We start from the raw sequence: 141,324 nt of genomic DNA on the forward strand, positions 1-141,324 counted from the left end.
ACCCCTGATTGGTGGACTGTTACCTATGCTATATGTTATAAGGGACGTCTTGTGGTTACATCTGGCATCACACCCTGATTGGTGGACTGTTACCTATGCTATATGTTATAAAGGGACGTCTTGTGGTTACAACTGGCATCACACCCTGATTGGTGGACTGTTACCTATGCTATATGTTATAAGGGACGTCTTGTGGTTACAACTGGCATCACACCCCTGATTGGTGGACTGTTACCTATGCTGTATGTTATAAGGGACGTCTTGTGGTTACAGCTGGCATCACACCCTGATTGGTGGACTGTTACCTATGCTATATGTTATAAGGGACGTCTTGTGGTTACAGCTGGCATCACACCCTGATTGGTGGACTGTTACCTATGCTATATGTTATAAGGGACGTCTTGTGGTTACATCTGGCATCACACCCCTGATTGGTGGACTGTTACCTATGCTATATGTTATAAGGGACGTCTTGTGGTTACATCTGGCATCACACCCCTGATTGGTGGACTGTTACCTATGCTATATGTTATAAGGGACGTCTTGTGGTTACATCTGGCATCACACCCCTGATTGGTGGACTGTTACCTATGCTATATGTTATAAGGGACGTCTTGTGGTTACACCTGGCATCACACCCCTGATTGGTGGACTGTTACCTATGCTATATGTTATAAGGGACGTCTTGTGGTTACAGCTGGCATCACACCCCTGATTGGTGGACTGTCACCTATGCTATATGTTATAAAGGGACGTCTTGTGGTTACACCTGGCATCATCACACCCTGATTGGTGGACTGTTACCTATGCTATATGTTATAAGGGACGTCTTGTGGTTACAGCTGGCATCACACCCTGATTGGTGGACTGTTACCTATGCTGTATGTTATAAGGGACGTCTTGTGGTTACAACTGGCATCACACCCCTGATTGGTGGACTGTTACCTATGCTATATGTTATAAGGGACGTCTTGTGGTTACACCTGGCATCACACACCCTGATTGGTGGACTGTTACCTATGCTATATGTTATAAGGGACGTCTTGTGGTTACATCTGGCATCACACCCCTGATTGGTGGACTGTTACCTATGCTATATGTTATAAGGGACGTCTTGTGGTTACATCTGGCATCACACCCCTGATTGGTGGACTGTTACCTATGCTATATGTTATAAGGGACGTCTTGTGGTTACAGCTGGCATCACACCCCTGATTGGTGGACTGTTACCTATGCTATATGTTATAAGGGACGTCTTGTGGTTACAGCTGGCATCACACCCCTGATTGGTGGACTGTTACCTATGCTATATGTTATAAGGGACGTCTTGTGGTTACATCTGGCATCACACCCCTGATTGGTGGACTGTTACCTATGCTATATGTTATAAGGGACGTCTTGTGGTTACATCTGGCATCACACCCCTGATTGGTGGACTGTTACCTATGCTATATGTTATTGTTATAGGTAGTCTCACAGTCCCAGAACCATATATTATCCGACTCAACCCAACCCTTACTAGATCATAGAGCTCTACATGAAGCAAGTCTTCTTTTCAATCAAAATTTTGTATTTTCTGCGACTAAGCTTTGAAATGTGGGAGTTCTAACTACATATATACTTCTTTATTGCAAAGAATGCGACGTTTCATTGTTACGATAAAGTTGCATATCCATAGAAATCTCCTGTTCATCATACGGACTTCTAAATGCCACTAAAGAAGGCTAAGGTTAGTCTGACTTATATACGTTGCCATATATGTGGGCTATATTGAGGACTGAAAACAAATTCCCAAGTTCACCTGCTGAACCTGGGCGCTGTTTAGTCAGCTAGACTAACGCTCAGTCTCTGAATACTAGTATGTGTAATTTTAATAGAAACAAATAATTCCATTTAAATTGAAAAGGAGCCCTAGTGAGAAGGGAGTCTGAACCTGAGGAAATCTAGACTTGCTTCAACTAGAGCTTTAGCATTGCAGGGAGGGCTGGGCAGTAGGGAAAATAATGTGGTTCAGGGACTGTGAGACAGTCTAGCAGCCAGTACGTGACTTGTGTCACCTGGCCTGACTAAAGAGAGTTTTATTATGACGTGCTGCGAGTGCTCTGAATGCATGGTGCGAAGAACATCCGCGTCTGACGTCACCCGGTTGTCATATGGCATGCAGTCATGCTATATATCGTATGTAAAATAGTTTATAACAAGTCCATATTGCATGTTTGGTGAAATAAGGTCCATTTGAATATGATTTGAATCGCTTTTCTGCTTGTTGAATATCACAGCATGAACATTGATTGATTAATTGGTCTGTTTCCAGGTTCAACAGGACAGGAGTGTATGAACGACGTTTGTGTTTTAAGTCATACAAATTAATCAGTTAGCTCTCGATCTGAAGGAAAAAATATAGAACAATTGTATAATTGAGCATATTCGTTTTAAGAAGAAATATAGTGGTGATTAGCAATGATTTGAAGTTATATCACGAGTATTTCATGTTTAAAAGTAATTACAATAAAATAATACCACATGTATTCCCGAAATAAGTTTAGTGGGGTAATGGAGACACGACACTGCACACGTTGTGCAGTGGATGCACGTCACGACATTCCGTGTCGCTACTGCTAAAACAAGTCAAACAGGAAGCCGTCAAGTCCCCTTTTTCTTCACCGACATTGCACGAGGACTATACCTGCATTGTTGATGAAGTACACCCAGTGGAGATATATATAGTACTTCCCCTATCGTTGGTCACCCTCCAAACAGTCACACACGCAGGCTGTACAACACTGTAAGTGTGTAACAACGTGTTTGTGAGATAACCTTGTCGCATTAAATTCCTACACTACGACCAGTTGTTAGTGTGCAAGGTAATGTTGAGCGGATAGATTATATGCAAATGGTGTAACTCACTGACGAGATGAAGGGGATTATTCCAAACCACACACAAAAAGTTTGGATTCTGGTCCACACCCACTTCTTTGAAGACGTCCCAAGATTATTTCACAAATTAGAAGTGTGTTATTCCCGCTTCTCCTGGTTTGGTTGGTTGGTTGTTTAACGCCGCACGCAGCAATATTCCAGCTATATGGCGGCGGTCTGTAAATTATTGAGTCTGGACCGACACTCCAATGATCAACATCATGAGCATCGATCTACGAAATTGGGAACCAATGACATGTGTCAACCAAGTCAGTGATCCTGACCACCCGATCCCGTTAGTCGCCTCTTTCGACAAGCATGGGTTACTAAAGATCTTCCCGGGTCAAATTATATACAGGATCTACATGTGTACACAAATACAAACGTAACACAGTAATTAGTGTTGAACACATAAGCATGTTCTACGTTTCGTGACGGCAGTGATTTCTGCATGGGCACGTGCAACTCGTTTGTGCATGCAGTGCATGTCGGTAAAGAGCGTGGAGCACATTTAATGTCACTGCTGTCGATTTGGGAAGCTTTAGTGTTTGAAGCTTGATATCAAACGTCTTTAAAACAATAATTTATCGAATAACAAGCCGATGATAGAATGAAACGATCAATGACACAGATAATAACTTTATTATTCACTTTCTGATAACATATTAAAATATATCGATTTGTTTCAGCGATGAAAATTATTTTAGCGAAGTATATTCCACAGTAGGTTTTGAATTAATAATATTTATCATATATCGACATACGACAAGACAATATCAGATCATACATTTGTTCATACTATATAAACATACAAAGTGCCAATTAGCAATAAGCATTTTAGATTTTCTAGTCTAGTTGTTCCTTGCAGAGCTGAAATCCGACCACAGCTGCCGTGGTGTTGACGATGTCGCTGATGAGGGAGTCTGGGCTGCAGAGACTGTCGTTACTGGCACACTCGATGACGTTGCTACCGCAAATGTTGTCTCCATCTCCCCTGTCCTGTTCGCCTAGGGATGGTCCTCCAGCTGCAGACGAGGTTCTGTCTGTTCCTACTCCACATTTAGTAGTCGTGTCCAGCAGTGGTGGATCGTCCAGATTCAGACCCGAAGACCTCACACAGATTCTCCCTGGTGGGCTTCCAATACCTCCCCTGCAATGGGAATGTATCACATCCTTGATGTTGGCGTTCCCCTGTTCTATTTGAAAGATGTCTCGCGTTTCCTTCTGACGGAAGTCTCTCATTGCACGGTAATGTCGGAACCCAGTGTATGTCGTTTCCCTGGTGTTGGACTCCCTCGGGTCTCCCTGCTAGAAACGCGTGTCTGAATGCTAAGCTTGGGCCTGCTGACATCATTAGCCGCCTCTGTCTACCACTGGTAGTGCTGTGGGCAACACGTGAATGTAGGTGTTGTGAGGTTGACGACGAACTCAAGGACGAGGAAACGAAATGAGAGTTATGGTATTCTTCCAAAACTGAATTCATCAGTCTGTTCATGTCTCGTCTCAGGCTGCGAGGATTTGTTTGTGCCTGGACATACTGGCGAGGAGTCAGTGGCACCAGATGTCCATCAACAACCAGAAAAGGTAAAAACATCTTCACGCAAGGAGCAGGTGTACTCATTGTAGACAGGCAGATCTTAAACAATAGTCAACTATGTGGAGAGCTCTAAGCGCAAAGATGACTTAAAAAGACGTTCTCCTGGGGATGCGTTGCCCTGGTGGTTACTGTGACGTCATAGAGACGTTTCACATAATACAATGACGTCAGCTAGTGAGGCAAACATAGTTGTGACGTCGACAGAAAGGACAGCATGAGATTGTGACAGCACACAATAATCGCTATGTTGGATGGCATCAATGCAATGAAATGTACGAAGAAACTAGGCAAATGGACAAAGCTCTGTTTTGGATTACCCCCACAGTGATGAAGCTTCGCCACCATTTGAAAGAGAGGGACTTTGCGTTGGCACTGCTTTTAGAAATAATCTATGGATGGAGGACTCCAGAAGATGGGTTCAAGACCCTAAGACGATCATAAAACGTCAATAAAACTGGTTTTATCGGTTTATTGGGATTGGCTTGTTGTTATAACACTAAAAGCAGCGTTTTGAAACATAGGTTTTTAATAGTATTAAATATTTCCAGTTTAACCTATATATTTCTGTGTGAAGTTTCAAACAGATCGGTCGCCATGATGGAAGTGTGTAGGATTGGTGTACATGGCCTTTTTACTGTCTATTATCATGTTATCTCAAACTTCACTGTAGACCCACTCTGCCATTGACTCTAGCATACAGAAATAAACTGCCAATTATACAATAATAAACAAAGTGAAGTAGTGTTATTTCACCGGGAGTTCTGAAATCGATTGTCATTGTCATCGATCGGATGTAATTTGGTGATCATAAACGTAGCATGACGGAAGTGAATCTTAAGTACAACTTATCTCATCTTGCATCTGCACAAACTATCAAATGTCAAGCTGTTTACCACTGCAAACACGCAAAACATCGTGTAAACCTCGGGGAATAACAGAAGCGTCTCCATGGCCAACAGTTGTCACCAAACCTTCTGAGTCAGTTGCTCTATTATTATTTAATAATGGAAACTACAATAAGAAAGGTAGTATTCTGATGTTGTATATTACAGGATGTACAGAAGCGGGGGAATTGTTGTAGGCTAATGATTAAAGCGTTCGCTGGTCACGCCAAAGTCCAGGTTCGATTCAGCACATTCAATTTCCGTGTCCCCCAACCAGTGGTGGTGTTGGAATATTGCCGAAAGCGGCATGGAACTCAACACTAACACCACGTGGGATAACCATAAGTCTTATACTTTTCCTATTGGTATCTTTCAACCAGACTCATTTATACAGTGCCCGCCGGGTACCCGCGGACGACTGGCTGTGTCAGACACATTTGCCCACGTCCCATGTAGTAAAACAGATACCTTTTTTCATGTTTCTGCTGAATGGTTCGCACAAAATGATTTCGGAGACGAACGATGTCAGATCGTTGACACAACAGAGCCCTGTTTTGACAACTCATCTTTGTGTATCTAAAACGTCATTTAAAAAGATGTCATAGCTTGTATTTTGTAACAGGTAAATCATAGTCAGTTTCAAGATATACTGAGAGAAACAAATAAAGGATCACAGGAAAATGCAAGCATTCCTTTAATATTTTCCAGTTTTCAACACCAGCTTCGAATAGCGCTGTGGTGATGAAAACTGGAAAATAATAAAGGAACGCTTGCATTTTCCTGTGATCCTTTATTTGTTTCTCTCAGTATATTGCTTTAGGTTTCAAGATATTTCTTTAAGAATCATAGTGACGTGCATATGTTCGAAAGTAGTTCAACAATTGCACGTCCGGCTTGATTTGTCCGAACACTGTCTAATTTATCAACCCTCCATGTTATGTTCTGCTTGCTCGAAGGACACTTTCTGCTTGTCAGGTGACATACCAAGAGCTCCAGAAATGGCTCTTTATTAATTGCATATAATAGTCCTGCTTCACGCTGAAAGAAACCATACATCAGCTGAGCAGCACATCTTGCCAGTCAACAACCACATGGCACATACAAAAGGTAGCACCTGTTGATTGTGTATTCCCGATTTTGTCACTCGTTGCTGAGGATAACGACACCCTCCCCATAGAACTACCATCACTTAGTGATTAGGTTTACTGCCACCTTCACCACTTGACCGACTGTCCACTCAGTGTGTGAGTGAGGGAATCCCTACACAGCCATGAAGGTCGTTTCCAGGCTGGTCAAAGACAACTATATTAACCCAAGAATGTGCCAAGAATTATAATCATTCTTGGAATGAGTGAGTGAGTTTAGTTTTATGGGGCAATATTCCAGCACTATCACCACAGGGGACACACCAGTCTTGGACCTATCACATCATTACATAATGGGTTTTGGCATCACCCCTAAATTGGGTAAATACCACTCAAAGAAGCTAATGAACACTGATTCTTTCATTTTACTTGAGTTAATCTGTATGTCATAAGCAGTAAGCTGTAGTGTGTGACTTGTTTGAGTGGCATTTAGAAGTTGGTGTGATGAACAACTAGGAGAGTTCTATGGATATACAACTTCTTTAATATAATATGAGCGACGTTTCGGTGTAGCTACTAACGCCGTTATCAAGCAAATGATGATAAATGCCTTCGTCATTTGCTTGATAACGGTGTTAGAAGCTACACCGAAACGTCGCTCATATTATATTAAAGAAGTTGTACAGTACAACCAGAAATTATTGAGAATTTAAAGATTGTAATTTTTTTTTATTTTCTTCACTCATTACTCACGTATTAAATGTGAATATTAGCAGAACATAACTCCAGATTCAAAGACAGGTGAACAGTTAGTATTTTGTCAAGTCACCATGGGCAGCAATGCAGGCCTCAATGCGGCGGGGTCAAAGAAGTTAGAAAGTCTTGGTCCATGCTGTCCCAATATCGGACCATCCCTTCTTTCTTTTCAGCAATATTTGTCAGATTGTTCTTATTGACACTTTCCTTCATGAGTCCCCAAACATTTTCTATTGGATTTAGGTCAGGGCTATAGCTTAGACAATCTAATAATGTCATATTTTGGGTCCGAAACCAGGCCTGTGAATGCTTTGAACGATGTTTTGGGTCGTTGTCCTGCTGGAAAATCCAAACATTTCCATAGAACATGCGAGCGGATGGAAATAAATGTCCCTCGAGAATATCTGTGTACCGCTCACTGTTCATATTCCCTTCAAATACACAGAGGGGTGTTGCCCCTAACACAGATATGCCACTCCACACGTTAAATTTCGGACTGTACTTTGGGCGCTGATACAAAGGTTTTTCAGTTTGTTTGGTCCAGAATTTCAGTGTATTATGAAACAGCCACACAGAACTTTCATCTGAGAAAATCACATTGTCCCAGTTAAAATTTCTAAGCTGTAAGCACCAGTTCAACCTTCGCTCCTTTTGTTCAGGTTTCATGATCGGTGATGGAATTCCTCGACTTTTCTGCCAACCCATTGCATGCAGCTCAGTTCTAATTGTCTCCTTCCAGACAGCCACAGTTCCTCTATCAATCATATCCAGCCTTAAATTTTCTAAACTCCTTCGTTTGTTTTTAGAAACAAAAAATACCAAGCCGCCTCCTGTCACAGACAGTCATTTTTCTGGGCCTACCTGCGCCTCCCTGGTGCTCAACGCCATATCCATTTGCAATATTTTTCAAAACACGATAAACAGTGGACAAAGGGATGCCTGTTCTACTTGAAATCACTTTAGCTGATCTTATGTCCTTGTTATAACACTCTAAAATCAACTTCCTCTTCTCTAAATCATCCATACTGGGGATCACTGAAAATGTCGTCTGCTAGCAAGTAAACAAAGGGGGATAACTCTTCACAAACTAATGAACAAGGATTGACGGAGTTGTCTCTCTTGAATGAAACCAAGCACTTGATAGCTGGTCAAGGTTGTTTATACTTGAAATCCAATTAAACATATTCCTAAAATTCTCAATAATTTCTGGTCATACTATATATCCAAGGAACTCTCCTCGTTGTAGTGAGTGAGTTTAGTTTTACCCCACTTTTAGCAATATTCCAGCAATATCAAGGCATGGGACATCAGAAATGGGCTTCACACATTGTACCCAAGCTGTAGAAATAGACCTGCGAAGATTGGGGTTAGAATTGGTCTTCAGCAGCTCATGCTTGTTGGAAAAAGTACTTGAATTTGGTGGTGAGACTTTCTGCTGATCGATGCTCATGATGACAGTCACTGGATTGTCTGGTCCAGATTAGATTATTTTCTGACTGCTGGAAAGTGACAATAAGCAACACACCAACTATAGTAATATGAAGGAAACAGGGGTTCTATAATATCTTCTGAGTAGTATAGTTAAAGACAGACACTGTGAAACTGCTGCAATACTTACTGTAGGAGTCAGCAATGTTGTCAGAGCCCTCATGAACAGATTACAGGAGACAGTCCTACATTGTTAATGAAGCTTTATTGCCTTATAGACTAGTGATATGTAGATGTTATGTAGAATATAATATACACTCATACAGCTGGCCCTTGGAGGCAGTGGAAACCATTCTAAGACAGATTTATTAACTGAGACTTGGTAAAAACAAGAGAGAGAGTCAACAAAGTTCCGCCTGAGTCAGCAATATTCCAGCTATATCATGGCGAAGGAGAATCACTACGATCCACTGTCTAAGCATCAGCTCTGCTAGTATATCCATCAGGCTATTCTCGGAAACTAAGCACAAATCTAAGGCACTATTTCATGGAATTCAACTATCCAAACTTTTATATTATGTATATTTTAATAATTTGTTCAACAAAAATACAAACTTAACCTGAAGAAAATAATTTGTAAAACTAAAGTGGAATGCATCTGACAGGAATATTTACACATTATTTCCCTAACATTCTTTCAAACAACCTTCACCATGTGTGAAAAGTCCATGCATCACAAGCTGGATTTAAACAAGACACAACCCTTTATTAAGAGATCATTCATAAAACAACAGGCTCTGACTTGGACATGGAGACAGGACAGCTGAGAAGATCAGCCTGACAAGATGAGAGTGCTGACACTGTATGTCTGTACAGGGTGGGTGTAGTGTGTGAGCTTGTGTGAAAACACTCCTGCTTGGAATGATAGTGAAAGTAATTCTGTCCTAAGTCAGACATCTACCAACAAGTGACACAATCTAAAACTGTTGCAAATAGACACCTTGAATGTGTTGTGAACCAGTAGCTCGTTAAAACAATTACCAGAGGTCTTGAATACAGGTGCCCCCCTCATGTTTACAATAAAAACCTGCACTCAGAAACATCTCAAACAGTACCTTCCTACTCAACACAAAGTGAATCTAAAAAGGCATTCAGTGTCACCACCCCCATTCAAACGTATCTAAAAACATTCAACTTCACTGATCTTAATAAGACCCTGAAAAAAAGGGACACAACAACATGCTGTGTGACATTGTAACCATAGCAACAGGTGAACACACCCTCGTGGAAGCTATTGTAGCTGTCATTACATCCTCAACACTGATATCCATCGATAACAGGCAACAAGGATAGATTGCCGCGGTCATATATGCAACAACAGATACCTCATTACATCCCTGTTGAAAGTAGGTCAAACATTCTACATCCTCGGGGGCTGGCTGAAATATTCATCCAATACACAACCCTTCGTCAGACAGACCCTATCAAACCTTTCATTAATGTGCCATAATGTCTTGATAATTTCAATAAAATGTGCCAAATTTTTAAAAGAGGTGGTACATGTAAAGATGATAAAATCCATGGCAAGAAAAGACATAATCTGGTCACTAATCCTGTATGTCCGTGGGTCAGTTTTGTAGATGCTTTTCGGAACATCATATAAAAATTTGTGGGAATCAAACATAGACGTTTAGCATGGCACGCAAATACATTTAAAACTACACCATACATCACTGTATTGTGCCTTAAACACATTGTAACTGACTCAAGTCCAGAAGTCCAGATCGGTGTTCTGAAGATGACCTAAGTGACAGATATCCTGTATAGTGAACTTAACCCTTTAACCAATAACAGGTCTAACAACCAAGCCGAGTTACACTGGTTAATGTAGCTATGGCCTTTATACTTCGGGGGGGTGAATATGAATGGTATGACGACACAGAGGTTGTTGTCAGGCTGAAGAGAAAGTACATCAGTTGATCAATAAATACAAGGGAATATATTACTGTACACTGCCTAATCACCTGTACACAAGCTAGTTTCTTACACTTAAATGCAGACTGTATCTGAATACAAAGCCCATTGTCTTTGCATAAAGCAGCTTCTACAAGGCTACAATTATACACCCAGGGACAGAGGCCCCAACCCAGGAGATGACAATACAACGACCCACACAATAGGCAGCTATCTCACTGTAATCATGATTAGTTCATACTTTTAGAAAATAACATCATGGATAAGATGGACATTGCCAGCATGATTCAAGGGCCACTTTTCTAAAAGTAAAAGTATGTTGAGCGAAATAGAATTTCAAATTGTTCAGTTGTTTACTTTGAGTCTTGTTAATCTGAAACATAAATGTCTGAATTTACATAAAATGGGTTCCGACAAATGTCTGTATCTTTTTATTTTGAGATGCTCATATGTAACCATTCAGATGGTGGGTTTCATTGAATGGACTTTAGGGGTTAATTTCTGTCCCTGCAATCATATCCTGCTGGACCTCTGGGGAGTCACACTGACAAAACAAATATGATATCTTCCTGCTAGAGGTCAGTCAGTCAGACAGACCGACCTAACAGAACACAAGCCCCGATCACAACCATTTGATACCCCACAGTGAGATCGGTTTTCACACTGTCATATATCTTGTTGCAATGTCTGAAATGTGTATGTATAATGGTGTTTAATATACATCCACACAATTAGTCTGATGTGATCCAATCCTAGCAGATATACCTTCACAACCCAATCTGTTCAAGTCACATCACCGAGTCTACACAACTCATGCTTCAAGAGAAAACAACAAACTCATTACAGTGGTATAATACAATTTGAGAGTACAAACTGGAATACAACATAACACAGGAGTTGTCACCTCCCACTGTCTCCTCACCATGGTTACACATGATATCATTAACTCTTCCTGTGCTAAGCGAATGATAATGATATAGCACCATAGTAGAAGTTACATTGAGAGCAGAGCAAGAGTTAATGATGATACTCTCATTGGTAAAACACATCTAGGAAGTTCTACATGCATCTATGCAAAAGCATCTTTGTTGTAGACATCACACAATAGCAAATATTTACGTCAAAAACTTTTAAAAATAAACAAACGTTTATTTCACATGTAACAAATTTTGAATGTACATTTCAAATTAGATCTATATTAATTGGTTTCTTCGAAGCAAAATAAATGTGTTCAAAAGCTATTATCTATGTAACAGATCAGCCACTTACAGTCGTAGCTATGTAACATTGTAACACATTATATTAACACTGAATATGAGGACATCTTCCCACAGGACACCACACTTATCACACCTACGGGCGATAACATGCGGCAACTTACAGCTGATTAACAGAACGTGGCCTGACCTAAATACTTCTGCCCTTGTTACAGATACTCTACAAGTTCATACACTGAGAACAAATCTACATTGTATCGCTGTGATTTTATTGAAATACTAAAAGCAAACCTGTATAAAATCTCAAATAAAACAGCCTGGTCTGCAATGTCAATGCAATCCCAGGTTGTGTTAAAACAAATCAATATCATGATCATAAATATAGTAAAAGCTTAGGAACAACCTCATTAAAACTGTCAACTAGATTTAGGAACAATAACTTGTTTGAAATGATCTAGTTGTCTAACAAGCATGATACATATTACTCAGAAAGCTTAAATATTATCTATTGTCACACATATTCACAACAAATCCCATGTGAATATATTCTGTGCTGCTTGCATGAAGCAAGAAACACGAAACAATGGTACCTGGACTGTTGAGAATGTGTGGGAGAACATGGTGGCTAAATGAGGAATGTACGAGGTAGAGATGACGCGAGCATCATGGTAAGGGAGATAATAGTGTGTATAAACCAACATATAGACAGTGCATAGATACTATCTGAGGGTATTGTCCTGTATACAAATGGCACATAGTAGCAAGATAATATCAAGAGTTGTCTCCCTTGCATTGTTGATTCCATGACCAGATCTTTTTCCAGTCATCAATGGTCCAAAGTAGCCTCTTACAGCATTGTTTCCATGACTACTGTTACCGGGAAATCCGGCTGGAAGAAAAGACAAAATTGGATCAGAATCTGTATTCATGTATTGACATCATGATTAAGTTTAAAAGTACAAGGAAACCTATTACATTAATAAAATGCAAAAAGTCAACATATATGTCTGAAAGAACACAAGTCACAAAGTCAATAGGATATTCTTTTCTTACAGCTATATACTTTCTCATAAAATTACTATATTATGCCAGCAATTAATCTGAGTATGCTAATACTATCAACAGACATTACCATAGGCGGGACTATCAACATTTCTGGTGAGGTATCTGAGGTTACATTCAAACTATTTTAATATGCAACCAAACATGGAAGTTTTAATTACATGCATAATTGTTTCTAAGACAAGATTAGGAAAGAGCTAGAATTTAAGCTAGAGCTAGATGATTAATGAAAATCTTTGTACAATCTAAAAGCCATACAAGTGTGATTCCTTTCAGGAGTCTTGATCTCTGTCAGTAATGACACACAGGTAAATCTGTGATTGTAATCAATTACCTCAATCAGACATGTGACACACAGGTAAATCTGTGATTGTAATCAATTACCTCAATCAGACATGTGACACACAGGTAAATCTGTGTGATTGTAATCAACCACCTCAGTCAGAGATGACACACAGGTAAATCTGTGTGATTGTAATCAATTACCTCAGAAATGACACACAGGTAAATCTGTGTGATAGTAATCAGCTATCTCAGTCAGAGATGACACACAGGTCAGTCTGTGCGATTGCAATCAATTATCTCAGAGATCACACACAGGTAAATCTGTGTGATTGTAATCAATTATCTAAGTCAGACTGACTGACTGAGTTTGGTTTTACGCTGCTTTTAGCAATATTCCAGCAACATCACGGCAGGGGACACCAGAAATGTGTGAAACATTGTACCCGGATTCGAACCCGGGTCTTCGGCGTGACGAGCCAACGCTTTAACCATTAGGCTACCCCACCGCCCCATCTGAGTCAGATGAGGTGAGGTGAAAGTGGGTTTAACGTCGTGCTTGAGAATATTTCGCTCATATGACGATCCATCTGAGTCAGAGATCACACAGGTAAATTAGTGTGATTGTAATCAACTGCAGTTTAATCTGTATGAATCTGATCAGCTGTTCTTGGTCAGGATTGACACATGTGAATGTGATCAGTTATCTCAGTCAGAGATGACACACAGGTAAATCTGTAAATGTTAGGCAGGTATAGATCCATCAGCCAGGGTCAGTAAGGGGAGATAACTATGTTCTATCACAAGGCAGAGTTTTCAGAAGCTAATGTTTACAAGTATGGTGCAATAGGAACACAATTGACCTTTTGTACGTATAGTCCTCCCTGCAACCTCAAGGAATAAACCCGCACAATGAAAAATATTAGAAAAGTAAAATGTGTAAAACCTATACATGTCAATAAACCCCCACAATGAGAAATATCAGAAACATAAATGTGTAAATCCTAAACAAGTCTTCCCCTCCTAGTGGACCTCCTCTGTCTTGACAGTACTGACCCCACTGAAGTATGTGTTATGCTGTGTGTATGATAATACTTGTCATACTATGTACAGACCCCACTGAAGTATGTGTTATCCTCTGTGTGTGATAATACTTGTCATACTTTGTACAGACCCTACTGAAGTATGTGTTATGCTGTGTGTATGATAATACTTGTCATACTATGTACAGACCCCACTGAAGTATGTGTTATCCTGTGTGTGATAATACTTGTCATACTATGTACAGACCCCACTGAAGTATGTGTTATCCTCTGTGTGTGATAATACTTGTCATACTTTGTACAAACCCCACTGAAGTATGTGTTATCCTCTGTGTGTGATAATACTTGTCATACTTTGTACAGCCCCCACTGAAGTATGTGTTATCCTCTGTGTGTGATAATACTTGTCATACTATGTACAGACCCCACTGAAGTATGTGTTATCCTCTGTGTGATAATACTTGTCATACTTTGTACAGCCCCCACTGAAGTATGTGTTATCCTCTGTGTGTGATAATACTTGTCATACTATGTACAGACCCCACTGAAGTATGTGTTATCCTCTGTGTGTTATAATACTTGTCATACTTTGTACAGTCCCTGAGTGTTTATCATGTTTGTTATCCACTGTAGAGTCCTGTGTGTGCGATGCACTTGTCATACTCTGGACAGTCCCAGAGTGTATATAATATGCTTGTTATAAACTATATCCTCTGTGTGTGATACACTTATACACTTGTTATCCACTGTACAGTCCCAAGATGTGTTGGATATACTTGTTTGACTCTGTACAGCCCTTGAGTGTTTATACCATGCGTGTAATACCCTGTACAGTCCAAGGTGTGTATACTGATTGTTATCCTGTTATCTAGGCCCAGGTGTGAACAATATACTTGTTTGACTCTACACAGCCCTTGAGTGTTTATACCATGCTTGTAATACCCTGTACAGTACAAGGTGTGTATACTGATTGTTATCCTGTTATCTAGTCCCAGGTGTGAACAATATACTTGTTTGACTCTACACAGCCCTTGAGTGTTTATACCATGCGTGTAATACCCTGTACAGTACAAGGTGTGTATACTGATTGTTATCCTGTTATCTAGTCCCAGGTGTGAACAATATACTTGTTTGACTCTACACAGCCCTTGAGTGTTTATACCATGCGTGTAATACCCTGTACAGTACAAGGTGTGTATACTGATTGTTATCCTGTTATCTAGTCCCAGGTGTGAACAATATACTTGTTTGACTCTACACAGCCCTTGAGTGTTTATACCATGCGTGTAATACCCTGTACAGTACAAGGTGTGTATACTGATTGTTATCCTGTTATCTAGTCCCAGGTGTGAACAATATACTTGTTTGACTCTACACAGCCCTTGAGTGTTTATACCATGTGTAATACCCTGTACAGTACAAGGTGTGTATACTGATTGTTATCCTGTTATCTAGTCCCAGGTGTGAACAATATACTTGTTTGACTCTACACAGCCCTTGAGTGTTTATACCATGCTTGTAATACCCTGTACAGTACAAGGTGTGTATACTGATTGTTATCCTGTTATCTAGTCCCAGGTGTGAACAATATACTTGTTTGACTCTACACAGCCCTTGAGTGTTTATACCATGCTTGTAATACCCTGTACAGTACAAGGTGTGTATACTGATTGTTATCCTGTTATCTAGTCCCAGGTGTGAACAATATACTTGTTTGACTCTACACAGCCCTTGAGTGTTTATACCATGCGTGTAATACCCTGTACAGTACAAGGTGTGTATACTGATTGTTATCCTGTTATCTAGTCCCAGGTGTGAACAATATACTTGTTTGACTGTACAGCCCTTGAGTGTTTATACCATGTGTGTAATACCCTGTACAGTACAAGGTGTGTATACTGATTGTTATCCTGTTATCTAGTCCCAGGTGTGAACAATATACTTGTTTGACTCTACACAGCCCTTGAGTGTTTATACCATGCGTGTAATACCCTGTACAGTACAAGGTGTGTATACTGATTGTTATCCTGTTATCTAGTCCCAGGTGTGAACAATATACTTGTTTGACTCTACACAGCCCTTGAGTGTTTATACCATGCTTGTAATACCCTGTACAGTACAAGGTGTGTATACTGATTGTTATCCTGTTATCTAGTCCCAGGTGTGAACAATATACTTGTTTGACTCTACACAGCCCTTGAGTGTTTATACCATGCGTGTAATACCCTGTACAGTACAAGGTGTGTATACTGATTGTTATCCTGTTATCTAGTCCCAGGTGTGAACAATATACTTGTTTGACTCTACACAGCCCTTGAGTGTTTATACCATGCGTGTAATACCCTGTACAGTACAAGGTGTGTATACTGATTGTTATCCTGTTATCTAGTCCCAGGTGTGAACAATATACTTGTTTGACTCTACACAGCCCTTGAGTGTTTATACCATGCGTGTAATACCCTGTACAGTACAAGGTGTGTATACTATTGTTATCCTGTTATCTAGTCCCAGGTGTGAACAATATACTTGTTTGACTGTACAGCCCTTGAGTGTTTATACCATGCGTGTAATACCCTGTACAGTACAAGGTGTGTATACTGATTGTTATCCTGTTATCTAGTCCCAGGTGTGAACAATATACTTGTTTGACTCTACACAGCCCTTGAGTGTTTATACCATGCGTGTAATACCCTGTACAGTACAAGGTGTGTATACTGATTGTTATCCTGTTATCTAGTCCCAGGTGTGAACAATATACTTGTTTGACTGTACAGCCCTTGAGTGTTTATACCATGTGTGTAATACCCTGTACAGTACAAGGTGTGTATACTGATTGTTATCCTGTTATCTAGTCCCAGGTGTGAACAATATACTTGTTTGACTCTACACAGCCCTTGAGTGTTTATACCAGGCTTGTAATACTCTGTACAGTCCTCATGTGTCTGATATACCTTCTACATCCTGTACTATACCAGTGAGTCAATACTGTACTTGTTATATTGGGTACAGTTCCAGGTGGCCAACTGTTATACTACATTCTACATAATACATGATTCAACATAGAGATTAATGAGTCAAGCTAGCTACAGTTTAATATACCCTATAACCAAATGTTTAGTAATATGAACTATTTATTATCTGAAAACAAAGAATATAAAGATGAAATAAATGAAGTATTATGAAACAAATAAAAAGAATACTGTGATGAGAGAATGTAATACTGTGACACCAGACAGGAGGTGACTAACAAGATGCCTCTGATGTTAGTGAAGGAAGCCAATATAAGGACAGTCTACACATGCAGAATGGGATGCTGAGAGTCAAACCTGAAGCCATTCTTCCTCAGTGCTGCAGTGTCTAAAGACTGCAAGTAAGTAAGGTTAACCTTATTTAACATTGACCACTTCACATTATGATCAAGTATTTTAGAAATTAAATCTTTCTCCAGATGCTTTTCTGGTTTGAATGTGGCTGTAACTCTTTGAGTTATGGAAGTGAAGATTTATACTGTAAATTTAAACTGATGAGAAAACCCATTTAACTGACTCCTTTATTTAGACACAACCAAGATAAATCTAAAACACAACATGTCCAAAACACAATAGGAGCACACTGGAGCCCTGAGATCTAGGACCACTTAATTTGTTGAGCAGCATTGTGTCCCTTAGCTTTGACAGGATCAGCTGATCATACATCCTAATTCCAGATTTCCAAGATTATGATCCATGGTGTGTTACCACCATACTTGTTGGTTTACAGCATCATAAAGATATATCTATGATCTGTAGCACTCTGGGATTATCTTTAACACAAAGCTGACATGTTAGTTGAAACTGTTTAAAGCAGCTTTAAATCCGTCTTACTCTAACAAAAGAATTCCATTGATAACTTATTGGTATTAAATATTTCTCTTGAGCTACTGTTCCTCCCATGAAGTATTCCCTTAAAGCGACAATCCCAATAAGCTAACCACGTCCCAGCACACAGTAATAATAAGTGTTGTAGAACCTGAAGTTTACCTTGGCGTGGGAGAGCTGGAACTCTTGCGTTTTCTCACAAGACCCTAGAAGGAAACACGACATGCATACTGAACACAAGATATATGAAACAGGCAACCAAGGGCAGAGAGAAAGTGCAACTAAACTCAACATAAGGAGGCAGTGCTGTGACAACATGGCATGGTATAAACGATTACAACATCGGATAAACAGTTACAGCAATCAACAATAGGAACAGATGGAGGCATATGCTTACTGAATTAAGGAAGAGACTTAAATACAATAGAAACTATATAGAAAACTATAAACTATGACTTTTCATTCAAAAATATTTTATTAATATACATGTACTACTCAAAAACAGTTAAGAACACTTGATTCTTTCAGATTACGTCCATCATGCCAAGACAGATGAATGACAGCAATGTGAAAGACGTGTTTCTTGACTTCTTTTGAGCAGCATACAGTCAAATGTTTCCAAAGCATCTCATTTGAATCATCAATAGCAGGTGCTTTAGTTTCCAGAAACCAGGTTCCAGTGAACTACATGGGAAAGGGTTCCATTCCGTGAAGTGCCATAATGTTCATATACTACTCAAAGGAAGTAAAGTAAAACCCCTGATTCCTTCCTATTACTGTTGTAACCTGCCAGCATGACAGACAAACTACAGATGTAGGAATGAATCAGTTGTCTGGTAACTTCTGTTGGGCAGTATTTATAGTGATGGAAAGTAATCAGAGATCATTCGTTATATGAAAGGTGTTTGGTTAAATATATTGGTTGTTTTACTGTGTACCCTGCAATATTCTGTTACATCACATAATCATGAAAACCTTTGGTAGAGGTGAACAATAAGATCGTATTCAGTTGCAAGCAATAAAGAGAGATGGCATCCGGTCAAGCTCATGTCTCCACTGCCTATAGGTTCTGAGAAAATGTTTCAGAGATGTTTGAGCATGCAGCAAAACACCCGATATCATCTTGTCTTACATTGATCTTGTTTTTGATATGCAGCCACTCAGAAGCACAACTTTGGAATATTTGGTGTGTTCCCTCATCATACTTTCCATCAATACCTGTGACACAATGTTTGCCATGCAGGTAGGCAGGGCTATACAGGGTGTGGGCTGTCAGTCAACACAGGGCTTCCAGGGAGGGTACGTCATATGTGTTCAAGGCATTTGGGACCTCATCAACTGATGACAACTATAAGTGAACATTTGTAATTTTTTCTTCTCAAAATTTGTAATGTGAAGTGACTTATTCATAGTTCTCATACATCTTTGGTAATACCAAAACAAAATGTCATTATTAAGTCATCAAACATAATGAGTGGAGCAGTACTTTGTTAAAGGGCAGGTAATTACAACCTGTAGTTATATCCTTTTTCATTTTGACATTTTGTTTTCGCCCACATACATAATTCATAAATGACCGGATGACTTAATACTCATTCTGGTGACATGGGTACAGTTCTGAAAGGACTCAAGTGTTCTGGGAACTGTGGAAACAGGATGGCCATATTTGGGCAGTGCCAGGCTTTACTCACTCTTTCAGTTACAGCTTGGGGTGGTAGCTTCAAATATATATCACTGTTTAGGTAGGCTGTGTTAGCTTTGACTCGAGATGTAAATTTTAATCCTTTGAAACAAGCCAGCTGAAGGTGGCACCAGTCTTAGAGACCTAAACATATCTCCAGTTCAAGACCTCTGCATGGAATCCCTGTGTCTCAGGAGCTACAAAGGGCAGTGATGGGCAAACTGAAAACTAGCAACACAACTTACAGGTGAAGTCTTGGAGAAATTAAGGTGTGCGTAAAGAACTACGCCAATATCTTTGTGGCCTGCCTCCATTGCAATTGACAAGGCCGTGCTGCCGTCCTGACAACAAAACAGAAATCAGGCAAACAGAAGAAAAAAAACATAGCAAAATCGACATGCACAGAAACAATATATACAGACAGGATGCAAGTAACTGGGAAAACATGCGGCACTGTGCTGATTTCCACACACTTCACGGGAGATATGGGCAGAGTATGTGCTTTTGTTCAGGTCAAATTCACTGGGCCTGAATTTAATTCCCCCTCCGTAAACACACACACGAAATCACAAACACTGTTAACTTTTCATCATTTTGATTTCATTTTAGACATTTTCTTAAAATAATTAATTTATTTATGTTCATTTATCTTCTTCTAAATGCAAGCTGCATGAAACAATTTTGTACTTGTCTTTAATAATTACTTTTGTGAATCAAATTTTCCCCTGAAAATAATAGCTGATCTGGCTAATTTTGAACTAAAAGGTGCAAAAACAATATGATCATAAGACAAAGATAGTAACACAATCACAAGTATGTATTTGTGAGTGTGTGACTGTAGTGACGTACTGCCGTAAAACCAGAGAGACAGAAAGATGAACCAGAACGGGGTGACACACAATGACCATGATACATGAAATAAAACTGTGAGAAACAACACACTGTTTACCTCCACAGTCTACCCATCATCAGGAGACTGATAGCGACTGAAGTATGCCATCGTTATATTGGAAGAGGCACATATCTGAATGTTTGATAACAACACTTTCATCACTGGACATACACACTATATGCATCGGTAGGATGATACGATTACATAGCACATCTAGGGGATACAAAGTATATGCAATGTATAGGATGATATGAAATATACAGCTAAGATAATATGGTGCAAATTCACTATTGATAATTACATTTCAATAAAGAACAATGTTACAGAGAAACAGATCGATATATTAATTCAAATAAGACAATCAAAACAATTTTACAAGGGAGTATCTAAAGTGCAGGACACACAAAAGATGAGACAGGATTTTTGACAAATTTGACAAATTTTGAAAAATCAATGTGTAAAGATCTAAAGTTGGAATTGTCTTCATCTACTGCTTGTCCCATGATAAAGAGTGGTTACATCAAAGAGTAGGTTGTGCTGGGACTCACATTGTCAGTCAGGTTGGCATCAGTAGCGGGATGACTGAGCAGCACCTTCACGATGTCGTTGTGGCCGTGTTCACACGCACACATGAGTGCAGTGGAACCATCGTTGTCGTGGGCATTCACGTCTGCTCCAGCATCCAGAAGGAACTCCACCATGTTGGTGCGACCATGACTGATCGCCAGCATCAGGGCCGTCTGACCTGCCTGGAAACACGTGTGGTGAGTGAATGAGTGATTTCACTCAAGTACTATTTCCCTGAATCTTATTAATGAAACAATTTCCAATATCTAAAATTTATTATAGCTATCAAAATATCTTGACTAACATCAAATTTAATAAAAAAGACAAAATATAAAAAATCACTAATACTTGTTTAATATGAAACTATAATGCTTGGTTGTGTACAGGCTGGATTCTCACCTGAGAGGACCTGACATTAACGTCTCCCTGCCTGAAAAGCCTGCGTACTGTCTCGATCTGGCCTTGGGTCTGAATGTATGCTAGCGAGGCCAGCATCACTGGGGTGTAGCCTGCCTTGTTCTGCTTGTTTACGTCCACTACTCCCGAGTCAAGGAAGAGGTTGCAGACATCAAAATTGCAGTTGGAAACAGCATAGTGGAGGGCTGTGTTCCCCTGGCAACATTTCATTATGAATCATAAAATAAACAGCACATGTTATGCTCAAATAAATACATACAGTGTTGAATACAATGTGTACATAAAAGTTTTGCATTCATTAATCAAAGAATATTTGAAAAACCAAACAAGGCTTACTACAAGCAGATGTATTCAACACAATATCATACATTTCCAGTCATTTGACAAGTTTTTTGAAGACGAATATGACTCTGTGTCTCAAAATTTACATCCGAGTACTTCACGTTGCAAGAGTTACAATTATTGTTGGCCATATTGGCAATGGAAGACAAATGTCTGTGCCTAAAGTCTGAGCCTGCTGTGTTGACATGTTCCAATTTACACTGGTTTGCACCATGTTCCAAAACTTACATTTGTGTCTGCCATATTGACAATGTATTCCAGCAGCTTCTTGGAGATCTCATTGAAGGAAGACATGAAGTCCTCCACCTGGTAGTGGTCTGACAGTTTCTGACTGGACACATTGAACCACTCCTTCTGGATTGTACTCAGGTTTGTGTTCTGAAACAGAGTTACCTCCCCTTAGACCATGTTCACAGAAGGAAGGATAATACTACATGTATATTGATAAACAACTTCTTTATTACAGTGAGAGCAATGTTTCGGTGTAGGTTATAAAAACCGTTATCAGTGAATGAGTGAGTGAATTTAGTCTTACACTGCTTTAGCAATATTCCAGCATTATCATGGCGGGGGACACCAGAAATAGGCTTCACACATTGTACCCATGTGGGGAATTGAACCCGGGTCTTCGGCGTGACCATGAGGCTACCCTACACCATTATCAAGCAAGTGATGTTAGAACATACAGAAGTTGTCAGGTTCCTGTTAACTCTGCTATACAACTAAAAAACATGAGAGTGAAACATACCAGTTGTGAAGTTTTGATGGTTGTTGAATCAACCAGATAGTTGGCAAGCACTTTACAGGACATCCTCATGTCTTCACTCAGCTCGAACCTGTTGGTGCATTTGTATCAGAATCAAGGTTATCGATAAACCACACAAATGTGATATTATTAATGGTTAGTTAAAATGCTTGCTTGCATTCCTGTACTTAGCTATTCATGAACAATATATGGCAAAACAAATCTTAATTCTCATTTTAAAGAGATTTTTGGTCAGTCTGCAAGAAAACATTAAAGGTTGAAAAAAATAAAAATTGATTGATAAAATTGCACTAAGGCAAATTCCTACAAAAATTATACATGTTAACAAAACTTTTAACAAATGATGCTTAAAAGAATCATATATTCTGTCACCCACAACATGATTTGCTTTCCATCCATATGAAATATATACTCATGGAAATAAATAAGGCAACATGTGAAAGTACGAGGGTTCCTTTATACTTTTAAAGTTTTTTTCACAAGGTTTGCATTGTGGGTGAAATTCTGGAATTAAATAAAGGAAGATCTCCCTGAAGATAAAAGTGAAACATGTTGGAGAAGATCCGTGTCGTGTGATTATTTCAGAAACTTCTTATATATGTACTACTGTACGCTCGGTATTCTCATCACTTTCTATATATATATATATATATATATATATATATATATATGAGTATACTGGTGATGAAATCACAAAACCCAACATAAGGAAGAGAGAATACACATACGTTTCTCGAATATTCTGGTCAAACATCTTAGCACCTGGGATGCCCTTGGCAATGGCCTCGTCATCTTTACATTGATACACAATGTTTCCATGACGACCATCGTATGACCCCTCCTCGTAGCTGCTGTCGGAACCCTCAGCCTCCTCGTTCTCGGACTCTCCATCAGTCGACTCCTCTGAATCAGTCCTGCGAAACACAAATCAAGAGTCAGCACTTTACCCTCATTTATCCAGGGGAGGATAACTCCATTCCACAATGATATATACCTGGGGCCATTTACTACTGAAGCTTGGCTTAGGAAGTGATGTCACCATTTCCATGTGTTACGAGTAACTTTCCACACAATCAATGGACAAGAAACTAAAGAGTAGGGGCAAATGGCTCTGGTGTATATATCACTGTAGACTGAAGACATATCATACTTTTTTAAGGATCAGCAGATGCAAAAATTCAGTCTTTTCCCAAAGCTATTGAAAGCAAACTCTTACAGCTATAGAAAGCAAAGTGTTGCCACATTGATTAGAAACACACAAAATACAAACAGCCCAGAGTGAACATCAGGAATATCAATAGATAAGATGTGATCGTATCAAGTGTCACCAACTTGATGATCTATACACAAACAAAGTCAAGCTTACATATCTACATAATCTACTATGTTAATAAAAAGATGACAATGAAATTAGATGTTGACATGTTGACAATTACATGTTATGTATCCATGATGAAGGATGAAAAATGTCAGAATAATTTTAGTCATGTCTTGTACTACTGTACTTAAGTAAATATTACCAAAGCTTAAAACAAATAATAAAAGAATACAATGACAAAAGCTTCAAGAAACAAACATTCTGATTAAGCAAAAAGCAGTGAAAAGTAATAGATGGAACCATAAGCATATTTCTGTCTTACTGGACAAGGTTTTGATGGTTTCATTTGAAGAAAAATTCCTTAAGCACATTTCAGCAGTTACAACACAAGAAAATCTTTCATCCAAACTCTTTACAACGTCACTTTCAGAACAACTCAGAGCAGAATGTGAATGAGTGAGTTAACATGGATTTATATAATATTCTTTCAAACATCATGTCTCATGACACAGAGATAGGGTTTCACACTGTACTAATGTAAGGAATAAAATCAAGGCCTTTAGGCATGGCAAACACTTGAATATATGGCCAACCTGACACCCCTTCACTGCAGGATAAGAACTATCAGGTATTGACTTCTCATACAACTATAACTGATAAAGGAGAGTGTAAGTTTTGAAACAACACCCTGCTGAAATGCAAATCTGCTCTCTGCACTGCAGGTGCTTGACATGTTAAGAAAGGGTGTCATTCTAGGAGCTCTGGAACCATGATATAGGGCTATATGAGCACATGGGACAGGATGCCATTCTAGGGGCTCTGGAACCGTGCTGCAGGGCTACATGAACATAATAGGACAGGATGCCATTCTAGGGGCTCTGGAACAGTGCTGCAGGGCTATATGAGCACAATGGGACAGGATGCCATTCTAGGGGCTCTGGAACCGTGCTGCAGGGCTATATGAGCACAATGGGACAGGATGCCATTCTAGGAGCTCTGGAACCATGATATAGGGCTATATGAGCACAATGGGACAGGATGCCATTCTAGGGGCTCTGGAACCATGACATAGGGCTATATGAGCACAATGGGACAGGATGCCATTCTAGGGGCTCTGGAACCCATAGGGAGAGCACAATGGGACAGGATGCTGCAACCGGCTATATGAGCACAATGGGACAGGATGCCATTCTAGGGGCTCTGGAACCATGACATAGGGCTATATGAGCACAATGGGACAGGATGCCATTCTAGGGGCTCTGGAACCGTGCTGCAAGGCTATATGATGCAACCGTGCTGCAAGGCTATATGAGCACAATGGGACAGGATGCCATTCTAGGGGCTCTGGAACCATGACATAGGGCAATATGAGCACAATGGGACAGGATGCCATTCTTGGGGCTCTGGAACCGTGTTGTAGGGCTATATGAGCACAATGGGACAGGATGCCATTCTTGGGGCTCTGGAACCGTACTGCAGGGCTACATGAGCATAATGGGACAGGATGCCATTCTAGGGGCTCTGGAACCGTGCTGCAGGGCTATATGAGCACAATAGGTCAGGATGCCATTCTAGGGGCTCTGGAACCGTGCTGCAGGGCTATATGACCACAATGGGACAGGATGCCATTCTTGGGGCTCTGAAACCGTGCTGCAGGGCTATATGAGCACAATGGGACAGGATGCCATTCTAGGGGCTCTGGAACCGTGCTGCAGGGCTACATGAGCACAATGGGACAGGATGCCATTCTAGGGGCTCTGGAACCGTGCTGCAGGGCTATATGAGCACGCACAATGGGACAGGATGCCATTCTAGGGGCTCTGGAACCGTGCTGCAGGGCTATATGAGCACAATGGGACAGGATGCCATTCTTGGGGCTCTGGAACCGTGCTGCAGGGCTATATGAGCACAATGGGACAGGATGCCATTCTAGGGGCTCTGGAACCGTGCTGCAGGGCTATATGAGCACAATGGGACAGGATGCCATTCTAGGGGCTCTGGAACCGTGCTGCAGGGCTATATGAGCACAATAGGTCAGGATGCCATTCTAGGGGCTCTGGAACAGTGCTGCAGGGCTATATGAGCACAATGGGACAGGATGCCATTCTAGGGGCTCTGGAACCGTGCTGCAGGGCTACATGAGCATAATAGGTCAGGATGCCATTCTAGGGGCTCTGGAACCGTGCTGCAGGGCTACATGAGCACAATGGGACAGGATGCCATTCTAGGGGCTCTGGAACGTGCTGCAGGGCTATATGAGCACAATGGGACAGGATGCCATTCTAGGGGCTCTGGAACCATGCTGCAGGGCTATATGAGCACAATGGGACAGGATGCCATTCTAGGGGCTCTGGAACCATGATACAGGGCTATATGAGCACAATGGGACAGGATGCCATTCTTGGGGCTCTGGAACCATGACATAGGGCTATATGAGCACAATGGGACAGGATGCCATTCAAGGGGCTCTGGAACCGTGCTGCAGGGCTACATGAGCACAATGGGACAGGATGCCATTCTAGGGGCTCTGGAACCGTGATAAAGGGCTACACGAGCACAATGGGCTACATCTGGGCATCAATCATTCCTGCGAGACTCAACTACCTAATTTGGGTTTCAAAGTTCTTTTCCTGTCAATACTACTTTCCATAAAACTTGTATCAAGTGAGGTAATTTCCTGCAGCAGCTAGTGGTACGCCAGGTAATCAATAGAGCTTCAGAATAAGGGAAGTAAGCTCTCCTTTGCAACAGTCACGGTGGACGAGAGTTTTTGTCTCACACCATGTGACCGACTGGCTCCCTAGTATAGTTTCACTTAAGGAAATCTAATGGGGACTAGAGAGTACTAGTGAGTACATGTGATGGATTACACTTAGTGGAAGATAAATGTAAGACTATTGGACCACTGTCAGGGTGCATCTGACTGTCGAGCTAGTGCTGACTCAGCATCATTCATCCACACTGATATGATGAATGTTAAAATGATACCATCAGTTTTGCTTCAGTGCTGAAGTTGGACCCAACAACAAATGGTACCATATGTGTAATATTAAATTATAAGCATATATGTATATAATAGGGAGATACTAGATATGCATATTACTTTTCAAGCACAATGATGATATTTGCCAGTCTGTCACATGGACGGGCCAGAAAGAAATTGTTAGTTGAAACTCTATTCTATGTGACATTACTTTTGTCTACAAATGAACAATCATTCTAGTAGCTTTAATATAAGCCAAAATGTTATAAAGTTAATCTAGTTTAATCCTAATTCAGACATGAGCACTCCCATGTATCAAGTAAGTGATATCAAATGCTAGTAGCAGCACATGTTCTCCATCTTCAAAAGATATTCCCAAGACTCAACATGTTAGCAAGCATTGATGTAGTCTAGAACAGTCATGATCTGTTATGCTTGGGAGGCAGGAGGGATGACCCTTGTCTTGCCTCAACACAGGTATTACCTGCTTAGTGGCCTTTTAATCTTGTACAGGTAAGGTCGTTAACAGGTAGGTTGGACCTGCTGACTTGTTGTAGGTATTGGAGGAGACAGGGCTGATGTAATGGGTTGAGTAAGGACATGCATTAGGCATGACACATGGCAAAACAGGCAAGGGTAATGCTTCCATTCTTCCTTGTGCAACTGAGGAATGTGTACTTTTGGGTACAACTGGCAAAGGGAAGGTTATGTTTAATGCTGCTGTGAATAGTATTTCTGTATCAAGACGTGCCAATCAGCATGGCAGGAAAGTGATGCATATAACAACATTTGCCACAAGCAGAGGTATGGTGCTCTACAAACCAAGGATCATAATCATGGAGATCTGTGATGCCAACTCATGATCAGCGGATCCTGGTACAACTTATGGACATAACTCTGTACTACAAAATGCAGTGACCACATCTGACATACCCTGAGCCACTCCCTATAAGAAGATCTGCATTCTTTCACACAACAAACATTATGTGAACATTGAACATTCTTTTGTTCAGCCTACAAAACCAGACTTTTTCAATTTTCTGCAACACAATTTCCCAACCAGTTATAAAAAGATTAACCTTTCATATTTCAAAATGATATTGGTTCCCCGCATCAGCATGCTGCGATGCATGATTTAGACTGACATGTAACATACACAGGATGCTGCTTGGAGGAAACACTTTCATTACAACTGATTACAGCATTACAGGCGGTGTGCAAAACCGGCTGCTGGGTGTCAGGAAGTATAACCTATGGCCGATCACGACTGTGGGACTTCCTCTTGACACCCACAGAAGCATGGATGAGGGTTAGTTGCCTCCATCTTATCTTACTAATCACACCCACTGTCACACGTTCATATCTCTCATTAGATGTCAAAATTAGAGCTAAAGCATCTATTTAAAAATTTGAAAGTCATGAAGCTGTAGATAGATGTTCACACCGAGTGCTACATTCTCAAAAGAAAGCTCATTACCTTTTCACTGAAGCCTTCTTGCTGAAGAATAAAAAAACCTTCACTTATCCAATAATCCAGTCTGAACCAGACAGTCCAGTGACAGATACTATAAACAATGGTCAAAGATCAACAAACAACCAAGTCACGCCACTTGATCCTCTTTACGACCAGCACAGGTGGAGTAAGATGGGTTTAAAGCCATCTGGAACTGTATTTCAGAATTTACATGGGAGGAAGGCCCAAGTCGGTGCAAACTCATACCTTTATCACTTTGGTTACACCCTCCCATGAATAGAGGTGTCGATAAACAAAGGATTATAGTCTAGGCAAATACTAGATTCAAACCCTCAATCATAGGATCCTAAGGGAAGCAACTCTGCACATTACAATGTCTACATGACTGGACCACAATGGCCCATGACCAAAACAACCAACTGAAGGACTGCACAACTATCTACATGCATGTCAGTTTGATTGCCGACACACAATTAGTGTTTGATCTAAAACATTGATCCCTTCTCAAAGGACATTGCAACCCTTCTGCTGTGGTAAGTATAAGGAGTAGAATGGATGAAGTACCTCCACAAATTCCGATCTAAGTATGAAATGATTTCCTGATGTGCCACAATACTTTGGTATTTCACAATATTCTTCTTTATGCACAAAAATATGTTTTTCAAATTGTTTCAATTATCTGCACATCAGGAGGTCTATGGGTATTGAGTAACAATCTCACGGTTATAATGTATTTAATCAGTTGAATAAGAGCCTTGTTCCAAACAGCAGTGTTGGCACTAAGACTGTAACAGGTTCAATCTGTTAACATTGACTTTCATCCATGGTTGTGATAAGATCATTTGATGACATAAAAATAGATTTTGAAAAGAAAACCAGTCTAAATGTTCCTTTGTTATATCAAAGACGTATCTACGTCTTTGGTTCTATCAAAACAGGAGGAACTTTGGCAATATTTCATGCAGACTAGTGTATCATGATGAGCATTGTAAGTGCGTAAGTTTGGTTTAATACCTCGTGTATCATATATATCACTTTGCATCAGCTTGACCGGTCCCAGACTGTTATCACATACAACTGAAGACATTGGAGCATAAGCCCATGCGCTGTAGTGAGCTCAACAGCACTCACAACAGCTCAACAGTGCTCAGTACAGCTCAACAGCACAACAGCTCACCACAACAGCTCACCACAGCTCAACAGTGCTCACTACAGCTCAACGCTCAGCTCACCAGCGCTCACTACAGCTGCTCAACAGTGCTCACCACAGCTCAACAGTGCTCACTACACAGCTCAGCTCACAACAGCTCAGCAGCTCACACACAGCTCTACAACAGTGACTCAAACAGCTCAACAGCAGAACTCACTACAGCTCAACAGCTCACTGCACAGCTCACAGTGCTCACCTACAGCTCAACAGCTCACCACACTCAACAGCTCAACAGCTCACCACAGCTCACAGCTCACAGCTCTACAGCTCACCACAACGCTCACTCACAGCTCACTCAACAGCTCACCACAGTGCTCACTCACCACAGCTCACACAGCTCACTCCAGCACAGCTCAACAGCTCAACAGTGCTCACCACAGCTCACCACAGTGCTCACCACATTGCTCAGCTCACCAGTGCTCACTACATCTCAACAGCCACTACAGCTCAACAACAGCTCACCACACAGCTCAACAGCTCACACCAGCTCACAGCTCAACAGGGCTCACCAGCGCTCAGCTCAACAGCTCACCAGTGCTCACTACAGCTCAACAGTGCTCACCACAGCTCAACAGTGCTCACTACAGCTCAACAGCGCTCACAACAGCTCAACAGCGCTCACTACAGCTCACCAGTGCTCACTACAGCTCACCAGCGCTCACTACAGCTCACCAGTGCTCACTACAGCTCACCAGTGCTCACTACAGCTCAGTGCTCACCACAGCTCCCCAGCACTCACAACAGCTCACTGGCAGCTCAGCTCAACAGCTCAACAGCACTCACAACAGCTCACCAGCTCACCACAGCTCAACAGTGCTCAGCTCAGCCAGGTGCTCAGCCACTCACAGTGCTCACCACTACAGCTCAACAGTGCTCACCACAGCTCAACAGTGCTCACTACAGCTCAACAGTGCTCAGCTCAACAGTGCTCACCACAGCTCACCAGTGCTCACAACAGCTCAACAGTGCTCACTACAGCTCAACAGTGCTCAGTTCACCAGCGCTCACTACAGCTCAACAGTGCTCAGCTCACCAGTGCTCACTACAGCTCACCAGCGCTCACTACAGCTCAACAGTGCTCACCACAGCTCAACAGCGCTCACCACAGCTTAACAGCACTCACTTCATCAAACAATAAGGACTGATATTACTTATAGTTGGCTTCCAAGACAGACTTACAAAAACCACTGAAATGACTTTTGCCATTATTTTGCGTAGTTACAGTGAAGTGAAAGGAAAATACATGAGATTTTGAATTGGTGAAACAGTAGAAATATTACATTTTTCATTCTAACATAAAAACAATTAATAACCTTTTGATATCAAACCATTCTTAAACTTGTTATTTTTCTTTGAAGCAGTACTAACCTAAGAGTTGAATTCTTAGTATAATTATTTTGACCACTAACATTGAATTTGTACATTTGTAAACCAACAAAGACAAATTATAACATTTAACAACTGCAAAATATTTTACTTCAGTTAAACCAAGTCTTCCTGACTTATATCACTAATACCAGCATTACATGAAGCTGACAAGACACTGATGATCAAATAAGAAATCATCAAGAGAACTGAAATAGAGATATGCACTCTTACAAATATTTAATGATCTAAACCTCTCCTCAACATATCCAGAGCACAGCAACTCATGAGCTGATTTGTGGGTTGCATGTTCACTGAGAGATGCCATTTTTATTACGTTATGTAATGTATCAATAAAGTCGTAATTGATAATGGCCTGATTAAGCAAACAGAGGGCACCACCTTTCGCAGGCCATTTGATATTCTATTTTCATCTGTAATTATGTACAGAAGCAACTGTGAACAACCAATCTATATTGCAGCTGTCGAGCATGGAGGCCAATTCTGTAATTTCCAAAATGGACAATGACTACACACTGGCTGATCAGATTGACAAAATGTAAACTGTTGGTTACGCTTCAGCTATACTAACGTCTGCAGTCTGTGCCAAAGGTTTTTGAGTCTACTAGCCCGAGCTTGTTTCAAAGGATATTTTGTGTGTACATTTATGCCTTTTCAAATGAATTAATGTCAGCAGAGCTTACTTGGCTGCACACAATTTACTAGATGCTGGCTTCACATCAGTGGCTAAAGTTAAAGACTGCTTCTTTGAATCAGTGTGTGAGTGAGTGAGTTGGGTCTAGCACTGCTTTGAATGGAATTCCAGCTATATCATGGCATCCCAGCCTAATGCGAGAGGCAAGCCAAAGCAATGCAGTCCTTAGATTTTTGCCACTTCCACGAATCCATGACCATAGGTATCTTGCTGACAAATTCAAAAACATCATCAAGGTGAACTGTTATTCAACCAACAATTACAAGTTTTAGGGATGCCCAAAAGACACAACTCTGCGCAGTGAATTACAGAGATGCCTATCCCTAAATTTGAAACAGAAGTGCAAAACTAATTAATCAAAATGACCTGAAAATGGCACATCATGTCTGACTTACCCGCCAACAACTGTTGAAGCAAATGAGATTCCCTTCTTCACTTGCGTGTCTGACTTGCTGCGTTTGATGCATGACTTGAGGGTGCCATTCTCAGAGTCGAAGGATGTATTCACACTGCTGTGGGAGGAGGACATTCTGTTTCTATCCAAGTCGCTCCCCAGCCCCTTGTTGAAGTCCCCTTGGGAGCTGCTGGGAGTCACAGAGAACCCACTTTCATTGGAGTACTGGGATGAAGTCATATTACCATCTAAAATATCCAGTCCAGATTTCAACATTGACTGTTCATGTCTCTGGACGCTGCCAAGCAGGTCTGGGTTACCGTTACAGTTTTTGTGGAGGTCACCTTCCCACCTTGAGAGGAAGTTGTCTCCTCAACAGTCACATCAGCACCGCCTCGCGTGGATTGTGTTGTGGTCACTGTTCGTGTGACAACTGACCTCTGCCTGCCACTATCTGGACTCTCCAAGATCTGTGTGTCAGAGCCTCCTGAATCTGAAGTGAAGGATCCACCACTGAGGCGGGTTGGGCTTGTACTCAGGCTGAAGCCAGCTATTCCATCAATGCCACCATCCCTTTCCCATAACCCACGTCTGTTAGACCTTGGACTAGCATTGTCCACATTTAGAGTCAGACCATGAGATGGAGAAGTAAGAGATGAAGAAAACCCACTACCTCCTCCACTGCTTTGCACTACAGTTTCCTGAACAGTTGTCATACCGCTACCACCTCCACTTCCTTCCGCAAAAGTGTACCCACCTCCACCTGTTTGTACAATAGTCATCCCACTGCCACCTCTGCCACCAGCACTTCTCTGCACTACAGTCTCCTGAACAGTTGTTGTACCACTACCACCTCCAGTTCCTTGAACAACTGTCATTCCACTACCACCTCCACCACTTCTCTGTACAACAGTCTCTTGAACAGTTCTCATACTGCCATCTCCTCCTTGTCCTTGAAAAGCTGTCATACCACTGCCAGCTCCACTTCCTTCTGCGAAAGTGTATCCACCTCCGCTAGCTTGTACAATAGTCCTACCAGTGCCACCTCTGCCCTCGGCACTTCTCTGAACGACTGTCTCTTGGACAGTTGTGGTACCGCTACCACCTCCACTTCTCCGTGTGACGCTTTCCTGCATTGATGTTATTCCACTTCCTCCAGTTGATTCTGAGCTGCCACTGCTACTTCGCCTCAACACCTCATCAGCAGAAATTATAGTAGTACTGTGTGCACTTGATGTTCCACTTTGACCATCTCCACCAGTGGAGTCCTGAAGATACCTGATGTACCCAACAGCCTCGCCACTACTGCCATCAACCCTATCACGTTCTGCCTTTTCTCCAGATTGTCTGGACAGTCCAAAGTCTGTTCCTGAGCTTCTGTATGTTACTTGCTCTTCTCTGATTGACAGTCCATCTTGCCCACCCGCCTGCAGCCTCCCAGTCTTTCTTTGTTCATTAATCCCTAGCACTTGTTCCAGAGGCAAGTCCGATTTTTTAGCAACAATTCTCTTTTCAGTCCCACCTAAATCTTTCACAATTTCAAAGTCCCCATGCTCCAAATCACTACCACGGATAACGTAAGACTCTTCAGAATATCGATATTCCTCAAACTCATCACCTGATTTTCTTTTGGGTGATGACTTTGGTGAACTCTCTAATTGTCTCCTCTTGACCTCAGTACTTCCCACAGAACTTCTCTGAGACTCAACACTGGAAGAACCCCCAACACTCATGAATCTGCTCATATCAGCTGGCATGTAGCTGCCTCCGCTGTTCACTGTGGCGCTCTGGTTGCTACGCACGGTGCTGACAGTTTCCACTGAGCTCCTCGACACCTGCTCTCCGAACTGCCTCTGTTGCTGCCCACTGTCCATGTCCTTGCTCACACCAACAGTCTTCACAGACTGTGCAGCACTCTTGTCACCATATCTGCTATCAGTGTTAACACCCTTCTCAGCAACACTGAACTCGGTATTAGAAGATTCATTCTGGAATGTAATTGCAAAGTCAAAAGTATCAGACTTCAAACACTTGAAATCAGTATTCACTCCTATGGACTGGGCAGCTTGTTTCTGAGTATTGCAACTGGCATTCTTCAGTTGGTCTGTTGCATAGAATATCTTGTGGTCCGTCTGGTTGCTGCTGTTTCTGAGGGAAGCTGAGTCTGTGTTGGTTGAGGCATACACAAACCTAGGCTTCTCTGTGGATGTGCTCTTGCTCTTCTTGTCCGCAATAGGAGTATTGGTTCCCTGGTCCAACATCCATCCTTTCTCTGTGCCCACGTAACGGCTTGTCATTTCGGGGTGGAAGCCCACGCCGACGGACCTCATCACATGGTGAGCTCTCACATCAACATCTGTCCGGCAGTCTCCAACGCCTACAGTTACTGTTTTTATTTGATCTGAATCGGTGCCAACATCATTAGTCAAAGGTCTGAAGTTACAATTTGTGCCAATGGAACGGACATTTTTACTGAGCATATCCCGCAGGGCTCCTCTCAGTTCCTCCCCTTTGAAGCTCAAGGAAGTCAGGAGGCTGCCAGTGTCAACATTTATCCCAACTGTTCTTGTTGAAGGCTTTTCATCATCACACACATAGGAGACCCCCACATCTCTAGTTGGGACTCGACATTCAACACCTACATTCCTTTTCCCGACTGGTCCCCCTTGGCCAATGATGACGGTCCTCAGTTCCTTTTCATGGATGTGCAGACCGGAATTGTCGAACACATTGCCATCTCCAACCCCAATGCTGCGAGTCAGTGCCTTAGGTCCTCCTCCTCTCTGTATCTGGTTGATAGTGATGTGAGTCTTTGGACTTGATGCCTGAACAGGAGATAACATAGGACTCTTCAGCTGAGGGTCAAACGTGGTCTCGAGACGAGGCATATCCCTGAAGGAACGACTAAGAGTCTCCAGCTCATAGACGCGTGTTCTGATCTCTGTGTGGACCTCATTTTCTTTCACTGTGTATCCTGTTGGGAGATCTGGTTGCAGCAGGTACGGCTCAATGACACTGTGCTCTCCAATACCAACAGTTCGAGATTTCTTGGGTTTCGGCAGAGTGGGAGGAGGGCTCTTGATAGGCGTTGACATCTGTGGTGACATTGGAGACATGGGTACTTCAGGGAACCTTATTGTCTTGACAGGAGACTGAGCTTGTACTATCTTCATGACAGGCATTGCTTCAGCTACTTCAACTTCATGAATGGACTTGTCTCCAACTCCAATACTCCTGGTGTTCAGCTTGCTGTTCCTTGCCTGGAGCTGTAGCATCAGTAGCCTCTTCTCCTCCTTGAGCACTGAGATTCTAACTTGCAGGATAGGCAGGGCCTTCACCTGCTCCTCTAGGTCTTTCATTCTCTGAAGACTCATGGCCATGGCCTCCCTGATCGCAGACAGGGACATCTTGCTGATGTTGGCAGTGTTGGACTGGGGAGATATGGCACCATCTCTCTCGGTCTGGGGGAAGTGAGTGGCCATTGTCTCTGCCAGTTGGGCAGACGTGACTGTGCGATACTTCTGTGTCTGGTGAGTGCTGTGGCTGCTGTGGCTGCTGTGGGTGTGAGTGCTGTGTGATTTGCTGTGGGATTGGTTCAGGGTTTGGCTGTGGGTTGGGTGAGCTATTTCAGCTGTGGCAGTGGTATGGACATACTGTGTCCCATGTCCTCCATGGGTTGCCATAATCTGACCTTGTGGGTTCTCGCTTGATACAGTGGAAACAGATGACAGCGAACTCATGGAATCAGTTCGTCCAGAAGTTGACAGTGATGTAGCAAAATGTGAAGATTCGTCGCCATTTGGACTTCGTCGTAATGGGAATGTATTATATCTCGTCGGACTTACAGGGCTGACACCATCTTCACTATCAGAGCTAAAATATCGCTGCTGTTTGCGTGTTGGCCTCATCATGTAGTCAATGTGAGCTATGGTCTGATCGACTGAGGAGTCAATCTCATCCAGTATTCTGTGGGTGGACGACTGTTCATACTCCACCATGTGCATGAGTCGACTGGCCTCGGTGGAGTGGACGACGTCTGGTGGCGGTGTACCCGCCTCTTCCATGCGCGCCTGATTCTGCTGCTGCAGCATCACCTCCATCGACTTGCGTAATTTCCGCTTGGCTCGCTGGATTCGCTTCAGCTGCTTCAGAGTGGAGCCACTTGTAATGTTCTCACAGAAGTTCACAAAGTCCAGGTCAATGTGGTATCCATACGGACAGCAATCACACTTGCCATCAATCAAAGCAACCTTAGGCTTCTCCATAACATCAAAGCCATTGCGATCTGAAACAAACAAACAGGCTTATCAGTTGTAATCAGTGGTGCACACACTCAACTATAACAAACTCCAACAAGCCTTCAACATTAGTCTATAAAATCTAACTTAAACATTCGTTCGTTAAGTCTCAATTGTACACATGGATTGTGACTTACGGAAAAGAATTAGCATCGTTACAGGAACTATTCACTTGTGGGATTTTGTTCTGCTGTGTACTACTTCAGTAGGCAACATAATCTAGATTAAACAACATGCCTGTATACACAGCCAGCCACAGTTTTAGTATATTTATACATTTATGAAGTTCAATTCCTGTGCAGGGTTCAGTTTCACATTATTGAATAATATCAGACAAGTCATTTCAAGAATAAAATATTTGGTGATGAGACGAAAAATAAATTTGGTGATGTGAAAGGATCTCTACTAAACATGTTTGAACAAAAATATATTTGAACATTTACATTCATTTCCTGTTTCATGAATCATGAGTCAGGAATATTTGTCAAGTTTGTCTGTAGAAACGGACATTTCATTGGTCATTGTCATTGTAAATTATGAGGAAGCAAAATTTGAATTTTATGACATGAGAGAATGAGTTTAGTTTTAGGCTGCTTTTAGCAATATTCCAGCAATAACGTGTCAGGGAACACCAGAAATGGGCTTCACACACTGTACCCATTTTGGAAATCGAACCTGGGTCTTCGGCATGAAGAGCAAATGCTTTTACCACTTGCCTACTTCAACACCCCTTTATGACATGAAACTGCCTTGGGAACAAATAGGTATTCCCCCTGCTCAGCCTTGACTCAACAGTCCACAGATCAAACAGTGGAGTATCACAGCCATAGCAGGGCTGTTATTGGATGAAGATTAGAATAGAAATCTTCTCTGGTGTAGTGAAAACATGTGAATGAATAGAGAACTGGGCTGTTGATAGCTGTATCATTTGCCGGAGTAATTCGCACATGGGTGAAAAGGAACAGAGATATTTGATTCCAGCGGATACTACGTCCCACCTGAGTGTTCAATATGTGTGTTTGTTGATTAATGCCGCACTCAGCGACACACGAGCTATAGCAGAGCTTGGGGTCCGATTGCTTTTGTGCAATCAACCATCCTACAATTGGATTTTACAGTTTTCTTTCAAATTATGAGATTATTTTTGAATTTAGATGAAAATCAGGTGACAATACAGATTTGATTCTGGCACCTTCATCCTTAGTGCATCCTGGCAACAGCTTGTGTCTCATTGTATCAACTCTGTATAATGTATGAAGATTGTAAACTTTGGAAAGAAAGAAATACTGAATAACAGTATGAGCCATTCAGAATTATTATTCCATTTTCTTGCCATATACTCATGTGTATCCTGTCCTATACATATAGCTTTGCATCACCTCACATCTGTTCTCACATACAGGAAATTGAATATATTTCAGAAATGATTACATTAAATTGCTGTCACTTGTCTCATCCACAGAAATCTATATCCAGTGGGGAGAATTCTGTACCCACACATTAGAAACTTGACTTGAAACAAACTCAAATATATTTGAACAAGAAGAAGACAAAGTCATCAATATCCCCCGCAATGGCAAAATACTCTTCATGATTATGTCTACAAGTTATGATTATGTCAAATATTTAGGTGTGTATATAGAAAAGTGGAAGGAGAGTATTGAAAGGTTTATAAAGTTCTGCTCCAGAAAGGAGCACTATCACCAATTTCAGTCTATGTCAAACTTGTTGCCATGGAAATGCCAAAAATATTTTATTCAGAAATCCAAAACTACCAAAAGGCACCAGTACACCACCAGATCTATCTATGTGCCAAGTTTGGTGAAGAAACATTCAATGGTTTTAGAGTTCTGCTCCGGAAAAGTGCACTACCACCAATTTCAGGCTAAATCAAACTTGTTGCCATGGAAAAGCCAAAATATTTTATTCAGAATTCCAAAACTACCAAAAGGCACCAATACACCACCAGATCTATCTATGTGCCAAGTTTGGTGAAGAAATAGTGAACGGTTTTAGAGTTCTTCTCCAGAAAAGAGCACTACCACCAATTTCAGGCTAAGTCAAACTTGTTGCCATGGACACGCCAAAAATATTTTATTCAGAATTGCAAAACTACCAAAAGGCACCAGTACACCACCAGTCCAATCTAGGTGCCAAGTTTGGTGAAGAAATAGTGAACGGTTTTAGAGTTATGCTCCGGAAAAGACAAATGAGCACGGACGGAGGGACGCACGGACGGAGTCCATTTTAATACCCCCCGGAAAATGTGTTGCGGGGGATAATAATCACTAGTTATCACAAACCTATGGCAGAATAATCCCCAAATATATACATACAAAATATCAACACACGTCAAAACTGACCTCTTCTCTTGACCTCCGCTGTGCCAGTAACGAAAGTTACCCGCGAAGCCATCTTGAGATAACCTGGTGACGCCCTTCTGCCTCAAGTAGTGCAAGGCTCTACAGCATCACAGTGCACACCTGCAAAACAAAACGGGAATCTGTTAGACCACAAGCCACCATTTAACATGCTGTCGAGGAACAGGAGTCAGGAGCGAGAAAACGGCCTGCAGGAAGCATCCAATCTCACATCAGAGGATCATCTGAGGCTCCAAGGCTTGGCCTGTACAATCTTGGGAAAGAAAAGGTTGGTAAATGGAGACACATGTAAACAACAGAGACAATGATGTAAACACAATATTGAAAAAGGTTTCTGGCCATGGCTGGGCAATAAGGATCAGTTACTTCATCAGAAAAAGACTTCAGATGTGTCCAGTTCATGGCAATGGTCATTCTGTGATTGTGAGTGAAAGAGTTCAATGTCAGCTTGTATGAATGTGATCACTACTTTAGTTTGAACTCAGTTTGGTGCCTCAGCCTAAGACTGAAGACCGACAGATTCTGGGTTTTAACATGTCTTCAGCAACCCATCCTTGTCTTGACTAACAAGATTGGGTGGTCAAACTGACTGACTTAGTTGATGGATGTCGTGTCCTAATTCCACTGACTGATGCTCATGGTGTCAAGCCTGGGGTGTCAGCTCTGGACCAGATTTTTAATTGCTGGAATATAACTGAGTGAAGGAAGTCCAAGGTGATGAAAGTTGATTAACATAATACTGTTGCTACTCCCTTCCTCCCTCACATATGCACTGTCATCAGAAAAGTACTCACTGTCATGCTAAATACATGTATAACACTGTTATCGCCCACGATCCTCTTGTAAAACAGTCATCATACTTATAACACTGTTATCGCCCACCTTCTCCCTGTGAACACTGTCATCATACTTATCATAACACTGTTATCGCCCACCTTCTCGCTGTGAACACTGTCATCATACTTATAACACTGTTATCGCCCACCTTCTCCCTGTGAACACTGTCATCATACTTATCATAACACTGTTATCGCCCACCTTCTCCCTGTGAACACTGTCATCATACTTATAACACTGTTATCGCCCACCTTCTCGCTGTGAACACTGTCATCATACTTATAACACTGTTATCACCCACCTTCTCCCTGTGAACACTGTCATCATACTTATCATAACACTGTTATCGCCCACCTTCTCCCTGTGAACACTGTCATCATACTTATAACACTGTTATCACCCACCTTCTCCCTGTGAACACTGTCATCATACTTATCATAACATTGTTATCGCCCACCTTCTCCCTGTGAACACTGTCATCATACTTATAACACTGTTATCACCCACCTTCTCCCTGTGAACACTGTCATCATACTTATCATAACACTGTTACACCTTTGATGATAAAGACTTCATACCTTGTCTTCACTTGTAGATATCTGTTGATTTTTTTGCTAGTGTCTGTGTTTATGTACTCTGTTCAACATTCTGCTTAGCTGGTAGATCTGTGTGCCTGATAATGGTACCAGCAACAGGAAGGTAAAAGAAAAAGTAAAACAAACCAGAAATCCATAATTACACCAAAGTAAGGATATCCATTTACAAGATTACATTCTGCCATGTTAGCACAGATCTAAACAGATAATGTGCAAAGTACACATTACACAGCAAAAAGGCCTCAAACATCTGCAATCCCAGACAGTTGGTATTTACACTTTACAAAAACTAAGACTCGTTTAAAGTATCATGAAAGAAAGTCAAAACCTGACTCCTATTATCCGTCCATTAGTGATATTGAAGCCTGTGGCATCAGCAGAAGGGCAACAGACACTCTTGGGATTTATTTGGATAACAAAAGTAATCTGGTGTGACATCATACGCTGTGGAGTTATCAAAGGAGCTGTCACTCACATGCAACAACAAACATTTGGTCAGTTCCGTTGTTTGTTATGACTGCTGGATACCTGTCAAGCTTGATGGATCAAATCTATTTCAGCAAACACCTTTGCTTAAATGGATAATGTTCAGTAACTCTGGAGGGGAAGCATCGAGATCATGCTTATGACCATGACTGCATCTACAGAAGACTTGTAAAAAGGTTTCTGACATAAAAAATATATATCTTACTTGCAGTTAAGTATAGTAATGTTTTAAAGCAAATTTCACATTTCTATTGATAAAGTTTGTTTTCAAAGATTCATTCACCTGAACTCAAAGGAGTGTACAACTTATTTATTTTTACGGTGCATGAGATGAAATAAACATCATACACATTGTATAATAGCTCTTATCCTTCTGTATAATTTTGAGTAGGGGAAGTAACTCTGATGAATTCACACAGGAATCTGCATGATGTCTGAAAGTTTGCATAACTGGGCATTGTCTGAGAAAATGCAAGTTTCAATACAAGTCTTGTGTCAGACTTGGAGTTAGGGCTTGATGATATAAACAGTTGTCATCTCTTCCACAGCACCTACAGTCATGTCCAGAGGTCAATAAGGACAATCTTTTATCAACAGAACACAAAAACATAATATCATTTCATTTCAATATATTTTGTGGGGTACAAAGATAAGATCAATATCAATTCTTAAATTCTGACTTTCTTCTTTACTTAGAAGAATCTAAACAAACTAATTTGGAAATTCTATTTGTCTTGCATTTATTGGAAGCCAAAGTACATACATGTTATGATTTCTTTCAGTGCCCTGTACAAACCTGTCAGACTCAAGGGATGATATATCATATGAGTGTGTCAGTTTATTGGTATAATGCTGTTATCACACAAACTCATTTAACTCCATCGATCGTAACACTCAGACATACACAACTCATCAAAGACGATCAGAAAAGGAAATGGAGGCCTGTGACCCTCCTGGCTTCAGTACAATATTCAATAAGACTGAGTTCCAGCCAGCCTAGTTGGTGGGAGAGGTTAGGCCACATCCACAGATAGACAAGGATGGCGGCTATCAGCACCTTCAGGCAGCTTCCAACTAATTAGATAAGGAGATCTGTCCAAGGGTCACACGCACACCAGGGGTAGGTCTGCTACAGTACACACCAGGGGTAGGTCTGCTACAGTACACATCAGGGGTAGGTCTGCTACAGTACACACCAGGGTAGGTCTGCTACAGTACACACCAGGGTTAGGTCTGCTACAGTACACACCAGGGGTAGGTCTGCTACAGTACACACCAGGGTAGGTCTGCTACAGTACACACCAGGGGTAGGTCTGCTACAGTACACACCAGGGGTCTGGTACAGTACACACCAGGGTAGGTCTGCTACACACACCAGGGTTAGGTCTGCTACAGTACACACTAGGGGTAGGTCTGCTACAGTACACACCAGGGGGTAGGTCTGCTACAGTACACACACCAGGGGTAGGTCTGCTACAGTACACACACCAGGGGTAGGTCTGCTACAGTACACACCAGGGGTAGGTCTGCTACAGTACACACCAGGGGTAGGTCTGCTACAGTACACACCAGGGGTAGGTCTGCTACAGTACACACCAGGGGTAGGTCTGCTACAGTACACACCAGGGGTAGGTCTGCTACAGCACACACACCAGGGTTAGGTCTGCTACAGTACACACCAGGGTTAGGTCTGCTACAGTATACACACCAGGGTAGGTCTGCTACAGTACACACCAGGGTTAGGTCTGCTACAGTACACACCAGGGTTAGGTCTGCTACAGTACACACACCAGGGGTAGGTCTGCTACAGTACACACCAGGGTAGGTCTGCTACAGTACACACCAGGGTAGGTCTGCTACAGTACACACCAGGGTAGGTCTGCTACAGTACACACCAGGGGTAGGTCTGCTACAGTACACACCAGGGGTAGGTCTGCTACAGTACACACCAGGGGTAGGTCTGCTACAGTACACACCAGGGTAGGTCTGCTACAGTACACACCAGGGGTAGGTCTGCTACAGTACACACCAGGGGTAGGTCTGCTACAGTACACACCAGGGGTAGGTCTGCTACAGTACACACCAGGGGTAGGTCTGCTACAGTACACACCAGGGGTAGGTCTGCTACAGTACACACCAGGGGTAGGTCTGCTACAGTACACACCAGGGTAGGTCTGCTACAGTACACACCAGGGTTAAGTCTGCTACAGTACACACCAAGAGTAGGTCTGCTACAGTACACACCAGGGGTAGGTCTGCTACAGTACACACCAGTTTCTTTCAACCTTATTTGTTAATAACAAGCCAAAAAGCTCTAATTCTTACGGTTGGTAATAACCAGTTGTGGGAGAGATGTCATCACATTGAAAACAGCTAATGGCATTCTTTCCCTGATTTACATGTATTTATGAAATTCCTTGGTGTCCCTCACAGGCTGCTATGACCTTATAACCTGTGTGCTAGGGCTCTAACTGAGTTGAAATACGTTTACAGGGTGAATAGAAGGTCCATTTGCAAAACTGTTAGCTTAATTAGCATTCAAATGACACTAAACACAGATGCACACAAATCCAACACTGAGACTAAGGACTACAGGGTTTCTGGCAGTTTTAATTCGTGGCCACAAGAAAAACTTTGTCCATCTGGTTTCCCCTCTCTCCAAAATCAATCAGTGTTTTATGAATCTTTCCTCTTAAGGAACAATGACGTAGGAAAAGATTACACGGAGTGGGACAGTGGCACTTGCTCACATTTTGATAAGAAGAGTTCATCGAAATTGAAAGCACAAATATTCTTGCAGATCCTCTATTTCTTTTTTGTTCAAGAGTCTATGCAACAAAAGTCTAACAAAACCTCACATTCCTTAATCAGTCAGTGTTAATGTTGAGGTCTCCAGCTTGTTGCAGTGAATCCACTTGCCTTCTAATGGTTGGAAATCTCTTCAAAACACAAGGCAGAACATGAAATATCTGGACTAGCCATATTTTGATTTTGAAGAATACATTCATAAAAAGGCATTATGTCTGATCACACAGAAAATGTCATTATCAAGTGTGAAACCTGATGAATGACTTCTTCCGATCTACTTCTTGACTCTTTGTCATGTGAACGACTGTACAAGCAGCATTATGTAAAGGTCAAATGACAACTCATGGCATGACTAAATTCAATATCAATCCCTTGTAAACAAGAAAGACTATCTAATGAGACCCGAATAGTTTCATATGATGCTATTCCAACAGCAGTAAGAGGTACAGAGTCAAAGAATCTCCCAGTACAACGGCTGTTGGATCAGACAGCATCCCCATACATTCATCTGTCCACACTGCTGCTTGGCAACCACAGCTAGTATTAGGTATATATGACAAAAAGGGAAGAGCAATTCATACCTGTAAAGTTGATTGGCGTTGTCAAGACAGGTGGGACATAAAGAGGGAAACACCCAGGATGACGACTGGTGTTTTATTTGTTTCACACTTAATGGACGTTTAATCCCCGTCTGGCTCTACAAGGAGTCCCTGTTGAGGTATGTCAAATTCCACAACAGAAATAAACATGTCTCCAACCACAATGAAGTAGACTACAGACACCAGTCTCAAGTTACCTCTGAGGGTTATGTTTCCTGGGAAGTTGAACCGAAGTAGGTAAATTTCACAACATATCTCACCATAATAATGAGTAATGTTTTGTATACGATGATGCACAAACTGTTGCATCTGTAACAACTGGGCTAGACCACCAGATTCTGGGATAAAACCTAAAAAAATGTTTGGTCCCAAATTTACAACATTTATTCCTCATTGAGTACAATCTAACTGTGCCAGCAACTCTCCCAGTGCTGGTCTCCACATAAACTGTTTGAAACAGGGACAGTGACACAATATTGTCATTAACTTATCAAGTCCAAAATTAGTCCAAGTAAACTTGACCATACAATCCTATCTGTTGATTTACTTTAAACAAATTTACAACATGAAATGCTTTGGTTAAACATCTTTTTGATCAAGATTGTATTAGTAATTAATTGTGTAAATACTTTACTGACTTCCAGAATTAACTGTAAACAGTCATGAAAGAGGGGCGTGGTCAAGGGGTGTGACCAGCTGCTGGTGGACACATGGTGGCTCCCCTTACCACATGACCGCGTGTATATACTCATGTTTAACACACTCTTGATCAATACTGTCCCAGACATATACACAAACACAGCGTTTCTTGTCAGTGTTTTGATAGGCTAGCCCTGTTCAGAGTCACACAGATTACTCTACACAGCCTATACAATACTTTCCAACATAGATTAGTGGTCAGTGCTTCAAAGCAGCTTGAATAAGTGAATGAGTGAGTAGGTTCATGTGCTTTTACCAATATTCCAGACACATCAAAGTGATTAAATGATTATCATAGGATTGGGAATAGGTGAGGTTAAATTGGGTTTAATGAAGAATAGTTCTGGTTTGATAGCCCCTGAGACAACATGACTCAGTGAAACATGATACTCCACCCAGGCACAGAATACTGACTACAAGCAAACCAGTACTTGTCTCATCCCCTGAATGGCAAGTACTAGGTAGGTTTACATCTTTTTAAATGACATTGTTGGGCAGTGAACCCCAAACCTCCAGCTCACTTGGCAGACACTCTATCCACTAAACCACGGAGGTGGCTGGCCCGGGATCAAACCACCAACCATCTGCTGTACGTCTGGCACTTCATCTACTTATACCACAGATGGGGAATAACAGCAAGTAATCCATCAGCCATCTTCAGATGCACATGTCTAATACTTACCCTTGATAAGGAATCCAACAAAATAAATTCCAACAATAACATTATCCAAAACAGCACATCAGTTCACAATAAACAAGTCTCCAGTTCCTGACACAGGATGTACATACACATTATGCTGCCAGTTGTTGAATGCAGCTCACATGTGGAGAGTGTCACAGTGAACTTAACCCTTTCCATGTCATCAGCGGCATGGAGGCATTACAGTGGTAGACTAGAGCAGTGAAGGGGTCAAGTGTCTTGGTACTTCAGGTAGACAGACTGCATTATGTAACCCACTCAAGCAGGTAATATTGCACACATGATCTCTTCCATGGGAATATCCGTGGAGTAATCCACTTGTCTGTGTGATGGATATAAGCTTGCTCCAGGATTGGGCAACTGGAGTTACTTAGCTGTCTCTTTGTTAATCATAGGGTCAATATTTGAACATGAGCAGGTATGGATTTTACTTGCATGGAGGTTCAGTTACTATAACCGATGAAGCTGCCTTCCCTCACCTAATTTTCCTGTCTATTACTCTGTTAAACTATCAGTGCCTTAATGGATGTACAAATAGGTACTGATTAATACATGTATATTATCATGCAAGATTGTATCCTCGTGACTCAGGCATCTGATTTCATGCACTGGTATTAATCACATGATATGGTTAACTTTGAGATAGGCAATGGTGAATCACTCACTGTAAATAAGATGCATTTGTATTTGCAAGATGTTTTTCCAAATTTCCCACATTGTTTGTCAAAGATACTGTTATCCAGACAACTGATTTTAAAGTTAAAGATTTAAATTATTCTTGAATTTTTCATGTTTTTCTACACTGCCATATGGTATAAGATAGTGAAAAAAATGTCGTACACAATTGTGTAAACATGTAGGAACATGACTGTGTGTCACCTCAGACTCTGGCATCAGACGTCCGAAGAACACACGTCCCAGGATCAGACGTCAATATTTAATCTGGGAATGTTGACCACAATACAGCCGTAAGACAATGACTATCAATCATACCATTTGTTTATCCTGAATACAGAGCCTGTTTATTTCCTATAGCTGACACTTCCTTTGATGTTCAGATATTGATCACATAGGAATAGTTATCCAAAGCACTTCATTCAGCAAAAGTGAAACAACCACTCGTTGACATACAGTAAACAGGGTCGAGTAGCTATTTCAGAATCAATGTTTTTCATCAGCTTATAGAATCTTACAACAATATCTGATTGGCTGAGAAAGGCTATTGGTGACATTGGGTCGTGAGAAACTCAAAATGGGTGACTTTGTGTCATGCTTGGCTGGTCATTATCGAAAGACTGTTTACTTTCAGTCAGACTGCAAGCAACACAACACTATCTGTTTAGGGTAGCGAGGAGAATATTTTAATACACCTTGTACCCAGTCACCTCGTAGTTCTCTGTGTACCCATTTCAGTCTTCAACATCACAAGACACATTTAGCATTCCAGAGATCAGTGTCCATCCCGATACACTGCCTTCAGTAACAGGTAAACTCTACAGTGTCCTTGTCAGTCCTGACTACCTCCTACAGCGACACACATGTTCCTGACACCACACTGGATGAAGGAGCAACAAGCTTGTCCAACTGATGCTATGACAGTATACTCCAACAAAGCCCTACAGGTTAATCAGCTACAATATTCCAGGTTGTGAAGTGCAGTGCAGTATAACACTCAATTCCGGTAAGGGTATTCCTGATGTCAGACAGTCTGACCTGTTTAAGTAGCCCTATCAAGATTGAGCATTACATATTTAATCCATCACATGCATTATGAGTGAGTGAGTTTAATTTTGCGCCGCACTCAGCAATATTCCAGCTCTATGATGGCGGTCTGTAAATAATCGAGTCTGGACCAGATAATCCAGTGATCAACAGCATGAACATCGATCTACACAATAGGGATACAATGGCATAAGTCAACCAAGTCAGCGAAAGAGAAGCATTCAAACCTTCATCAAAATCATGACTGAAAGAAAGCTGACAACAGCACCACATAAGGACATATGCTGTAAGGTGATAATAGAGGGAGTTTTACGCCACACTCAGCAATATTCCAGCTATATATATATGGCGGCAGTCTGTAAATAATTGAGTCTGCACCAGACAAGTTGATAAAAGAATACTTCCAATCAACATGCTACAATCTACACACGCAAATTACTAGTATTTCTCTCAAAATAAAAAAGAAGGGAAGATAATCCTTTCTCTTCCAAGTTTCAATACAACATGCAAATTACTAGTATTTCTTGCAAAATGATAAAGAACAACTTGTATATTTGGCCAAAGATAAACTTTTTTTCTTCCAAGTTTCAGTACTACCTGTTCCCACTGAGATCAATCCTACTTTCAACCCAACAATTGTTCACAAAATCAGGATAGATGCAAAATTCCCATCAACTGGCGAGACATTTCTTCCAACCTTGACATTTGGTCACTTGAGCTGGCTGACATAAAAAGGTCTGACTGGATATCAGGAGAAGGATGACAATCTGAACACATTAAACACTCTCCAGTCTAGCTCATCATAACACACTAGCCCATGGTTTGTAGGATCAGATCCTCATGACGATCAGCTTGTGTTTGGCACACTGACTCAAGTACATCCTATCCATTAAGTAGGATTATTTCCATCTTGTAAAACAATCAGCGGTAAACACTTCCAGCATTCAACCCTTCTGGTTAACACAGCTTGTACTCTCACCTGTCCAGTCGTCCGAGGTATCCTGCCTTTGTCCAGGTAGAAACAAGGGCAGTTAACTAGCCATGCATGGCAACAGTGGTTAATGTATTCTGTTTAAACTTGGAACAATGGGTGTCAATTTCTGACAAACGGCCTTCGGACATATGGAAAGCACAGCAAGACCAATGTACCGCTCTTTAGGCTTTGCGTGACTGAATATACTTACACCAGTCTATGCCATGGTGTATTTTTCATGTGAGGGAGCATGAAAGATGAGTGGCCCACTTACAACATGGGCAACCTTGCCATGAAGGTGATTCCTCTGATGAGCTGATGAGAGAGCCAGACAAAAATCTTTCACCTTGGCTGTAAAATGAGTCCACATCGCCCCTGGCGTAGGATAGAAAACATCTTTTTCCCTTTCTTACACTTCAATGTGACCAAGTCTATTTGCCAAAACTGTTAACGAGGATGTCAGGTGTGAGGGCAGCAGGTAAATATTGGTGTACAGGTGAACACAGGTAGACCAACACATCTCTCTGGTGTGTGCTACAGGTAAAAGCTGCTTCCATCACGAAGTTGAAACAGGTGTGACCACTAAACCTTTGCTCAGTATTAGCCCAGACATTAGGTAATGGCGGGGACACACCTGAGAAAAAGCGACTCCTGATCAACACTTTTCACAAAGTTCAGGAACAGTTTACTGTAAGCAGTGAGGTGAACTTTTAGAAAAATAATAGCGTCTGAACAAGATAATGGCAAAGACAAATATGAAACACACCTTGGTCAAAACTCTTTATATATCTTATCCGCTAACTGAGTGACTGAAAGGTGATAACATAATCTAGCATTTAACAACATTTTAGAACAAATTAGCAAGTAGGGAACACCAAAGAAGAGATTCAAACTGCAATAAAACCAAGCACACTACCCACTAAGCTAGCTTGCTCTGTCTCCTGTCATATTTCAATTCAATCATGGGTTAAGAGTAACTAACCTGGTGAAATAATCAGAGGCAAACCATCTTGTCTAAAATCAAGAAACACACTCTCAATGATACAGATGTTTTGTTGGAATATTTGGGGAAATTTGACAATAACAACTGATATTTATAGTACGTGTTCCCTGCAGCAAAACTAGACCCTCCATGAAGTACTTCCAACAACACACACATCAGCAGAAGTAAATGTCAGCCTTTAACAAGCATCTATGTGGACACGTTGCCCCGAGGTCGGTCAGTCAATGCTGGTCCTAGGGGATGGCACTGCTTCACAACACACAAACAGTCCAGAAAAAAGAAAGTGTTCAAAATGATATTCAAACACAGACTTGCAATCATCAATACTAAAGTGAGTGAGTGAGTGAGTGAGGTTTTACACCACATACAGTAATATTCGTGGCAGGAAACACCAGAAATAGGCTTCAAACATTGAACCCATGTGGGGAAATGAACTGTGAGTGAGTGAGTGAGTGAGTTTAGTTTTATGCCGCACTCAGCAATTATTCCACCTATATGGCGGCGGTCTGTAAATAATCGAGTCTGGACCAGACAATCCAGTAATCAACAGGATGAGCATCGATCTGCGCAATTGGGAACCGATGACATGTGTCAACCAAGTCAGCAAGCCTGACCACCCGATCCCGTTAGTCGCCTCTTACGACAAGCATGGGTTACTGAAGATCAATATTCTAACCCGGACCTTCACGGGTGAAATGAACTGTGACTTTGTCATGAAAAGAAACAGAAGGATAACAATAAATGGACAAAACTTACACCAAAACGTCGCCTCTCACTGTAAGAAAGAAGTTGTTCATCCATATATTGTTATCCTTGCTAATACTCCAACTTCTAAATGCCTCTCGAAGGAGTTATGGAAAGAAACATTTTAACAATGCAGTACTGAAGAAATGTGTTTGTTGATCATCTCAGTACAACTAAAGGGGCAATGAAAAGCCCAGAAATGTTGTGTAGCAAATAAAGAAGAAGTTCTTTAATATTCATAATATTTTGTCTTATACAAATTGTTCTGGGGCATGTGTGGCTCCAGCAGGCATGAATGCTTCACCAGGCTCAGCTTGTTGATCACTGGTCATGTGAATATTACAGGAAATGTGTAGGTGTATTTAAATGCGTAAATACCCATCACATCAGTTCTGATTAGGACATCAATCAACAAGTAAAAATTATCCATAATCAGTATTTATGGCAGTGATGAATTCACAGTTTTCTTCATGGCATTACTGAAGCATTACATCATCAGATTACATGCATTGGAGAATAGGAATCGTTCAGAAAGGATTCACATTAAAACAGCATCCACTATTGAACTGATCTATTTCAGCTATCGAACAAACACTTCCTGCCCATATGCAGTGACAAGGATTGTACAAGCATCAAAAGAGCAGCTATGTATTTCAATATCAGTTTCACATCACTTGTCAACAATTAGACAATGCACAATCCAGTAAAAGATAAACAATGAAAACTTCTTTAACAAATCCAAATTGCACAATCCACAAATGAACATCTGTACATCTGAAGCTCTACTGCAAGAATTTGATTCCAACATCATCAGACATGGCGATGAAATATGACTGGATGCCTCGTCAGTGAGATATATGTGTAAATATACCATAACAATGTGTGCATATAAACCGTATCACCCACCTTAAGATGCACCAGGAACCACAGCCATTCCATGTGTCATAACACCTTCCTAATCAATCTATCAGCAGATTATCACACCACACTCTTTCCACAGCTCAACACATCCCACATCCAGAGAGACCTTGCCAGTATTTTCACTCCCTGGGCAGGCCGATGGGGCAATGTTTTCACTTTCTGGCTCATCATATCATGTTATGGTCTGTAATCAGAGACTGTGCTGGCTGGTTCATCTCAGCCAGTCTCTCCCTGGCCATCATCACCCTTGGTTACTATCTGCCAGCAACACAGTTCCACATGCCTCGTCACATATACAATATACACCTCCTGGCTGATAGGGAATACAATACTACACACTCAGTCATGCCTCTCATACAATACACACCTCCTGGCTGATACAGAAAACAATATTACACACTCAAAAAAGACTTAACTAATAATAATAACTTTCATCAATATGGACCACAACATTCTGTTCACATAGACACCTTCCAATAGGATTCAGCTCAGTTCAGGTAGGCATTGGATGTCACTTGAGACTTGAACACACTTAAATGTAGGCTTTCTATGACGTGTAATGTGGGTTGCCAGACATGTGGCTGTGTAGGAAGGAGGGATACTTCCAGGGATGATGAATGATGCTTCAATCTCTACAATGACGTTTAGTCCCAAATGTACCTGGTTTGTTCTCTGCCCAATAAGGGAGTTCTGTACAATAAGTATTCTTGATTTTATGAAATATCATTCAGTGAGTGAGTGAGTGAGTGAGTGATTGATTGAGTTGATTGAGTGAGTTGAGTGAGTGAGTGAGTGAGTGAGTGAGTGAGTGAGTGAGCGATTTCCACATCATCCCAGTGACATGTGCAATGCAAATGACAATAACAACCAGTGCACTGTGAGCAGTGACATGGGTTATATAATGATGACATGGGTCTGATCTCACCTGATGAAAATTACATGCATCAGCTGATGAAGTCTATTCTCCTGAATTGGCATGAGGACGATCAACAGGGCGCAACCAATGTGACTCTAATTCTGGCCACCTTTCAAGGAGAATTATGCAGTGGGTCATCTAGGCATGTGTTGACATGTGCTTTAACCTACCTGCGTCATTATTCATGCAGGTACGGCACACTCTACTTGTCTCATGTGGGAGTATCAAAGTCTTGAGACGAGCCATACAGTACACCCACTACTTGGGTGTGTGGGAGTTCGAGGATTGATGAAATGGGGCACATATCATGAATATGACAACTGATATGGAGAAAAAAACATCTTATTCAACCATTTTATGTTTGTTTTGATATGTTAACATAACCTACCAAATCATAATTTGTGTAATCAGTGCCTCTGGGATGGGTATTTGTGGTGGTGTATATGGCAGTATTTAGGCCGAGGTTCAGTGGAAGTTGAACAGGTTCAGGAGGGGGAAGTGTGCAGGCTGATGTAGCCATGGTGGTCATAGCCACTGTAGTAGAATGATTGCAGGTGGTGTCGAGGAAAGGGATGGTAGGGGTAATGGTGGTGATGATGATGGTGGTGGTGGTGATAGTGGTGGTGACTTTCACAGCGATGGTGGTGTGTGATGGTAGTGGTGGTGTGTGTGTGTGTGTGAGTTTAGTTTTACGCTGGACTCAGTTATATTCCAGCTATATGACGGCGGTCTGTAAATAATCAAGTCTGGACCAGACAATCCAGGGATCAACAGCATGAGCATCGATCAGCGTAAATGTGAACCAATGACAGGTGTCAACCAAGTCAGTGATCCTGACCACCTGATCCCGTTAGTCGCCTCCTACGACAAGCATGGGTTACTGAAGATCAATTCTATCCCTGATCTTCACGGGTCTGGTGGTGGTGGTGATGGTGATGGTGGTGTTATTGGTGATGGTGGTGATGGTGATGGTGATGGTGATGGTGTTGGTGATGGTGATGGTGTCAGTGATGGTGGTTATGATGGTGATGCTAGTGATTGCGATGATGATACTGTTAGTGGTTGTGGTGACGCTGGTGTTGAAAGTTGTCACACTGGGTGAGGGGTTGTGTTGAGTACTGTAAGATGACCATGTGATCAAGGTGAACTATATTTACCCTGTCTACAAACACATGACCACCCTCATACCATGGTGGCTGTGTAGGGCACTGGGACAGCTTGAACACACCACCTGTAGGTAAGTAGAAGTACTCAAGTCCAAGTGGCTTGTCAGGTACCAGCTCCTGGGTCAACACCAGTCTATCACGGCCCTCCCCAGCTCTGCCAGCTACAAACACACCGTCCCTAATACAACCACCTCTATCATCACTGACAGCCACCAACAAGACCCTCCTAGCAACACTTCACTGTTCGTCCACTCACAAGAAAAAAACACATTCAACACACAATATTATTCCTGGCCATCACAAACAATCCAACCAGTTTGTATTTTTGTAAAGTGTTAATGGTGAAGCTGAACTGAACATATTATAAACCAATTGTTCTCAAGCAAATATACTTACTGCCATTCTGCACTTTGATTCACCTGGTGACACAATCTCAGGTAAAGTATCTACCTGGATGTGCAGTGCAGAGGTTTTCTCACCTGTCACATGCACTGAACGAGATAATCACTGTAAATCAGAACTACTGGGAGAGTGCTGTATTTGCTACTGGGACAATCCCTACCTTATTTCTGGTCTCCAGCTAACATGGCGTATACCTGGCGTTCTGTGTCAATAAAACACAAATAGACACAAAAATAACTGCATTCAACCTCTTACGCTATTAACGCTTCACAAAGCAAAAACTGTGTGTCTTGAATTTATATAACTCAGTTCGTTAAACATCACACACACCCATCTGGCAGTGGAAACACTTCAACCGATGGACTGGCCTGGTGTATATAGAGGAGTGTACAATCGGCTGGATTCTCATGTATTTACTGCCAGTTCCTGAAGAAGGTCCAATTTTGAAAGAGAAATTATATATGTCCACACAGAAAGCACTATGATGAGTCAATGTCTGGCTTTCCTGTTGCAGCAAAACCAAAAAATATTTTCCTAGCAATTCATGGCAAGTTCTCAGCTTACAATGTTTAGTTTTAACGAAATAAACCAGAATGAAGGATAAAAGTTTACTTGGTAGTGATGCTAAGGACATTCATGCAGGTATCACAAAAAGGCAAACATCACCTCAAATGGACATTTAATACATGTTCTTTTCCTCCTCCCTTCATGTGATCAGGCAGGTTACGTTAAGATACAAATATACATTATTAACAATCCAGCAACTAATACACCTGAAGAGGAACACTGAAGAACAAAATGACAACAGTCGAAAGAGTTGCAACATAAAACACAAGAGCAAGGGATGATCCCATAAAGAATAACATCCACTCTCCGATATATATATATATCTGTTGCCAAAAACATTATTACATTATCTTCATAGAACAGAGTGAAAATGAGCCAACAGACCATCTTCATTTCCAGGAACTGGACTTGAGACCTATTACAGGTTTGCACAGGCTCTGCTGGATATATTTGGACTTGTACTCATCCAGCATCACACTATCATCAGCACTGACTACAGCATCACACTATCATCAGCACTGACTACAGCATCACACTATCATCAGCACTGACTACAGCATCACACTATCATCAGCACTGACTACAGCATCACACTATCATCAGCACTGACTACAGCATCACACTATCATCAGCACTGACTACAGCATCACACTATCATCAGCACTGACTACAGCATCACACTATCATCAGCACTGACTACAGCATCACACTATCATCAGCACTGACTACAGCATCACACTATCATCAGCACTGACTACAGCATCACACTATCATCAGCACTGACTACAGCATCACACTATCATCAGCACTGACTACAGCATCACACTATCATCAGCACTGACTACAGTATCACACTATCATCAGCACTGACTACAGCATCACACTATCATCAGCACTGACTACAGCATCACACTATCATCAGCACTGACTACAGCATCACACTCATCATCAGCAGCACTGACTACAGCATCACACATCATCATCAGCACTGACTACAGCATCACACTATCATCAGCACTGACTACAGCATCACACTATCATCAGCACTGACTACAGCATCACACTATCATCAGCACTGACTACAGCATCACACTATCATCAGCACTGACTACAGCATCACACTATCATCAGCACTGACTACAGCATCACACTATCATCAGCACTGACTACAGCATCACACTATCATCAGCACTGACTACAAAAGAGTGGAACAGGCATTATTGAGTTGACAATGCACACAAACATATGATCAAGAGTTGAGGCACAATTAAACCCTGCATCCACAGACAGTGAATGGCATTCAGCAGTGAGATCATCGATATTCCATCAGCTGTACTGCAGCCGCTGTGTGCTGCAGTAAGTCTGTTTCAGGTGCCGCTGGTGAAACACAGAACGGAGAGCAGAAACCATTCTTCATCATATCATGACAGTACTAAACATGTGAAGCACAAATATAACTGCTGATGAACAAAACTCAGAGCGTAAACCTAACACCAACATCACTGTTTAAACTGTAAACTAATTGTGCAGCAATCAACCACTCAAGGTAAAATATTTCAATATCTCGAATACAACACAAACACACTTACTGTCACACGAGGAATCATCTGTCCAAGGTAGGTAGTGCTCCACAGTACTATCACTGAACAAACATTCTGGAGAAGTCCCCTCAATGTCCCCGTACACTGTTCACCATACACCGTTAGCCTCACACCGTTCACCACACACCGTTAGCTCCCTATGTTGAGGGAGAAAGACAGAGGCAAACTACACACAGCCCTCCAGCAAATGGTAGCTGGACTCAATTCAATGCCAATCTGATACTGGTACAATATGACCCCTGGTGAGTTTCTCACCTGAAATCTCATTAAGTCCTTCAGTAGCCAGGTGAGAGAGCAGGTAAGTGGTCACTCCTTGACCTAAACCCACCCCTGGATATGGATTATGCAGGCTATGTGGATTATGTTGCGTGCCTTTTTGTACCCATTTTGTAAGGGTCTGTGTACACTGTGTGTAATATAGAATTACAAATTATATACATGTAGGTATTAGCCTTGCTCAGGGCTCACACAGAAGTGCTGACTTGGCATAATTTATTAATTTCTGTTCACACCTGCCTATGGGTGAGCGAGTGAGTTTAGTTTGATGCCACTTTTAGCAATATTCCAGCAATATCATGGCGGGGAACACCAGAAATGGGCTTCACACCTGCCTATGGGAAGTAGGTTAGGAAATGATGATTAGTAAAATCACATTTTTTTAACTAAAGACAATAATGCTGTTTACAGCCAATACATAATTCTTTATCAGGCAATGTGTCACCTTATCATTTTCCCTAAAAAGATGAACCTAACAGGTGTTGTAGATAATCTTGTGATAACAGGTAAGCTTGCAGGCTTGTGAGACCAGCTACCTCAACTGAGTACCTGTTATCTGCAGGTATCAGCACATTATGGTGGATTCAAGGTGTCACCATGCATTGTACAGGTAAAGAACAGGTATGCCACAGTTTGTATCAATGTAGAGAAAGAACCCAAATCTCCGGTGAGATAAGCAGAAACCTTGACAACAAAGCTACTATACTGCTCCTGAACTTCAGAACACGTTAAAGAATTTTAAAAGACTGACTGACTGACTGACTGAGTTTGGTTTTACACCGCTTTTTAGCAATATTCCAGCAACATCACAGCGGGGGACACCAGAAATGGGCTTCACACATTGTACTCATGTGGGGATTCGAACCCGGGTCTTCGGCGTGACGAGACAACGCTTTAACCATTAGGCTACCCCACCGCCCCAATTTAAAAAGAAAAAAGAAATATAACTGTTTCCAATATTTCATTGTATTGTATAGTGATTCAGCGACAGGTGCATGACTGTTGTTTGAAAGATGGAAGTGGGCGTGACTCATGGCAAGCTATCACATAAACTACTGGATCGCCAACAGTGAACCTATCAGGAAGTACTGGCAACGGCTGAATGAAACAATCCCAGCTGTTATACTCCTATACTTTTACCTGAACCATTTACTGTATTAGCACTAGCTTAAATGAAGTAACTCCATTGTGTTTGTTTGTTAACAAACACTGCAGTCAGCAATATTCCATCTCTATGGGGACGGTGGGGTAGCCTAATGGTTAAAGCATTGGCTCGTCGCCCGAAGACCAAATCCCCACATGGGCACAGCCCATTTCTGGTGTCCCCAATGTTGCTGGAATATTGCTAAAAGCGGCATAAAACCATAATCAGTCAGACTAATCTCTATGACAGTCAGCTGTAAATAATCCAGCCTGGACAAGACAATCCAGTGATTGATACTGTAAGCACCTAACAACAACATGAGAGTGTACAACAACATGAGAGTGTACAGTCTCTCCCAGGATATCAACCAAGGGGCACCTGACCATCTGACTCATTTGGTTGTCTCCTATCGCTAATTCTAACACAGAAACCACTCATGGTCCCAGGTGGTAAGTCAGAAAGACACAAGTGATACATGGCAAGGTCATGTGGTAAGACATGGGAAAGAATCACTAACACTTCTTTTAGACCTGAAGAGACCTTCAGTCATTATCAATGACTTGACTCAGTTACTTCGTCCAGTGTACTACCAGTGTACGACAGACTGGCACAGAGACCAGATGTCAGGTGTGGAACATTGTGCAGTCAAACAGTGAGTGAGTGAGTTTGGTTTTACACCACTTTTAGCAATATTCCAGCAATATCTCTTCGGGGGACACAGAAATGGGCCTCACACATTGTACCTATGTGGGGAATCGAACCCGGTCCTTCGGAGTGACGAGTGAACACTTTAACCACTAGGCTACCCCACCACCCTTCCTTCAAGCATGAAACGGTGGTTGTGGTTTTAGCCCAATAGCTTGTCCTGTTATCCTGTGAGGGTTATTTCTGTATATGACAGGTGAGTGGAAGGGTAAATACTTCCACACAATCCCTCCCACGTAATATCCCTATCCCTGTCCCTCACTGTCTGCACACACAATCACACATCTACACACCTCACATGCTGTGGGCACACATACAATAACACTGCATGGTGGGATGGAGACTGTCCTACCTAAAACCTCTAGACACAAATTGTGTACCAGTGTCATTACCAAACAGGTGCTTGCCGGCAGGTTTCTCAGTATTTGCTATTCTACTTCCATAAAGATCACAGGAAATATTTTACATGTTTTTAACATTGCAGAAACAGTTTCCAGATAATGAAATATAATTGTGCTGCTCAGATTGAAATGCAAAATCATGCTTGGCAAACACATATCAGTGCTATTTAATAATATGGATAGACGCAGGTGCTGAGAGGACACACATTGTGTGCTGTACGTACCAGGAAGACACAGACACGCTGTGTGCAGTACACACTGGTATTACCAAGCTGTCTTGAGCTGTACAGGCCATGCAGCCACACTATCCTGCTCAGTTCACCCTCAGGTGGCATTTCCTAACAGTCACACACAGGCATTGTCACACAGCTCTTTACAGTTGGTATATTGAATCATGTTGCATTTTCTAGATGGCTCATATTCCCTGTACATAAAAAGGCCAAGTGTTGGCAATGATGGAGATGACTGCATGGATCATGTTACACATGCAGTTCCATAGTCAGCCTAGGAGACAGTCGGAGTAATACAACATATTTACCCACAAACTCCATGATTAAAACTGCACATTGCTCACTAACACTTTAAATTAATATCATGGTGAGCGAGTGAGTGAGTGAGTGAGTGAGTGAGTGAGTGAGTGAGTGAGTGAGTGAGTGAGTGAGTGAGTGAGTGAGTGAGTGAGTGAGTGAGTGAGTGAGTGAGCGATCGAGCGCTTTTGACAGTATTCTAGTAATCTAGTATTCATATCAGCTTGGTAGGAAGCCTGAAGTGATGCGTCTCAAACATTTACCACTTTGGTGAATCCAACAAACACAGTTATGTTTCAGACAAACCTACAAACATAATCAAGGCAAACCGAGATTCAAACCCACAATATCAATTTTCTTGGGTGCTCAAGGCCCACAAATCTGCACAGCAAATTGTGGCACATTAGATGATAGGGCCTGTAAAGTCCCCACCATAGTTTGGATGAAACTAGAAATCCTTGAGATTGTGGAATGTCCATGGAAGCAACTCCACCAGACACAATATCAGCATATCATTAAGAGGAGAAATTCTCCAAATCACTCCACCTGTTTCCTCATCCCTATTGCCGAAGAGGATTCAGTCAGGTTCTGACAGGAATGCAGTTATGCACATTTTCAGCATGCCTCTGGACAGCTGTCGCCTCAGTAGACAACAGGTGCTACGTACATACAAGGTGTGATCATGTATCACACGACAGATACACACTTCTTGTCTCATAAAGAGATTGCATCAATCATTTAATGCATAACACAACTGTTGCCAAATAATTACATACACCTATCTAAAGCACAAACCATCCGACAAAGATATGAGCTTTGTAAAGTGAGATGTACTGTTAGAGACATACTGGTCTGTGCATTCTGAATGCCACATTCAGATCTGGGCTCTCAAACTTAATCATAATTTCTCATAATTCAAACTGACTGAACATGGTATACACACTCATATCATTGCCTTAACCCAGCTCACATACTGTCCTGACAGACTGACATATAACAACATGGACAGAACATGGTATACACACTCGTATCACTTGTTTCAACTCACCTCACATGATGTCCTGACAGACCGACATATAACAACCTGGACAGAACATGGTATACACACTCACTTGCTTCAACTCACCTCACATGCTGTCCTGACAGACTGACATATAACAACATGGACAGAACATGGTATACACACTCATATCACTTGCTTCAACTCACCTCACATGCTGTCCTGACAGACTGACATATAACATGGACAGAACATGGTATACACACTCATATCACTTGCTTCAACTCACCTCACATGCTGTCCTGACAGACTGACATATAACAACCTGGACAGAACATGGTATACACACTCATATCACTTGCTTCAACTCACCTCACATGCTGTCCTGACAGACCGACAATATAACAACCTGGACAGAACATGGTATACACACTCATATCACTTGCATCAACTCACCTCACATGCTGTCTGACTGATGGACATACAACCTGGACAAATATGGTATAACCTGGACAGAACATGGTATACACACTCAATATCACTTGCATCAACTCACTTGCTTCAACTCACATGCTGTCCTGACAGACAGACAAATAACAACCTGGACAGAACATGGTATACACACTCGTATCACTTGCATCAACTCACTCACATGCTGTCCTGACAGACCGACAAATAACAACATGGACAGAACATGGTATACACACTCATATCACTTGCATCAACTCACCTCACATGCTGTCCTGACAGACCGACATATAACAACCTGGACAGAACATGGTATACACACTCATATCACTTGCATCAACTCACCTCACATGCTGTCCTGACAGACTGACAAATAACAACCTGGACAGAACATGGTATACATATAACACACTCATATCACTTGCTTCAACTCACTCTCACATGCTGTCCTGACAGACAGACATATAACTGGACAGAACATACACACTCATATCACTTGCTTCAACTCACCTCACATGCTGTCCTGACAGACCGACAAATAACAACATGGACAGAACATGGTATACACACTCATATCACTTGCATCAACTCACCTCACATGCTGTCCTGACAGACTGACAAATAACAACCTGGACAGAACATGGTATACACACTCATATCACTTGCTTCAACTCACCTCACATGCTGTCCTGACAGACCGACAAATAACAACCTGGACAGAACATGGTATTTACATACACACTCATATCACTTGCATCAACTCACCTCACATGCTGTCCTGACAGACCGACAAATAACAACCTGGACAGAACATGGCATACACACTCATATCACTTGCATCAACTCACCTCACATGCTGTCTGACAGACCGACAAATAACAACATGGACAGAACATGGTACATACACACTCCATATCACTTGCATCAACTCACCTCACATGCTGTACACCTGACAGACCGACAAATAACAATGGACAGAACACTCACTTGCATCCAACTCACCTCACATGCTGTCCTGACAGACAGACATATAACACCTGGACAGAACATCATACACACTCCTTATCTCTGCTTGCTCATGCTCTGACCTCACATGCTGTCCTGACAGACCGACATATAACAACATGGACAGAACATGGTATACACACTCGTATCACTTGCATCAACTCACCTCACATGCTGTCCTGACAGACTGACATATAACAACATGGACAGAACATGGTATACACACTCGTATCACTTGCTTCAACTCACCTCACATGCTGTCCTGACAGACCAACAAATAACATGGACAGAACATGGTATACACACTCATACCTGGCTACAATTCGCCTCACCAGATATGAATAATCTGTAGGGGTATTGAATACAGCCTGAACAGAGCTGGAATACAAATAACCTGTTGTACAGCATACTAGTGAAAGAGGGAAGAGGCATTTCCAGCTATACATACCAAAACTGTGTCACAGTGTACAGAGTGAGTGGGTGGGTTCAAGCTTCATCGTAACAATACTGCAGCCATATTGTCTCCTGGTGGAATACACTATGCATGGACATCACAGATGGTGACACTTGGTCTTCAGCTGTGGGACCAGCCAGCCTGTGGGGTAGATCAACAAGCAGGGGGTGATGGGTCAAATGCTAGCTAGGCCACCGAATATATGCTCTGGTTATACTCGGTACCTAATATCTCCTCTGGTTATACTTGGTACCCAATATATGCCCTGATTATACTCAGTACCAAATATCTGCCCTGGTTATACTCGACACCCAATATCTCCTCTAGTTATACTTGGTACCTAATATCTCCTCTAGTTATACTCGGTATCCAATATCTCCTCTAGTTATACTCGGTACCTAATATCTCCGCTCGTTATACTCGGTACCTAATATCTCCTCTAGTTTATACTTGGTACCTATGATCTCCTCTGGTTATACTCGGTACCTAATATATGCCCTGGTTATATTCATTACCAAATATCTGCCCTGGTTATACTCGACACCCAATATCTCGGTACCCTAATATCTCCTCTAGTTTATATGCTTGGTACCTATGATTTCCTCTGGTTATACTCGGTACCTAATATCTGCCCTGGTTATACTCGGCACCCAATATCTGCCCTGGTTATACTCGACACCCAATATCTGCCCTGGTTATACTCGACACCCAATATCTGCCCTGGTTATACTCGACACCCAATATCTGCCCTGGTTATGCTTTCGACACCCAACTGTTATACTCACCCAATATCTGCCCTGGTTATACTGAGCACCAAAATATCTGCCCTGGTTATACTCGACATCAAATATCTGCCCTGGTTATACTCGACACCCAATATCTGCCCTGGTTATACTCGGCACCCAATATCTGTCCTGGTTATACTCGGCACTCAATATCTGCCCTGGTTATACTCAACACCTAATATCTGCCCTGGTTATACTCAACACCCAATATCTGCCCTGGTTATACTCGACACCCAATATCTGCCCTGGTTATACTTGACACCCAATATCTGCCCTGGTAATACTTGACACCCAATATCTGCCCAAGTTAAACTTGGTACCCAGTATCTGCCTGACTTAAACTTGGCACCAAATATCTGCCCTGGATATACTCGACACCCAATATCTGCCCTGGTTATACTTGACACCCAATATCTGCCCTATCTGCCCTGGTTATACGACACCCAATACACCCAATATCTGCCGAAGTTAAACTTGGTACCCAGTATCTGCCTGACTTAAACTTGGCACCAAATATCTGCCCTGGTTATACTCAACACCCAATATCTGCCCTGGATATAATCGACACCCAGTATCTGCCTGACTTAAACTTGGCACCAAATATATGCCCTGGTTATACTTGACACCCAGTATCTGCCTGACTTAAACTTGGCACCCAATAGCTGCCCTGGTTATATAGGATACACGACACTGGCCTTGGGTACATATTGTATAATATTGATACCAGTTTGATCCAAATAGGGTTGGTCTAATCTCTACATGATCTGGTCCCAGTCAACAAGCCTGCAGCTGATGTATGTACTCTAATGGATCTTCCCAATGTCTGTCAGCCTCATGAATACAATGTTCTACTTACTCTGTTGAACTTGTTAACTAAGTCACCTAATCTGATTCCATACATAAAGCACATAATATTATGATTACACAACAAACATGAACCATCACTAGCTACACTTGTTCAGAGTATTATGGCAAGATCAAGAGACACATACACCCATGACTCTGATCATGTAACTGTGAAATCCTCCAAGTTGTGTCATACCAGAGATACACTGTCTCTGTCAACCAGTAGGTGCTAGGGGTGGGGAGCCCTTTCTGACATAATCCCCATATCATCAGTAGTCACCTCACACCCCGAGGCTCATGTCTCCCAGGGACACTTAGGTCACACCATCCAGTAACAACAAGCGGAACAATCATTTCAGACAGAAAACAAAACACCACCAATAAACATTGATCATAAACACCTTAATAAGTGAGTGAGTATGGTTTTACGCCACTTCTAGCAATATTCCAGCAATATCACAGTTGGGGACACCTGAAATGGGCTTCACACAATGTACCCATGTGGAGAATCGAACCCAGCGAATGCTTTAACCACTAGGCTACCCACCATCCACATTTTACTGAAAAAAATAGCAGATAAAACACAATTTCCTGGCTAATTACTATCATGGAATATGGTGGCTCTACTTATACCTTAACAACATGTACTGAGAGTTCTTCTGAAGGGAACAAGGTGATCATGACATCAGTTATACTGAAACACTTCCAATCTCTCAACCATACCTGTACTTTTCCTTCCAGGTCCTTGCTGTCACCAGCAATACAATAACACTGATATTTACTGGATATTTTCATATTCCCTAGATGAATAAATCTATATATACACCAACCTGCTACCACATATCCACCCCTGTGTTCAGTCAAGCTTAACACAGAGACCAACAGCTGTTCTCATATCCTTATACAAGCAGCAAATATTGATTGTTGGTATAACACCACTCTTTACATGCAGCGGTTAAATCTATGCAATCAAGGTGTTGTCTATACCTAATTACCTAATGCTAGAGTTTCTATTTCAGCAACTGTGAAAATGTTTTTATAACAAATTGATTTTTTTAGTTTATACTAGCAATTATTACATTGGCAAAACAAACATTTAAAAACTAAAACAAATAAACATCTACAAAATATCAGAGAAATTTCACATATGTCTATATTAATACTGTTTCTTAGTCTTATTAAACTTTCATAACTTGAATGTACAGAAGAGATACCTCTACAGAACTACAGTTGTATCATTTAGTATCTGTTCAAAGTTCAGCCTTGCCAAGTCAGAAAATGGGAGTCATTTTATGCTGATCTGCCCATTTTGTAACACAAGTCAAGAAAATACTTACAACAAATAATACCATCCATCTATATAAAGAACTATTTACCTATGTAATTATAACTGTAATTGCACATGCACACAATATGCACACACAGCATTTAAAGTAACTCGGGGGCCAGGGTGGCCTATATTCCTGAAAATAAACAACCTCTTCCCCTTCTGAATCTTGTGAAACTCCACATCAGTCCTGGAGTGTGACAGAGGCACTGACACCTGTCCAACATGTGTTACCACTTGTCTGAACCAGGCAATAACCCCTATATACACATACACATTGTCCAAGAAATCATGGACATTTAGTGCCAACATTTATCAACAAAAACTGTAACCTGTAACAATGTACCAAATCAATACAATGAACATTCCGCTTTCTTGCTAATGAGCTACAATGGTGATATTTAGTATGTACCTACCCCTTTAACAATGTCAGTCAAAGCTCTCCACTTTGTCCCTCTTTAACCATACAGTAGTGTCACATCTTTATGTTTTCTTTAAGGATGGGAAACAGAGTTGCTGGCATTATGCCTTGTACAGACTGTCTGAGGGAAACGGGTAAAGATTAACAAAGCGTTTGCTACAGGCTGGGCGTACGGGACATTGAATGTGTGAAAGCCTGTAATACTCTGTATTGATTGGAGGTCCGAGTTGTACAGCGCCACCAATGGGGAAACATGCACTCATGCGCTACCAATCTCGGCCCCTGATCGGGCTGATCAAATAATCAACAATAAATAATAAGGCTAGCATGCGGAACCTAGCTTCAGAACAGTCTTCATAATCAGAGACACCCTGCCCAAGGCGATCATGTTTATGGATGCAAGATTATTAAAGAACATCAGCTTGACAGATCATAGATAGCTGCTATGTTGCTGAATGAAGCATACCAGCCTTATTAACCAAACTGCCCATGCCTTATAAGCTCCAAACCCTTATCGTACACACGGGTGTTGGATAATCACCTCAGCCTCTTGTACCACAGAAAACCAAGTTATATCAGACAGAATGATGGTTTGAAGATATACATACAAAAGTCTCTCCATGGCCATATCACACAAAACATACACAAGTGAATTACATTTCCATGTTCATTCTTTTAATAGTGTAAACAGGGAGATAAATCAGCCTTACTTGTAAACAGAACTGTAACACATACTGAGCACTTGATACAGTCTAACAGTGTGAGGTGCCAAGGTGTTAAAGGTTATCACAACATCATATTGTTATGATCTCTGCGTGGTAGTGCTGTCTGAGTGGTGTATATTTACCTGCCCAATACTTGGAATTCTACAGACGCTACTCAATACCCAGCACTGACACAAACTCACACAATTCTCACAAGGAAAATATAAACATTATTCTTTTTCAGTTCATTTGAAATTATTTTTGAACTCTATTCCTGACAATAAAGATGGTATTTTTTCTTGTAGTGAAGTGATTTGTTTCAGTTTTGATGGACTGTGAGGGGAACAGCATTGTGTGGTGCAGTAATATTGTCCTACTGACGAGGAAGCTATCCCTTACCTACACATATAACCTTCAAAGATTTGTTCAGTTATGGATAAATTTCGTCATGGGATATTTTGACATAATAAACATTATGTCAAAGCAAAAAGGAAATGTAAACATGTCTTACTTTCAGGAACAAGGTTTTATGTCATTCTGCAATAACATGTCCTAATACTATTTTGGGTTTGTTTACAAGACCCACAGAACTGAAATTGGAAAAAGATAATGTAAACTGACCTTTTGTTTTGGCAGACTTTGTTCAGTACTTCATAGGTTAAAAGAAAAAAAACAACACAAAATTCTGTCATTGCTATTAATCTTAAACAAATTAATTTTGATATCCTTCTATGTTAAAACTTCTTCCATTAATTCACAGCAGTTACTTTCCTGGAAGTTAAAAATATATATAAATATTTTATCTCGACCACCTACACAGAAATTTAGGTCCCAACAGAAAATCAAAGGCACAGGTAGCATAACAGTTCCAGAAGATAATATGCCATGAGTTCTGTTCAAATCATTTCACCTATATCACCATTGCTTGATAGGATTTGAAAACAAAAACCTTGACATCAGATGCTTCCAAGTCTCACTGCACAACCATGCTTGAGAGATATCAGCTATAAAACATTTCTTACGTCAGTAAGGAAAATAATCGTAGGCAGTGAGTCAAACACTCCCATCCTCCGCTACTGCCGACATTAAAACACACTAAAAGTCTCCAGATCTATTATCCTGACAATCATGTAAATTCATGAAGATCTGCAGTGAGCGTCATCCGTCCATCATCAAAGGCAGCATATCCTGGGAGAGAGTACCACCTTTGCTCCGTCATATACTGAGGGTTTATCACCTTCTAAACTAGAGCGGAACAGCTATTAACATGTCCAGGGAGGAAAACAAGCTGAATTAACATCTGAATATCTCAGTTTAACAATGTCTTGTCTCTCCCGAGGGAAGACCGAGACAAAGCACCTTGGCCTCCATGTTGCTTTGTTGGATTTAACCAATAACAAGCATTGTCACTAAGGTGACATAATCCCCCGCCGCAAATTATCAAATCAAAAGTAAAGAAAGTGAAGGTCGTAATTTAAGATGAAGTTAAATGTAAACAAAAGCATGACCAGTCAACCTCTCTTGATATCTTGCTCTGTAGTTGTTCAAATGCACAAATATTTTCAAGACTCACTTTGACCTTGAAATCAATGTCTTAGTGTATGAAATATGCAAAAATAGTAATAAAGAAATTGCTAATTGAAAAACATTCAAGGGAAGTCTTGAAAGTCTATGAAGAAAATCCAGTGAACTGTTCTTGAGATATCTCGCTGACAATCTTAACATGCAGTTTAAGATGCTGAAATCTTCAAAGTGTCGCCGTGACCTTGAAAATTAAGTGAAGGTCACCAAAATCGACTGGGCCCTGCGCCTTCCCTCGATGAAGCTTGGTGTGTCAAATATGAAGAAAGTCCAGTGAATGGTTCTTGAGATATCTCGCTGACAATCTTTACATGCAGGTTAACATGTTGAAATCTTTAAAGTGTCTCTGTGACCTTGAAAATTAAGGGAAGGTCAACAAAATCGACTGAGCCCTGCGCCTTCCCTAGATAAAGCTTGGTGTTGAATATGAAGAAATCCAGTGAATGGTACTTGAGACATCTCGCTGACAAGGGTAAAACGTTAAAGTCCCCTTGTGACCTTGAAATGAATGTCAAGGTCACTAAACCTCACTGGGACCTTTCTTTTACTGTGATGAACCCAGGTACCAATTATGAAAAGAATCCAGTGAACGGTTCTCAAGATATTCCAATTCATACGGACGGAAGGAGCCTAATACTATATCCCCCGCATCGCGCTAAACGCGCGGCGGGGGATAAAGAATACCGAAAAGATTTTCCACATATTTCAAGCTTTGTGTAAAGAAGGAAACTGATTCTAGAATAGGTTGACATTTTCATTAGTTTGTTTATGTCTGAAACAGGATAATGTCACAAACAATGGAATGTATTTGTTAAGTGGAGCCTGATGACTGATTTTAGTAAAAATATAAGATGTGGGGACTAGATTGTCAGACTCACTGACTTGGTTGACACATCATTGTTTCACAATTGCGAAGATCGATGCTCATGATGTTGATCACTGGATTGTCAGGTCCAGACTTGATTATTTACAGACCCCTGACATATAACTGGAAGAGTGCTGGGTGCGGAGTTAAGCAGCAAAAAAACACAAACAAAACAGATTTCAAAGAAAATTGAAGGGAGGGAACTCTGTCAGATTAGTCCAAAGAAACACTTCAAACAGAGCAGTGCTTTCATATGGTTCATCAAACTGCTATTAAGAGGGATGATTTGAAAAAATAATGCCATCAATGTATTCATTACAATCAAAGCATAATATTTTGAAAGCAACAGAAGAAGCTTTGATATTTGCAAAATGCCCCAAACCTATTGACAACAGCCTCAGGTATGGGGCAGAAATAGATGTAATGATCTCTCTCAGCACAATCTTCAACTTGGCTACTGAGATCAATCGCATAGCCATAACAAGCCACTCTCAACACTTTTAATTATTGATTAGCTCCATATTCTCCCAACTTCTCAGTACAACGTACTGCTGGAGAGCTACTGTGGCTTCACCAGGGCACCTGGATGGGCACCCTCCACAAGCTGTCCACCAACATCGGAAGGTCATGATTGGCCAGTGGGTAGGAAACACCAGTAATTTGCTGGTAACAAACTGGCATTGACCTAACAAACAAGAGATAATTCATTGTATAGTTGACATCATCGGTCACTGTCCATGTGAACAACATAAAACATTGTTCACACTATCAACCACTGGATTGTTCACACTATCAACCACTGGGTTGTTTGTCTAGACCAGACACAATAGTGATGCTCGCAATATTGACCACTGGGTTGTTTGCAATCTGTGACCAGACATTGACCACTGGGTTGTTTGATGACCTCACAGTGATATTGACCATTGATGCCCACAATATTGACCATTGGGTTGTTTGTCTGGACCAGACATGCAGTGATGCTTGCAATATTGACCATTGGGTTGTTTGTCTGGACCAGACATGCAGTGATGCTCGCAATATTGACCACTGGGTTGTTTATCTGGACCAGACACAATATTGACCACTGGGTGATGCAGTGATGCTCGCAATATTGACCACTGGGTTGTTTCTGTCACGTAGTGATGCTGGCAATATTGACCACTGGGTTGTCTGCGTGGCCAGACACACAGTGATGCTCACAATATTGACCACTGGGTTGTCTGTCTGGACCAGACACATAGCGATGCTTCGCATTATTGTTCAGGGCCACTTCCATGGTGATGCTCAACTCAGAATATTTTTCTGTCACTTTATCATGAAAGAACACTAGTGCGAAGTAAGTCAGTGAATCACTGATTCTTCTTCCCCTCAAATGTTCCCCTTTAGCTGCTGAAGTTGACGTGGACAAACAAGAAAACAATCTCTCAATCAGCTAGACAAACACTGCTGCATTATCTGTGTTTGTTTTTTCAACACACAATGCCAGGACTTGAGGGTTGGCACAGAGACGTCAGAGGCTGTCAACACATACACATAGTGGTAGCTGGGTAACATGCAACAGCTAGATGCCTCGTCTCGAACAGTATCACCAACATACTGCTTCATCGTATCATGGTACAGTATGATACCACATCAGGAAGTCAAGCAATGATATCCCGTCGTAAGGTTTGAATGATACAAAATAGAAAAATACCTACAAACTTTAAACCACTGCCTGCTTAAGCTATACATAGGTTGGTGGGTCTCTTGTAAATTCCTCGGAAAATGAGTGAGTGAGGTTGTGTGCTGCTTCATACCTTAGCCACCCATCTTGCTAATAGACTACAGGCAAAATAAATAGTGTTATCTTATTACAAAATTCCCTTTCACAAAATGTATTCTGACAAATCATTAGCACCCTAGCATTTACATGTACTGGCACAGAGACGTAGAGGCACACACAGAGGAAGGCTGATATAGATACCGGACAATGTAAACAGGCTACTTGATGGCAGAACCAACATTCTACACCCTGGTAACTTCAATAGATTTGTGTTAAAGTCATGTATCCCTATGGAGACATGAGCCTTTCTTTCTCCTCTTCTTTCAGCCTCACACTCCATCACACAGCTGGGTCTGGGGAGACACACTGTATACAAACTAACAAGAAAATCCTGCTGGATCTACATTTACATTGGAAAGATAAGCTGGTGAAATAAGTAACCAGCCACAGTAAACAGAAATGGGTCAAGTTTCACATTACCTGTGAATACCTATACAGGTAGGACATTTGAAATGCACAGCAATCAACTGTTAACTACATGTCCACTAGCTGGAATATTGAAAAGAGATTGGGACACATCCCGTTAGCAAACTGATCATCATCCCCTAACCGTCCTAACATCACTGCCTAATGTCCCCTGCACTGCTGTACCAGAGTCTAACGTCATCGTCACCACAGTACCCAAGCCTAACGTCATCGTCACCACTGTACCCAAGCCTAACGTCATCGTCACCACTGTACCCGAGCCTAATGTCATCGTCACCACTGTACCCGAGCCTAATGTCATCGTCACCACTGTACCCGAGCCTAACGTCATCGTCACCACTGTACCAGAGCCTAACGTCATCGTCACCACTGTACCAGAGTCTAACGTCATCGTCACCACAGTACCTGAGCCTGACGTATCTTCATCACTGTACCTGAGCCTAATGTCATCGTCACCACTGTACCCAAGCCTCACGTCATATCGACGTCATCACTGTGCCCTGAGTCTAGCGTCATCTTGACCACTGCACCCGAGCTTAATGTCATCATCACCACTTTATCCGAACCTAACATCTTCGTCATCACTACAGTACCCGAGCCTAATGTCTTTGTCACCACTGTGCCCGAGCCTAATGTCATCGTCACCACTGTACCCAAGCCTAATGTCTTTGTCACCACTGTACCCTAGCCTAACGTCATCGTCACCGCTGTACCTGAGCCTAACGTCATCATCACCACTGTACCTGAGCCCAACATCATCTACACCACTGTATGTCAGCCAACCATCCTCGATGCCTGTATGCGAGGAACTCCCTCACATGCAATGTTTTCCTAAATACAGGCTGACACCCCCTAACAAGCTTTGAAAGGTAAAAGTAATTGTCTTATCTCACCTGAAACAATCCCAGATGTTGTACTGAAGAAATGTGTGCGCTACTGGTGTTATATCTACAGCAACACGGCATCTGCCCTCAATAGGACAGACAAGAGTGACAACGTTCCACTCCGCCGCACATCACTGGGTCAATATCAAGTCTCAACAGCTTCACATCTTATAATCCAGATCAAGTGACACCTTCCTCACAAAATTGTGCACTTTTTGTCAATCAAGCTGGCACATTTTTAATCTCTGTACTTGACACTGAACTGGATACCACAGTTAGGCATATATTTGCTGTTCTAAGGGAGGATATATTGGCATGTGGTGACCAGATAATGATGGATCACATTCATCGCTGGTGGACATTAGCATTCCTGGAGCCATGACCACGTATATTATTATGTATATTCTCCCAACACCTTAACATATATCCTGAACACAATCAGAGCACTGATATAGGGTATTTTTAGAACAGTATGTGTTCATTGTGGGTTTGATTGCATCGTGCAGCAGGGCTTATCCCATCCTGCCCACCATATGGTGACTATTCCCCATTATACACCAGGTAATATAAACAGAATCTACTCAATTCCTGGAAGGCTCTGACCTATAAACCTAGACACAGCATTTAGATTGTGTTACAATCGGTGAAATACTCAACACCCCATTAACACATATATCACAGCTCATAAATCAGTTGAAGGTTTCACATGCACAGAGTGAGCAGCTACTTGGACACAATAAATATACTAACAATTTACCTTCAGCTTTGTGAGGTATGGTGACAAGGGAGAACCATCTAGGACGTCCCCCGCCTCGAAAAGGTCGAAACTAGTGTGCTCGTTGAGGTTCAGCTAGCAAAGAGCAATTTATACAGCCAGTTAAACCTGCCCCACCAATATAACATCTAGGATGGGAAGACCTTCACCAGTAGCTGATACAGTTAACCCAGACAGACAAACGACATCAGTAGCTGACACACAAACTACAGACAAAAAACTACTGAACATATTATTCAATATTTTCTGAATGACAATAACAACTCAAAATTGATAGATTCAAAATTTTCTAAAGTTCATATGACCCTTTCATTCTAACCTTCTTGTCACCAAATATCCTCAGTAATGACGACGTGAGAATGATGAATGACTGATTGGACCGACAAAGCATTCAGCCATAACTCAAATGTGATTTTCACTTCAGCCATGATCATCAATGGTAACTGAAATTACAGTATCATAACGAGGAAAGAGATTGATATGGTGAATACTCTTGATGTATCCGAGCGTAACACGTCTAATAGGCGGAAATGGAGCTGGCCTCCGCAACCTTGAGAATAATGACAGGTTAGAGGTGATGGTAATGGCAATTTGTTCCCCTACATAAGTGGATGCAAATATAATTTGTAGGATGTAATCATTAGGTATATGCTAACAGAATGTGGTAGGTAATTTTCCTGTGATCAATGACAACTACCGAACTCATTCATCATTTCACAGAACTGCTGGATCTGCTGACATGATCCATCCCTGGAGTCTGGACCAGGATTTATACCTTATCCACCTTTATGAAATCGATGCTCATGCTTTCAGTCACTGGTATGGCAGGTTCAGATTTGATATGTTAAGGTATATGTACCATAACTGGAATATTGGTGGGTGCTAGAGCTGCACGGTATTACCGGTATACCCGTATATTGCAATACGTTTTTCAAACGATGCGTATTGCAATATTTTTTCTGAGAACCGGTAAAGAACATATATGAAGTTTTTGTGATTATCTTTATGGTTTAAATTAAAATCTACACACTTTCATTCACAAAAATGTTTTCCTTCATTATTCAATTGCAAAACGGCATATTGTAATACTATAAATTGTATAAAAAAGAAAATAGAGTCCAGGACTATGCAACCTAATTTTAAAACTGCTGTTATCACAACCATATAACATGTATGTTTAGGGATTTATAATGTAGAAAATGGGATCGACATGTACGATTAGTGTCACTTACTGTCAAACACTTAAGTTCCCAATATATCGTAATACGTATCGCAATACAGGTACCTGAATCGCAAAATATTTGCAATACAATTTATTTGCCAATACACAGCCCTAGTGGGTGCCGAATCAAACAATACTCACTCAATCACAAACTATAACACAAGGTACCATTGAGGAAATACTGACATAATTGTCAAAACAGAACCATTGCTTTCCAATAAACTGAATATAGTCCCCATCAAAATGGTCAACCAGCTGATAAAGATGTCTCAAGTACAGTGTCATCTTGTTTGAACATAGTACATAGGAACAATATCGCACACAAGAACTCTAACATATCACAAAGCAAGATGTTACAACCATAACCCAATATCTACTCTGAGGTAAATAGCAATCTTTATGGCTGCAATGTCCACAGTTCTCCCCCAGAATAAAGGGGCTGTTGAAACAGAGAGCTGACAATCAGGAAGATTAAAGTGCTTGTATCAACAAAATTTGCTGATTGGTATAAATAAATTTGAAACAGTTCAGTTGACAGATTTACTGGGAGTGGAATTCGGACTATGTGAATATGTACAGAGATACGTTACTTGATCCCTGTCCGACAGTCAAACAAGCGGCTCCCACCAAGGGAGGAGATTGACTCTTCTGATAACTCAGTTTGGCAAGACCTACACAAGTAGGCTTAGTGATCAGCTCTATTGGAGTCAGTGAGTTAGTGAGTGGATGGATGGGGTTCTATGCCAGAAACTAAATACCAAGGTCCTTGACCACACTGCTTCTATGAGATGACTAAAGGCAGACAACAATGGTGGAACTTTAGGAAATGTAAAAAATGTATATTTTGTATATGATTAGAGTTGTTGTCTACAGTGTTGGCAGTCCCCACAAGGATGCTCAAGTTTGTCAAAACATGCGGTAACATTGCACCAATAAGATTTGAGTTAAGGGGGTAACTGAAATCTGGATATACAGCCACAAGTTTTATTCACAACCATGTGAATTTCTGTTTCTATCCTTCAGCCAATAAATTATCTGTTGACATAAATAGGACATTTGTGCATGTCAAGATCTTTGTACCGTCATGTCTGTGAAGACGTAATATATAAGTAGTTTTATATCAGTATGACTCAGTATGGATGAACGTTGCTCATACCACAACAGCCATATTGCCTGTTCTCCTTTAGAACCACAAACAATATTTCACCATCAACTGACACACAACCTCCATATCATAACTCAAACACATATGACAATCTGTATCAGGAACCTGCCCAATAAAACACATTTCCTTGCCGACTTCAATCGTAGTTTCCTCAATTAAATGCACAACTCGTATAGATGAGACATAACAGAGAGATTTATTCCCCAGGAACTGCCTGCGAAATCCCGGCTCCCTGGCCCCAACAAGTGCACCTCACCTCACTGAGCTGCCGACATTCGACCCCCATGGTGCAGCACATTAAATGTCATTAAATGTCATCAAGTCTGTCCTTGGCTCTGGTTATGGTGAACCAGAACCATGTGCTGCCTCATGGGCATACACACTACTTAAAGCAAGTCAAAGAAAACCCAGTTCTCCCACATCACTACAGTTCATTTGTCTGTAGTCCACTACAGAGCAGTTCTGTAAACATCCACAAGCTGGTATACAGAGGGTCATTGTCATGGTAAAGCTGGGATTTGAACCCATGACCAGTGGATGAAAGCAGTAACACTGTGACCACTGGGTCACCCATGCCCACAATGTTGGAGTAAAGCTTCAAACAGTCAGGTAGTTGGAGCAGCAATATCTACATTTAAAAAAAAAATGGCTGCAGGTTGTAACAGTAAACAAATCTTCAAAATTTTCTGGTCTTACTTTTCTTTCCCTATCAACTGACAATCTGACAAACCAAGAACATAATGAGTGAATCGAGGATTCAAACCCTCATTCATAGGTTCCTGCCATACCAAAGGGGCACAACTCAGCACAGTGAATTGCAGTACCTTAGATGACTGTACCACACATCTCTACTGTAAAACAGGAAGTGATAACATGAATAAGTACATCTTAATATGGGTATTCTAATCCCCAACACTTTCCTACTCTCACAGAAAACTCAGTTATCAGTCAGGTCAATAAACAGTATTATCACCCAGGTGGGATGAACACTCCCTTGCTTTCAAGAACTACAGATACTCAGCCACGACTGTGACCACCAGATTGCCCTTTATGGCCGGTGAAACGTATCTTCCTTACACTCCCATAGGGGAAGTACTGTTCACTCAGCCATAGATGGCAATAGATGCCATTCATCAAAATATTGCTTCAGGTGAGTAACTTTAAACTAGCATCATCACTACAGCTCTCTGATCTCTGAATAAGGGGGTTGAACACCACTTTGTGCAGTCTTTCATTTATATCAGATGAGCCTGATGTTGGGGAAACTGTCAAGTGATGCATGTAGAAGATGTTAAACACTTTAAAATGGGTATGGCCTGACAAACCAAGGCATGTCATACAATTCAAATTCTAAAATCACTGGTTCCTGTCACACCTAAGGTACACAACTCTGTGGTGCATTAGAATGGAACGTCCATCCCTTGGGAGCGATGAAGTGAAGAGGTTTTATCTTAAACTCTGAGAAAACAGTCACCATTCAGGTTAACTATGTCAATACTGCCTAGCAGGGGTGTAATGTACTCCAGGAGTCCTTCACACAAGAACGTTCAACACATGCTCAACCATCACCGTGACCACTGTCATTAAGTCCTTATGACACATGTTCTTGCTCACATCCCAGAAAAACAAGTCTTCTGATTCTTTGAGAGGAGACATATTAGAACTTGCATTGGTGAAGAAAACCAAGTTCTATCAATAGTCAACATGTTTATTGCTATGAATGCGACATTTCGGTGTAGGTACTAACACCATTATCAAGCAAGTCATCACTTGCTTGATAACGGTGTTAGTACCTACACCAAAATGTCGCACTCACAGCAAGTCTTCTATTGACACCATTCTTCAAATTACTACAAGTTGGTATTTTAGACAGTTTGCGCATTAAGAGAAGCTTTTATTTTGATTCGACATACATTAGAATGACATAAACATATTCAATGAATTACAATAAATTATAATTGTTTTGAACCAATTCACCAATGATTGTATTCACTTAAAATCTTAAATCAACCCAGATATGGTAAAACTCCAGCTCAATTGCATGCAATCATAACTATTTGACCACCGGAGAAGTATTACATGTTCGCTGTCAGTTCAGAGGCTGTGACGTCTGTATGGGAAGAACACAACAACCTGGAAATGAATTAACACTAATCTTACTGGCAGCAATTTCCAACTGTACAGGTAATCAATACCCTGACAAGATTACTAAACCAAGATGGTCAGGACCAGGCACACACCCAGATGCAAAATATATCTCACGTCTGCTAGATCTGCTCTCTCTGCTCAGAAACAGACACTGACTGGACTGGGAGGCCATTTGGTCAGTCAGACTCTGGTTATCCACAGTCATGAATGAACACACACAAACACTGAAAGAATGAACCAACATTTGACTGTGCCAGAACAAATGTGAATCTTTCAATGTAGTTTTATATATGTCTGCAAATATTCTATCAAAGAGCAAGTGAAATACAGAAGTGTGAATATTTAAATATGGTCAAAGATGGATATAAAATGTATTTTCAAAAGCATTTTGTCTCATCTTCAAGAAATTATGACTGCATACAGCATGTACTGGTAGTCTGTCTCACAATCCCTGAAATGCATTATTTCATTTCCGCCCAGCCCTTTCTGTAGTACTAAAGCCATAAATGAAGCAAGTCTCGATTTCCTCAGGTTCTGAATCTCCCATCTCACTGGGGGTCCTCTTCAATTTAAAATGAATTATTTGTTTCTATCAAAATTCCATATATTCAAAGACTAAACGTTACTCTACATGTACTAGTTAACTTTATGTAGAGGAAATATATCAGTGAGAAGAACTATCCCTAATATGTCTTCAGTGTTTTCATCAGTGAGTTAGTGAGTGAGTTTAGTTTTGTGCAATTGGGAACCGATGACATGTGTCAACCAAGTCAGCGAGCCTGACCACCCGATCCCATTAGTCGCCTCTTACGGCAAGCATAGTCGCCTTTTGTGGCAAGCATGGGTTGCTGAAGACCTATTCTACCCCGGATCTTCACGGGTCTGGATCATCAGAGACTGCAGAGTGTTATGGGTTGAACACCACCATGATAAATATCAAAGCTGTATCCATGAATCTCAACTCAAAGTTGGACCCACAAGCATGGGTTACGTGATGACAATGTATTAACCAGGCAATCTACCTACCACAGCAGGCATTATATATGAGACAATTATATAAATGGATACGTATGTTTATTCACCAGGAAAGCCATTAAGTGACTTTAAATGTGCCATGCAAGGTGAGCCAATTATTGGTCAGCGACCAGGAACAATATGTTGGTGTTATCTCCATTGCTATCAGCTGACACCTAGCGAGGCCTTGTCCCACCTTTAACCATTACTGGAGATATCATCATAACATCAGTGGGTGGGTGAATACACACAGTAACACTGGTTTCACTAGACATCAGTGGGGAATACACACAGTAACACTGGTTTCACTAGAGATCAGTGGTGAATACACACAGTAATACTGGTTTCACTAGACATCAGTGGGGAATATACGCAATAACACTGGTTTCACTAGACATCAGTGGGGAATATACGCAATAATACTGGTTTCAGTGGTGGATATAGATAATAACACTTGTTTCCTGAAACGGTGGTGTAGTATGCATTATTGGTAGCGGTAGTTGTTACAATCTTTTCAAATTGGGTACCCAAACTGTATGTTCTTAAACAATAACATAGTATCAACATGCAGCTAAACAGATTCACTATCAAAAGCATTCAGTGTACTGGTAGTACACATCCTCTCATATCACAATATTCATTAAAGGATTTCTTGACAACTGCTGTTTGAACAATGCACCAAATTACTAATCTCTAAACAATATTCTTTTTTCTAAATAATCTACTTATTCAATCCTGGCACAGACACATATTTTTTTCCCCAATTTTTTTCATTACAAACAATATTCTTTTTTTCTAAATAATCTACTTATTCAATCCTGGCACAGACACATTAAAAAAGCATTTCCCTTTTTCAGAACTATGTTTAGCTTTCAAGTTCCTTATGACACTGACAGCTGTCATTAGCATCTTGAACATCCTATCTTGCTGGGGAGACTTTTTGTATAGTGAAGTATTTTAAGAAAGGATTTGTCTTCTCTTTAACCCATCTTCACATGAATTCCACTTTGTAGGTAAACTGGACATCGGTTGGCATGACAACTTCACAATACAGCTATCATGTTTGTTGTTAACCAGGGCACTCGGCAATATGACACTGTAAATAACCAGACCAGTTAAACCAGGGGCACACAGCAATATGACACTGTAAATAACCAGACCAGTTAAACCAGGGGCACTCGGCAATATGACACTGTAAATAACCAGACCAGTTAAACCAGGGGCACACAGCAAAATGACACTGTAAATAACCAGACCAGTTAAACCAGGGGCACACAGCAATATGACACTGTAAATATCCAGACCAGTTAAACCAGGGGCACACAGCAATATGACACTGTAAATATCCAGACCAGTTAAACCAGGGGCACACAGCAATATGACACTGTAAATATCCAGACCAGTTAAACCAGGGGCACACAGCAGTATGACACTGTAAATATCCAGACCAGTTAAACCAGTGGTTGATACAAAGTACACCCACACAGTGAGGTTCCATTAGTCTGTGACATGCTAGTTGATATATATGTTATAAGAACAGTTTTAAAGGGGAAAAGTATCATATAAATAAAATATAGATTCTATCCCAACAACATCAACAATGGGCTTAATAAATGATATATTAATTGTACCAAGATCACATGTGTGAAACAAAATGTTGACATCTTGGGGATGGAGATTGATAGAAGATATCTCCCACACAAAAGCCACATCGCCTTACCAGACAACAGAGACTCACAATAGCTGGTTCTCTCTTTGTTCAACGTCAACCTCACCCAGAGTCATCTGGACCATGCATTGCATTCACTTACCAACACAACTCATCGTTTATGAGACATTAATCATAAAAATATCCAACCTGACTGTAACAAGAAGAAAACAACAACATATGAGACCAAAACAAACTCCATTTCCATGCAATAACACAACTCATTCACAGGGAAAGGTCTGTATTGGCATCTGTACATGTTCATACAGACGCTAACCAGTGATACTGATATAAATCATATATCAAGTTCACTGGCTACAAACAAGTATATTCCCCAAGCCCAGAAATCACCTTGAAAGGCCAGCTTTCTCTGTGATTTGGTCGGTCCACAATGACCTAGATTGATGAGTTCTGGCCAAGCCTAGGCAGACGCTAGTAACATTCCGTAAAAGGAAGAAATTAGCTGTTGGAGGGAAAAACAAAAACATTTCACACTACTTCATAGAATGACAAAATTGCAAAAGTTACCTTTTGTTCAAAATCGTCCTATCCATGGACTGGAAGTTGGTGTCTGCTTGGAGCTCCGAGTGTGTACAGGGCAGGCCAAACGAAGCGTGTCACCACTGAGTGGGTGTCAGGCCTACAAGGCCTAGACCATGAAGGGAATGTGAGAGAGAGAGAGAGAGGGAGCGCAGCGTGGATCACGGAGGTATGACAGCAAACAGTGTGGCGGACACACCTATACAATGGCTCCCCTCCCACACACTGACCACCAGCTCTGCCTGCATGTATCCCTCTGTTGACATGTGGGATTCATCTACACTCAGTTATTGAAACATCGAGAGCCATTTCTTGCTAGGTTGTCTGGGGGAGGCATATGAAGGCACATGGACAAACAAAAGATGTGTTTGCACAGACTCATGGCCTTCGATAAGCATGGATGATGGGACCATTTCTGAATAAGTCCTACTGACAAAGGCATTTTTATGATTACACTTCATAATGTAAGAAATGACTTAACGGAGATAATTAATCGCGGAATTTCTGCAACCGACCTAATATAGCCTAATCTCTACACAATTTTGTGTGCATGTGCATGAAGGTGTGGGAGTGATGTTCCGCATCATTTGTAGAAGTCTTGTCTTGTGTAAATCATGAATGGATGTTACACTAGACTAAAGCTGGATGCCAGGTCACACCAGGTTAACTGACCTTGTCCAGGTAAACTACTTCATCCCTGTTAAACACTGTAACCACTTATTACCCCATTTTCATTAATCAGCACATTTAACATGCCTTACCGACTTTGCTACAAACATTATTTATTTATTCGCAACACCACCATGGGACACACTACCTCAAAGAGACATTTACAACTGATGGGCTTCACAGCTGTCATAATGATCAATTACACACAACATGAAACTTGTAATTAGGAATATTGTATATATACGGATGTAAAACAGAAACCCACTTACAAAAGGTAACACTGAAAGCAACATTCAACAAAACAGCCTTCCAGGAAGGACATGTCATAAAAAGTTACTATTTTAGATTCAAAGTTACATTCAACAATTGGCTGGAGTTGTAGTTCAAATAAAAAAACCCACAATTATGTGCCATTAACAAATGTTATTTCTTAAAATGAAGTTTAATTACTTGAGTGTTTGGACATCAGTTCAATACCTGTGTTACCTGGGGCTGTTACAGGACACAAGGGTGTCAGCTTCCCTAACACTTATAATTAGTTGTAATCCGATAGTAGTGCACTGGCCAAGGGCACCTGGGGCACCTGACTGGTCATTCTCAGGCCATGTCATCTTAGAGGTCACTTCATTCACAATGCTGATGGGAAACCTCAAGTGAGTGTTATCATCAGGAACACAATGGCTGTGAAGTCACCACTACGGCCTTGGAGTGGGTAACAGGCAATACAAGCAGCTGACATTGTCTTTCTCTTCACCAATTCCATCACAAAAAGACCACTTTCAATGTAATATGTATATAGTTGATTTGTTCAGTTCTCTGCAGAGAGAAACTGTTGGGTTCACTTAAGTTCAGTAACAACTGTAGCTGCTTCTAGCTCCTATTTCTCATGCTGACATGTTAAAGCAATTTTCCAAATACTGTACTTAACCTGATACTAAACAAAAACCAATGTGACTAGTGTTTACAGCACATCATCAACATATCAGCCATCATTGTACATCATTTAAATATCTTCCAAAAAGACAAATACATATAAATATACTGCAGTACAAAGGGCTTTCTTGCAGCATTTGGCAGTCAGTGTTTTCAGCTGAACACAAAACACTGATGTCACTGGAGTGAGAGAGTGAGAGGTTTCACACCTTTTGGTAGCAATAATCCTGCAAAATCATGATTGTTAGCACCAGAAATTGGCTCAAACATTGTGCTCCTGTAGGGGAATCAAACCTGTGCCCTTGGTGTGATGAGCAAACACCTTAACAACCAGCTTACTCCACCACCCCTATGTCAGTGGATGTTCCTGACATGCTATGAAGTTCACACGCTCTTCTAAACTCAAACAAACAGGAGTAAAAAAATCTTTTCAAAACTGAATTCTCAGCAAAATGATGAAAGATCTTTTTCAGCACTGACCATAAAAAGTAAGATTGAAAAGCAAATGAGACCATAATGCTAAAGTTTCTTTTCTGAGAATATTACAAACTTATTATATACTTAAATGTGAAAGACTGGGATTTCTGAGTTTGAGAAAAGGGATAGTTTTATTGCAATGACAGACATTGATATTTTCATTTCTAGCTACATAAAATCATCATCATCATGAAGCAATCGAGGTATCAGTGTCTGGTGATATCATCATCGTCATGAAGTACAAGAGGTATCAGTGTCTGGTGATATCATCATCGTCATGAAGTACAAGAGGTATCAGTGTCTGGTGATATCATCATCGTCATGAAGTACAAGAGATATCAGTGTCTGGTGATATCATCATGAAGTACAAGAGGTATCAGTGTCTGGTGATATCATCATCATCATCATGAAGTACAAGAGCTATCAGTGTCTGGTGATATCATCATCATGAAGTACAAGAGGTACCAGTGTCTGGTGATATCATCATCATGAAGTACAAGGAGTATCAGTGTCTGGTGATATCATCATCATGAAGTACAAGAGGTATCAGTGTCTGGTGATATCATCATCATCACCATGAAGTACAAGAGATATCAGGGTCTGGTGATATCATCATGAAGTACTAGAGGTATCAGTGTCTGGTGATATCATCATCATGAAGTACAAGAGGTATCAGTGTCTGGTGATATCATCATCATCATCATCATGAAGTACAAGAGATATCAGTGTCTGGTGATATCATCATCATGAAGTACAAGAGGTATCAGTGTCTGGTGATATCATCATCATGAAGTACAAGAGGTATCAGTGTCTGGTGATATCATCATCGTCATGAAGTACAAGAGGTATCAGTGTCTGGTGATATCATCATCATCATGAAGTACAAGAGGTATCAGTGTCTGGTGATATCATCGTCATGAAGTACAAGAGGTATCAGTGTCTGGTGATATCATCATCATCAAGTACAAGAGATATCAGTGTCTGGTGATATCATCGTCATGAAGTACAAGAGGTATCAGTGTCTGGTGATATCATCATCATCAAGTACAAGAGATATTAGTGTCTGGTGATATCATCGTCATGAAGTACAAGAGGTATCAGTGTCTGGTGATATCATCATCATGAAGTACAAGAGGTATCAGTGTCTGGTGATATCATCATTGTCATGAAGTACAAGAGGTATCAGTGTCTGGTGATATCATCATCGTCATGAAGTACAAGAGGTATCAGTGTCTGGTGATATCATCGAAATGAAGTACAAGAGGTATCAGTGTCTGGTGATATCATCATCATGAAGTACAAGAGGTATCAGTGTCTGGTGATATCATCATCGTCATGAAGTACAAGAGGTATCAGTGTCTGGTGATATCATCATCATCATGAAGTACAAGAGGTATCAGTGTCTGGTGATATCATCATCATGAAGTACAAGAGGTATCAGTGTCTGGTGATATCATCATCATCATCATGAAGTACAAGAGGTATCAGTGTCTGGTGATATCATCATCATGAAGTACAAGAGGTATCAGTGTCTGGTGATATCATCGTCATGAAGTACAAGAGGTATCAGTGTCTGGTGATATCATCATCATCATGAAGTACAAGAGGTATCAGTGTCTGGTGATATCATCGTCATGAAGTACAAGAGGTATCAGTGTCTGGTGATATCATCATCATCATGAAGTACAAGAGGTATCAGTGTCTGGTGATATCATCGTCATGAAGTACAAGAGGTATCAGTGTCTGGTGATATCATCATAATGAAGTACAAGAGGTATCAGTGTCTGGTGATATCATCGTCATGAAGTACAAGAGGTATCAGTGTCTGGTGATATCATCATCATCATGAAGTACAAGAGGTATCAGTGTCTGGTGATATCATCGTCATGAAGTACAAGAGGTATCAGTGTCTGGTGATATCATCATCAAGTACAAGAGATATCAGTGTCTGGTGATATCATCGTCATGAAGTACAAGAGGTATCAGTGTCTGGTGATATCATCATCAAGTACAAGAGATATCAGTGTCTGGTGATACCATCGTCATGAAGTACAAGAGGTATCAGTGTCTGGTGATATCATCATCATGAAGTACAAGAGGTATCAGTGTCTGGTGATATCATCATTGTCATGAAGTACAAGAGGTATCAGTGTCTGGTGATATCATCATCGTCATGAAGTACAAGAGGTATCAGTGTCTGGTGATATCATCGAAATGAAGTACAAGAGGTATCAGTGTCTGGTGATATCATCATGAAGTACAAGAGGTATCAGTGTCTGGTGATATCATCATCGTCATGAAGTACAAGAGGTATCAGTGTCTGGTGATATCATCATCATCATGAAGTACAAGAGGTATCAGTGTCTGGTGATATCATCATCATGAAGTACAAGAGGTATCAGTGTCTGGTGATATCATCATCATCATCATGAAGTACAGGAGGTATCAGTGTCTGGTGATATCATCATCATGAAGTACAAGAGGTATCAGTGTCTGGTGATATCATCGTCATGAAGTACAAGAGGTATCAGTGTCTGGTGATATCATCATCATCATGAAGTACAAGAGGTATCAGTGTCTGGTGATATCATCATCATGAAGTACAAGAGGTATCAGTGTCTGGTGATATCATCATCATCATGAAGTACAAGAGGTATCAGTGTCTGGTGATATCATCGTCATGAAGTACAAGAGGTATCAGTGTCTGGTGATATCATAATAATGAAGTACAAGAGGTATCAGTGTCTGGTGATATCATCATCATGAAATACAAGAGGTATTAGTGTCTGGTGATATCATCGTCATGAAATACAAGAGGTATTAGTGTCTGGTGATATCATCATCATGAAGTACAGGAGGTATCAGTGTCTGGTGATATCATCATCATCATCATCGTCATCATGAAGTACAAGAGGTATTAGTGTCTGGTGATATCATCATCATGAAGTACAAGAGGTATCAGTGTCTGGTGATATCATCATCATCATGAAGTACAAGAGGTATCAGTGTCTGGTGATATCATCGTCATGAAGTACAAGAGGTATCAGTGTCTGGTGATATCATCATAATGAAGTACAAGAGGTATCAGTGTCTGGTGATATCATCATGAAATACAAGAGGTATTAGTGTCTGGTGATATCATCATCATGAAATACAAGAGGTATTAGTGTCTGGTGATATCATCATCATGAAGTACAGGAGGTATCAGTGTCTGGTGATATCACCATCATCATCATCGTCGACATGAAGTACAAGAGGTATCAGTGTCTGGTGATATCATCATCATGAAGTACAAGAGGTATCAGTGTCTGGTGATATCATCATCATCATGAAGTACAAGAGGTATCAGTGTCTGGTGATATCATGGTCATCATGAAGTACAAGAGGTATCAGTGTCTGGTGATATCATCATCATCATGAAGTACAAGAGGTATCAGTGTCTGGTGATATCATCATCATCATGAAGTACAAGAGGTGTCAGTGTCTGGTGATATCATCATCATCATCATGAAGTACAGGAGGTATCAGTGTCTGGTGATATCTTCCTGACAACCTGCCAGCTAACACAATGATTCATAACACAAACTGTCATCAGTCTGCTAATTTCTGAGGACAACATGTGTCAGCGGAGATGTCAATGTGAATTATGTCTGTGAATAGCTCAGATAACATTCATAATACAATTTTTCAGAGCTGTCAGTTCTTACCATGTATGAAGATATTGATTGTTGAATATGCATACATCATTTCCCCCTATCGACTGTAAACTTAGACCTCTGATGACCAGGAATCTGCCATGAATTATGTACATAGGAATTCATAGATATCCTTCACCACCCATTAAAATCTTACTTTTTTTCACTCTGACACTACCTGTGTGTGTGAAGATCCAGGAACACCTCCACTAAAGGTTGTGTCAGACAGCAGTGATGAACTCAATAAATGCCCAATCTTAATGAAAGATGACTCAGCTGTTGACTCTTCATTTCTTTACCCCCACAATACAGAATTCTAATCTCATGCAGAACACAAATTTACCCTCAGATCTTGTGTTTTAGCAGTAGACATCCCTGAAGGTATTCACTTTGGAGAAACAGAAATAGGATTTGCTTATCTGTGTCTGAAAGGCAAACAAGAAGTTCACCTGACATAGAACTTAACAGAGTCCCGGAGCTTCTGGAATGGCATACTGTCAAGCAAAGTTCACTGACATGACATGGCACCTCACATGAGTGTCCCCAGCTCTATGGTCCAATGGATATACTGTCTGGTAGCAGATGGTATATCCATGACATGACATGACATGACATGGCACCTGACATGAACTCCAACAGAGTGTACTGAGCTCTATGGTCCACTGGTATCAGACAGTATATCCATGACATGACATGACATGGCATCTGACATGACCTCCAACAGAATATCTCTTGCTCTATGGTCCAATGGATATACTGTCTGGTAGCAGATGGCATATCCATGACACAACACGACATGACATGGCATCTGACATGACCTCCAATAGAGTATCCCAAGCTCTTTGGTCCAATGGATATACTGTCTGGTAGCAGATGGTATGTCCATGACACGACATGACATCTGACATGATGATAGTGAATGAGTGAGTTTGGTTTTAGCAATATTCCAGCAATATCATGGCAGGGACACCAGAAATGGGCATCACACGAAAAATGGGCAAAATATAGCAGATATAAAACTATTTTCAATGTTGACCTGAAGAAATAGACATCATAAAGTCAAACTAAGTCAAAATGTAAATTCAAAAGTGTATTTGCAATCAAACATTATTTGAAATTATTCCACTATCAAGTTTGCAAAACTTTGGGTAGACTTGGATGTGAAGCATGAAAAAGACTTAGTCTGGTCTTTGTTGACATTTCAAACACACTGTTTGATGGTTTGTTCTTGGTTGGTTAACACTGCATTCAACAATATTCTAGGTTCATGACAGTGTTTTGAAGTGATCATGTCTGGACCAGACAAACCAGCAGCTGATATAAGTAGCGATGCATGGGACGTTATCAAACAAGTTACCAAGCCTCTAACAACAATCCTTCAAATTGTTGGAATACCTCATGTGGGAATAAAGGGTCACAGAAAGAAATTAAATTAAACATCGTAACAGCACTTTTGCTCTAATTAATCAAGGTAGCATTTTGATGCAGACAGACAAATAGAACAGTTGATTTATTTATTTTAAAAAGCCTTAAGTCACATACAAAATCTTCATTGTCCTAAAGTAATATTTGCTACACAGAATGAACAGCTAAGTAAAGATTCCTGCTTGACAAAGAACAGTTTTATTCTTTTTCATTCTTGATGTGGTAATCTTGTGTTCTAAAAACGTAAGCAAAAGTAACAGGTCCATCTTCAAAGACTATTTTTTATGCTGATATATCCTCGGGACAATTTTTTAGTCTGTCATTGTCTATTCTCAAAATGTAAATACAGCATATTTTCTTCGCCTTCTCAGATGACTATCGCCCTGCGGAGCCACATACCAGGTCTACGAGACACTGACAAACTGGTCTAACTAGTTTATCTGTGCCCACGGTCTCCTGTCTCAAGATGATCACATGCAATGATAGGCCTGCAGGCTCATTATTTTCCACTCAATTAGACCCACGCCGACTTCAAACGCCTAAATAAAACCCAAACCCTGGTGCCTAATCCTTTCAGCAAACCTATATAAACCAACCAGGGCCGATATTCAGAAACAGATTTGCTTGGCAGTATAAGAAGGGCTGGGTATTCATCGAGCTGAACTGGAACAGATTAAAGCTGTATCTGAGGTAGTTTGCCAAGTTTGTGTTGACAGGTTCTCCTAATGAATAGACGTTATAGGATAAAGCTCACATTATTTCAGAGGTGGACAAGAAGTAGACGACAGCATGGCCGTAATCAAACACTGCGACCAATCACAGTGCCACGTGATACCATTATCAGCCTCGGTGCCAGGCTGTAAACTATTTTATGACAAACTGGATATTCAGTCTGCTTCAGTTGGCCCTCTTCCTATTCAATATTGTCCACTTTGAATGGGAGATATCCATTCTTTTCTCATCCAGATCAAATCCATCTGTCTAGCGGCTTGCTAATATGACAATTCAAAAGTGAATGTGATTTCAGAACATAGTGCGATTATTGTCAACATTGTGTGTCATTAAAAATATATTCAAGTTGGAAAAAAGACGAATGTTGGCAAAAGAATAGTGCTGTAAATTGCTCTATTTCTGTTCTATCAGAGTCTTGTAATCAGTTCTGGGGCAATGCCTGATTTTATACTCAACCAGAAAAGTTAAGTATCATGACTATTTGGGGTATATATATATTTGTTGTGAAGAAATAAATTACTAGACATAACAATATCCCCCAAATTATTCATGATGCTTAACTACTATTTGTTGTTCAGTATTTATAAGTTCATGGTCCCTTTCAACAGGACAGGCACTATATACAATTGGTTCCTGATCTATGCCCCCAGGACGGGCACTTTACACAGCCAGTTCCTGACAATATGTTCATGGTCCATGCTTCAGGACAGGCACTATAGACAGCCAGTTCCTGACAATATGTTCATGGTCCATACTTCAGGACAGGCACTATAGACAGCCAGTTCCTGACAATATGTTCATTGTCCATGCTTCAAGACCGGGTATAGACAAGTTCCTGACATGGGTTCAATGGTGAAGCCCATTTCTGGTGTCCCCTCACCGTGATGTTGCTGGAATATTGCTATATGTTCATGGTCAATCCTTCGTCTAACACTCCTTACATGTCATCTCACCTATTTTCACCAGGGACATATTCGGTACTAAAAACCCCTATGACATCTCCATAACAAGTGTAAACAAATTTTTATGACAAGAACTGTTATGACATAATGATGCCAGAAGATGTGTATATTACTCTGGCCACAGTAGCTGGGGGCTGCAAGTAAACAAATCTAATACTTTCATTACTATTTAACTATTACCCACAATACATAATTGACCAATTACGCCCTGCTTCCTGTCATTTGCCACTCTTTATGAGAGGGATATGAGAAGATGAGGTACAGCTGACATTTTAACATGAGTGTCAGATTTCAGAGGCATGTGCTTGCAGCCATTGCTGCTGATTTAACCCCAGCATTTCCATATATATCTACATGACAAGCAAGTTACTTTCTCACAGCAGTTTTATCCATTGCACTTATTCTAAAGCATTAACTTCATCAAGATTATATATAATGAAGTTGAAGAAAACTGATTTTTTCATATGACAAAAGCAAATTTATCAGGCAGTACAAGATTAACTATAGACATATGAAAAAGGAAATGGAGTTCTCTAACTTCTTTGAGTAGTCTGAAAAACAGTATTCCTCTAAATAAACTTTCTCAAGGAGTGAGTGAGTTGGGTTTAGCACTGCACTGTACAGTGATCCTGTTGCATCTGGGAGCCATCAGCTTGATATGGAAGGAAGGCCTGTCTTCTCACATGTTTACCACTTGTCAATCCCACATGTACACGCATGGGACTGACAAACATGGGGACAAATGAGGTGAAGCAGGATTCAAATCTATGACTCTTAATATGTCTGTGTTACTGACAGAATTATACTGAGAAATCATCCCATAACAATGAAATTCTTTGTACATTGTACAAATGGTGTAACCTTGTCAGTAAATCTCACATTTCTCAGCAAGGGAAACATTTTCCTCGTCAGTCACATATCCACCACATCCAACATTGGCACAAAATATTCATACTAGGAACTACAGCATATTGTTTTGTGACAGCCATTCCCTAGTATTGGGTTTCAGTACATTGCAATGTGTTGGCCTTTCGTCTTGAGGGTGTGTCTTGACCTGGACTTCCTGTGTTCTTCCTGCCCCCAACATGGTTCCACTCAAACTGGCCAATTTCAAATCGGCATATTACAAATATCATGTTACTGTTTAATATTTGCATTCATACCATATTGGTCGACCCATTTGCCTTTTGCCATGTCACATAAAACCAAACATATGTGGTTGTACAAAACAAAAGGAAGAGGGTAAGTGAGTGAGGGAGTGAGTTTAGTTTTACACGCGCAATCAGCAATATTCCAGCTATATGGCAGCGGTCTGTAAATAATCGAGTCTGGACCAGACAATCCAGGGATCAACAGCATGAGCATCAATCTGCCCAATGGGGAACCAATGACATGTGTCAACCAAGCCAGCGAGCCTGATCACCCGATCCCGTTAGTCGCCTCTTACGACAAGCATGGGTTACTGAAGATCAATACTAACCCGGACCTTTACGGGTGAAGAGGAAAGGTTTACAGACATCAGCCTCTGTAATATGATTAACACAATGTTACAGAGTCAAGGGGAAAGAATATACCCCAAAACCTTGTGTCCCTCATTTTACAGAGGTTGACATCTATAAATCTTTCCTTTTATGTGTATCACTTCTGTTCAAAACAAACAGAGATAATATTGCCATGCACAAACCTAATGAGTCCAGTAAGGAAGTATATAACATGCTTGGATCCTGAAATGTTAATGTGTTAATCAACACTCTGAGGTAATGTGGTGCAGTCATTCTGTAGTTAAGCTGTAAAAATGGCAGCTATATAACAACAATATCATGGTAGCCTTATCTATTCTAAAGTCAGTTGAATCTGGACCAGGCAAATGAATCGTGTTGTGTCAGTTAGATCATAGAATGGTAATGGTTGGCCATCTAAATATACTCCTCAAAATAAGTAAATAAAACAACACCATATCTTTAGAATTACTATAGTTAAATTGTGAGTGAGTGAGTGAGAGTGAGTGAGTGAATTTAGTTTTATGCCACACTCAGGAATATTCCAGCTATATGGCAAAGGTCTGTAAATAATAGAGTCTGGACCAGACAACCAGTGATCAACAGCATGAGCATTGATCTACGCAATTGGGAACCGATGACATGTGTCAACCAAGTCAGCGAGCCTGACCACCCCATCCCGGAGTGAGTGAGTGAGTGAGTAAGCCAAAGGCAATGGATGCCTTAGATGAATACTTCTGAATACAACCCATGAACACAGGTATGATGCTAACACTGTGACAAACTGACATTATCACCAGCAATAGGAATCTGTAAAAGTAATCTAAACAAGTCAGTGAATACACTAGGAGGAAATATGAAATCAATCCCAACTTTCTTGGAAGAAACTTCAATACATATCCCCATGTGTAAGTACAGATATTCATTCTATTGTTTTGAAGCCTAGCTGAGGTTCAACAGAAAACCTCAACTATTCCCCAGCCGAGCTTGTCCCCCTTAATACCTGTACCACTCAGGCAGAAAGCAACAAGGAACCTCCCCTGTCAGTTGCATAACGGACTTGCTGGTGTGTGCCCAATAAACATGTCACGTTCCTGCCAAATATTTCCAAATTAAACATATTTTTTTCCACAAGATTAAACTTGAACACAAAGTTTACACAACTATAAAAGCCTAAAATTATTTTAAAAACTTGATACCCTGCATATTTCTTCGTGCAATGCTAACTTTGATGCTTGTGTTTGCTATATTCACAGTCTAAGTCCCCTTGTTATGCTGGAGATTACATCGTAATGGAAGCCCCTTTCTGATGGAAACTCATACCTTGCAAGGCCCCACCTCTAACCTTCACATTTATTTATGAGGAGTCTACAACTACAAGGTGTTTCAAGGCAATCCCAAGTCATGCAAGGCTGGCTACAAGTTTATGAAATGATTACTCTGTCTAAAAGCTATATACAAAGGTTTACTGTAGCATAAGCACAGGGAAAGATGATAGTGACCCTTGACACTCCAGCATTCCTTGCGTTATTTAATCTAAACTTGTTGGACAGCTATTCTCCATACTCAACATTCTTGTCATTATAATGTAAATTTAAATTTCTTCTTTCACATACTGGTACTTTTTTTTAATGACATTTCTTACATCACAATCACAAAACCTGTTTAATGTACACATGATATCATTAATGTAGATATATCATTGTAGATATGTTTAAGAAGAACCTATTTCAAGGTCTGGCGCCGGCCTACAGTAAGGATTAATAGGACTTGGTTACTGTGTGACAACCGTAAATTATCAGTGAAATTGAAATTGAATGAAAGAACGAATAAAAGGACACAAACTGCAAATTTATTGATATAAATTAAAATTGCTGCCTTATCCTGAGTATGAAAAAGAACCAAGAAAATCCACTTGAATGTACACTATAACTATGCATGTTTGGGGCTCCTTACTATTTCCTTCTGAAGTTTCTTTATGCTATTTATCATTCAAATTTGTTATGGGGAAAATTTAAGGCAAACACAATCAACAATAGTGACATCTGAATTCTGTCACTGACATAACTGAGAAAAATGCATTTTAAACGAATGTGAGGAACTATACTTTCTTGTTCGTGAGATGAAATCAGGCTTTGCTTTCAACCCAACTTAACTGAAAGTCTGTGTGGCTGCTTCTGCTTGTCCGGACAAATGTCTGAGTGCTAGCCAACTGAGATACCATGCCTCACTTTAACATGCATATCTCACTCAGAGAAAATACGGACTCTGCACCAGCCAAAACTTGTTTTATCCTGTTAATGCCAAGCACCAGGCAGGGTGATAACAAGTACCATGTTTTAACGCCATATGTTCTTGGCTCCCACCATCAATCTTCAGCTCAATGGTCTATCATAGGTTCTTATATTAAATGGTTTCCTTTTCATATCTTAAATATCCGTGAAGGTCCGGGTTAGAATTGATCTCTGTAACATGAGGGACACTGGGTTTCAGGGTATATTCTTTCCCCTTGACTCTGAAACATTGTGTTAATCATATTACAGAGGCTGATGTCTGTAAACCTTCCCTCTTCACACGTAAAGGTCTGGGTTAGAATTGATCTTCAGTAACCCATGCTTGTCGTAAGAGGCGACTAACGGGATCGGGTGATCAGGCTCGCTGACTGGGTTGACACATGTCATCGTATCCCAATTGCGTAGATCGATGTTCATGCTGTTGATCCCTGGAATTGTCTGGTCCAGACTCGATTATTTACAGACCGCCGCCATATAGCTGGAATATTGCTGAGTGTGGTGTAAAACTAAACTCACTCACATCTTAAAACTGATCTGTTTTACTTGAATACAAAACCTGGATTGAACAGAGCACAAAGAATGTGTCATTAGCTAGTGTGAAACCTTTTTCTTAAACAGACTGGTTCTTTCCTCTCTTTGCATTGCAGCAGCTTTATCATACCTGTATAAAAATATATTATCCAGTCTGCACCAAGGTCAATTATTTATAGTCTGCCATCCAAGTGCTGGAATACTGCTTTTTTAATCTATTTCAATTTATTTTACAACCAACTTCCTTGATGGATTTTCATTTTGTTCAACGCTAATATCACACATTGCAGAGTAAAAACAGGGATATTTTGGAATTCTTTTTACTTGTTAAACAGAACACAGACCTCTTGTGTAAATGAAACATCCCATAAAGTAGGGGAGTTATGACTACCTACCTGTACGTCTTTTCTCGCCACCTAGTACAGCTCTCTGTCTGGGACATCCAGCCCGGCCTGAAAGGAGGAAGACAGTTAGCATGGGTGATGGAGATAATGCTGTCCCTGTCAGCGCAGGGGCATAGTTGACAAAAGGTACCAGGTTCCTGGTGACTTTGGTTTGATAGGTGTCAGATATTCACTCAGCACACACAGAGCTGTATTGACATAAGGAGACACAGATGGGAAGTCCCCTAGTCACAAACTGAATCATTCATAGAACATTTACCTACAGGTCATTCGCCTGATGGCCACTTCCCTACCTGAATTACATATACCGCTTTATTCACTACACATTACCACATTAAGATGGTTTCTGGGATATTTAGACAAGCCATGATATTATTACCTGATCCTGATGTTCTGTAAACAGGGGTCTATTACAGCTTGACACAACGTCCTAGACTAATGCTTTGTCTATGAATATTAGGGGTGTCACGATACACCAATCTCACGATACGATACGTATCACGATTTTAAGTTCACGATACGATACGTATCGCGATACATAATTATCGCGCCATTTCATAGCATTACCTTACCGGCAATGTACTCGCTCGCTGATTGGTCCATCAACATAGTCTAGCCAATCACAAAAGCTGTTAGTTTCCAACCTATTTTTTAAGGAAAGCTAGCTACATCTATTTATCGGAGCGGTCTGGTATAATTTTACTATCAAGACTTTGACGGAGATGGATATAGCATAAAAATTTGAATCGATAAAGTTTTAAAATAGGAATGGATACACGCAAGCATGTATCGCGTATCGTATCGTCAGTAAAAATGTATCGATGCATTGATACATTCTCGTATCGCGACACCCCTAATGAATATATATTACATAATTTTGATAGTAGCAAGCAAACCCATTTAAATTGAGTGAGTTGGGTTTTACACCACTTCTAGCAATCTTCTTTACGCAGCTTTTAGCAATATTCCTGTAATATCACGGTGGGGGACACCAGAAATGGGCTTCACAAATTGTCCCCATGTGGGGAATCGAACCTGGACCTTCGGAATGATGAGGACAACGCTTTAACCACTAGGCTTACCCACCGCCCTATTTAAATAATTATTGAAAAGGAGCCCCAGTGAGAAATTCAGAACCTGAGGGAATCTAGACTTGCTTCATTTAGGGCTTTAGCTTTGCAGGGAGGGCTAGTCAGAAGGGGAAATATTGTGGTTCAGGTACAGCGACAGAACATCCATGCCGTGCCTTTACTTCTCTATAATGACCTGATGGACATCTGGTTTAATTATTTACATGATAGCAAATATAAAGGCATGGGAGTCAACTGTTTTGTCCCATTTGTCAGTTATTTCTGAATGCCATAGTGAAATTTGATGTCAAGTACACATGTGGAATAAAATCGATGACATCTTTTTTACACTTGTGTTGCAGCCAAGCTGTACAAAGGTCTTACTTTCTTTTCAACATGTAACCTTAGTGTTTGTCAACATCAATGTTTATGTGTTCTCTGCACTAGAGTCGTAGAATTCTAATAACATGTCAGTTTTTCCATACATGTACTTATCACTGTCTACTCATATACCTTTTCAGATAGGTATGTCTTCGAAAATATTTAAACAGAAATGACCATTGAAACTGTCGTGAAAACGGGTGACACCAGGTATTGATGTGGTCACCAGTGGTGGTTCATTGGATCACAACATTCATTATTTGAGGACCATGTAACAATCAGATTGGTGGTGTGTTCATGGTGACCATACTACAGAGAATTGTTGATAGCCACATTTTTGTGTTTTGCTCTCACATTGCAACTAAATGGTTACAAAATTTCAATTTTGTTTTTGTTTAAATTGGAGTAAACTTTGTTAGGCTTACTATTTTAATATGCAGAATTTGGTTTCCCTGATACAACAAGTAGTTTCATGACAGACAGAAATTATATCTTGTTGAAGGAATAACCTACACAATCTCTTCAGGCCTTTACATTTTCTCAGTTGGTTTTAAAAAAAATTGGCCAAAAATTCAAGGCAAATGGTTGGAAAAAACAATACAACAATTTAAGCTTCCAGATTAACAATTCTATAAGTGAATTAAAAACAAACAAGTTTCAAACAAAAGACAATTTCTTTTGGCTTTTTTCATGTTAAAATTTATCTTTTAATATGTACTTTTATCATTTCTACTTACAAATCAGCTTACAAAACTACATGAGGCCTTAGTGATAACAGCATGCCTTACACATCAGCTGCAAAAGGTCAGACACACAAGTGTAACAAACAGATGTCTCCCCCTTCCCCCAATTCAACCTTGAGACCTCAAACAATTCATTTGATTCCTTCAATTTCAATATCTCTACCTTCAAAAAGACCAAGTTCAAATTTGATGCCATTGAAACAAAAAACAAAAAATTGAAAGAAAAGTTCAAACCCCAAAGGCACATGTACATGATATGGAGAGGCAGTATAGCAAATTTGGTGAAGATGGTGAAGATAGTTTCAGAATTATGCTCCAGAAACGAACTTTACCCTTCAAAAAGACTATTTCCAAATTGTTGCCATGAAAACAGAAAAAAATAAAATTGGAAAATAACTTAATCGTCCAAAAGGCACATCTATATGACATGGAGGCAGTATACCAAATTTGGTGAAGATGGGTCAAGTAGTTTTAGAGTTATGTTCTGGGAATGCTGATGCGACGCTAACGGAAAATCAACCAAAAACATTATGTCTCCCGACCCTTGAGGGGGAGAAGCGGACTAAGTCATCAATATCACCCTCATCCTGCAATGGTATAATACCTTATGAATAAATATATGAAACTTGTTGCCATGGAAGCAAAAAGAATGTTTGCTTGAGCAATCTCAAACTATCAAAGGGCACTAGTTCACCACTAGACTAATCTATGAGCCACGTCTGGTGAAGAATTATCATACTGTTTTGAAGATCTGCTGGGGAAAAGGGCACTACATCTACATCTAAGTATCAAGTCTAGTGAAGAAATTTTAAACAAATTTCAGGAACTTTTCCAGAACTGACATTATTCACTGACAGACATACATGCTAAACATGTTGCAAGGTTTAATAACACCCAGGAATTCTCAATTCTCTATTTCACATCTAAAGACCGAACATCATATGTCACTCCACGATCGAGTTTCAGATGCATGACATGCAAGTACCAGTTGTACAGTGGCCACACCACAAGTAGAGAGTGCAAGAGTTATTTCCCTTTGATTTGGTTCCTTTGTAAGGAAACAAGATTGAGCGAGTACAGTTTTAGCAACTTTTAGCAATATTCCAGCAATATCACAGCAGGGAACACCAGAAATGGCTTCACACATTGTACCCATGTGGGGCGTAACGAGTGAGCACTTAAACCACTAGGCTAGCCCACCGCCCGAAAGGCAAAAAGAGTTCGAGCACTCTAAGGTGATTTCTTAATCAATTCGATGATACACTTGTCAGATCCATTCTTCTTAAAATAGAATTTGAAAAACATGAAAGTGTTTTAACAAAAGGGACAATTACTGGCTTGCAACTCCAGTGAACTGTCAGGGGTTGATTAAAAGAAGGCTGCATTGGAAGCCCAAAGGAGCACTGGTCTGTTTGCTCAAAATACATCTGATTAGTCTGAAATCATCACTTGCTTTGTTCACTGATATAACTTCATGATTCAAGTAAGAGTACAAAGCTATTCAAATTATATTTTGATATTTCAAGAACAGGAGTGATATTAGAATTGATCAATTGTTGTTTGTTGTTTAATTTCACACCCAGCAATATTCCAGCTATATGGTGGTGGTCAGTAAGTAATCAAGTCTGGACCAGACAATCCAGGGATCGCATGAGCATCGTTCCACGCAACTGGGATACAATGACATGCATCAACGAAGTCAGCGAGCTTGACCACCCGATCCCGTTAGCTGCCTCTTACAACAAGCATGGGTTGCTGAAGACCAATTCTAACCGATTTTCACAGCACTAATTGACAATTTCTGATGATATAGTGGTGCGTGTTGTGTATCTGAGTTCTTTATCTCTTCAGTCAACTGTACAAATGAAGCAGTGCCGTAGACAATCATTGCCTAAACATCAAATTGTCAAAGAGAATGTGTACAAGTCCAAACCGCTTATGGCAATATTGAGCAGATATGAAAGCGCCTTGTAACATTGATGGCACTGCAGTGCAGCTTCACTGCATGAATTAATAGCATTGTCGTCAACAGCACAATATGGTTGCATGTTAATAATTTGCAGGCAGTCATGTAAATACATAGGATTTTTCACTTGCTCTGGAATATGAGCACTGTTTTCTTTTTGCTCAACCTTTGTCTCTACAGCCTGATTTGGCAGAACAAGTTGAAATTATTATGTTTGAACGGACTTGCATTGTGTTCCTATTTGATTTTATACTTGTGAATATGTGCAAGGCTTGTAACAATAAAATAAACAGTTACATTTTTTGTGTATTCACAGATTTGTTTCAACAATGCAAGAAAAATAATGTAAACAATGGCAAATTCTCACAACAAACCATGGCCAACACTTAAGCATGACAGAGTTATGCCCCTTTCGACTCTTGGCCCAAAGGCCTCAACATTGTACAATCAATCTTCACCATTCACAGCAAATTATTTGTCATATGGAATGTATAATGGGTGTAGTTGGGTGATGTGAGATCATGGCACTAACATAAGGCATGTGTGTGCGTGTTTGCTGGACTAGACTGGTTGTATAATGCTAGCCCAGAGAGATCCTAAAAGAGCAGTATAACTTGGATCTGCCACCAAGACACTTATTGTTGACTATGCTGACCAGTGTTTGTTTAATCCCCCTGCACTGCACATCAGAGTGACAATAAATGCTATCTTGTAACATTGTACAATCTTGTCTTCAGGTTCCTGCAGTCCAGGCAGGTGCTTTATCCATTCAACCATGGAGCTGGTCCAAATTAGTGACCTTAAACTAAGCATACAAATCCAATTTACGTGTCATATCCTTCAGATAAATGGCCATATCTTCACTCACAATACACACAGCTGCAAGATACATTATTAATTGACTTCATGGGTTTTTTTCATGTAATACGAAATTTTGGATAACATATAGCACTTTCTGCTTTTCAAAACAGTTTGATTTGCAATTATGTTTACACCATGAGACTGACAACTCAATACTCTACATCACTGAAAAATAAAGAGAGGCAGGCCCAATGACGTGCTGCTGTGTGTCTTTATGTTTGTTGGAGATTAACACCTTTCCTACCTAGGTTCAATCCTCTCTACACAGCGTTTACACCTTTCCTACCTAGATTCAATACTCTCTACACAGCATTCTACACCTTTCCTACCTAGGTTCAATCCTCTCTACACCTTTCCTACCTAGGTTCAATCCTCTCTTCACAGTGTTTACACCTTTCCTACCTATTTTCAATACTCTCTACACAGCATTCTACACCTTTCCTACCTAGGTTCAATACTCTCTACACCTTTCCTACCTAGGTTCAATCCTCTCTACACAGTGTTGACACCTTTCCCACCTAGGTTCAATACTCTCTACACCTTTCCTACCTAGGTTCAATCCTCTCTACACCTTTCCTACCTAGGTTCAATCCTCTCTACATAGTGTTTACACCTTTCCTACCTATTTTCAATACTCTCTACACAGAATTCTACACCTTTCCTACCTAGGTTCAATTCTCTCTACACCTTTCCTACCTATTTTCAATACTCTCTACACAGAATTCTACACCCTTCCTACCTAGGTTCAATACTCTCTACACCTTTCCCACCTAGGTTCAATCCTCTCTACACAGCGTTTACACCTTTCCTGCCTAGGTTCAATCCTCTCTACACCTTTCCTACCTAGGTTCAATCCTCTCTACACCGTGTTTACACCTTTCCTACCTATTTTCAATACTCTCTACACAGCATTCTACACCTTTCCTACCTAGGTTCAATACTCTCTACACCTTTCCTACCTAGGTTCAATCCTCTCTACACAGTGTTTACACCTTTCCTACCTAGGTTCAATACTCTCTACACCTTTCCTACCTAGGTTCAATCCTCTCTACACAGCGTTCTACACCTTTCCTACCTAGGTTCAATCCTCTCTACACCTTTCCTACCTAGGTTCAATCCTCTCTACACAGCGTTCTACACCTTTCCACCTAGGTTCAATCCTCTCTACACCTTTCCTACCTAGGTTCAATCCTCTCTACACAGCGTTCTACACCTTTCCACCTAGGTTCAATCCTCTCTACACAGCGTTCTACACCTTTCCTACCTAGGTTCAATCCTCTCTACACCTTTCCTACCTAGGTTCAATCCTCTCTACACAGCGTTCTACACCTTTCCTACCTAGGTTCAATCCTCTCTACACAGCGTTCTACACCTTTCCTACCTAGGTTCAATCCTCTCTACACAGTGTTTACACCTTTCCTACCTAGGTTCAATCCTCTTTACACAGCATTCTACACCTTTCTTACCTAGGTTCAATCCTCTCTACACAGTGTTTACACCTTTCCTTCCTAGGTTCAATCCTCTCTACAGAGCGTTCTACACCTTTCCTACCTAGGTTCAATCCTCTCTACACAGTGTTTACACCTTTCCTACCTAGGTTCAATCCTCTCTACACAACATTCTACACCTTTCCTACCTAGGTTCAATACTCTCTACACCTTTCCTACCTAGGTTCAATCCTCTCTACACCTTTCCTACCTAGGTTTAATCCTCTCTACACAGCGTTCTACACCTTTCCTAGAATCCTCACCAGGTTCAATCCTCTCTACAAACATTTGAATAAAAGAGACTCTGCATAACATACAGGAAGTACTGCTATACAATCTCAACCATCTATAACACATTCTAAATACCCTTTAGTACAACTGTCAAATTTGGAAATGAGAATCTTCGTCTATTTTCAAAGGGTAGTCTGGAATGGAAGCCACCAGTTAATTTTTAAGATTTGGTGACATGTAGCGTTATAAAGCTCCGGTCTGATTGACTAAAGTTGATTTCTTGTTAGTCATTTCAATGTTTGGAGAAAATTTGGGAAAGGTTGTTCTGATGTGACATGTTATAGGATGTCCACAGATCTTTGTTTAGCCGAAATTTGTATCCCAGGTACGTTTCGGTATACAGATATGTAACCTGGCCATAATGCAAATACAGAAACGTACCCTAGGACGATTGGAACCGTCATGCTGTTGTATTAGATACATTTGATTACGTTATGTTAGTAATGAGAATATACAGTAACGGATATTTTGCGATGCATATGGATACCTATCGCAATCAGTTGAACGGGAACAACTACATGCAGTTTCGGTTTTGGACTGCGGAATATGGAGTCTTCCGCCTTTTAGGGTACCGGGTACGTTTCTGTATTTTGACTTTGTTTAGGGTACATATCTGTATACATAAAAGTACCTGGGGTACGTATCTCATAGGCATTAGGAACTGGGGGTGGGGGTATTTTTACAAGCTGGAAATCTTTTAGGGACCATACTAGAGAATTAAACACAAATTCAAGCCTCTGGTAACGTTGAAAAAATAACATGATCACAAAAAAAAATTCCGCTAATGATAGAATCCAAATTTTTTAATTCATGTCACTCAAAAGTGAAAGCAGAGGCAGTGAGGCTGATAATAACAGCCAACATGGATTCGAATCAGCGGTAAGTTGACAACATACATTGACATTACAGTGTGGTCTATACAGTAACATTTAGTTTACAGTAATAGCCATATTTTAAGTATAATAGGTGCTGTTTGATTTATTGATTGAAAATCTAAACAATAACAATAAGACACGATTTCAAACTCATACATTGGCAGTGAGAGAGATGGTTTTATCTGAAAGCCGAATTCATGTATGAAATAAGAATGGCTGCATTATTATACCCCCGCCACGACGTAAGTCGCTGGTATATAGCCAGCCCGTCTCGCCCCTGTGTCCGTCGTCCGAATGGTTTCTCTGAGCATAGCTCAAAAACTATACCACTTACAAACTTCAAATTTGGCATGGATTTTACCCTTATGGTGCCATTGTGGGTTTTGGCTTTCAATTGCATGATGACAAAATTGAAAGTTTTCCTAAAATATTATTTTGGTATTCAATAATGGTATTGAAGGCGATCAGACTATAAGCGGGGGTATGTGAGCTGTGCTCACTTCTGCCTTGTTATTGAATGTAATTATAATATATTTATACTATAAAACTATTGTTTTTCAGTACCCTATTGTTCTATTTGTGAGCACCCAAAATATGATTATCATAAAGAAAAAATGACAGTGGATCCAATTTCTTATTTTTCAGATATTTAAGACCAAATATAAAGAGAATAAGTAATTATAAAGACCTTTTTCTGAAGTATTCTATAGCTGCAGACAAGGGCTGGGACACTCTTTGTGGAGAAATTGCAAAGCAAGTGAACTCGTCTGTCCTTTTCATATACCTCCTCTCTCCACCCCATCCCCCGTTATCAATTTCAAAATCTTGCCCCCCCCAACTTTTAAAGTGTTCCTACGCCTATGTATCTGTAGTACCTGTGCCCACGACCCCTTCAGCCATGTTATGGGATGTCCACAGATCTTTGTTTTAGCTGTGGCAAGAAACAATAAGGCATGACATTCAAGAGATCTAATTCATACTGGCAAGAACAAATTTTAAAAATCAAAATAGTGCCACCTTTCCCAGAAGGATGTTTTTAGGCTACAGGGGTAGTTATTGTTTTAAAATAGTTCAGCCATCAAGGTAGTTTAGGATTTCAAAAGCTATGTTACTACGGCACTTAATAAAAACCGAAATGATTCCATTCCGGCTTCAGGGGTTTCAATTGAGATGGATATTCCATACTGCTGAATAACCGTTCAGACACTAATGTTCACCTGGACGGGTCAGCGATAAGCATCATGCCATGCACATGTCCGCTGTCACGTTCTATATCGAAAAGATGTCATCACAGGCAGGAACCAACGACAGCTGTCAGAATCTGTGATTACGCATATGAATTGCTAAATGTTAATTGAGAACAGTGTGTGAAATGAAATGACATCTTACCTATTCAACAAGTTTGTTTACATGTTCAACCTGTCACGAAGTGGACACATTGCACTCGCCATTACTCATTCAAGCCCCGGATGACGGGATTTTCCTTCTGTGACGTCACCACATTGTGTCGCCAACAGGGATCCCCAAACTCAGTCTCTCTCAGTCCCTGAACCACATTATTTTCCCTACTACCTTAGCCCTCCTCCCTGCAAAGCTAACATGTTCTAGAATCTCCCATTTCACCGGGACTACTTTGCAATCTAAGTGGGTTATTTTTGTTACTATATATTCAGTGCCTAAGCGTTAGCCTCTACCCCAATCTGAGTGACCACTTTTGACATTTCATCTCAGGCATTCTTTTCAGAATATACAGGCCGTTGGTCTTATTTGTGTAGAGTGATCTTATTTACCACTTTCGATATGTCTAATTAATAAGCAACTACCTTGGAAAGTAAGAAGGGGTGTAATACTGGTAAGTAGTATATATATATATATATATAAATATTGTTGGTGTCCATATGTGATTGACCAGATATGTAAATGGTGAAACTCCCGAGCTCTGCTCCATATAGCTTATATATAAGAGCACATGAAGTTATATGTGAATATTTAGAGGTATATTATGGAGTCATATTACATGAGTGTCTATATATATAATACAACGCAGTTATACTGCATGAATGTGTTGTGAATGAAATCGATATTCTGCTTATCAAATCAATGTGCTATCGCTGTGTTGAGTTTTATGAAAATTATCAGTAAACGGAGGCGACTTGGGTCATAAGTTAAGCCCAAGTTCCCTATCTTTGGTGTCCATGAGACATCAGAGAGGATCACGGTTTACTCTCTTGTAAAAATACAATTTCTAACAAAAATCACAATTCAGTATTTTATTACCAAATTCACGAAATATATATATCATGACATTAGATGTCAGAACAAATATGACATGTTCGTACAAATGATGACCAGTCAACAATGATCGATAACAAGGCAATGTAGTTTTTCCTAGAACACTTACAGGTGATGGTGTCAAGTCAATATTTCACTTGACGAAAAACATGATGAAAGGACAATGTCAATGAGCACGGGTGAAATATGTATCTTCCACAGAAGTCAGTGAATGAATGATGAACAAATGATGTCGATGTCTGAGATTATGTTCAACACAAAACAGTCGACGCAACGAATAACAGGAACAGCCCAAGCGGCTGCCATGAAACCGTTGATAGGGCAGCGAAAGTCACATATTGGTTACATATGAATCAATTGTTCACTTCTTGGCCGCTGCTTTCTTCTTGGGAGATTTCTTTGCTTTGGGTTTAGCTGCCTTCTTTGCTGGAGATTTCTTAGCAGCAGCTTTCTTGGGCTTGGGTGCCTTCTTGGCTGGAGATTTCTTAGCTGCTGCCTTGGGCTCTTGGCCTTCTTGGGAGAAGATTTCTTTGCTGCCCTCTTTGGTTTGTCAGCCTTGGGTTTAGATGCCTTGGTTGTTTTCTTTGCCTTGGGTTTCTTTGCCTTTCGGATTTATCACCAAGCCTGAAAGAACCGGAGGCTCCAGTTCCCTTAGATTGCGTTTCAGATTGCCATTCTTGACTCCGGCACGGAGAGCAAGTTTCAAGTGATTGTTGACAGTCCTCTCATCGGGACCAACTTTGAAGTTCTTCATGATATACTTCAACACAGCCTGTCGTGAAGAGCCACCCCTTTCCTTCAGACCGGTTATAGCGTTCTTGATCATCTCACTGTATTTAGGGTGAGAGGAAGGCTTCTTCGGGGCAGACTTCTTTGCTGCCTTCTTGGCGGAGCTGGTGCTGCGTCAGTCATGGTGATGTTCTTACTGTGCGATTACTAACACGTAGTTGTGTACCGGCTGTAGAAGTGCAAATGAAGCCCGCAAACGCCACACAGGCTTTATGCCTAACGCGCGGACGTCGGAGAGAACAACCAATAGAAGTCAGTGCGTTTCAGCTGGTCTCATTTCAGTTGCCGACAGTTGTGTTTGTATACTCTCTTTGGCCGCAGTTTCCACAGATACTGGTATTTGTATCGTAAACCAAAATGGAACCACATACAAGAGGACATAATAAAATATCTTTGTGAATAACAATATGCTTTTCCCTTCATCGATCAATTAGTTCTTACAATTTAAACACGCAGATAAGTGTTGGCAATACGATAGGTGTACTCGTTTTAATCGTTGTGTGACCAATTTCCCTGCAGTATATTGAAATAAACGACAAAATATGGTATCAGAAATGGACCCTCTCAATGATTAAACTAAAACTAACATTTGTCATTCCTCTGTTACGTAGTAATCGCCTTTTGGAGATGGCTTTACTAGCACAGATATTGCTTATCGTCCGCCATTTTCTTGCTTCGGAGATTTACAATTATCGTCAAATTCTCCAAATAAAAGCTCATTAGTGAATTTCTGTGATTTTTTATCAATATATATATCATTTGAAAACAAAAGTGAGTATATATGGGACAACCGTAGCATATAATATGGCACAAGGTCAACGGAAAATGTTGATGATGAGAGAGTAACTTGCCACGTTGAAAACAACTCGTTTATACGAATTACCTCTTGTGTCAACGCATATTTTCTTTACAAAAAGTAATATATCGTCGATTAAATATAATTCATTACCAAATTAACATATCGGTTTGTCAAAAGTGCTCATATCGGAATTATGTGCAGTTATAAGCACCATCTCTATAAACATAGGGGAATATATTCGTATATACTCGATACACATTCGTGCACGATTGTATTTCTCAGTGTCAGTATTTATATGTGATGCTGATATTTGACCAAAATAATCTCTACTTTAAACTCTTTCTGAATACTAACGTTCATAATCGATATAAATCTCAGTCCCAAATGACTATGGAGATAAAAACATTGACAGTCCCACATTTACACGGACATCAAAGCTCATTGGAATATTTTCGCTCTCAGTTACATTACGAACTTGTATGTTATATGTTCTGTATTTCGTCCAATTAAACCATTTGTTTTATATAGACGTAAGTATTTATCACCCATAAAACTGCATTACAAACCATTATTCAACTTAAACACATAATTTACGCAGTTTACTCGTCAGTATATAACTATTTATAGCATAATACGACGCGGTGACGTCACGTATATACATGATGATCGTATGACGAAAATGTAGTCTCTGTTTGTGATGACATTTAATCAGTATTCTCTGGAAACATTAAGGGACACTTGAATCAGTTTCAAAGCAGTATATTTTCACCTCTATACATATTGGTCCACTGTTAAACAAAAATCTGTTCTTATATTATGATCATGATGGCTATGTCGGGAATTGTAAATATCCCTTATTGTTTAGTACGTCCCAGTTTAATGAATACATCGTACTTGGATTTCGAACCTTGAAAGTGAATGAGTTGGTTAGTGCAGCTTTGAATAGTATTTCAGTTATATAACCTGCGTGTCATGTGGATGAAAATGTCGAATCGATTCATGTCGGAGTTGTCTTTAACACTTTGGTTAGACTCACGGGCAGGTGTTTTTGAAAATGAATAAATAAACAAAGATCCTAATCCGTGCCAGTCATGAACGCATCACTACATGCAGTGAATATAGATGCCTAAGATGACATATCATAGAATGATATTTTATTACCAGTTTTTTTTATGGATTCCACCTTCATTTTGATAGGTATTCTGAACAGGAAAATCTTTTAAAAATATATATATTTCCTAGTCATGAGTAACTTCCTCATTGATCTACTTGACTGACAATATTCTCAAACATTCTGATTTCATTGATCTTGCTGAACGAGAGAGAACGGGGGGAGAGAAGGCTGCACACTTGTGTGGGGGTGCACACTTCATTTTCACGGGTCATCTAATAAACTTACAGGACAAAGGTGTGTGTGTGTGTGTGTGTGTGTGTGTGTATGTGTGTGTAAGGGTGCGCACCCCTGTTCCAACACATTCTCAGCGTTTCTCAGTTCATCGACGATATTTCAGAATGACCTTTGGTGATTCGACCAAACAACAACAAAAATACCAGTGATTACAATGTAACGTTTTTTTTCCTAAATTCAATTCTTCCAGTTAAATTCGACATTTAAATTTCAGACATAGAATCTACTCTACATTATGCAAAACGCCATGAATGTTGATTTAGCAATGTGTCAAAACAGGCGATATTTACGATGAAAGTTATTTTCAGTATACCAACAATGGGTCGATGATATAGAAAAGTGAATTTTAAATAATTCAAAATTGCGAAGTGCATTTATCTTCGTTATGTATTTGGATATGGTTTCGACATCAAAGTGAGAGAGAAACGGAGGGACATATATTGTACCTCGCAGCTAGAAAAGGTGTCGACAAGGACCATGGTGTCTCTGTTACGTCAACAATGACATCTGCAATACGTCTGCAGTGATATCTACAATGCTTTCTGAATTACGTCAACAATCCTGTGTTTCGTCAAAATTGTGTCAGTATTACATCATCAATGCTGCATATGTGACGTCAACAATGGTATCTGAAATACGTTTACAATGTTGTATGTATGACGCCAACAATACAGTCCCTTTTACGGTAACAATGCTGTCTGTATTACGTCAACAATACAGTCCCTTTTACGGTAACAATGCTGTCTGTATTACGTCAACAATACAGTCCCTTTTACGGTAACAATGCTGTCTGTATTACGTCAACAGTACAGTCACTTTTACGGTAACAATGCTGTCTGTATTACGTCATAAGTACAGTCACTTTTACGGTAACAATGCTGTCTGTATTACGTCAACAATACAGTCACTTTTACAGTAACAATGCTGTCTGTATTACGTCAACAATACAGTCAGTTTTACGGTAACAATGCTGTCTGTATTACGTCAACAATACAGTTACTTTACGGTAACAATGCTGTCTGTATTACGTCAACAATACAGTCCCTTTTACGGTAACAATGCTCTCTGTATTACGTCAACAATACAGTCCCTTTTACGGTAACAATGCTGTCTGTATTACGTTAACAATACGAACAGTTTTACGGTAACAATGCTGTCTGTATTACGTCAACAATAAAGTCACTTTTATACGGTAACAATGCTCTCTGTATTACGTCAACAATACAGTCCCTTTTACGGTAACAATTCTGTCTGTATTACGTCAACAATACAGTCCCTTTTACGGTAACAATGCTCTCTGTATTACGTCAACAATACAGTCCCTTTTACGGTAACAATGCTGTCTGTATTACGTCAACAATACAGTCCCTTTTACGGTTACAATGCTCTCTGTATTACGTCAACAGTACAGTCACTTTTACGGTAACAATGCAGTCTGTATTCCGTCAACAATACAGTCACTTTTACGGTAACAATGCTGTCTGTATTACGTCAACAATACAGTCACTTTTACGGTAACAATGCAGTCTGTATTACGTCAACAATACAGTCACTTTTACGGTAACAATGCTCTCTGTATTACGTCAACAAAATCTCAAATTCACTTGCCGGACAGTCGGGTTAAAATTTAGACATGTACATTGTATATGAAGTTTGTATTATTTTTTTCCCAATATTTTACAAGTTTTAATTTAATTATACTAAGTGAATCAGTATGGTTTTTTTGTGAGCAGGTAAGTTTTGGTGAGGGCTGGTAAGTTTTACATCTATAATCCAGCCCTGTGGTCTGGCTGAAAGTTTTGCGAGTGTCATACCCTGTAACAATGCTGTGTGTATTACGTCTACAATGTTGATTTAAATCTGCGCATATCGACCGCTGATATATTAAGCATTTCAGCTATCTATTTATGTATTAGTAACATGATTGTCTACTTATTCCATTCTATTAGTTTACTTGACTTAGAAATACAGTATACTTATCTATATATTTATACATTCATCCACATACCTAATCTACATATACAGCCCTTTTACTAAAATACAATATTATATTACGACAATCTGTCCAACATATTTCCTTACGTAGCTTGTTTTAAATATCGACCCGTGAAGATCCGGGTTGGAATTGATCTTCAGAAGTTCAGTAACCCATGCTTATCGAAAGCAGGATCGAGTGGTCAGGCACGCTGACTTGTCTGACACAAATCGATGCCCATGCTGTTGGTCACTGGGATGTCTGGTCCGGACTCGATTATTTACAGACCGTCGCCATATAGCTGGAGTGCGACGTAAAACTAAACGCACTCACTATTTTAAATATCCCGCGCAGTGCTCAAAAGGGGAAGATAATATGCAGAAACATGTGAAATATTAGAGTTACTTGCCCTTGACATGTGTTTGTCAACATGACGGAAAACCAAATGTGCCCTTCTCATGTAACCTCTACAGTGACCAGTATTTTGTCTAAGGTGGGATTCGAAGTTTACCCTTTTAAGGTAAGTTTAATAGACCACAGACAAAACAGCATACCGCTTTCACAACAAAGAGGCATATCAAATAAGACAAGTTAAATTTTGTCTTTGAGTTGGTTTGATCACAGACCGACAGAGTGACAGACAACGTATCTGGTGTATTTAGTATTTTCTGTCGCAGACAGGTAATGTGATTAAGACCGTGTGGTTGGTTATAATTCATTTGCAAGTTCCGTAACTGACTTCCTCGGATAGATGAGTTCTTGAACTAACAGGGTGTTTTTGTCAACAACAGTTTCAATCATCAATGTACGACCTCGCACTGCTCTGCTAATGCTATCGACAGCTGCTGGTCAGTAATTCACATCAACCAGTAGTAAACACACCGGTATTATTGTACGTCACGGAATGCAGTGCACGGCAGTGATGTGGTCACCTAGTGTTACAGTCCTATTGTCTTTCATGTAGTCATGTAACAGTGATGTGGCCACCTAGTGTTACAGTCCTATTGTCTTTCATGTAGTCTTGTAACAGTGATGTGGTCACCCAGTGTTACAGTCCTATTGCCTTTCATGTAGTCTTGTAACAGTGACATATCACACCATATCTGGCTACTGATGTGTGCATTGGAAGCCCCAGTGTAGGAGCATGTAGGAGCATTAGGAGCCCCAGTGTAGGAGCATGTAGGAGCATTAGGAGCCCCAGTGTAGGAACATATTGGAGCATTAGAAGCCCCAGTGTAGGAGCATTAGGAGCCCCAGTGTAGGAGCATTAGGATCCCTAGTGTAGGAGCATGTAGGAGCATTAGGGGCCCCAGTGTAGGAGCATTAGGAGCCCCAGTGTAGGAGCATTAGGAGCCCCAGTGTAGGAGCATTAGGGGCCCCAGTGTATGAGCATTAGGAGCCCCAGTGTAGGAGCATTAGGGGCCCCAGTGTAGGAGCATTAGGAGCCCCAGTGTAGGAGCATGTAGGAGCATTAGGAGCCCCAGTGTAGGAGCATGTAGGAGCATTAGGAGCCCCAGTGAGCTTGGTATACAACAGTAAGAGCAAATTTTACATGTTTTTGTGGACATAAAATTGTGGTACATAATTATCATAAAGAGGACACAAATGCTTGCAGTGGACTCGAAGATCAATAACTGGTTAATTACTCATAAGCATAGTGTATTGGAGTGACATCTGTCTCACCTCATGATCAGCTGATGCATGAACGTAGTACTGCGGCCTGTGGTGCCAAACTGACAATGGTAAAATACATTTTCAGATTGGCTGGTACAATGAACAAGTTCAGCAGGTGTTTGCCCTGCCCTACCCAGAGGACACCTTGGCGTTCATCGTCATCAGTACACCAGAGATGTTTGATAAAGCCTTCAAACCTTTCATTCGCCGCCAGGCATGCACAGGTGTCCGAGATCCCATAGACGAATGTATGATGCATCAGTTCAGCCTGATTAAACAGGTACCTCCTGGCAGTCAATATGAACCAGCTCCAATATTATACTGAACTAACTAACTGTAACAAAATTAACAAAGGACTTTATTTTGGGTTAACCTAGTGGGTAAAGCGTTCGCTCGTCATGCCGAAGACCCGGGCTCGATTCCCCACATGGTAGCAATATGTGAAGCGTATATCTGGTGTCCCCTGCCGTGATATTGCTGGAATATTGCTAAAAGCAGCGTAAATCTAAACTCACTCACTCACTCAGTTGGACTGCTATAGTATCCATATTTTATAACTGCCGTTTATGGCTGCTACTTGGCTATGTCTGTACAAAATGTCATGAAATTTGGGATGTGTTGTCAGGAGTGAAACTCAATCTTCTTTTGTGTTTGTGAGATTCTAAATTTTATCCATGTTTGACCATGCTCATATGTTCTCTGTAAATGCAGGTGTAGGAACAAATGTTTCAGGAAGTATTTAAAAATAACGTGTTATATTTGGGATAACCCCTTCTTAGTACAGGTGAACTACTGTGCAGTAGCACTGCTTTTCTAGTATCATTGCATGTGTTTATTCTGTGAACCTTCAAGGCATCTTGAGCTGGAACTTTGGTAACTGATCCTAGACTTGGGGACACTAATACATGCTCACATACTTCCCATTTGTAACCTGTCTAAACCGGCATCCCACAGGACCGAAATAAAATGCCTTTTTAGACAGAGTGCCGGATTAGACAGGGACTATCATTTTCCAACATGGCTGCCATTTCCACACGTCAATCTCTCAGTGTAGCGTGCCCAGAGGAGTGTATATTAGATTAAAGGACCCCGATTGGACTGCTCATACCCATGCTAGTTTAGACAGTGTTAATTACAGTTGAAATTGCTTGTTGGGACCGGAAAGTAGAAAGACAGGTGCCGGACTAGACAATGTTTTATTGATCATAATATCAATCGAAAATGTTGGGACCAAAATTTTATGCCGATTTTGACAGTGTACTGGATTAGACAGGTGCCGGTGTTGGCAGGTTTCACTATAGTTCTATTTCTTATAAAAATTCATTCAGAATGGAGTCCTTTGCAATATATAGAAAAGAATGTTGATATTTTTACTTTGAAACCTTCCAATTTAATTGTTTGTGAAAATGTCTGACTGCAATGTTTCAAGGCATTTCCTGAGGGTGAGGCTGAAACAATTCATGACTTTGAGCTGCACCCGAACCGCCGGCCAAAAGTCCTGGTACAGACTGCTGGCCATGTTGCTGGGGCAGCATACTACTACCAGGCATCTGACGTCACAGGGAACCCTTGTGGGGACAAGGTAAGCTGGGTGGGTGGGGACGTGTACTTGTACCTAGTGTCCGATGTCACAGGGAACCCTTGGGTGGGGACAGGGTAAGCTGGGTGGGTGGGGACGGTACTTGTACCTAGTGTCCGATGTCACAGGGAACCCTGGGTGGGGACAAGGTAAGCTGGGTGGTGGGGATGTGTACTAATTCCTAGTGTCTGACGTCACAGGGAACCCTTGGGTGGGGACAAGGTAAGCTGGGTGGGTGGGGACCTGTACTTCTACCTAGTGTCCGATGTCACAGGAACCCTTTTAGGGACAAGGTAAGCTGGGTGGGTGGGGATCTGTACTTGTACCTAGTGTCTAACGTCACAGGGAACCCTTGGGAGGGGGACAAGGTAAGCTGGGTGGGTACCAAATAAGAATACCAAATCATTTTTATAGATATCCAAACGTTATTAGATTTATATCATAACTAAGGAGTACAAACATATTAATACTTCAGAATTTATCAATGTTTATATTCCATGCAACATTACAAAGAAAAAAATCAATAATATTTGAGAAAATATAAAAGTTACTACTCGGGCGAATATAAATGTACGGAATAAAGGTTGATTGACGATAAGCCAAAGTCTATACAGAGAACTTATGTGTTTTTACGAGATTAGAGTTTCACATTGTTTTAAATGTTTTGATAATCAACAAACAGTTTTGGTCTATTATATTCATATAACATTAATGTAATTCATTTTAATAACATTCGTTTGTATGATGTCATTACCAAAGACTGTGGCATTCTCAGTGTTAGAGATTAAACTAACCTCAAGCTCTCGAATTAGCGAGCTAGTCCATTTTGCGCAAAGGGTATATGCCTGTTGTTGTTTTAATTAATCCCCCATTTGCTGTATGACTAGTGGGAGTAGGACTAATGGGATATGACCGATAAGTTGGCCACTCTACTCACACTTTTTCTATGTGTTACCTTGTGTATGTCAGTTTTGAGATGTGTATTGCCTTTGTTGTATATTTACATCATCATGTATTATAAGACTGAATGATTGAACGTGTTAATGGTGATGTCATGTGGTTTCTGTTGCAGAAAATATATGGTGTCAGTGTACATCCGAAATATGGAGGCTGGTTTGCATTACGAGGAGTCATAATATTCAGAAATGTGCTTTATTCAAACCTTGCCCAGAAGGAGCCCCCGGACGTTGTGTCAACGTCATCATTACGCCAAGAACTCCTCCACAGGTACAACCACAACTGGCAAGATTGGTCATTCAGGGACATTGTGCCAGTTTCACTAAAGTACTCGGAGGAGCAGATGTTATACTTCATAACCCCACCTAAAGACCGGAAAGAGCTCATCAAGAAAATTGTTGAAGAGGATAAAGTCCACTAGATTGTCAGTCAAGAGTAATGTTTATTGTGAGAATTGTATGCACTATGTGATAAATGTCTATAGTTTTGAGAAGAAAGACGTGTATGATTGCACGTTGTTTTCTGTCTACACTTTTATTCAATGCAGAATTTTCCAGTGTCTACTTCTTGAACATATCAGCAGTTGTTAGCGGTCATGTTGCAACAGATCGGGTCATTTAGTCGCCTTATCTTTTTGTTATCACAGTTTCATTATCACAATGAACTCCACGTGGACATTAGGATTTCAGTTAGAACTGCCATGGATTATGTTGGACCAGACGGTCAAGCTTGTTGACTTGGTTGATAGTATGTCACTGTTCCCAAACCGTGTCGGACATTGGTCATTTACCACATGACTGGGTTATTCACAGGCTGCAGGGATAAAGTTGGAGAATTATGGACACCACCATTAACAACAACGCAAGTTTCAGAGTAGTGTTTGTGTCCTCCATCTTGATGGTAAACAGGACTACACCACAGACAACTTGCCTGACTGAAACGGTCTTACTCTCACAGCCACAAGAAGAGGATGTCCATTTGGGAATCTGCTCCCTCTCATTTCTTCCTTTTGCTTCCTGCTTGATCCAAATCTCCAAAAGTGACCTACTTTATGAGTAATGATAACATTCTTATTTGCTGCTAAATGGATATGAAATCTTCTGTTGAATTTTATATGTAATCCTTGTTATTATTTTGTTGTTATAGAGCTAGTTCTCCACATTGAAAACTTTGGAATATACTTGAAGCATTTATTTTATGGTTTTACACAGTACCCAATTCACAGTCTATGTGTGGCCCAGTTGTTATCCCCCAAACAAATTATGTTGCTGTGGTTATAGAAATGGCTCCATCCATCATGTTTAGAGAGATAGCATGGCTACTAAACCGTTCGCTATTTTCTAAGTAAACTTTGTATACATATCAGTGCTGAACTGAACACGGCCGGACAGTTCCATAGTGATGTTCGTAGTGTAACTGTAATATTACTTTGTCAAACCATTAATGCTTATCAGGCAGCTGTTGAACTTTTTGTCTTTGGCTTTTCAAACGTTTATTTATATTTTTTTTTTCGGTACATACAGGCAAGTACTAATGATCTGAAGAAGTGGACTTTATTGTTGAATGTCATAATGATGTGTGGATGGAGGTGAGATCGGTCTCAGATTATTATTTCTTTTTTCAGCTCTGAGGTGTATTTTCATTTGTTTTCAAGTGTTCAGAATGCTGACTGTGAACTCTCTGTGCAGTCTTCTCTTGCCATAAGATATTCCTTGTACATCCCTGGTGCACTGCTGGTTTAGTTACTTGTTGAGTAAATAAAGACAAATGAAAGATACCGGTAAACATGATCTTTATTTTTGTTACACATAGCCTTACTATATTTAAGATTAGAACTCCAACATCTCTTGCACATATTTGTAAGTTTGTTCAGATCAAGATGTACTGATAAGGGGAGATAACCTTAACAGTAACCACACGCTTATGGCACCACAAGCTATAATGCACAATCTGTGTCCCTTGAACAGTGCGAACATTAACACCAGTGAAATATACAGGGTGAAGAGAAAATGAAACAATACACTAGTGAGATCAGAAAGTCTACACTGAGAGCTACACTGATATCACTCCGCAAATAACCACCAACCAAATATACAATACTATTATTTACCACCCACTTCAAAGTATAATAACCACCAAGCATATACATGTATATAAGAATAAATAACAATAAGTTTCTAATTTGTGATAATTTTACAGAAATTATTCCTGCACATTTGAACATAATCTCACAAATGTCTTAACAGTTAACAACATTTTTTAACAAAAGTAATCACACACACACACACAAAATAAATGACAAAACATTTGTGAGAAAGAAATCGGTAAAGGTCTTGAAATCAAAACATCACCATTATCCATCTAAAATCCGCTAGTAAATCTGAAATGTTGGTCAGTTTCTGCAAGTGGCCTTAAACGGAATAAAGGGGGGTAAACTGACAAGAATGGTTCTATAGTGTATTTGGTGTGAAGAAAAGATCCTGGGCATTAATCTAAAGACAGAAAAAGAAATGCCCGAAGAAGAAATGGGGCAGAGAGTGAAAAAAGTACATGTGTATACATTTTAACCTTGCCAAAAACTGTGCAGAACATTTCCACAAGTTCCAGAAAGAAACTTATTAAAAATACTGTTTGTAATCACCCCCAGCCGTTCTAAGGTATAAAGTTCTGTTTGAATAAATATCTCTGCTGAAATGGATGTGTCTTGGTTTTAATCTAATCTTCTGGTGTCATGTCAGTATAGTCTGGTTTTCAATGCCACCCTGGTTACATGGACAAAAGTGGCCCAACCCAGGGAGGACAGTACTACTCCCAGTACATTTACTGGACATTTCAACAAGAAGACGGGATGTGTGAAAGGTATGACTGCCTTTTTGTTGGACCTTGTCCTACCCCGTAACTGAATTGTGACAGGGAAGAAAATTAAATATCAAGTTGAACCAATTTCTGCCGATACTACTTTTGTTTTACAAATCTAACTCCATGTAATATAAGTCAGTACAGATGTCTATACACACATGATATAATAACTCGTAGAAAAAAAATGTTTCAACACACATAAATAATCATGATAGCAGCCATGTAGGCCTCATGAAGACTACAGTCAATTCCAGAAATTTCTTGTAAAATGATAGGTAACATTTCACAAATGTATATAGTTTGGTGTATGGCCCTGCCCAAGGTCGGGGTCTCACTGCTTTTAATGATCCTCTGGTTCTTGGATATGTGATTAAAATTAAATATTGTTAATATTGACAAAAATTGTCACATTCTTTTCAAGGTCAGCGGTCAAGGTAAGACAAGGTTAATTTGTGGACCCTTACTCAAAAACATACACGATGTCATAAACACTTGGCACACAAGACCAGCTAGTTAAGGTACAAATTTGCAGTATGTGTTTCCATGGAAACAAGATCATACCAAAGACACAACCGGTAATATGTAACAGCTATATCAAGATTAAAAGCAAGCGTCACATCAGACACAGAAGTGCTACAAGACAATCCATGTCATACAGCACCGTTCTACATGACATTTGGAGCCATCAGATAGACTCACATTAGTCAACAATTACATCTGACAAAGTGGAGCCCATGACACATGGAGCCATCTTTCACAGCACTTGAGACTAAACTTTCACACTTGATACAGTGAAGTCTTCAAAGTTCAACATGAACTTTACAGTGGAGCCTTCCCCACAAAGCTCACCATTCCATTATGTTCCCAACAAGTCTGTATGTATTGTCTATGATCTACAAAAATAAATGTTTATTCCATGTAACTGTCCCTCTTCATGGCTGCCTGAAAGAGATCACTGATGAATGTGGTGTTGTGAAGCAGACCGGGCAATGATTGTTATAACTACTGTTTGTAATTTATTTAATGCTTAGCATTAGTTGCCATTATTTGCCATCAGCTGATCGGAAGCCATTCGGATTGGTAGACTGCCATCTCCACAGATCCTCACCTGCAAAAAATCATCGCAACCATCATGTATTAACAGATTTAATATCATCTCATAAACAACGGGTCCCAGGATTTCCCTTGGGATAAGGCCCTTTTACCATGACAACCATCATGTATTACCAGATTTACTATCATCTCATAAACAACAGTTCCTAGGATTTCCCAAATGGATAAGGTCATGGTACCATGACAACCATCATGTATTAACAGATTTACTATCATCTCATAAACAACAGTTCCTAGGATTTCCCAAATGGATAAGGTCCTTTTACCATGACAACCATCATGTATTACCAGATTTACTATCATCTCATAAACATCAGTTCCTAGGATTTCCAATGGGATAAGGTCATGGTACCATGACAACCATCATGTATTAACATATTTACTATCATCTCATAAATAACAGTTCCCAGGATTTCCCAATGGTATAAGGTCATTTTACCTTGACAATCATCATGTATTAAGAGAGTTACTATCATCTCATAAACAACAGTTCCTAGGAATTCCCAATGGTATAAGGTCATTTTACCATGACAACCATCATGTATTAACAGAGTTACTATCATCTCATAAACAACAGTTCCTAGGATTTCCCAATGGTATAAGGTCATTTTACCTTGACAACCATCATGTACTAACAGAGTTACTATCATCTCATAAACAACAGTTCCCAGGGTTTCCCATGGGATAAGGTCCTTTTACCATGACAACCATCATGTATTAACAGAGTTACTATGATCAAATATACCAGATTAACAGATTTACCACCACCATATATACAACAATTCCTCAGAATTCCCATGGGATATGATCCTAGCACCATGACAACCAACATCTAATCATTTATTTATGGAATCACTATCGTGCCACAAAGTACAGTTCATGGCTATTCATGTTGACAGCTTCCAGTACAAAGGAACCTGCCTTGTTTTTGAGAGGAACAGTCAGGGGAACTATCTGTAAAGACCAGAATAACCCACATTGGAGGCAAACTTTCTTGCAAGCATGACCTTGTAAATACTCAACACAAATATATCGAATGTCTTCGAACAATACAGGCACTTTCTAAAACAACAAGGGATCTTCACCTGAAATGAGCATTTGGATTTTCTTGTACTAAGACTCAAATTTCTGATTCAGTGACGGAGGAGGTCAAATATTTAATCTGAATAATGTCTTTTGGCATCAGTAGCTTTCACCGTCTGGTCAACCATCACTCTGGCTTTATCGGCAGATCTTGATGGAGGGAGGGAACAGGAGTATGAGATATATTTTAAATGAGGGGAACAGTGACCAAGACATCTACATAACATAATAGACACATGGTCTGTCTGTATACATCCACTAAGGACTTACACATCTCATCCAGGTTTTTTTGTGCTGTCCACGGCAGTTCTGTCTTTGCAAGAGCAGCATCAGCATAACATGAGGCGATGTCTCCAAGACGGCGCTCAACTTTACTGTATGGAATCTGCAGTGAAAGGGAACAGTTAATCAAGATGCTCGTACCTGGAAGTCTGGTGTGTTGCTTAAGGGAGGGTGGTGTGTTGTAGATTGTATAGAGTACAGTCAAATCCTGATGAGTCGAATGACGGCGTCTCGAATATTCTGCATAACTCGAAGTACCTGTCGGTCCCGACCATTCCCTGTCATAGTTGTCATCATTTGATTTCCGGTTACACGAATTCATCTCATAAATACACACATGAGATGGATTGTAAGAGGTACATTTATTTTGTATTTCATTGTGCTAGTATTGAAATGTGTTCATATTTATATACTATTTGTTTTCATTATCTATGTCAACTAATGTATTGGTGTGCTATAGTTTGACATGATGTGCTGAATAAAGGAATTGTTCCCGTGTTCGATCATCTTTATTTTTTACCCTCATAGACATACCTATGTCTTGAATACATTGATAAGTCAAATTTATTACTTGATCCCCAGCGATTCGACTCATCGAGATTTGACTGTATATTGTATTGAGAGGTATAGGTTAGTTAGTGAGAGAGAGTGTGTGTGTGTGTGTGTGTGTGTGATGTGTATGGCAGCGTAGAGTATTGTGCAGCGAGGTCGAGTGATTGTACAAGATTGTTGTGTATTGTAAGGGAAGTGTAATACATTGTAGACAAGATTCTACCCTGACTACCCACCGACTTTCCTGATGCCTTCTCAAATGCTTTGACCATGTCCAGTACGGAGTAGCCATGTCCAGTTCCCAGGTTGTAGGTCTTCAATGGAAGACAAATAGAGGTCATTAACATCACTATTGGCAGCGAGGCACAGTTGCTTTAGGACTACCTCAACATGCTATGTCTGATGGAAAAGTACACTTTGTCACAGACCCAGTTTGTATACCTGATAATCTGGTTTAATCAATCAGTGACTGAGGACATGTTGAGTGACTTCCGTGACGACTGATATGAAGTCTTAGATATTTCAGCTATGATAAGTAACTCACCTTGCTTCCACAGCCCTCTTCGACTTTTTTAATCGCTGCCACATGACCTTGGGCAAGGTCAACTACGTGAATGTAATCCCGAACACCTAAAACCAACAATACCATGTGTTAAGTGTTTGACTTGATCCTAGCATGCAGTCAGGGGAGACAATCTAGGTAATATGCTCCACACAAGCTTCCTTCCTGTATTACAACCAGGCAGGGTTACTCATACTGACAGTGTAGTAATTGGCCATAAACAGATATGGTTTGCAAATTATGTTTAACATGGATTCATACATAGTCAGTGTAGCCAATTACATTTGAAATATATTTTGCAGCCCCCCAAAAATGGAATGTACTTTGATTTTGTTGTGTGTAAATTTATACCTTTTCTTTCATTGAAAACACTGCAGAAACCTCATTAAGCATGTTTACTCTCCCTCTACTGGCAAACAAGTCAATATGAGTTTGTGCCAACACTACAGCAATGTCCCATACTTCTGTGTTGGGACAACAGTTTACAAATGTTTCGAAGGAAAAAGAGTGAATTAATTCAAGGGAAGAATAATATAGAGAAACATATTTTTGTTTCACAGAATTTACATTAAAAATATGAAGAAGCATGTTTTGTGAAGTAATTAACAAAGTGAAAAGCTATTTTAATGCTGTATCCATTGTGGTCAAGGGGAGACAATCCACTCAAATTACAGTAAAAATCTTCAACTGCTTAACACTATATCTTGAAAGTATTATCATCCGTCCACTTACAAGAAAGGTACAAATGCTGATGCTGATAACTACAGACCCCACACTTCACTAACCTGTCCCATCGGGAGTGTCGTAGTCGCTGCCGTACACCTTCAGTTCAGACCTTCGCCCTACTGCCACCTGGGCTACAAACGGCATCAGGTTGTTTGGCGGACCTTGAGGGTCCTCCCCGATCTTCCCCGACTTGTGAGCACCAACTGGGTTGAAGTATCTCAGGATAACAATATTCCACTGCTGCACACACAAACAGCAACGTAAAATCAGTCATATTTCTCAAACCAGCAGAGGGGTGAAGAAGATCTGACTTCAATATTTTACATGCATAGAGAACAAAACCCTCTTTAGATACAGTGAAAACAATAGGGATTAACACTAACCATTTTTCATGTCAAACCATTTTTTATGTTTAAATACAGTTTATATTTGCGTATCAGCAACAAATAAACTATGACTCTGTTTACATGATGATTATTGTGTTAGAAGTAATTGACACCAAGCTAATTTACACATGTATATTATTCATCAGCCCAACAAAACTACTGTTAAACTGCACCAACCTTTTCTGCATTCGAGAGATCTCTTAAAATTTCTTCGATGAAATATTTTGTTTTGCCATAAGGATTGGTACATCCCCCGATTGGGTGTTTCTCGTCCAGAGGCAGATACTGTGGTGTTCCATACACTGTTGCAGAGCTGGAGAACACTAGGTTGTTGACCCCATTCTCCTTCATCACCTGTCAGGAAGATAAACATGGCAGTCACTTCACAGGTGTTCAACAAACCTTCCAAGGGAGCTTTCTATTTCCCTTCCAATTCAGGATGAAAACTCATCTTCCTGAATTTTTTTTTTGAAGTTTGCCTAATGTATACAATATGTATGTTGACTATTGGTAGTAGTTGAAGATGTACTACACTAAGCTTGTGAAACACTCTTGAACAGACACAGGGTGCCCACGGTAAAACCATTGGCTAGCCACTGCATGAGTGAGTGAGTTTCTGATTCTTGGTTAATGCCTTTACAACTGGCTTAGAGATTACATTAGACTGGTTGAACAAGTACATCAGCAAAACACATCTCTGACCTCTAAAAGGTTGACAGTTCCGCCAACATTTGTCTTGTAGTACAAGAGCGGAAGGTCACATGACTCCCCAACAGCCTTCAGACCTGCGAAGTGGATCACTGCACTGAACTTGTGCTGCAAGCAGACATATGTACATTAGCTGCTAATACAGGAAATTATGAAGAAACATAGTTATTAAATATGCAAAATACATAATGATGACATGCTCAACAACCTAGAATTCTCCCAAGCATACAGAAACATTTCAACATATTGTCCATGACAGTAACATTGCAACTTGGGATCCTTATTTTAGGGATTTAAGGCAACAAGACTATAAAGAGTACCTGAGATCATGCAAGGGACCAGTTCAAAACTTCAACAAAATACAAAAGAATTGCTTCCATAAGCCTTAAGACATATCCCCTCCGCCTAAATAGAATTTATTCTGAAAATATTGAATTCCTTGTTTAACTTAAAACAAGAAGAGTAGAAAATCATTTGGGGGGGGGATGGGATATGGGGGTTCTTATACATAAAATCTGCATTCCTATATTTGGCATTGCAGAATAAAGAATTACCATTAGTGCCAGCAGACAGAACCCTACCTCGACACAAGACAGGATTGGTAAATCAAGATCACAGTTTTTGCTTTGTTTAGTTATCATATAAAACATATACATGTACATTTTGTCAGATCAAAAACTTGCAGCTTTTAGTCAGGTACACCATATTTTCGTACTATCACACAGCAGTGAACAAAGATTTCAAAGGGACCAAGGTCATGAATTCAAACAATGAACAAATATACTTAACAGGCTAAAAGAATGTTACTTTTGTGCTTGACAGATATTATCAGCTAAACATGTTTGTTGGAGCTCGGGAAGTTGATGCTGAAGAGAAGAATTTCAATAATGCATCCCAGGACAGCACACTGCCACATGTTCTGCCCTAGCTTAAACCCAGCTCTGTTACACTCTGAAAACTACATGAACATATCACACAACTGACAGCTTTCGGCAAGGCTCATATTAAACACTAAATTTCGTGATTTTTCAGGTACGTTTGATCAAATCCTTGTCAAAAGAGAGGCAAAATTAAATTTGTTGTTCAAAATAGCATGAAGTTAGTGTACATGTGAAATTGTGGCTTTTTGCTGAAATGACGTGAGTCTCTGTGAGTTCAGCAGGGACAAGATAAACACTTCCATCAGTGAAGGTATGTCTTCATCACTCTTCTTGTCACACACATCAGTGGTATTTTGGATTTTCCAAAAACATGAAGAGTATCCTTCTTTTCTTTTGCAAATACAATTATGCAATTTGACTGGTGTCTTTCTACTCCAAACTGTCTGTAGTGTAAGTAACACCCTCCCATTAAAGTGCAGCCTTATTCCCAATATCAACTCTGAACGACAGGGAAACAGCTGATCCATTACGGAGTTGAACTGTAGCCACCCAGTTAGAGTTACACATATCCATAGAAACAGGACTTCTCACACATCCATAAAAATCAGAGGACAATTGAGAGTGGATTCCTTTCAAGTTGAATGAAGATTGAATGTAATGTGACCTCAACTAACCTTGCCGAACACCTCTTCCACTGCCTTCTTGTCCAGCAGGTCAACATTGTATGTCTGGATCTTCTTCCCGACAATCTCCTCCACGCGGCGGATACTCTCTGTAACATTGCAACACTAGTTTATATGTACGCTCTGTAACTATGTTATACTAGCTTACATACTCTCTGTAACATTATAACACTAGTTTATATATACGCTCTGTAACTATGTTATATCAGCTTACATACTCTCTGGAACATTATAACACTAGTTTATATGTACGCTCTGTAACTATGTTATATCAGCTTACATACTCTCTGTAACATTGTAACACTAGTTTATATATACGCTCTGTAACTATGTTATATCCCTCTTACAAACTCTCTGTAACATTATAACACTAGTTTATATATACACTCTGTAACTATGTTATATCCGCTTACATACTCTCTGCAACATTATAACACTAGTTTATATATACGCTCTGTAACTGTTATATCAGCTTACATACTCTCTGTAACATTATAAAACTAGTTTATATATACGCTCTGTAACTATGTTATATCAGCTTACATACTCTCTGTAACATTATAACACTAGTTTATATATACGCTCTGTAACTATGTTATATCAGCTTACATACTATCTGTAACATTATAACACTAGTTTATATATATGCTCTGTAACTATGTTATATCCCTCTTACATACTCTCTGTAACATTATAACACTAGTTTATATATACGCTCTGTAACTATGTTATATCAGCTTACATACTCTCTGTAACATTATAACACTAGTTTATATATACGCTTTGTAACTATGTTATATCAGCTTACATACTCTCTGTAACATTATAACACTAGTTTATATATACACTCTGTAGCTGGGTTATATCAGCTTACATACTCTCTGTAAATTGCAACACTAGTTTATATATACGCTCTGTAATTATGTTATATCAGCTTACATACTCTCTGTAACATTATAACACTAGTTTATATATACGCTCTGTAACTATGTTATATCCCTCTTAATACTCTCTGTAACATTATAACACTAGTTTATATATACGATCTGTAAATATGTTATATCAGCTTACATACACTCTGTAACATTATAACACTAGTTTATATATACGCTCTGTAACTATGTTATATCCCTCTTAATACTCTCTGTAACATTATAACACTAGTTTATATATACACTCTGTAACTATGTTATATCAGCTTACATACTCTCTGTAACATTATGAGACTAGTATATATATACGTTCTGTAACTATGTTATATCAGCTTACATACTCTCTGTAACATTATAACACTAGTTTATATATACGCTCTGTAACTATGTTATATCCCTCTTAATACTCTCTGTAACATTATAACACTAGTTTATATATACGCTCTGTAACTATGTTATATCAGCTTACATACTCTGTAAAATAGCAACACTAGTTTATATTTACGCTCTGTAACTTTGTTATATCAGCTTACATACTCTCTGTAACATTATAACACTAGTTTATATATACGCTCTGTAACTATGTTATATCCCTCTTACATACTCTCTGTAACATTGCAACACTAGTTTATACAGTACAACCAGAAATTATTGAGAATTTAAAGATTGTAATTGGGTTTTTTTCACTCATTACTCACGTATTAAATATGAATATTAGCAGAACATAACTCCAGATTCAAAGGACAGGTGAACAGTTAGTATTTTGTCAAGTCACCATGGGCAGCAATGCAGGCTTCAGAAAACATTTTCTATTGGATTTAGGTCAGGACTATAGCTTGGCCAATCTAATAATGTCATATTTTGGGTCCGAAACCAGGCCTGTGAATGCTTTGAACAATGTCTTGGGTCATTGTCCTGCTGGAAAATCCATAAATTTCATAGAACATGTGAGCAGATGGAAGTAATTGTCCCTCGAGAATATCTGTGTACCGCTTACTGTTCATATTACCTTCAAATACACAGAGGGACTTTGCCCCTAACATAGATATGCCACCCCACATGTTAAATTTCAGACTGTACTTTGGGTGCTGATACAAAGGTTTTTCAGTTTGTTTGGTCAAGAATAACAGCCACACAGAACTTTCATCTGGGAAAATCACATTGTCCCAGTTAAAATTTCTATGCTGGAAGAACCAGTTTAACCTTCGCTCCTTTTGTTCAGGTTTCATGATCAGTGATGGAATTCCTCGACTTTTCTGCCAACCCATTGCATGCAGCTCAGTTCTAATTCTCTCCTTACAGACAGCCACAGTTCCTCTTTCAATCATATCCGGCCTTAAGTTTTTTCTAAACTCCTTCGTTTGTTTTTAGAAACAAAAATACCAAGCCGCCTCCTGTCACCGACAGTCAATTTTCTGGGCCTACCTGCGCCTCCCTGGTGCTCAATGCCATATCCATTTGCAATATTTTTCAAAACACGATAAACAGTGGACAAAGGGATGCCTGTTCTACTTGAAATCACTTTAGCTGATCTTATGTCCTTGTTATAATACTCTAAAATCAACTTCCTCTTCTCTAAATCATCCATACTGAGGATCACTGAAAATGTCGTCTGCTAGCAAGTAAACAAAGGGGGATAACTCTTCACAAACTAATGAAAAAGGATTGAGGGAGTTGTCTCTCTTGAATAAAACCAAGCACTTGATAGCTGGTCAAGGTTGTTTATACTAGAAATCCAATTAAACATATTCCTAAAATTTTCAATAATTTCTGGTCATACTATATACTCTCTGTAACATTGTAAAACTAGTTTAAACACTAGCTGTAACATTGCAAAACTAGTTTAAACACTAGCTGTAACATTGTAAAACTAGTTTAAACACTAGCTGTAACATTGTAAAACTAGTTTAAACACTAGCTGTAACATTGTAAAACTAGTTTAAACACTAGCTGTAACATTGTAAAACTAGTTTAAACACTAGCTGTAACATTGTAAACTAGTTTAAACACTAGCTGTAACATTGTAAACTAGTTTAAACACTAGCTGTAACATTGTAAAACTAGTTTAAACACTAGCTGTAACATTGTAAAACTAATTTAAACACTAGCTGTAACATTGTAAAACTAGTTTAAACACTAGCTGTAACATTGTAAACTAGTTTAAACACTAGCTGTAACATTGTAAACTAGTTTAAACACTAGCTGTAACATTGTAAAACTAGTTTAAACACTAGCTGTTACATTGTAAAACTAGTTTAAACACTAGCTGTAACATTGTAAAACTAGTTTAAACACTAGCTGTAACATTGTTACATCACCTTTAATATTCTCTGTAACATTGTAAGACTAGTTTACTGTCACTTAAAATGTGACATTATTACACCAGCTTAAATACACTATAGCTTTAAAGAACCACTAAACTTTGTTTTTTGTTACTCTTTTAACCATTACATATGAAAGATTTGTGGTTAGTCTTATGCGGAACACCAAATTTATTCTTTAAAAACTTGTGGTTATTTAATACCGAGCGATTAAAAGTTGCCAAAAAGTCGCCTGCTTCCCTCTCGCCCGCCAACGAAACCACAGACAGGTTACGTAACTCTGTCGCCAGAGCACTGCAGTGACGTCATATGAGGAACGATTTTCAGTTAGTTGTATAGAAAATGTGTAGCACGCTCATCATTTTGATGATTTCGACATCAACTTAATTTTACATGCCGAATCGCTGCTTTGTCGCCAATTGCTCTCCTAGGGTCGGGCGATGGTGTCCCCATGCACAGATTTCCACAGGACCCCGCAGTTCGTGCTAAATGGGTTATGTTTGTGAGTGCGGTTTAGCGGCGTTGTGGAAGCCTGAAACGATATCTTACTTGTGTTCAGATCGCTTCACGGAAGTTAAGAGAATCAAAACTACTTACTAGTTGTAGTAAAATATGCATATGATTGATGACCATAAACATTTTCTATGACACAACTTGTAACATAACGATTTCTTTCGAAGTGAGGTTGTGGTCGAAGTAACAATAATATTGTAAGTAGTATTATATTGACACCCACCTCGCTGCCACGAGAGAAATTGTTATGTTATATACGCTTTGTCATGCAAAATCCTATTGGCTATCAATAAAATATATATTTATTACCAGTAGAAAGTAGTTTTGATTTTGTAACTCGGGTGGAAACAAAACCTAAATACCATTTATCCTCAGACTGGCGGATGTTCCCGACAGGGTTTCATTTTAAAAATAAAAATCTGTTAGAATTAATGAGATTATAGTTTGTTTTCATCAAGTTAGAAAATCAAGACTACTTTCTACTCAGAGTTAAATATGTATTGGAATCATAACCAAACGGATTTTGCATGACACAACTTATAACATAACGATTTCTTCCACGGAAGCCAGGTGGGGGTCGAAGTCACAATACTGCGCGATAAATTTCTTTGCTACATTCCCATGGTTAATGTCCACTCACCAGTATGTAGATACTAGTCAATGTGCGCCTTTATATTTGGTCTTATAATCCTAATTAGTTTATTATCATACTTGTATGCATTTTGAAACTAAATAAAAAAGCAGACGATCTGCTGATACTTATAGTGAATTTATAACAGAACTGTAATATCTAGACATTTTATAGTTTGCCAATGTGAATCATAATTCGCACACACAATTCTAGTGCATGTTGTCTGTCTCATTACACTTCACGGGCTAAAACAATGATTCTGTTGAATGCTACGACAAATGAATAAAAACAAAATGCAAATATTAAAATTAAAACAGATTAAAGTTATAGGAACAATATCAGGCCATTACCTTGTTCGAGGAATGTATCCATCAATATCCACAAAACTGTTCCAAATGATGTGTCTTTTAACAGTTTAATATACCTAAAAAGTGATAAATCTTTTCAGGTATTGGTGTATAGTCTCATTGGTCACCCAAGATAGCACACCTGGCAACTAATTGCATAATGTCCGCCTTTCTTTAAAAACAGTAATTTAGTTAGCCAATAATGGGCAATCAATCAATGTATTGCCGGGTTAATCCTTTGAAAGAAGGACGTTGTTTTTACGCAGACACCGACACGACAGAGTGTATTCAGTATAGATTAGTAAATCTACATACATAAACACTACCTTTGACAATTCCGCTGTGTAAGATAAAAGTAATTAATCAATCAGCTGTTATCGGTTAATCCTTTGATCGATGTTTATAATGTTGAATATTTACTCCAGACACAAGAAATGCCAAATGGGAACCTTTGTCGGGTAATCTAAGTGTGTTACCACTAATTATACCTGTTATAAATTCATTAACTGACCATCAAGTGAATGATGACAAATAACATGTGTAGGTTTATACCACCTAACACGGGTTACAACAAGGGAGTATTAATTGCTGTATTGCATGTGAAAACTTATGGGCCATTACACTGTTTTGAGAATACAAACAGATTTTTACATGACATGATTAAATATCGAGGTAAAAACACAGAAATGGGATCAATTTGGATCAGTCATTATACAAATAGGGCCTAATGACACCAATCGATTTTGACAGAATCGCCTATGAAAACAAGTTGTAACTCGGAAACTAGGCAAAGCAGGAGACAAAATTAAATGACAGTAGATTGTGAGAACATATAGCTTTCATTTTCCACAACAATTGTCACGATTTCAGGTTTATACAAGCCTGTAAACAAGATAATTTAACTCCTAAAATGTAGATGAATTCTGCACAGGCCCTCAAAGCTATTCCTCATATGACGCCACAGAGTCGCTACCGCCTGATTGGTTGAAATTTCGCTCATGGGTGAGAATTGTGCACTGTTGTCAAAAAGGTCGATTTAAGTCAATTAAAGGTCGAAATGAGTAGTTTTAATGACGGGTTTCATTTATAACGATGCCAGTTAGTGATTTATGTATTTGTACCCCCTAGGGTTTATGTGACCTTTAAATCCTGGAAATAGAATTAACACAAGTGTTGAGTATCTGATGAAACTGAAGAAGACAATCTTGATTAACACCATAGATGACAGAATGTGTCAGACTTTGGCCTTTGATGTTTGCCTATCATTAGCCTTACTCCAAGGCTGTACTGAATCCTGAGCCCATGAATGTATAGTTATACTATCCCTTAAAGAGGCAAGTCTAGATAAGTGGACAGTACAGTCTGTCTGTAACGCCAGTCTGTTAGAGGAACATTTTGTTAATTTATTTATATTTTTTAAAATCATTTTTTAAACTATTTATCATTACCTTAGAGACTTGTGCACGTCAAGCCTATCATATACACCAGAAGGTTTTGGAAGCTGTTTGAAAGTGAAGACGTTTACATTCATCCTTTAAACATTTCATGATATGTTGTTCATGATAACAAAGAAGGAAGACAAAAACAGCTGTTTAAACAATATATGGAAATGACATTGAGAGAAGATCAAATAAACTGCTACAGGATTAAAGGTTGGATGGACTGACGGACAGTTAAAGACAGTCATTGACTACAGCGTAATCTTGCACTAACCCATGCTGGCATTGACCAGGTTGTCAAGGACAACGACGGAGTATTCTGCTGCAATCAGTTCGATGACAGAATGGCTTCCCACATAGCCTGCCCCTCCAGTGACTAGGATACACTTCTCAGGCATCTTGGTCTTCTGAAAATAAAACAACATAGTTCCTTTTATCAAATCTTTTATCAGTTGATTTCTGCCAATATTAGAAAATGCTTCAGGCCACCTACATGACCTTGCAGATAGTGCACATATCCAGAAAGTGGATGGTTGGTGGTTCGACTTCTGGTCATACTTATAAATGCTAAAACATGGGACTTGACATTATGGGGATACAACAAGGACTGTTCCTCGACATTATGGGGATACAACAAGGACTGTTCCTCGACATTATGGGGATACAACAAGGACTGTTCCTCGACATCATGGGGATACAACAAGGACTGTTCCTCGACATTATGGGGACATAACAAGGACTGTTCCTCTCTGAGTCAGTGCATACAAGTTTAAAACAAAACATAAGATTTTCTTAAATTTCATATGTTCATCCATATGTACTGTGACTGTCCATTACTGACTGACTGACTGAGTTTAGTTTTACGCCGCTTTTAGCAATATTCCAGCAATATCACGGCGGGGGACACCAGAAATGGGCTTAACACATTGTGCCCATGTGGGGAATCGAACCCGGGCCTTCGGCGTGACGAGCCAACGCTTTAACCACTAGGCTACCCCACCGCCCTGTCCATTACTGAGTCACAAGATGTAAAATAGGTGGCAATAACACGACAGACAACGACATGTCTGCAGTACTTCGACAATGTTCAACCTACAACACAGAAGACAGATTTGAAAAAACTTGCTTCAGAACAGATACATTAAAATACAGTCAGTTTGTAAAATAACGTCATTTTTGTCGCTCACAAGTTCACTTACTGCATACCAGCCAACCAGACTCACCCCAGTCAAAATCTGATTATTGTTAATCATAGAATGAAACATAAAATCTTGCCAAATACGTTTAAAGTCAAGCATGTCATAATTCCTTGTCTACAACAAGAATCTTACGAAATACATAGAAACCTACTGATGCACTCTTGCCCATGATGCCACAGTGGCGGCTGACAGTGAGTTAACCTCTCCGTCTCTGACAAACACCACGGACCACAGAGGGGCAACCTTGTGTACAACATTGCAGATACTCGCTTGTTTGTTAAACAACAACAGCATGCAAGTCCCCACACCATGTCAACATTTCCTTGCAAGGCAGCAACTTTGGACGACACCAAGTTTTTAAGCCGTTTCCTGTATTTCGGGTTTAAGTATCACCACTGATCAACAAACATTTTTACATCATGGGCGTATATTGAAATGACTTCCATACTTGACATATCCTTTTATGTAAATGCTGATTATAAAAACCAAATAAAACCTTTTAGCAAGATGTTTACGGGTGCTGTTATTATTCACTCGTGTGTACAATCAATTGAACCATATCCGCTCATTTACTCAATTTGTTATTTGTGATCACTAAAACCAATTAGTTAAAAAAAAGAGAGTTTATTTTGTCCTCTGTCATTTAGTGAAAGCTTGATAAATATCGAACATATCTAGGCCAGGTAGTATCATAGTTAACACTCATACAGATTTAGTTTGATAGTAATGCCGTCACTGGTCATTGTTATTTTATATTAACACAGTCAACATGGTCAAAAGATGTCAAATAACTGCTTTTGTTATTGTTTTGAATATAATGAACAATGAATCAATTTCTGACTTGTTATTGAATTCATTAAAAGAAAATATTTGTGTTCATTACCCTATATTCATGATATTTATCATTTTCATGATAAAGTGGATTCATTGCAACCTAATGTGTACTCTGGTTATTCAACATGCAAGTTATACCTTGAGATTTGAGTTAGTGTCACTTGTCTAACAAAACCCCACTTTTCACATCCACAATACAAAACAATTAGGCACAAATTCAGTTATTTTCAAAATCAATACTTGTCCTGAACATCCAGGCCAGATCCCCACACATGTGCTAGGGACAACTGTTATCTTTAACCAAAACAATTTCTTCCTATTGAATAGCATGACAAGAAATGCTAAGTGCCACATTTGGACAACGCACTTTCTACAGGACATTTATCTTGTTAAAGTCATGATACATTCAGAGACAGCATATTCAGGGATTGACACACACCTGCAAGTCTATGTGGCGCACCTGGCATCGATCTGGGAGACAGATTGACCCAGAAAAACAAACACCATCCAGGTAACGGATCAATGTAGTCACTTGTTGCTTGTGTTAAAACAGATACTTCATGGCTTGTAAGGTTAATGAGATTCATGTCATATGACTTTCAAAATTATTTTCTTCTTGTCTTATGTTTTCAAATGGCTGTGAAATAACTCTTAATTCAACTTGTTAGTCAATTAATTGGTTCTGTAGACATTAATTCTATATATACTTATAAGTGTCATAACATCTGGCACTTTTTATTTGTTGGTTTATAAAAACATGACTTATAATTCCAATGTAGTTGGTTAAAAAAACTATTTCCAGATAAAAACTGTTTCTAATGAATGCAAAGGAAAACCTGTAGGTTACACTATACAGAGATAGGATGAAGAACAATTCAAAAGAATAAATGATTCTTTTCTTGTAAGAATAGATATTTGTCTGTATTGTTCCTCATTTCTAATGAAGGGGACATAGAAGCTCTTGTCGTTTTCATTTAACCTTATTGAAAAAACATTATTGGCTAAATTGAAATTGTCAAAAGTCATTTAATTTCTTTCCTCCCCCACCCCCAATTTCAGAGTATTTTTATCAGTTAGTGTCAGTGACCAAAACTTAAAACACAAATCTAGTTTTCTGGCATTGAAGAACATTGTGTTTCATAGTCTTTTTCATTTTAACAGCTATATCAGCCTTGTCTTCAGAAAACATTTGAACCATTGTGTTTTTACCTCCATGTTATCAGTTCCTGTTCGATATCCACTATATTCAGTTTATCTGGACCTCTGAATCAGGCTTATTTTATAACAAGGAAGCAACTCAAATTAGAGCACCTTTTACCATGACTGACAAGAAATGTACAACTCTATTGTGTTGGGTACACATATTCTTCAGTTTAGACATGAACAGTGATTGGCATTAAACAATTCAAGTCAGAGTCTGCACCTTAAATAAGGATCATCATGATATACATTACACCAAAACCTCATTACTTGCTCGAGACCTCACATGGATACAAGACAAATATGGAGCTGGAACAATTTCTAGACCCAAACGGAAAGTACCTTTTAGCCTTTTCTGAGGAGTGCTTAGTTTTAAACAACATTTCAAAAACATACAAGTAAGTCATGGTTTTGAAAAGTGCATAGACTGAGAAAACTACCAATGTTCAAGGTAAAATATGAAATAAATCACATGGAAAATTACAGCATAGGATTTGGTGAATATCTAATGAATAATGCATCAATTATTTACTTGTTCTTGAATTCATCAGGAAATATTTGTTTTCATTGCCTTATATTCATGACATGTATCAGATTCATTATATAGTGGATACACTGCAGCCCTAATGGTTACCATGGTTATTCAACATGCAATTCATAGCTTGAGACAAAACACATCTTTTCAAATCCACAATAACAAAATAAGGTACAAATTTTGTCATTTTCAAAATCAGTACTTGCCCTCAGCATTCAGACGAACTCCCAACATACTTGTTGAGGACAAGTGTTCTTTTGAACTACCGGTTAAAAAGCGTCCTCCCACTGAATAGTGGACAACAAATTTCCAGTTTCTACCGTTACAATAGTATTGACTTCTTAGTGAAATTCAAAGAATTAGAAATAATCATAATTATGCTTGCACAGCAAACACTTAGCAAAATGTGAAACAAGTTGACACACATAAATGTTTCTCTTATTTCAAGACAAAATATAAGAAATGGTAGCTGAGTGCTATTTTACACTTACTATACAAAATATGTTACACAACTACACAATACCCGTGGTTAACCAGAGTTTGTCTATAGAAGAAGTAATTAATCTCAGAACAATGGATCATGTATGTATCTTGTAAAAGTAGTGGTTTTGCCTATTTTTTCACATTCTGAGTGATTGATACAGTTTCATCTTGTCTTTGGGATCCCTTCAGGTAGTTGAATCTCAGAACCAGAATTGACATAACTGCCCACTGCAAGCAGGAATTTGTATTTTACAATTTGTGACTAGATATATATGTGCCGTCTGGGGTTGAGAGTTTGGACTGGGTACCTGAGGTAGCATTACCCGACCTTATCCAGCTGCCTTCTATAGCTGTGCTTACAGTTAATTCCCTTACTAATGTTACAATCAGGGTGACTGAAACTTAAAAAGGTGGCATTTGGTCATATATGGATCAAAACTAAAAAAACCCAGATTACTGTATCATTTGCATCCAGTGTTCGAAATACAGCTTAATTTGCATGCCATGGCACAATAGATACGTCACAGTGGCATAAGATGGGCAACATACAGAAACAGAGCACTGAACGCAATTCACTCTGACTCTACTGCTACTAGCCCACAAAGCAGCCACGTAGACATGCAAAACAAAGGTGACACAAGCTGAAAGGCAAGGCACATCTTGGACAATATCAATCCCCGGACATTGTTCTGTTCATGCACATGATGTTACTGTACGTTGCATCTTGTGCCAAGTTGTCACACTGTTCTACAGGACAATGACACATCAACTGATCTTATTCCCCTGAGTTTATAAGGCAGCTTGAGTGAAACTGACAGAAATTGACTTTGAGAAGATGGCACAGGATTTCCTTAGTAAGGAGGCAATTGATGATGAATACAGGACAATCAAGCTTGGAAGAAAGAAAAGGGTGTTATCTTCCAAAGATGCAATCATGAGGAAAGTTAGAAGGAAACAGTGGTGCCATGGGGGAGTTAGACATTTTCGGTCCTTGTATTTGGCCTGAAGACAAAGCTGCATTTGTCACTAATGGTAGAGAAGAGACTGATAAAATCATAAATAATTTCTCTTGCCACCTCACAAGAAGAGGCATCAGCAGGAGTCTTGTTTGACAGAACTGCTTGACCTTCTAATGGAGGCCTCAGCTCTAAAGAGGAGAAATCAGAATCTGTGATAGACCTATAGTCAACAGTGATAAAACAAGACCAAGTTTACTTGAGGTACCGCAACATACTTAGCTTGGTACAAATATCTCTGGTACTAGCTGCGTGAGAAAGGAGTTTCAATGATGGGGACAGTAAAAACAGATTGGAGATCCAGACTCAGTTCAACTACCCTTTCAAACCTAATGACAGATGTCCAATGTACCACAAAGCTGGCTGATCACAAGCCAGGTGGGGCAATTGCAAGATGGACGACAGACAGCAATTGTCCCAGATGGTGGACCACAGCCCAGATAGCATTTGGACGTTGGCCAAATGTTGGCAAAACCATTGCCAACGTTGGGCCAACGTCTGAATGCTATCTGGGAGCTTATGGGTCCAGAACCAATGAAGCATAACTACGCTCACAGCCATGATACTGTTCAGGAGATCCAGCTGTCATAAGCCCTAAGTTTGGTTGATTACTCAGTTCTTTGAATTTATACATCAATCAAACTATCAATCACACATGACCAGGATCCAGGTAGTTTATTCAGACTCTGGGTAGTGAAAATTATTCACCTGACCAATTAAAGTAAGGTACTTTGGTAACCCGTCCAAGCCCAGTGCAATCAACATATATTGCAGTAGATACAACTGTAATATTGCTGATACTAAATGTTTAAAGGAATGACACAGTTAAAGAGCTCTACCTTTCATGGAATACCTGATTTGTAATGTTTGTCATTTTTAATTTTAAAGGGTCAAATCAAATTAGTCCTGAATCAGTCATGAATGTACTTACTTGACAGCAACTAAATTGTGTGCTACAGCGTGGCAGTGGTGGAAAAAAAATACACAAAGTTGACACTACGCTATGGTGTATATTAATTAATCAATTACATCAAAGATATTTTGGGATACTGTACAAGACATTCACTGTCAAATGACAATAACATGAGACTGAAGGACGTCCGAGCACAACTTCAGATACGTTTGTAATGTAAACACAGTCCATCATAACTTCGTGAAAATACTATCAGCAATAGAGATCAACACGACATTGTATTTTCTGTCATCATGTGATTAAGGATCTGACACTGAGAAAACTGTTCGTGGCAAAAGAAATTAAGATACAAAATTTGTTCATACCTGTTTCAGAATCTGTTGGACAATCGAGTTTGTGATCTTCTAAGTCTGAGAACCTGTCAACGTGTACCCGGCGTGGTTGACCTACTGTAGGGGTCGAGGTCATTTGAGGGCGCAGAAACTAAAATCATTTGTTTTAAATTATAGTTCGTATATGTAATAGAATTTCGTGTAATGAGCCGCGTAGAGACGATAATATTTTAAATGAGAATTATCGGTATAATTGCTGCAGGATATTCCACTTCCGTTTCCGGTATTCCCGCAAACGCGGAAACATGTTTCTGCCAAGACTTAACAGTATCTGTATATATGAGTCAAATTGCCCCAGCCACAAAATGACCCAGCAAATTTTATCAAAATGCCACGAACTTTTGGTCAAACTGCCCCAGGGGATAGTCAAAATGACCCAATTTTTCATAGTTTTTGTCAACTTATGTTATGTTCTTCATGTAAGAGTTCTTATGAAGTAATATTTCTGATAAATGTTCCATAAGCAAACTCATAAAAGCGAAAGGAATATTCCTGTATAGACAAACACTGTAATACCAGTTATGGTAAGAGTTCCTCCCGTTCCCCCATCCCAAATAATATTTATAAATTAATATATACTAAAATTATTAACAAAACTTAACACAACAATTACTAGAGAACTCACAAAAATGACTATAAGTCCAAGATTTAAGTTAGGGTTAGGTTTAGAGTTAGGTTTAGGGTTGGGGGAACGGAAGGAACTCTTTCCCCAATTATTGTGCATGTTATCAATGCTTTTGTAAAGAAGTCTAGGTCCTCCTGCTGAAAGAGCAAATTGAGAGCAAGAATCTGAGGACGAGACCAATCCACTAACGCTGGGACGGGTAACCCGGATACCCGGGACGGGGGATTGGGTGGGGGGTGTGTGTGTTGGTTGGTTGGTGGTAATGAGTTGGACCCGAGTACCCATCTCAATACCCGGACCCATTATGATCTTGAGACTAACAGACTAAACAGTGTAATATGTTTTTATTTCATGATTGAAAGGTTGTAGTGTCTTTGAAGATTTTGACATAATTATGCAGTCACCTGTTTTGAATATAATACATGGTTAAAATATTGAAAAATACGAAACCTCCGAGCTGAAGAATACATTGCCATTTCTTACAAATTTGATGTCAGGAATTATCATAACGGGTATCCGGGTAGGGAGGGTAATAGGGGGTGGTGTACCAGGGTAGAAAATTTGGACCCAGCCCAACAATCCACCACAGCCCAGATGGAGATCTTTGCTCTGTGGGCACAGTACAAGGAGGAGCTAATTACAGTTCAGCAGCTTCTGTCAAAAGTGAGACGCATTCATGGACCATCCTGCCATACAGAAGAAAATTAAAACTGAAAGAAAGACTTATGTGATTTCCGAATAACTTCTATTTGAGGATTATAATATCACACTTGACAAAAACTATGCATTTGTGGCCAATGAACATATTATACAAACATTTTATTTAATTCTTGTCCTTCTTTACAAAAGCATTAATAACATGCAAATACTTTTGCATATATATAATTTTGGTATGTATTTAATCATTTTAAATAAATTGAAGCATTTTGACTATTCTCCTGGGGCAATTGACCAAAAGTCCGGGGCTTTATGACCAAATTTGCTGGGACATTTTGCCTGGTACCTGTGATTATCCAAAACTGCACTGTATAATAATACTTCAGTCAATTTGATTTGGCACTGATTCACCTCCAACTTCAAATGATGAAACAGCCATAACATTAGATCTTCTACAGGGTCACAAGTCACCCAATGGGAGCTGAGGATCGGTTTGAAACACACCCTCGTCGATTGGAATGTGTTCTGTTGTGAGGTATGCATGATGGTCATCAAGGCAGACAGTGAGAAGATCACTTGCCCTGGCACCACGGTTGATTTAGAGAGCGGTGAAGAATACAGCGTTCCCCAGTTCAGGAACTCATAAAGCGTTGTACAACTCGCACTTCACCGAATACATTTTCCGACGGAATTATTTATTGGGTCTCCGGATAAGTACTTGGCCTTTCTTGACGCAGTCAAACGTGTCTACAGACCCAACCTTGAGCTGGTAACTGAATGGTTAGAACGGAAGCCATTGGGTCTCCGGATAAGTACTAGGCCTTTCTTGATGCAGTCAAAGGTGTCTACAGACCCAACCTCAAGCTGGTAACTGAACGGTTAGAGTTGAAGCAATTTGTGGCGAAGAACTAGCCCCAACTAGATCGTCGTTCTGACGTGTTTTGGCCAATACTACACACCCAAGACAACAACCGAAACACGTCTGCAGTTTCCTTTTGGGAAACCAAGCTGCACAGACGAGTCCTGGTGGGACGAAACGTGTTTCAAAACCAAGTGGATGTAATCAGATTACTCTGACTTGAGGTAAACCTAACCCTAAGTTCTAAAACTCTAAACCTAACCCTAACCCTAGGGATCGTATAGTGGCAGTGAAGGGAGACGGAGCAATTATCCTGATCATACACACCCTTGTTCAAGATAAACATATATTGTTAGGTTAGTAGAAATATTTCCAGCCAATTTTAGTGCTAATACTTTGAATTGAGATATAAACTAGAGGTTTCAGCCAGCGTATTGAGAACCTACCATCATACCATACTATAAAGCAGGCTCTGCACATATTCACAATAGTCATTAGTAATTGATGTTAAAGAGAGTTATAGTTAACGATAACAATCACAAATTGCCTTATGATGCTTTTGCATGTCATGATAAGTGTTAGACAGCATATTAAACATATTAAAAGAAATAGCTGTCATTACCATGATGACTGTGTCTATAGTTTGGCAGCAATGAAGAAAGTTAAATTAACAAATTTGCATCAGGCATATTTGGTTGTGTAACTTGAACCAGATTTACTGTAATGATGTTTTGTCTGTTAAATAGAAAGACAAGACAACTGATTTGGTGGCCAAATGGAAACATTGTGCTCTGAGCCAGGAGCGCCTGGTGGAACCCATCATGGCTTGTGAACTGGGAAAGTAAGTAACCAGAGTGCTGGTGAAATGCAGTGGGAAAATAGCCATCATTTGGTCATAAAGACTGTAGATATTTTATATAGTTAATTTTAATTTGTTCACTATGTTTCAAAACAGTAATTTGTTCTTCATATTTCATCAGATAAAACATCTGAATAGAACAGCAGGATTATCAGTATTATGGTCAAGGGGAGGTAATTCATAATATGTAGAATGTTTGATTGTTGTGGATTCTCCATCATTTAACCCTTCAGATGTTATTTGTATTTCATTAGATAAAAAAAACCTTAAAAAACCCAGCAAGAATATCAGTGTTATGGTCAGGGGGAGGTAATTCATAATTTATTTATTCCCCAGCAAAGAAGTGAGTGAGTTTTACACTGCACTCAGCAATATTCCAGGTATATGGCAGTCCAGGAAAGAAGAAAGTAGGTACAGTCACATGGGTATCCCCTGCTGCGGTATTGATGGAATATTGCTTAAAGCGGTGTTTAAACGATCCTCACTCATTCATATTTCTTGAGACAAATAACCTAAACATAACAGCAGGATAGTCATTGATGTGGTCAAGGGGAGGTAATTCATAACATTATTTGAGGATCCACTGCACTAAATCAGAATCACATTCTCCCTGAGTGAGTACCGTATGTAAACATCTGGAGAGATAGACACATGTGACAGCTGTGATTGGATGAAATAGTTTAAGGTTTTTATGTTTTTTAAAAGCACATCAATCCAGTAATTAAAACTGACCACAATTTCAAGTATTTAGTGCTGTCATTTTTATCACCATGACTTATGCTTGTGTGTGTACAGATATTTTCCAGTAGGTGACATTTGGTGCGGAACTGGGGTTAATGTGTTCAGCTTCCTGTGCTTGGAAAATTAGCAGGATAAGTTAGCCGGAATTTGTGTATTTATTGTAGTTTAAAGGCCAGACTGTACCCATGTGCACATGGAATGGCTGTTGGTAGCCTGGATGATATAAAAAAATAATATAACCTTACTATAGAAGTCTATTGGAAAACATTTTGTGTTGTGTAACCTTTAGGGTTCGAGCACATTTCAGTAATTCATACTGTACAATGCTTTCCTGTGTTTATTTCACCATGGAAACAAGTTAGCATTAATGTAGAGTAGTAGTGTAACGATTCATCGTTAGTATCGATGTGTGCATCGTCAACTAGCGATACGAGTGCATCAATACAAAATACATTCAGGCAATATATTTATATCGCGAGGGTCCATGATACATCGATGTATCGCCACAAGAGACGATATATCATGATACAACTTATGTAATTCACTAAGAAAACTGAAATAAAAATTTGTTTGTGTCTGTTATCTTTGTTACATGAACAGATGAGTTGGTGTATAAATGAAAGAGTGCGAACTCTGTGAACTGTAGACATGGTAGAATACTTGTCTTCAAGTAATTGAAATATGTTTTAGTTGTTTGACAAGTAACACAATGTATTAATAACTAATGAGTGATGACTTCACTTTGTAAAGAAAGAGAACAAAGATAAGATAAGATACAATTTAGAAAGCAGACGTAAGAGTTGTTGATTTAGTTTCAGTGATTCTGAATTCTGATATAAATTACACGGAATTGTTTGTGAAAGCATTGGTGTAGAAATACAACTTCCAAAGGGAAACTTCAGTTTCAGATTTACTTGTATCGGATCAAGGTATACAGAATATGTTTGACTGTACTTTCTTAAGCATTACATACTGAAAGATTTGTTAGATCAACAGCTTTTTAATGTAACACGCGTTCTGCAGTATAACATAAAGTTTCGGTAATTTTATCTATCATATCTGTTCTGTTTTAAGAAATTGTAAAGTATCGGGATATGTATCGTATCGCCACCATTGTATCGTGATGATAATCGTCTCGCGGGTTCCTTGCCAATACTTTCATGATATATCGTCTTTCCTCCTTAAACTGGTATCGAGATATATCGTCTCGCCACTTAGGCCACGATACACAGCTCTAATGTAGAGGCAGATTTAAAGGTAATGAGAGTAAAGATAGGGCTGTTTTGAGTGGAATAAATTGATTTAGTGCCCTGGATACAATTAAAGAAACATGTTAAGACTCTTTCTTATCAGATGAGGAATATATATTCAGGTTATATGATTTGACTAGAATGAAATTTAAGGGGGGATACGGGCGGAAGTCTCTTTCAATGTCTTCACTATGTTTCAAAACAGTGAGTTGTTATTCATATTTCATCAGATAAAACACCTGAATAAAACAGCAGGATTATCAGTATTGTGGTCAAGGGGAGGTAATTCATAATATATTTATTCTCCAGCAAAGAAGTGTGAGTTTTACACAACACTCAGCAATATTCCAGGTATATGGCGGCCCAGCAAAGAAGAAAGTAGGTATAGTCACATGGGCATGAACAGTTGTACAGCTTGTTTCAGATACGAAGTTCAACTTTAATCATATAATTTCCATCTGATTAGGTTACTCATAATATTTAGAATGTTTGATTGTAGTGAATTCTTCGTCTTTCAACCATGCAAATATCATTCCTATTTCAGGGCAGTGGAGTACCATTAAAGTCCGCTCGTCATGCTGAAGACCTGGGTTCGATTCCCCACATGGGTACCATGTGTGATGCCCATTTCTGGTATCCCCTTCTGCGGTATTGATGGAATATTGCTTAAAGCAGTGTTTAATGCATGCTCCCTCATTCATATTTCATGAGACAAATAACCTGAACATATTAGCAGGATGGTGAATGGTGTGGTCAAGGGGAGGTAATCCATAACATTATTTGAACAAGCAATGAATCATATCAGGGTTAATCAAGCAGTGTAAAGACAGCCTGGCATGGACAGGCAAAACAGTGGTCAGTAACATGAACGTGTGACTACTAAGTTTGGCTTGTTGTTAAGAGACAAACACTGGGTCCTGGGGATTTTACCCAAGAAAGGTCCGGGTTAGGATTGATCTTCAGTAACGCAGGCTTGTCGTAAGAGACGAGTAACGGGATCAGGTGGTCAGGCTCGCTGACTTGGTTGACACAGGTCATCGTATCCTAGTTGAGTAGATCGATGCTCATGCTGTTAGTCACTGGATTGTCTTGTCCAGAATCAATTATTTAGAAACCGA

At 40.0% G+C, this 141,324-nt stretch overlaps 3 protein-coding genes and 1 pseudogene across 3 annotated transcripts; 1 reads left to right on the plus strand and 3 right to left on the minus strand.

Annotated features, from left to right (window-relative positions):
- Positions 1 to 8,912: 8,912 nt before the first annotated feature.
- On the minus strand, positions 8,913 to 80,115 carry LOC124254936. Its single transcript, XM_046688778.1, is given in 13 exon segments — positions 8,913 to 12,746; positions 18,264 to 18,307; positions 20,028 to 20,123; positions 21,223 to 21,423; positions 21,641 to 21,853; positions 22,229 to 22,378; positions 22,749 to 22,836; positions 23,495 to 23,680; positions 28,545 to 28,565; positions 32,227 to 32,489; positions 32,492 to 36,510; positions 38,887 to 39,006; positions 79,846 to 80,115. Coding segments are annotated over 12 exon segments (5,349 nt in total). The 5' UTR covers positions 38,939 to 39,006; positions 79,846 to 80,115; the 3' UTR covers positions 8,913 to 12,730.
- Positions 80,116 to 103,407: 23,292 nt separating this feature from the next.
- On the minus strand, positions 103,408 to 104,434 carry LOC124254935 (annotated as a pseudogene).
- Positions 104,435 to 108,814: 4,380 nt separating this feature from the next.
- LOC124254934 (cyanocobalamin reductase / alkylcobalamin dealkylase-like) lies at positions 108,815 to 114,402 on the plus strand. Its single transcript, XM_046688777.1, has 4 exons — positions 108,815 to 108,935; positions 110,175 to 110,369; positions 111,519 to 111,671; positions 112,741 to 114,402. Exons 1-4 carry the CDS (start codon positions 108,846 to 108,848, stop codon positions 113,044 to 113,046), a joined length of 744 nt encoding a protein of 247 aa, XP_046544733.1. The 5' UTR covers positions 108,815 to 108,845; the 3' UTR covers positions 113,047 to 114,402.
- On the minus strand, positions 114,401 to 135,293 carry LOC124254931 (UDP-glucose 4-epimerase-like). Its single transcript, XM_046688774.1, has 10 exons — positions 135,189 to 135,293; positions 128,918 to 129,050; positions 122,452 to 122,549; positions 120,891 to 121,004; positions 120,366 to 120,542; positions 119,862 to 120,042; positions 119,059 to 119,144; positions 118,751 to 118,828; positions 117,951 to 118,065; positions 114,401 to 116,592 (listed from the first exon to the last, which is right to left on the minus strand). The coding sequence occupies exons 2-10, from the start codon at positions 129,039 to 129,041 to the stop codon at positions 116,528 to 116,530; spliced, it is 1,038 nt and encodes a 345-aa protein (XP_046544730.1). The 5' UTR covers positions 129,042 to 129,050; positions 135,189 to 135,293; the 3' UTR covers positions 114,401 to 116,527.
- Between the last annotated feature and the right edge of the window lie 6,031 nt (positions 135,294 to 141,324).

This window comes from Haliotis rubra, unplaced genomic scaffold (assembly GCF_003918875.1).
Source record: "Haliotis rubra isolate DU_JTF1 unplaced genomic scaffold, ASM391887v1 Scf587, whole genome shotgun sequence".
Classification (NCBI taxonomy): domain Eukaryota; kingdom Metazoa; phylum Mollusca; class Gastropoda; order Lepetellida; family Haliotidae; genus Haliotis; species Haliotis rubra.

Excerpts from the sequence above, each read along its gene's own strand:
- LOC124254934 (XM_046688777.1), top strand. The coding sequence starts at position 108,846 with ATGACGGAAAACCAAATGTGCCCTTCTCATGTAACCTCTACAGTGACC. Across the intron at positions 110,370-111,518 it reads AGTTCAGCCTGATTAAACAG|GCATTTCCTGAGGGTGAGGC; the intron begins GTACCTCCTGGC and ends CAATGTTTCAAG. Across the intron at positions 111,672-112,740 it reads GGAACCCTTGTGGGGACAAG|AAAATATATGGTGTCAGTGT; the intron begins GTAAGCTGGGTG and ends TTTCTGTTGCAG.
- LOC124254931 (XM_046688774.1), bottom strand. The coding sequence starts at position 129,041 with ATGCCTGAGAAGTGTATCCTAGTCACTGGAGGGGCAGGCTATGTGGGA. Across the intron at positions 122,550-128,917 it reads CCTGGTCAATGCCAGCATGG|AGAGTATCCGCCGCGTGGAG; the intron begins GTTAGTGCAAGA and ends GCAATGTTACAG. Across the intron at positions 116,593-117,950 it reads AAAAAACCTGGATGAGATGT|GTGAGGATCTGTGGAGATGG; the intron begins GTAAGTCCTTAG and ends GATTTTTTGCAG.